The 134,488-nt window shown below is 35.2% G+C and overlaps 12 protein-coding genes and 1 long non-coding RNA gene across 16 annotated transcripts; 6 read left to right on the top strand and 7 right to left on the bottom strand.

Annotated features, from left to right (window-relative positions):
• The first annotated feature begins 8,088 nt into the window (after positions 1–8,088).
• Positions 8,089–12,186, top strand: LOC132645540 (uncharacterized). Its single transcript, XM_060362560.1, has 3 exons — positions 8,089–9,090; positions 11,292–11,828; positions 12,047–12,186. The coding sequence occupies exons 1-3, from the start codon at positions 8,215–8,217 to the stop codon at positions 12,140–12,142; spliced, it is 1,509 nt and encodes a 502-aa protein (XP_060218543.1). The 5' UTR covers positions 8,089–8,214; the 3' UTR covers positions 12,143–12,186.
• Positions 12,187–12,312: 126 nt separating this feature from the next.
• On the bottom strand, positions 12,313–14,820 carry LOC132645542 (uncharacterized). Its single transcript, XM_060362561.1, has 4 exons — positions 14,331–14,820; positions 13,349–13,503; positions 13,176–13,242; positions 12,313–13,087 (listed from the first exon to the last, which is right to left on the bottom strand). The coding sequence occupies exons 1-4, from the start codon at positions 14,716–14,718 to the stop codon at positions 12,951–12,953; spliced, it is 747 nt and encodes a 248-aa protein (XP_060218544.1). The 5' UTR covers positions 14,719–14,820; the 3' UTR covers positions 12,313–12,950.
• A 5,050-nt stretch (positions 14,821–19,870) lies between these two features.
• LOC132645539 (sphingoid long-chain bases kinase 2, mitochondrial) lies at positions 19,871–25,547 on the bottom strand. Its single transcript, XM_060362559.1, has 12 exons — positions 25,224–25,547; positions 24,634–24,710; positions 23,274–23,327; positions 23,138–23,197; positions 22,462–22,539; positions 22,276–22,322; positions 22,143–22,183; positions 21,880–21,964; positions 21,201–21,315; positions 20,924–21,046; positions 20,716–20,816; positions 19,871–20,163 (listed from the first exon to the last, which is right to left on the bottom strand). Exons 1-12 carry the CDS (start codon positions 25,399–25,401, stop codon positions 20,034–20,036), a joined length of 1,089 nt encoding a protein of 362 aa, XP_060218542.1. The 5' UTR covers positions 25,402–25,547; the 3' UTR covers positions 19,871–20,033.
• Positions 25,548–33,935: 8,388 nt separating this feature from the next.
• Positions 33,936–48,444, top strand: LOC132645538 (uncharacterized). Its single transcript, XM_060362558.1, has 10 exons — positions 33,936–34,761; positions 34,870–34,968; positions 35,104–35,315; positions 41,667–41,860; positions 42,007–42,112; positions 42,658–42,977; positions 44,497–44,904; positions 45,438–45,519; positions 45,625–47,115; positions 48,041–48,444. The coding sequence occupies exons 1-10, from the start codon at positions 34,694–34,696 to the stop codon at positions 48,193–48,195; spliced, it is 3,135 nt and encodes a 1,044-aa protein (XP_060218541.1). The 5' UTR covers positions 33,936–34,693; the 3' UTR covers positions 48,196–48,444.
• A 968-nt stretch (positions 48,445–49,412) lies between these two features.
• On the top strand, positions 49,413–51,055 carry LOC132599985 (MADS-box transcription factor 47-like). Its single transcript, XM_060313126.1, has 2 exons — positions 49,413–49,912; positions 50,284–51,055. The coding sequence occupies exon 2, from the start codon at positions 50,300–50,302 to the stop codon at positions 50,741–50,743; it is 444 nt and encodes a 147-aa protein (XP_060169109.1). The 5' UTR covers positions 49,413–49,912; positions 50,284–50,299; the 3' UTR covers positions 50,744–51,055.
• Positions 51,056–52,250: 1,195 nt separating this feature from the next.
• Positions 52,251–62,270, bottom strand: LOC132645537 (protein REVEILLE 6-like). The gene is made up of 8 exons (XM_060362557.1): positions 61,912–62,270; positions 60,374–60,431; positions 58,661–58,784; positions 58,406–58,570; positions 58,196–58,321; positions 56,033–56,142; positions 54,737–54,796; positions 52,251–52,808 (listed from the first exon to the last, which is right to left on the bottom strand). Exons 1-8 carry the CDS (start codon positions 62,148–62,150, stop codon positions 52,710–52,712), a joined length of 981 nt encoding a protein of 326 aa, XP_060218540.1. The 5' UTR covers positions 62,151–62,270; the 3' UTR covers positions 52,251–52,709.
• Positions 62,271–64,475: 2,205 nt separating this feature from the next.
• Positions 64,476–71,645, bottom strand: LOC132645533 (C-terminal binding protein AN). The gene is made up of 7 exons (XM_060362550.1): positions 70,894–71,645; positions 69,443–69,611; positions 69,213–69,343; positions 66,464–67,252; positions 65,945–65,992; positions 65,093–65,206; positions 64,476–64,814 (listed from the first exon to the last, which is right to left on the bottom strand). The coding sequence occupies exons 1-7, from the start codon at positions 71,473–71,475 to the stop codon at positions 64,743–64,745; spliced, it is 1,905 nt and encodes a 634-aa protein (XP_060218533.1). The 5' UTR covers positions 71,476–71,645; the 3' UTR covers positions 64,476–64,742.
• A 7,651-nt stretch (positions 71,646–79,296) lies between these two features.
• LOC132644398 (uncharacterized) lies at positions 79,297–81,318 on the bottom strand. The gene has a single exon (XM_060360993.1). The coding sequence runs from the start codon at positions 81,316–81,318 to the stop codon at positions 79,297–79,299; it is 2,022 nt and encodes a 673-aa protein (XP_060216976.1).
• Positions 81,319–85,345: 4,027 nt separating this feature from the next.
• Positions 85,346–89,118, bottom strand: LOC132645536 (uncharacterized). Its single transcript, XM_060362556.1, has 7 exons — positions 88,962–89,118; positions 86,706–86,803; positions 86,553–86,615; positions 86,389–86,436; positions 86,242–86,298; positions 85,810–85,867; positions 85,346–85,635 (listed from the first exon to the last, which is right to left on the bottom strand). Exons 2-7 carry the CDS (start codon positions 86,775–86,777, stop codon positions 85,592–85,594), a joined length of 342 nt encoding a protein of 113 aa, XP_060218539.1. The 5' UTR covers positions 86,778–86,803; positions 88,962–89,118; the 3' UTR covers positions 85,346–85,591.
• A 1,231-nt stretch (positions 89,119–90,349) lies between these two features.
• Positions 90,350–96,287, top strand: LOC132645534 (putative F-box/LRR-repeat protein At3g18150). Of its 3 annotated transcripts, XM_060362551.1 has the most exons (6): positions 90,350–91,458; positions 92,014–92,178; positions 92,373–92,725; positions 93,482–93,605; positions 94,240–94,401; positions 95,604–96,287. In XM_060362551.1, exons 1-4 carry the CDS (start codon positions 90,433–90,435, stop codon positions 93,552–93,554), a joined length of 1,617 nt encoding a protein of 538 aa, XP_060218534.1. In that variant the 5' UTR covers positions 90,350–90,432; the 3' UTR covers positions 93,555–93,605; positions 94,240–94,401; positions 95,604–96,287. The 3 variants fall into 3 exon arrangements, with proteins under 3 accessions (XP_060218534.1, XP_060218536.1, XP_060218537.1); XM_060362553.1 differs by lacking the exon at positions 94,240–94,401; XM_060362554.1 differs by lacking the exons at positions 94,240–94,401; positions 95,604–96,287 and having other exon boundaries at positions 92,373–92,747.
• A 553-nt stretch (positions 96,288–96,840) lies between these two features.
• On the bottom strand, positions 96,841–104,295 carry LOC132645535 (uncharacterized protein At1g01500). Its single transcript, XM_060362555.1, has 2 exons — positions 103,566–104,295; positions 96,841–97,649 (listed from the first exon to the last, which is right to left on the bottom strand). The coding sequence occupies exons 1-2, from the start codon at positions 104,142–104,144 to the stop codon at positions 97,419–97,421; spliced, it is 810 nt and encodes a 269-aa protein (XP_060218538.1). The 5' UTR covers positions 104,145–104,295; the 3' UTR covers positions 96,841–97,418.
• A 13,099-nt stretch (positions 104,296–117,394) lies between these two features.
• LOC132645531 (heavy metal-associated isoprenylated plant protein 39) lies at positions 117,395–120,236 on the top strand. 2 transcript variants are annotated; one of them, XM_060362548.1, is made up of 3 exons: positions 117,395–117,715; positions 118,110–118,185; positions 119,490–120,236. In XM_060362548.1, the coding sequence occupies exons 1-3, from the start codon at positions 117,710–117,712 to the stop codon at positions 120,020–120,022; spliced, it is 615 nt and encodes a 204-aa protein (XP_060218531.1). In that variant the 5' UTR covers positions 117,395–117,709; the 3' UTR covers positions 120,023–120,236. The 2 variants fall into 2 exon arrangements, with proteins under 2 accessions (XP_060218531.1, XP_060218532.1); XM_060362549.1 differs by lacking the exon at positions 117,395–117,715 and having other exon boundaries at positions 118,104–118,185.
• Positions 120,237–130,852: 10,616 nt separating this feature from the next.
• Positions 130,853–133,506, top strand: LOC132599984 (uncharacterized). The gene is made up of 3 exons (XR_009567091.1): positions 130,853–131,055; positions 131,704–131,755; positions 133,084–133,506. It is a non-coding gene; the product is annotated as an uncharacterized LOC132599984 (long non-coding RNA).
• The last annotated feature ends 982 nt before the right edge of the window (positions 133,507–134,488 follow it).

Here is a 134,488-nt window from a genome sequence, read left to right as displayed (position 1 = left end):
TTATACCAAGTCAATTTAATCTAGTTATGAAAGTATTGACGGCCTAAGTCTTGCTTAAAGCGAATGACAATTTTAAGTTTAACAAACAAGGCGACAAGTAAATAAATATATCAACCCGTCATTCCAAAAATAAAGTTTCCACTATACTATGAGTTTATGTTTTGTACAGTTATAAAAAATGCGGAAAGTAAATACAAACAGTGATTCAATGAAGTCTTCGGGTTCCTTCCGAGTGTCGTCTTCGGGATATATCTCCGGGTAGCTGCATAAACATTTAGTAAAAGTGTTAGTAAGAGAATAAATAACTATCGAATGAATTAAAGAAATAATGAATAAACTAAAAATAAAATAAAATAACAGTCTTTTGTACATGGGAGGCCTTGGAAATCGACGGAAATTTCTTCATCGGCCAAAATGTAGTAATTTTTTTGGTTCAAACTAGCCACATCATTAGAAAGAAACAAAATACACAATCTGATGCCCAAAGAGGTTTCCCTCCTCTTCTTTCTATTTTTTGTTCTAAAAAAAGTATATGTATGAATCTGGCTATGTGAGATAAAATTAAAGAGGACGGCTTGAGAGTGGAAAGAGTTGGGCTGGTTGTTGTCTGTAAACAAATGAAAAGGTGAAAAAATTATTTTTGCTTGAGATCAAAGAGAGGATAGGATGAGAAAGCTTGAAACAAATTAAAGGGATGAAAAAAAAAAGGAGGAAGGGAACGAAAAAATTATTCAAAATGAACTAAAAAAATCTGATCTGTATAAATTATGTAAAGTGTAAATGATAAATGTGCTTGTAATGTGCAAGCGTTTAAAAATTAAAATGCATAGAGCAAGAACAATGACTAAAGAATGTGTGTGCAGTAGATGAAATATAAAAACGTAAAGCAAACAAAATAGTAAAATCAATTGAAAGAAGAATCTGTGAGGTTGTGTGTGTTTGTGTCCCTCTCCCTTTTACTTATAATATAAAATGACCCCATTTATTATTCAAAAAATAAAAGAATGCCATCTCTTGTACCCTTTACCCCTTTTAACCCTTCTGTAAAAAATGTATTAACTAATGGATGAAAAATCTAATCCATCACTTCAAATGTCACCTTTTTAAAAAGTGACAAGACCTTGACTTGATTGAATTTTTGCTCTGTGTTTAAGAATTAATTGCTCTGATTTTTCTACATTGACGGACTGCACTAAAATATAGTTAACTAATACATGTATAAGTAATAATGTAAGTATAAAATATAAATATTGATGCATAAGATATAAAAATGCACTGCTATAAAATTAAGAAATAATTATTAATTGCACAAAATGTGGTAGTATTCGCTGTACATGTGCAAAAATAATGATTCTTGAAAAATGACAATAAATTGATAAAACTCCTAAAATGAGAACAATTATCGATAAATAATCAAAAATGTAAAAAGTGTATTTCGTGCTCTTTTAACGATCAGGGCTCCCCGAAACACTAATTTTAAGCACGGCGAACCAAAATTAGGTGTCAACAACAACAACAACAACAACAACAATAATAATAATAATAATAATAATAATAATAATAATAATGTTTTGGGGACCTTTGACTCGTGAGGACCTGAAGCAGATGCTTTAGTGGCTTTGGCCTTGATGAGTCACCCATGATTGAATCGTTTTACTTTGCTTCACACTACCACACCAACAATCTATATATAATATAAAGCTAGGCATAGACAAGTTGATGTGGCACCTCTCTATGGCCAGCTTTACTATTTATCTTTTTTGTGGTTTTTTTGGCTTTTTATCTTATTTTTTGTAATAAAAATATTAATATATCAAAGAAAACTTCCATTTAAGATTGACATTTATGTAGTCAAATATCGTGTTCCTCCAAAAGAGTGGATCAGTTGCAACAATTAATTCTAATAACGGACGCAATTTGAATGGGCAATTTCCTGATTATGGCCTTATTGGAAGGTTACAACACTGAATGTAAATATGTAATGATAGCTATTAAAGTAGTAACAAAGCAATACACTGCCTTTTCAGTCTTCACAACCAATCCTTTACGCATTTTAGTGGAACAATGAGGATATTGCAAGATCGGAGCATCTCCCAAATATTTTCTCTTTTGAGCCATGGTGGAACCACGATAATTTTGTGATTCATTTATGTTTGTTTCCGCAAGTGTGATTCATTTCTCTCTCACACTCTGTCAACCGGCGAATTTATGTAGTTTATGATGGTAAGTTTGCATATTCGTAAGATGTCAAATAAACTCAAATTTAGCATGCATTTTTCTTAATTTGAAGGCCATGGTGGAATCTGCGAGTGCGTGTATAGTATTATTTACTTTTGTACACACTATTAGTTATGTTTTTGATTTTTCACCCGGTATCCGATATCCGCATTAGAGCCTGATTATATTTGGATTCCCGGTGCCTAGGGCTTCATTCGGGGGAAGCGCTCCCTACCAAGATTTTTCCATACCCATGGTTCGAACCCTAAACCTCTAATTAAGGAGGAGTAGCCCCATCCGCTGCACCACATCCTTTGGTGGTTGCTTCGTCTTCAGTAAGGTAATTGAGACTCTCCCATACAATTTTGGAGTAATTGTTATTTATTTTGTATTAATAAAACATTCATTTATCTTGTCTTTTATGGCATCAAACCTTTTTTATCCAATACTTCTAATTTAGCACTTATATAATATTTTGGTTGGTAACATTGGCTGGGGTAATATACGTGCATCCTGCTTAAAGAAGTATTAAATTAGGCAAAGCGATGTGACACATTTCTATGATCCATTTTACTATTTATCTTTTTTTCTGATTTTTTAGGCTTTTCACCTAATTTTTGTAAAAAATATATATATTCATGAGATTACACCATATGCATTCACCATCTCACTTTTTCACATATCAAATCCAAATCTTATGCAATATGCATTAGCAAAAATCGGTCAGATAATACAGACATGAACAGAGCTAGAGAATCAAGGCATTAACAATTCAAGCCATTGGTAATTTCAAGGAATCAACATTGTACCATATTAGCTCTTCATTCATTCTTCGAGTCACCAAACGTCAATCAAATGGACTTAACAAAAGGAATCAGAAAGCTTTTGGTGAGCAGTTTAAAGTATCATATCACGGGATGAAGCAAAAAGAAGAAAGGAAGGAGGGGTAGATGTTTTGTAAAAGTTTTTATTAGAAGCTACATCTAATCTATATATAATATAAAGCTAGGCATAGACAAGGGGTTGTGACACCTCTCTATGGCCTAGAAACACAATTATCTTTTTTTTCCTTTTTTTCCTTTTTTTTTTTTTTTTTTGCCTCATTTATGTGCTATGTTAAAAAAAACTTAAAAGTCACTCCTTTAACTCTCTTAATTACATTAAATATGCTATATATGTTAAAAAAAACTATAAAAAAAAATACTTTTAATTATCTTAATTATGTCCAGCAAGTCATTTTTCTTTTACCTCCTTTTTCTTTTAATTTTCTTTTTTCATTTTGCTCCTTCAATTTATTTAACACAATGGAATGTCAAAGAAAAAGAAAGTTTTTTTTTCTCCATCGTCAAAGAAAATGAAGTGTCTGAGAATTTCGCTTTGCCTACCAAAGTCCAAATAGCCAATAAAGTCTGAAAGTAAATGAGGGTACGTTTCTTAAACCCCACGTAGGAGTATTTTTTCCTCTTCTTTATTTGCTTTAAAATTTTCACCTCCATAACTCATATTTAATTACTTATTCAATTTCTACTCTTAATTATATTCATAACTCACATGCTTTTTATATTCATAACCCCCAAATATTTAGTGCAAAAGTTTAAGATACCTTATGATATTCCTCCATTTTATCTATATAAATTCATAATTTTTATTTTATGAGACCCCTACCTAATGTTATGCTTTTCATTCCATATTTGAAGTAGCAATGCCCATATATCATCACTGTAAATTAGATTCATGCTCTAGTTTGGCTTGGTGAAGAACGCTCTTGAATGTTGATCGGTTTGCGAGAAGGGACGTCGACCAAAGTTGAAAGATTATGCACTAATATACGATTAAGGTCCTAGGCTCCTAATTAGGAGGATGTTTTTGTTGTACTTTTTTTCATGTTTACTTTTTTCGTTTGTTTTCTTTGTGAGACCTCTTTAATTTAGTTTTCTATAAATGAGTTTCTAATTGTTTCAAGTCTGTATTTTTGTTTGGGCTCAAATTAGTCATTTGTGATTTTGTTGGAAGTATGCTAACTACTAACCAAGGTCCAAAATTTACAATTTGTTGCTTAAAATCTATAGTTTGCTGCAAGTTTGTATTAATTTGCTTTAAAATTGGTGCGTTTTTTGTATCCTCGGGATTTTGAATTCACGCCAATTCTCCTTATTTTATTTTTTAAAAGTTTCAAGAATAGATGTCTTAATTATTGTAGAAATAGATATGTCTTAGTTATTGTATAGAAAATTCAAGCGGAAGACTCTTCACCTGCCATGGCAAAGCTAGCATAAAAATGTTACTCATTTGAGGATGCTAACCGAAAAGGATCTTCAACAAGTTGACAAGAATCTCTCTGTAAAGCTTTGTGTTGAAGGCTTACTGGATATAAATTGGTAAATCATTGTTGAGCATGTTCCTTCTTCTCGGTCTCATGGTTACTAATGAAAGCATTATTTCATGTTTTTGGGTGTTTTTATTTTTTTCTTTTTATTGGATATGTAGAGTATATTTCTCATGTAATTTTTCAAAATATTATAAGTACTTTTACTTTTATGCTGGGGAGGAATAGGTGTTATTGATTTGTTTACTCTTAGTGCTGATTATCCCTAGGGTTAGAGTCAATTTAAATTTTTGCTCAATGATATTATGTTAATTTTTTAAATACAGATCTTTAGTGCAATTGTTATATTCACTCATTCAATGTTAGTTTTTGTACTCATGGTTATGAGGAATGTCTTTTACTCAGACAAGACAGTATTCTACTGAGTTTACATAAAGTTGTCTTTTCTAAGGGTAAGTATAGAAATGAAAGAAAGAGTTACTTAAGGAACGACAAAAATTAGAGAAGATAGGACACTAAAGAAATGTATAACTCTCAAGTTTCAAAAGGAAGATCCGCTCCAAAAACAATAATGCATGCATAACTGGTAGAGATATAGCAGTCGGACTCTCACTGCTCAATCTAATTTCCTCTTTTTAATTTGATCTATTTGTAACTATAAATTGCAGCATGATTCGAGATTTATGTTTTCAGAATATATTTTTAGTTATAATTAGCCTCAATATATAATTACTGAGGTTTGGCTTGCAAGGCCAAACTTCGTATATCGGAAGTTTGTTGGCACAAGAAATGTCAATTTTGAGGCAAATTTATGATTTCAAATGCAAATTTTTGCAACTTCAATTGTGTATGTTGAAAGTTATTTCCAAATTGGTGAAACTTACAAGAAATTACAACCTAAGACTGTAGCTTAAATAAGGGTTCCAGAATTGGCTATATGTGCGCTTTCCCAGTATCAAATGGTTGAATACATTTGATGAATTATAGTTACAAAATAGAACACTAAAGGTTCGTTTGGTAGGAAGGATGGGACTATTGGTCTCATGGAATTGAAATTATCCCATGTTTGGTTGGTGGAAAAATTCTTTTGGTATCTCACCCAATCCCATCTATATGAGATAAAAGGTGTGATAAGTTATCCCATCCTATCCCGTTTATATGGATAACTTATCACTCCTACCAAATGATCCCTAAGGACTGAGAGTGGGATGAATTAAAAAAAAAAAAATCTATTAATTTTCTTCCAAGTCATTTTCTTATTGTGGTTTTTTTTCCTTTTTTAAAATGTTAATAATTTTTAGTATTTAAATATTAGGAAAAGATTAGTTCGTGAATTTCAATGAGATCTTTCGTGTTTATACTTATTACTACTTAATGTTAAATATTAGAGAAAAATTAGTTCCTAAATTCAATTTTTTAATAAACTGCGCGAAGCGCGGCTATGTTTACTAGTTAAAGAATAACCTTATAATATCGTAAAGAAGAATAGGATACGGTATTGAATATGATGGGGAAAAAAGTAAAGAGTAAATTAGAATTACTAAATAATAAGGGAAAGAATAGAAAAAAATTAGGTAACAATGAACACTAAATCGGTGATTATGTAAAATAACACTTTTTATCTTTACCTAATAATGGATAAAACAATATGATATAATAAAATTTAAGTAACAATTAAAACAAGCCTTAAAACAAATATCATATCTAAAGTGATAACATAATACGATACAATAGGTAACAACATATGTCCTAGCAGGGAAAATGGTTGAAATATTTGATTTGATAAAAGAAAATTAAGGGAAGTTTACCATATCATAGCAGTTTAGAACAAGATTAAAGGGAAAGAAATATTTTAATTCAATCAAAATAGGAAGAAAAAAACTAACATAACGGAGTTGTTCGACAAAAGAGAGATAGGGTGAAATATGTTGTAAACCGTAAGAAGTCGAAAACGGAGCAAGAATGATGCAATGAAAATCTCCCCAGTTAACTAATACTTATTAAAGATTTTCAATTATGAGATGATTATGTTTAAGGTAAAAACCCTATTCGATTAGCAAGAGATTGGTTATATATATAAAAAATATATATAAAAGAAAAGATTCTTGAAGGCTAATACGTCGTCAGAATTAGGGGTGTTCATGGTCGGTTTGGGTCGGTTTTGGGTTAAAACCAAAACCAAACCAATCTAGTCGGTTTTTAAAATTATTAAAACCAAACCAAACCAAATATAATACATATCCATCGGTTTGGGACGGTTTTTCGGTTTATAAGAACACTAACGATGCTTCTCTCTTTCATGTTTTTCCCCCCCACAATTAGGAGAGAATTTTCTATCCTTTTCTAACTTATATTTCGTTATTTCCCTTTTATTGTGGTAGCTATAGTTTTCTTGGAATATTGAGAAAATGTCTTAGAATTTTTAAGTTTTAATTAAGTGAAAAAAGTTTATAAAAAATACAAAAAATAAATCTTGGTAAATCTCATAGTTGTTTCTTTGAATTAATAAGTTTGAATTCATGGATTTCTTTTTAAAGATGGGCTTAAGATATAAAGTTCATTAGCCTATTAGCGATAAATAAAATTTTACTTGGAAAGTATACAAATTATTTAAAAGTATTTATAAATATATATATATATATATATATTCTTATAAAAATTATGTATAAAATTTGTCGGTTCGGTTCGGTTCGGTTTTTTCTTCGGTTTGCTTTTAGTAAAACCAAAACCAAACCATTTTTATCGGTTTTTAAAAATTTAAAACTAAACCAAACCCAACCCAAGTAAATATCGATTTATTTAATCGGTTTTCGGTTTGGATAGATTTTTAACCAAACTGTGAACACACCTAGTCAAAATTACTTTATTTACCAACATATTCCATCTACGAAGAGCTATGCATTTATTGGGCAAGTGTACATTTTATTCCTAAAATGCTTTCAAGATTCTATTGATTACTCATTTTAGCTTCTTGAATTCCCGCTTACCATTCACAGGATTAAAAAAATATATATATTATATACAAAAAAAAAAAGAAAAAAAAAGTGAAAGAATTTCCAAATTAACAAACCAAATCCACTACCCAAAGAAGTAACTCCAATAAATTAATAGTATATCCTCTTTGTAATATCTACTTATTATTGATAATTTGTTACATTGAACAAGACCTTAGGTATATAAGGTCTAATAATAACATTATATTCTTTTTCCTTCTATATCAACTAATCTTGTCCCTTCTATATATATCAACACAGATATCTACCACAATTAGTTTACCTTATTTTGCAAGATTATTAGCTTGAAAAGAAAACCTATTTTTTATGCACACTCGAATCAATGATTAAACCAACCAAAAAAAGGTTGTTTACTTGTATCAAGCTTCTATAAGTCTTCAAAAAGGTGTTAAGACTTCAGAGTCGGTGTTAAGACTTAAGAGTCTGTATCAGATTGAAACTATCAGATAGTCCTAATTTCTCCAATATTTTCCATCCTCTTTTCTTCTACTCCACCCCCCCCCCCCCCCCCCCCCCCACAGAAAAAAGAAACTCCAAATATATAGCATTGGGGGAAATTTTGAGCTTTTGCAGAGGAAGTGTCACTTTGTTCTTTACTAGGAACAAATACTTTTTTTTTCGGTCTTTGATTTTGTTACATCTCAAAAAGGACAAACAATGAAAATCAGACCACAAGATCACGTGGTTACCTTTATTTGGGCAGAAACCAATACTGTGAGGAACACTTTCAGAAGAGTTCTTCCAAGAATCATGATCACTTTCATCTTCTTCTTTTGTCTTCTATACGTTTTTTACTCCCTAATTTGTTTAAACCCTTCATTCAAGTCCACCCTTTTACCTTTAGATACTTTTATTAGAATTAACGAAGAAAAACACTCAAACACTATCCAAAAAGCCCCAGAAAAAACTCAGCTCCACCATATTGTTTTTGGCATTGGATCATCACGAGCCACATGGAGATATCGAAAAGAGTACGTAAAATTATGGTGGAAGCCGGATAAAATGCGAGGATTTGTATGGTTAGACAAGCCTATGATCATGTCGAAGAATCAAAGCACGAGTAATAATTCTACTAATACAAGTACTTCTCTCCCACAAATCAAGATTTCAAGTGATACGTCAAGATTTAGGTACACGAATAAAAAAGGCGATCGATCGGGGATTCGTATATCCCGAATCGTATCGGAAACATTAAGAGCGGATTCGGAGAACGTGAGGTGGTTCGTGATGGGGGACGACGATACGTTTTTCGTGCCTGAAAATTTGGTTAGGATATTGAGGAAATATGATCATAACCAATTTTATTACATAGGGAGTGTATCGGAAACACATTGGCAAAATCATGAGTTTTCTTATAATATGGCTTATGGAGGTGGAGGTTTTGCTATTAGTTTTCCATTGGCAAAGGCTATTGAGAAGATGCAAGATAAATGTTTACAAAAGTATCCACATTTGTATGGATCAGATGATAGGATTCAAGCTTGTATGGCTGAACTTGGAGTTCCTCTCACTAAAGAAGTTGGATTTCACCAGGTTTGTTCTTCTTTTTTTTTTTTTTTTTTTTTAAATGAGTTCTGTGCATGTTAGTTTATCTTAAATCGATTTTTGGTCCTGCTTCTTAATTAGGTAATTTAGTACCGTGACCTTTGTTTAATTTAGTAAATAGAATCAAACAAGCAGTATTATATAAACCCATAATTAGCGGACAGCATATTTATTTCCTGAAATAACAAATAAATATAGTTTAAGTCATGTAACACTGATGTGACATTGTGATGTAAAAAGTTTTTTTTAATACTACTATTAGTATAGTGTTTGACCTAAGCAGGTTAATATTAACGCTTATAATAGAAATTACCTGTAAATATTTTATAATTGGATAAAGGACAAAAAGAAAAGAAAAAAATGCCAAAGGCTAGAACACAAAATTGTCTAATACTGTACCATTTAGTATAATTAAAGGAAAACGAAAAAGAAAGTAAAAAATGCAAAATGGGACACTACAGTTTTTTAATGATCAAAAGTGAGAAAATCCACTGGCTAGTTTTTAGCACATGTAGAATCAATTTCGTAGAAAAAAGGAAGTAACTAATCATAGTCAATTTATGGTGGTTTTCCGGTAAGATAGGTTTGATGTTTACCAAAGATGTGGCATAAAAAGAAATCAGTGGTGTTATCGAAATATAATCAGGCTAAACTCATGTATAATAAGGATGACCTACTATCTACATAAAACACGGCAACAATTAAGAAAAAAATCTATTGGAGTAAAAGTGAATTTCGGAACTAAAAAATTAGAACGGATTATGTAGTCTCAACTTAATTCATTATTACTTTCAGCTCAAATTATATATGATTTAGTGTGTGCGCGTGTGTATGTACATGAAAAAGAAATAGCCCCATAAAAATTATTCACTTTTTTTCCGGAAATTTTTTTCACTTTTTTTACTTTTAGCGTTTGGCCATAAAAATTATTCACTTTTTTCCGGAGTTGTATTCCAGAATACCAAAAACAAAAAAAACTTGTTTTTAAAAAAAATCACTTTTTTACACTACATTTCACCAAAAACTAGAATTTCAAAAACTATGATCAAACACAACTCCAACTCCAACTTCAAAAATTCCAAAAAAAGTAAAAAAAAAAATTGATATTAATGGCCAAACGGGGCCTAAATAACTTTAAATCTTGAATTATACCTTTTTGTTAGTCATTCGAGACCATTTCAGCTATTGTGCATAGCGTTAATTAAGCCAGATTTTGTAAAAGGGTGTCTTCCGGATAACTAACATATAATAATGTTCAGACTGCATATCATTAGTCAAAGAATGTGCTGCAAAAGTCATATAAAAGTACGAATTATCTAATCTTATCTTTAATTGTTAAAGTGAATTAGAATTGGTAGGTTGTCTTGGCCCCTTGAGAGAGGGCTAGGACCCTTATGATATCCAATCCTCAATACTAAACCACTTCCCCAACTGGGGTGGGTGGCCTACAATTATCTACTTTTCACGGACATGTCCCTTCTCATTTCTGAAATTATTTTTCATAGTTATAATAATTTGGACTAGACATACTGGTAGTTCAACTAAACACTTTTCTGTAAACGTATTTTATATCAGCTTTGCTCTCTTATTAACCTACTTATACTTTTATAATTCGAAAGTACTTAGCTAGGAAGGACTTAGCCATTATAAGTTCAACAATAACAAAAAAGAATTTAAAGAAGGGTGTTAGTCATGGAAAAAAAAAAACAAATAGACCAAAAAGTTAAGCATCACTTAAGTAATTAATAGAGATATGATTAGGTAGGAAGTTAAGCTAAACCACACACCTAGGAGAATGAAATTTTAAAATTTAATATTTCTTTGTTTGATCTCGTGGTATCAATTTCGCTATGATTTACTTTACATGCATAATCAATTAATAACTTTATTTGCTTAAAGTTTAATATGTTCTTGTGCTTATGAATCCACGGCCTAGAGTTTAAGCATGTTCAACCTTTTTGGCACATGAATTTAGCATGTCATGTAGTACCAAAAGAAAAAGCATGTCCATACGTTCTCTTTTTTAGACATGTCTCTTGTATGGTATCTTGATTGTTTTATTAGCTTTTTAGTACAATTCAAGAAAAATATTTCCAATTATTTTGCAGTAGTAATTATATTTTTCTTTTTAATATAATTCAGATTTTTATTTGATAATTTAACGGTATGACGCTGTTTATCTGGAACAGTTTGATCTACATGGTAGTGTTATGGGCCTGCTCTCAGCCCATCCAGTTGCACCACTGATTTCACTTCATCATCTTGATAAAATCCAGCCCATCATCCCTAAACTAAGCCGAGTTGAAGCCCTGAGACGCCTCAACAAACCCATAAAACTGGACTCAGCTGGGCTCATGCAACAGTCCATATGTTATGATAGGCCCAGGAGATGGACCATTTCTGTCTCATGGGGCTATTTGGTCCAGATAAATAGGGGCATCTTACCAGCCCGTGAAATAGAAAGGCCCATTACAACTTTCAATGATTGGTATGGTACTGGTGATGAATATTCCTTCACATTCAACATAAGGCCATATCATAACAATGGTTGCCAAAGACCATTTTTCTACTTGTTGTCCAATGCATATGCGACAACCAATCACACCACAAGCGTCTACGTGTACGACGGGGCCCCCGGACGGAAGTGCAAGTGGAGTATAGCTGATCCATCCGAGATACGCCGCGTGGAAGTGTACAAGAAGCCTGATCCAAATTTATGGGACAAGGTAAATGTTTCAGCTCTGCTCTTGTTGAATAGCTATATTGTCACCTGTATTGTTCGAACTCTTCAAAAATGTCGTTACATTCGTGTCGAAGCCTGCAAAAATGTATTACTTCTAAAGGATCCGACACACGCCCAACAATTTTTCGAAGAGTCCAAGCAACATAGATTGTCATTATGATATGTGCTGATACATTTGTTTTTGTGGATGTTTTCAAGCAGTCTCCAAGAAGAAATTGTTGCAGAGTTTTGCCAACAAGCAAGAATGACACTCTATTAGTAGATGTGGGTGAATGCAAAGATGGTGAAACCATCTAATTGTAGTGAAACAGACTAAAGAGGATTCTTCACTCTCTTCCTAGTGATCCATTCATGTCATTATTTGTAGTCTCCCCCGCTCCAGATTACATATATTGCTTTGTATAAAACAATCTAACACAATGCTTCAGGTGAGCTCCTAATTTTGATGTACTTCAAAAGAAAGAATACAAGAAAGAATGCAAGATCTGATTTCACATAAACTTACACTGAAAGAAGTTTTTCAATGAAAACTTCACTGTTCTATCACCCGAACATATTAATAGCACCTCCTTCTATTCTAAAAAGAATGCCGAGATTCAGAATATACTGGAGAACACGTCTAATTCTCTCTATTTTCCTCATGAACCAGCATAGTCTTATGTGAAAATCTGTTGAACTGACTTAAACAATATATACATACACTTAAAACGCTACACATTTGTTTCAGATACTTAACGCTTGTTTTTAACATGTACCAAAAGCCTAGTTCATTCAACATATGTGATGACATCTGTGACCAACTTAACACAGAAAGGGAGACTCCAGAGTTCTCTCAATGCCAAAGCTTATCTTGGATGTGAGATGCTGCAAGAAAAATTTATCCCCACTTCTCCAACATTTTGTATTGACCTTTTAATGCGCTAGAGCACATGTTTCAAGAGTCTTCTCTTCTCATCCTTCCTTCTTTTTCGACACCACTCACAAACTGACCTTTCTCCCCTTAAAAGTATAAATCTAGTGTATTGGTACTGTTTATATTTGTGTTCAAGTCGTGTTTTTGAGCCAGTTTGAGGCTTGTAGTTCACAGGGATCATTAGCTGTTACTTCATCCGCTGGTTTTTTTTCCCTTACTAGGCCTTAGGATTTGCTTCAGAAGAGCCATTTTTGGTACATTCCAATGCTCTATATGCCTGCATACTTTACCAGATTTCTCATCGAAATAGTATTCTGTATAACCGGTTGCTGAAATAAAATATAATGCAGAGTTAAGGGCAACGACTAGAACCAAACAATTCAATAGATGTAGAAGCAGTGACATGATTTCACAAACCTGAAAGAATGGGCTTCCATGGAAATGACAGTATGCAACTGAAACGCCAATGACCAATCGCCTTCTCCTATATTTACAAACACGTGCACAGGTAAACATCAAAATTAAGCAAGAAATTCATCTCATCAGAAGAAATAATTTCTTATTGCTAGCCGAATCAATTGGGAGCTAACCTCAAAGTCCTCCCACTTCATGAGTTTCATATTTGATGTTTCAACAAGGTAACCAAAATTAGTACAGTTCCTTTTAAACCGACTAAGCCCTTTGAAGGAACCCGCTGGATCCGCAAATTCACAGTTCTCTTCATATGCATTAAGGGTCAGGTTTCCTGAAGAATAAGATAGAAAAAGACTTTCAGCTAATTGGATTTCCTAGTGTCAATACTTAAATGTGAATCTTATAAACAGGAAATTATCAAGTTCTGTTACAATTTTTTGCAACTTAACTATATATGGAGCTCTGTGTATGCCACCTTTGTAAGCATTATTTCTGCTTTAGCATTAGGCTTATAGCATGTTTGGCTAAGTTTTCCAGAATCTGCTTATTTTGTCAAATGTGTTTTCCGAAAATTACTTTTGAAGATTAGCAATTTGTGTTTGGCTAATCAATTTGAAAGCACTTTTGCCTATATTAAACCAACAATTTGTACTCGTCTAAGGTTCCAAAAGTGCTTGTGGGAAAAAACTTTTTTTCAGCTCCTGAAAAACAGCTTCTATTACTAATCAAGAACACTTATTTTTTCCTATAAGCTTTGATCAAAACACCTCAACTCTCTAAAATAAGCACTATATATATATATAATACGCATTTTTTCACTATACTAACGGTTATTCTTGCTGCTTATTTGTAATGGCCTTCAAAACTTGGATCAATTAGCAATTTCACTATCACTGATTATTCTTCTCAGTAGATAGAGCGTGGAACTTATTTCAAGACTTTCTTCCTTCCCAGCAGCTACCGACAAAATCTTCAAAAGTTCTTAATCCCTAATAATACTGAACAAACCAACTTGATCCAAATAGTATGAGCACTACAAGAAATGAGAATTCTTTAGATATATAAAAGATTAATATAGCCAATCCCAATCCCAACTAATCCCGAATTAAGTCTGACTGATTCGTTGAAAATGTTAGTTAATTATCTTCAAGAAAATACCTGTAACAAAGTAGGATCTTTGGAAGTCATCTTTAATGGTATCAACCACAAGGGCACGATCAACAAGTCCACACCCATCAGCTTCAAGTTCCAAATTCCCCTCTGAAGAAGCTTCAGTACCCTTCGGAGAACGGAAAAATGATGCAGCAATGCCAAGGAACTCAGAACTATACCAAGCCATTTTGAGCAGCAAATTTTCAGACTCAGAATCTTGGCTGCTAGTGCTAGTACTAGTATTGTTGGATGAGTTCCCTGTTGAGTTTTCAACATTGCATCGTAACAATTTACTATGTATTTTCTTACTACCATTTGGCCCGAAAATTGAATGTTGGTTGCCGGATTGGAGATTGGGAATTCTAATGGAAGCAAAAGAAGTAAAAGTCGCCATAGCAAAGAAAAGTTGGCAGCTGGAACTTGAAATTAAAAAATTGTTCGTCTCACGGTTTGCCTTAGAAAATATCTCTGTTCTCACTAAATACTGACCTCAGAAAAAAAATTTGGCCAAACCCATCGTCAAGATAATTGACTTGAACGCTCAATTAAATCTTACTAGTGTATATGTCCGCGCTTCGCGCGGTATGAATAATTATTGTTATTTTTTTGTAATAAAAATATCCATCTTTACTTTTGATCAATTTAATCTCATTACATTCCCCAATCGTAATACTCAGTTGTTGCTCAATATAATTGTATTGTCAATAATGTTTGCTCTTTTTCAATATCCTCCGGTCTCGCTTAATTATTGTTGCCATTTTGCCAAATCTGAATAAAATCTTATATCTTACCGAGAAAATGATATTACTATAATTAAACATTCAATTTTAATAATAGTGAACTATAAAATAAATATTATATTTAATATAAGAACTGAATTAGAATCCAAAACAATACATAATTTTGTATGTATTATTGTAATAATTTTGTAATCTTATGATATAATATTAGTTTCATGAATAACAGTGTAAAAAATGTTCAGCACATGGTTTAGTTTATATCATTTAAAATCTTTGTATCATCCTTTTGTTCTTCTTCTTTTGTATTCATAGAATTAGATTTGCAAAATAAGGTAAGATGAAAATGAGAGAATTATAATTTTTAAAAAACTAAATAAAAATTGAGAAAATCACTTTTAAATATTTTATAAATAAACGGTCAACACATAATTAATTTTATATGTATTTAAATAATATTTTTGTGCTTATACTGTAATCTTAATTTCAAGAATTCAAAATATAACCAATAATAAATAGTTACGGGAAAAAATATAAAAAATTAGGTTATCGTTCAGAAGACTTGCACTATTTCATAGCAAACCGCATAATCCATCATCCCTAAAAAACAAAAAAAAAGAAAAGAAATAAGTGATAGTCTTAATATGTAGTTCGCTCTATTTAGACATTTTAAAAAAAAATAATAATAATCGAGCCTATTTTCTTATATATATTCCTCCAAAAAAAAAAAAAAATATATATATATATATATATTGATAAATCCATGAAGATAACAAAAATATTCCTCCAAAAGAATGATATCATCAAGAGGAACCCAATCACATATACCTCTCCACTTGTATTGTAATGAAAATATTCAACTACATGTGCATCTTGAAGATACATGCATATAACTTTTCTGTTAAAATGTACTGAAAGTCTCACAAACTTAACACAATCATACATATTCAAGAATACAAATACACATAATTTTATGAGAATAAATTAATATAATATATGTAATAGATATATACCAATGCTTTTGATCTTTGTGGGTATTACACTCTCTGAAACAGTCCCTGCAATAACATTTTCAAATCAGACAATTCTATATCCAAGTATTACTCCCAAAAGAAATACTGCATTCAACATTAGGCCAAAATATCCCTACTTTAAGCTTTCAAGAAAATCAAACACCTGATCTAAATTAGCACACTCTCATAAAAGAAAAATAGAAAACACACACACATTTATATGACAGACAAAGCATGCATCACATATTACAAATAAAAATAAAAATGAAAGAGAAATTCGTAGCAGCAAGAACATAGAAAATATAAACCTCGGTGGACTTGAATTGAACTTTGAGATCGTATATCCCTTTAAGTGCCAAGAAGATACATATGCTCTAGAATTCACAATGCACAGTTGAAGCAATACCGTTTGGATTATATAAGGCTTAGGTTATTGTCTTTTTAGTTCCAGCCATTACTACATGATTAATACTACACATTCAATAAAATTAATTTAAGGGAGAGGAGAAGAACCATAACATCTAGAGAATTTAGTAGAGACTTTAAGGCTGCATATTTATTTTTAATATAAGACAAAGTAATAGGATGAGTTTAAGGAAAAAAAAATGACAAAATGTTATAAATAATACAATGTGCAAGGTGTAACATTTGTCATAATTAAGAAATTATAAAGAGAGTTAAAAGAGTGACTTTTGGATTTTTTTAACATAGCATGTAAATAAAAAAAATGAGAGAAAAATCCAAAAAAGGAGAAAAAAGATAAATAGGAATGATGGTCATAGAGATGTGCCACATCACCTTGTCTATGCCTAGCTTTATATTATATATAGATTTCATTTAGACACCCTTGGGCTCAATTAAATCTTATTTCATTTAGACACCCTTGGACTGTACGATGGAGACACTTTTTATATGATCAGTCAAATATACGAAGTGAGTGTAACACATCCGCCTATAACGTATCAAAACGGTAAATTAAATGAACACATGTGCCATATATATCAAAAATAATTATGAAAGAGAGCATAACTTTATGAATCATGAAGATTTCTTTGGTTACAATTAATACTTTACAAAGTTCTTTCATATTTGGGCCTGAAAGAGAATATTTTATTGATAAACTTTATGAATGTCTAAACGCTCTTTGCAATCTCCACAGTCTCTCTTGTTTTCTCTTATTATATCTTTCGTTATGAAAATAGCTAGTAGCATCTCTATTTATAATAGTAAGAAATCTACGTATTCCTATATTAATTTGAGTATAAATCCTAACTAGACATAAATTAAAATATTAAATCCTAACTAATTTTGATTTCCTATAATTTTGAATTATTATTTCCAACAGGATCCAGCAACAAATTCTAAGAACTTCTTCAATACAGCCATGATTCTTTCTTCTTCATCACCTCTTTCGTGTAGCAAAGAATTTGATTCACCATCTTGTTTGACTCCATTGAAAATAGGGAAATAGGTTTTTTACTCTAACAAAATGGTGATATCTATGATAAGAGAAATAAAAATAATTTGAAAAAAAATGAAAAAGAAGAAGAAAGGAAAAGTAATTTAAAAAATCTAAAATAAAACTTGTTGGAAGGAGAGAAGGAAGAAGAAAAGATTAGAAAAATAAAATATCGTAAAATTTAAGGTATTCATGCTCCTGTTTGGTGTGCAATTCACCCAAGTTATCAGGTCAGCAAAAAGTATCTAAATGACTAAGTCGAACCCTACCTCAGGTGTCTAAATGGAACAAGATTTAGTTGAAGTGTCTAAGTGAAAAATCTTGACGATTACAAGAGTTTGTCGATGGGTTTGGCCAAAAAAATTAAAGGAGGCCACAAAATGAATGGACTTTACAAAAAAAAATGGGCAATTCACAGAATTGCCCTTCTGTTGGGGTGGTCTTTAAATTTTGCCCCTCATATTTGAAATCTTTAAGTTTTGCCCTTCGGCTAAACCCCATGGGTTCCAGGTTCGAACCCCCACACAGTCAAAACTTTAAAAAAAAATCGCAAGGCAGAGTTTAAATTCGCTATGCCCCCACCGGCATACACTTGTGAAGGAATTACCAAAGCTATGTTGGACCCGGCATACTTATGCCTTATGGGCAGACTTGGCATAAGTATGCCGGGTCCGGCATAACTTTGATAATTCCTTCACAAGTTTATGTCGGATCCGGCATAAAAGTTTACCCATTAAAAGTATGCCCTCAACGGCATAAACTTGTTAAGGAATTACCAAACTTATGCCGGTCCCGGCATACTTATGCCTTATGGGCAGACTTGGCATAAGTATATCGGGTCCGGCATAACTTTGGTAATTCCTTCACAAGTTTATGCCTAATCCGGCATAAAAGTTTGCCCATTAAAAGTATGCCCCCACCGAATGAGGGTACCTAGGAAGAATTTCATTGTCCTCCTTCCAATATTATTACAGAACTAAAAGGCTTCATGGTAAAAACTTTGTGCGTGGCCTCTTCCACTCATCGTCATGCAAATGTTGTCATAGTGTTAATACTCATGAAAAACTAGGCTTAGATATAATGGAACAAAATCACGACAACTACTCTTTTCTAACACTACCCCATAATATATTAACAAGAGCAGTTATAATATATCCAATACAGGAAATGTAGCAAAGAAAGTCTTTAGGCCACATTGAAACAAAAACCACTTGAATTTTAATAGAGCATTTTGATGTCACTAAAAATCTGTAAAAAGTTGACATGAGATCTCAAAGTTATGCCGGATCCGGCATAAACTTATGAGGGAATTACCAAAGTTATGCCGGACCCGGCATACTTATGCCAAGTCTACCCATAAGGCATGAGTATGCCGGGTCCGGCATAACTTTGGTAATTCCTTCATAAGTTTATGCCGAGTCCGGCATACACGCGACCCAAACCTTGCCTTGCGGTTTTCTTTTTTAATTTATGCTTGAGCGGGGGTTGGAACTCAGAACCTCATGATTTCTGCGTGAACGCTCAGTGTTGCAATGCGAAGGGCAAAAATTAAAGACCAGCAATATGAGGCGCATAATTTAAAGACCACAAATATGAGGGGCAAAATTTAAAGACCACCCCAAAAGAAGGGCAATCCGCGCAAAAAAATGAAAAAAAATTGCTATTCATTTTACGTTGATGGAGTATTTATTACTTTCATGATGCAATCTTATTATGCGACTAGAAAAGAATTATCCCTAATCAGTAATCAAAATAAATCAATTGTATCATATTTTTTTTAATTATCTCAAATAAAAAATTTAAGAGAATTTGAAATGAGACATGGGAAAGTATGAGATATACAAATACATATTGGATTAAAAAAATTATTCTAAAGCACTACAATATAACTTTTAAATCTATACTACAAATGTTGCTAGAAATATATGAGATATAACAATAAGATACTTCACCAAACAAGTAACCATATAAAGGACTCCCCTTTTCATTTGTGTTACGCAGGTATTACTGATGTGTATTGTCATTCCACATTAAAGTTTATGAAAAATAATACTAAGTTCGTAGGACAAATATGTATACGGAGTATTATTAATATACGAAAGCAATAAAAAGCCATAAAAACTTCACAATAATGCAAAATTTAATACCAAAACGATTTGTAATAATTCAGGTAACCGAAAGACCCCTAAGAGCATGTCAGAAGAGTTCATAAAATCTTGATTTACGTTTTAGACGTACAATATTATGCCCAAAATTTAAAGCTCTAATTTGAAGTTCTTCTACAATTTGCGGCCCGAATTGTTATAACTTGAAGTCGTGCAAAAGAGGACAATGAAGTACTAACAAGGCAGGTTCAAATCTAGCATTTCCAGTGGGTTCAATCTTGTGCAACTATGGGCTTAGAAAATGAAAATTACCACTTTGCCTCCAAAATGAAGTACAGAAACCAATTAATATAAGAATTTCCAAAATCATGTCTAAAAAGAAAAAAGACTAGGGATTAACAAATCAATTCAATAACACCAGGTAGTATGGAAAACTTCCTAGGTAGGAATCCTAAGAATTCTCCATCAGACTGCACATATATGGAGCCACTGCTGCCAATCTCTTCAATTTCAATTGAACGCGCCCTGCAACGACAAATAAAAACTGATGAGGAATCTCATAAACAAAAACTAAGCTAAGTAGATTATAAGCAGTTCATTTCAAGTGTCTCACATGTCAAACGAATCATGTGCAAATTAAGAAAAGAGGCCGAATTTATACTCCTTGGCTTTTATGCTTTGACAAAGAATTTTTTTGGCATGGAGTGCTTCACAGGAAAACATAGATGAAGAGTAGAAAAAGCAGCTCAGTCACAGATGAGAGTCGTGATACAAGTACAAACACACACATAACCCTTAAAGTGGGATCTTTGAGGTTCTTATGGACATTGCAGTATGATCGACCTGGGAAACCTCCAACACTAGAGGTATTATTAGAAAAACAAAGATCATAAATGCATTACTTTTTGAATAGCTGAAACAAAAATCAGCAACTATGTCTAAACTGACTTCTTTTGAAGATACAACATGCATCGTTGCACTAATGTAGTTTCGGAAATGGGACAACTTGGAATTTACAATATGAATTTGAAGAGATGAAAACTGATTTTTTTTCTTTCTGAAGCAATGGTGGTATACCTTCGTGAAGATACATTTTTCACTGATAAGTGTGTCCCTTTGTACAGCTTATGCCCTTTGAGAACGAAATCATACCACTTGAAGTCCTGCAGAATGACCACCTGCACATAGAGTAATGAGTCATAGTAAGTCATACCTAAGCAGTTCCTGGAAAACAGTGATGTTGAAAATAATGACCAAGAACAGGGAAAGCGAAATTTTATTCCACCTCATAATCCCCGCTTGAGGGATTGGCATTTGGTGTAATCTTCATTCCGCCACCAAAATATTTTGCATTCCCAATGCAAAGAGCAGTTACTTGGGAACATACTTCCCATTCACCCTCATCAACCTAGATGACCATCATGTTTTTCTACTGTAAGTAAGGACAAACAAAGCAGAAAGACCAACTAATATATCGACTATGCATAGCAAAATGAACCGCCCCCTCGTTATCCTTAGAATAGTTGAGAGATACCCGATCCCAGTAGGTAAACCAAACTCACCTTGATCCTTAGATCTTGGTTATGGTGCCGAAAGAAAGCTTGCAAAGCACCAATAACATAACATAAGTTTCCAAATTTCTTGTACCTTGATGCATAATAACCTGCTTTTGCACTTCTGCAAAACATTGAGTGAATTATGAGGTTCAATCAAATGTATTTCCTGATCAGAAGCGGCAAACAAGAATAAGACTACTCAATGAGAATGGAATGAAGGCAACAAAGTGAGTAATTTTAGTTTCTTTCCTATAATTTGCTAGATGCTAGAATCAAGTTCCCCTTTCATACTATGCCTAATTCTGGTGAAGACTCAATGCCTTGAAGGGGTAAATACAAGGGGACAGAACGGACTAGATGCAGAGAACGTAGAGGACGCGACGAGCCAGTCTAATCTTTTCATTCAATGCCTAATTTTGGTGAAGACTCAATGCTTTGAAGGGGTAAACACAAGGGGAAAATAGGGACACGACTAGCCTGTATAATTTTCCTAGGAATTAGCACCTCACTTGCACCTTAACAAGAATCACGATTTTATGAGGGTTTGGGAGCAATGGAATTAGGAATTACCAATCCTAATAATAGTGGAGCGGGAACGGAGCCAGGATTGCAGATTCCCTTCCCATCCCATCACCAAATGTCAAACATAACCTTAGACTTAGGAATTTCCAGAAACTGTCCTTACAGATGAATATCAGCAACATTGATGAAATAATGGGGTTCTCCAATTTCTCCAGCTATGCATCCAGCATCAATTTTGGATTTCAGCCCTACAAAACACCTAAATCAGACTTTCTTCAGCAAAGGAAGGAGAAGGACGAAGGATAGAAATACTGAAGCCGTTATTATAGAGTAGGTTATCTCCTTTTATCCGCTTTTTTGGGTTAAGAAGGAATGTTTCAAATCAGACTTTTTTGCAACAAGAGATGGAGTCCTTGTGCCAAGTACCTTTAGCAATGCGTTCTATGGCGTCATGAGGATCATTTTTCCTGATGAAAAGCAAGACCGTCAATAAACATTGATAATCTATGTAAGGAATGACAAAAAATGAAGCTACAAAAACAGCAGAAGTTCCAGTTACCAGCCAAGCGTCCTGGCAAAGTCAGATCCGGTACCTAAGGGGATTATCTGTTAAGAAAGGACACCATTAAGGTATCTTCACGTGGTAATTGATACCAGGCAGTTTGCAATGCAATTAACACACAAAATGAACTTCACAATATCTCAAGACAATGTTTTCAATTTGATGTAAACAATGATGACTCACGCCAAGAGCAGTTGAATGGCTGGAGTCCATATCATGATTACAAACAGGTTTTCCACTGCAGAAGAAGCCATTAACAACCTGAAAATCACGAGTGTTAATCAATTGAGCCAAAACTTAACAGTAAGCATGGATATCATGTGCTAACAGAAAAGAAAACATGAATCCTGTTTGAGCTATAGTATCTGCTGGTTGCCACGGAAGTTGCAACAAGGAAAAGCCAACAGTAAGATCAATTTCAAGGAAAAAGTACTAAGGAAATTTTATGACTATGCCAAAATGATGATTTACGACCAGCCACCCATAATGGCAGATGAGTCTACCTTTAAACAGAGAAAACCTTACATGAGCACTATTTCACTTGCTCTTTAATTGTTATCTTAGCATATTTTAACTAGGTAGCAGTTCAAGGCTACTAGAAGAAATGCGAGTCATTAAATTTTCTTCTTATCTGAGTGTCTTTAGGTTGGCTCAACCTTTGTACAAAAGACAACTGAAAAGCATAGCCTTAGAGAGGCTCAGAGGCAAATAAGGAAAAACAAATATAGAAATTTAACCGATATCCAAACACGAGCCCCGCCCACTCCTTTTCCTTTTTTGTGCTACCTACATGTACTTATGGAGATGTGTGAAAGCAGAAAGAAGAGATTTAAGATTTCAAGAAAGAAACAGGATGCACCTCATGAAGAGTTCCATCCCCACCAACTGCAATTACAGCATCAGCTCCTTCACGGATAGCCTGACAGTACAATTGAGATAAAAGTTTCTGCATTCCACCTGATACTAGCTTAAATCAGAGATGTTTAGGTGTTTACCTCTCTTGTTATGTCAATGGCATGAGAAGGACCTGAAGTTAAAGATTCGCATATCTGGTCAAAAATAGAGAGAACTTTTCACCTAAACAATCATTAACAAAGAACTACAGTAACATCTACAAGAGCAGCGTCATCGCATTAGACATTTTTCCAATTCAAGTTACAGCACGTGGATCTATTCCATGTAGGATGGGTGTATTATCCTACCAGTTGAATTTTTTTGCAGAAATCAACTTATACAATACTCCCACCATATTCAATTCAGCATTGAGAATAAGTACAGGCTGACAAATGTTAGGTTATTTACTGGGAGAATACACAGTCTTATGTTGTTACAGATAGCGAACACAATTTTGGGACAGCGAAAAGGGCAATAACATAATATCTTTGGGTGGAAGGCAGTAATTTGCACCCACTAGCTATTTTCACTTTCTGATCCTAAAAACTTAATAGAAAAGATGGGTATCATTGTTTATGAAACTTGACTAGAAATTTACATACATTTCATCAGAAAACTTATGGTTTGTTTATATGGTCCTCTATACTGGAGAAGGCCCATGTAGCTCTTATAACAGACTATCGCAATTATAACTTCAAACAGCACCTACACTTACCAAAAGCAAAAAAAACAAATTCAAACAGCATTTAGTTTGGCTGAGTATGGGCAAAACTCATCAGCTTACCAGACTACAAAAATAAATTTTGATTCCAGCAAATTATAAGAGAGTAGTTAACGAAGCTGTTGCAGTATATCATGACACAAATATTATGATACCTAGAATGGAATTCCTGAGAATTTGAGGATCATTAGGATGCTCGTACATGCAAATGTGAGATGTTACCAAATGTGCTTCCCCCATTGTATTCATTTTTAAAGCCTTGACTTTTGGTAAAAACTTATACTGGAATCAAAATTTAACTCAACACATACAATCTATTTCATGAGAAGTCTAATAACCCAGAATGTGAGGATTTTGTCCGTTTGTGAGTATTGACCACTACTGTATGTTAAAGTTGACTTCATATGAACATTCTCAATTCATCGATTAAATGGAAGGATCTCTCAGCATCATAACAATGAAATTCCGCCAAAAGCAACCATGGATGACAGGAAATGAGGGAATTCACTTTCAAAAAGGGTAGACAATAAAGAAAAGCTCTGCCTTGTGAGCAATTACAAAGTTATAACTTCAGAAAATCTGCCTTTAACATATTGGACAAAACAATGAAACATCAAATTCATAAGAAAATGCAATACATATCCCTAAAACCAATAAAATAAACATTGCAAAGTTTCTATCAAAAGTTAGAAACTTTAATATTGAAATAGCAAAGAAAAACAAAAGTTGGGAAAACTCACGTTACAGTCATTACCCAAGCGAGACCTAACATAAGGAAGTAGCTTCTTCCATTGCTGACCCGCAGTTCCATTAGCTCCTGCTCCAATAAAACCAAGAAAAATATCAATCAACAATTCCTTTAAACAAATTCAGTTCTATTCAAGCTCATTAAGCATATGTCAATCAACACCTTAAATCCCAAATACCTCGGCCTATTTCATTCCAATATAAAATAAAGAGATCTAACTATGAAAAAGAGATTTGGAGATTCAATGCGAATTGTGTGGTAAGTAGGCACACGTCACAAGTTGAAAACCTGACTTGTCAACTACTCTGTCCCAATTGAAGTGTATTACTTTCCTTTTTGGTCTTTCCTAAAAAGAGTAAGTTATCCAATTCCAACATTCTACTTGCAAGTTTATGATCACAACATTTAAAGGACTACACAACTCTTCAAATTTAAGACCAGAACGTTCAAAAGTCTATTTTTGTTTATTAAACTCCGTGCAATTGGGACGGAGAGAGTATTTAAATGGAGAATAGAAGAGGGAACAAACTCATTATTTCTCCCTTATCCAAAAAAATAGAAAAATTGGAAAAGGAACAAAACCTCGGGGATTGACGACGAAGACAAGGTCACGGCGGCGAAGGGAGGCGGTGCCGCTGCGGAGTATAGTGGAGTTGGAGGAGGTGAGATCTGATGGCATAGGAGCCTGTTGTTCTGCTCTGATTAATGATGGATTTCTCGCCATTGCAACTCCTACTACTACACCTTGATATATAATCATTCTACGACTAATATAAATTTTTATACACAGATTACGGCACACCTTTCTATGTGGGGTTTGGATGTTTTTGATAAGGATAAAGCATTAGCAATGAGAGTGATTAAAAAGGTGATCAATGTTGTGTTTTGAATGAAATGGGGGGTTTATTAGTTGAGTTGTGTACTCCTCTCTCCACTTTTATTTATTCACTTTAAATTTTTCATATTATTTAAAAATTAATAAATAAAATATATAATTTTATCAATATACTCATATTAATTTGTATATATTTTTATTAAATTTAAAAATAATTTTAAAATGAATAATTAATATTATAAATAAAATAAAAAAAATTATCTTATGTTAATATGTTAAAAGTAATAAGTAAAAATAAAAATTTATTTTTAAAATATTAAATAAATAAAAATGAACGGAGGAGGGAGTAATTACTGGTCTTTGAATAATCTGTACTAGCGTTGGACTTTTTGAATTCTAATCCAGTAGCTGAGTGTTGCGTCCTTTTGTTGGCAAATCTTATTTTGTTTTGTTTTTCCCTTTGGACAAATGAAAGAGCATTTCACAAGAAAAATGATGTTTCAATGATGCGAAAAGGTTGTCCGATGGGATCTCTTTTGGACTCATCGGACATTACTCAATAACAATTACAACCCGTTGCTTAGATTGAGCGTTTTCGTTGGCACTAGCGGTCTATTTAGATGAGTTTAAAAAAAGCAGTTTATAAATTAAAAATAACTTATAAATCAAAAAAAAAAAAAAATAGGATAGCTCAACTTATTTCCCCAACTTTTTTTTTGGCTTATAAGCTATTTTCAGCTTATAAGCTGTTTTAGATAAGTTAAGTCAAAAGGCTCAATTATTTTTTTGGACTTATTAAGCACAAAATAGCTTATAAGTTGGTCAGCCAAACACTCAAAAAAACTGAAAACAGCTTATAAACTGTTTTCAGCAACTTATAAGCCAATCCAAACGGGCTCTAGTATATGTATTGTTTTTGTTATTTTAAAGGGAACAGGGTCAAATATACAAACTATTAGAAATGGATTAATTTTTTACTCTGTTATGTTTTATGCTCAAAAATTTCCTTGCCGCAAGCAGGGGCAATTTTGATTGTTTTACACTATCAGAATCTACATGTAAGCCTTCTATAAATACGAAATTTATAATCTTAAAAATAAGATATATTATTTGGTATAACGTATAAAGATAACTTTATGATACACAAATTTCTTACGCTGAAAGTGCATATAATTTAAATTCTTTTTTAAAAAAATTATAGTACAATAGCATTTCAATATGATAGATTAAAAAATTGAAATTTATTTTTTATTGTATTCTACCTCTCTATAATATCATTTACCTATAACAATAACATCACTCTTTGTAAAATTACTTCCCTATAAATGTTTCACTCACATATATATACTCCTTATATCCCACTTCATTTCATTTGAAACTAAATTTTTAGTTATTTTGTAACTTACTTTAATACATGTGTAATCTTGTTAACAGTTTTTTGTTTACGTTAGTCTGATAGGTTAATCGCTTAATTTTTATTTAGTTGATTAGTGATCTAAATAATCAAGATATTATTTATCTTAGTCAATGAAGTGGTGGAGAATTATGATGCCTTGAGTTTAATTCTCAGTAAAGGCGAAAAAAATATTTGGTGATTTTTTCCATCTAGTAGCAGGTACTCCATAAAATTAGTCAAGGTATACACAAACTCATCCCGAACACCATAATAATAATCATAAAAAAAAATAACAGACAAGATTGCAACTAGTGAAGCGGACTGCATATTCTACTTTGCTTAGGAGCCATTTGGTTTTGGATTTATGTAGATGAAATTCGACACATAAAATCTAGTACTAATTTTTATACTGTATAGCGGTCAAACCTTTGAGTTGAGCCGCGGGGAGGAGACGTTTCATCTTAGTTCTTTTGTGTCAAACTGCAAGAAGAAGTGTTTCATTTACTTCTTCACCAAACTTGGGATGGAGAATTCACCATGTATGTTTTCGAGCAACTACAAACCAGGATGTTCCACGTGTTTTACTCGTCAAACAACAAGAGGATAATGTTTTATAAGGTACTCTCGTCAAGACTGCAAAAAAAAAAAGTACTTTGAGTATCTTTCTTGTCGAGCCACAGTGAGGAATGCACCAAGTGGTTCCTCACCAACTATGTGGACACACTTGCATTTTCTTGGTGATATTGATACCATTTGAGCGAAAAGTATTACTATGTGCCCCACACAACTGATATTAGTTGTGTGAGACTCTTTTTTGTGAGATAAAGAAGTGGACCCATATCTTATATTTTTGGGTCCACAAATTTTGAGTCCACAAAAAAAAGCCTCACACAACCCATGTCAGTTGTATAAAACACATTTTAAAATTTTCCCCGTTTGAGCTATCTTGAAAACCTAAAAAGGGAAACGATCTTGGAGGCTAGACAACACGCCATTTTCGCATGAAATGCTATGACCCAACTAATGATATCGATGCCAACAAGACTAGGGGTGTTCATGGTTCGGTTTGGGTCGGTTATTGATTAAAACCATAACCAAACAAATTTAGTTGGTTTTTAAATGTCTAAAACCATAACCAAACCAAATAAAATAATAACCACCGGTTTGGTTATCGTCGGTTTGGTTGGATTTTTCGGTTTATGACTAGCAGCCATGAGACTTATCAGTAAAACATTAAAAAGTTGAAAAAGACATGTCTTTTTTTTTTGTTCAAACGATATCTTTTATTTATAGTTTAAGGTGGAACATACATCATAGAAACATTTTCACTATTAGTGATAGTGTCATACTCAAGTTACCCAAAGTTGTTAAACTATTACATATAAAGCTAAAAACTAACTAAGTAGTGGCTGCACCATTTTTGTCATCTTAATATACATACCTGGAAATAAAGTAGAGCATAGGAGTTTTTAGTTGTTACAAACATACATATTAATTAAACATAAAGACTACCTAAAATTAAAATGAAAATATATGAAATAAAAAAACTTTGTGTAATGATCCAAACTTTGGGGCAGTACTTGCATTTTGCCCTCAATTCTCCCATTTTATTAAAAAAACTTTCTGTAATGATCCCAAACTTCATATGTTTTTCTATCATTATCTCAAGGCTAGGGTCTCGACTACAAGGAGTTGTTCTTTTATGCTTTTTAGGAGGATTATCCACAGAAGAAGTATTAGGACATTACTATGTACTTGAGTTGCAGCAAATGCTGATGTTACTGAAGTATCTTCTATAGGAACCTCCAAATCTACAACTTATGTCCTTTTCATATGAAAAATATTAGAAGTTTAGGACCCATTCAGACAAGAAAAAAAGAAAGGCATAAATTCGAAAAGAAAAAAAAACCTAAAATCAAATGGCTGACAAAGAAAGACTAAAAATTTAAGTTAAAGACATTAGACTCTAACGTGAGCTTTTGTTAGTAGGTTTACACTTAACACTTAAAGAGTTAAAAGACTTAAAGACATGGGCTTGGACATATTCTTAACGGACCTTAAACAATCATGTGAAATAAGTAGACCAGAAATCAAATTAATGATTAAAAGATATAAAATATTTATAATTATTTATGAAAAAATAATATTATATATATAAATAATTATAAAATTTATGTATATAATTTATCGGTTTGGTTCGGTTATTTATTCGGTTATTTTTTAATATAACCATAACCAATCAAATATTATCGGTTTTTAAAATTTAAAACCAAATCAAACCAAATATCAATTTTTTTATTCGATTTGGTTAAAACCGTGAACAGCCCTAAACAAGACGACACTTCATTTCAGCATGATGGACTGCACATGCCACGACACTTCAAGTCAGCTTGAGGGTCATTTACGCTTCAAGTCGTCATGGTGGATATTCATTCTTAATGGTCTTTTTCACTCAAGCTACGTTGATGCTTTCAACTATAAATTCCCTTTAGATTTAAATCAAAAGTAAATATAATTATCAAAAAAAAAAAAAAAAAAAAAGTCAAAGATCTTACCATGTGTTGATGCGGTCTCTTGGAATCATAGAAGTATTCGTAGCTGCCCTTCAAAGAGAGGTCATAGCTAATGAGATTATGGAGAACTCAAGGTATACAAGTCAAATTTAGAGAAGAAAACCGCGACAATTTGTTATTGAATTGAATTCTCCGAGTTAGAGAATTAGACCAAGAAAATGAAAGGTAAATTAATCCTCGAGTTAAACACAAATACCAAGACGTGGGCCTGAAGGTTATGAAAGACAACATTGATTGCAATTAAATTCCCAAAAAAAATATTCTTAAAATCTATATCCATAACTAGACATAGACAAGGTGATATGACACCTCTCCAAGAAACCTGTTTATCTTTTTTCTCCTTTTTGGCAATTTCTCCTTCATTATCTTCCTTCAACTTATGTTAAAAAGGGCTAAAAGACTACATTATCTCTCCCCTTTCCCTATAATTAATGTTAATATCTCATTAATATACATTGATGTTGTACGACTTGAAATTTTTCCTACCAAAAACTCATTTCAATTATCTCTTCCCCTTCGCCATAATTAACATTTATTAGTAGCTATTAATGTTGTGTTATTAATATTGCACCTCTTCACACAAGAACCAACCATTTTAACTTTTAGCTAAAGCTTACTTGCATTTACGACGTGACTATTGAATAGTCAATACATACAAATTCAACAGTGACTATACAAATGGAGCCAAGAAAATGGTAATGCTCATAATTGAGCATGGTTCAACTTTGGTTGAATTGTTGTCCTCCTAATTTAGGGCTCTCATTTCAATCCCTCCATTTACATGTATGGTCTTTTTATAACCAGTTTGTTCAAGAAAAAAGCATGAACACGTATGTTCATTTTATTTTTCATCAATGCCTTTCTCAACTTTAACCACTTTCTCCCCCTTCTCTGTATGTACTTTCTACTTTCTTCACCCAATTTTCCCTTTCTTATTTTATGCATTTGTGTGGTCATGCTTTTATATTTTAGAGTTTGAAGCCTAAAACGGCCTCCTCGCCTGCTGACTTCTTCAAATTCTGGCACTTAATTCAATGACATAGGTTTAGACACAAGGCTCCAACAACTTGCTTACTAAGCTTGCGAAAACTCACATATTACTTTTTATCAGGTAATTTTAAATTTTTTAGTGTATAGTTTTATTGATAAATTCTCTTACGTGAATCAAAGTAGTTCGATTTACTCAAGAGTACTTCATGGTTATACACAATTCTAGAGGATCTTATGATCTTTTCTCAAAGTTTTTCTTATGTATGGACAATTATTGCTATTGCTTCTCTAATTAATTTCTGAATTTTTGTCTTTGTTTTCGTATTATTAATTTTTTCTTATTTTCCTTCTATTTTAGTGTATTTGCCTTTTGTTTTTGGTATTATAAAAAGTTATCCTTTCGGTGTCTTTTTGAAGAGTTGTTTGGTGAACAATTGCTAGCATCAATGAAGATTTGAGTGGAGGCCTAAAGGCAAGGATAAAGATATCAATTAAATTTATACAAAAATGCTTTTGGTATGTGTGTATATATACTCTTTGATATTTTTCTCTTTCCAAATCTTGACATATTTGAAAGTGAAAAATTTCTCCATTTTCTTTGATTTACAAGTGGTGATAAGCATTTGAGTAGTGTGTGAATAACAGAAACAATTCCAGGTAAATTATCAATTGGATACAATATACGAGGGATTAACGACTGACCGGAACTAACAAACAATAAAATTTTGTATAGAGGCTAACAAAATGGTATTGTCACTCTCCTCCTTTATTCTTGATTTTGTTTTTAATTATTTTATGACGATAACTAAACTTTTTGCAATTACGGTAAATGAATATTGATTATTCTATGTTATTGAAACAAATAGGCTTGGGGTATCTTAATTGGAAAGATGATATTGCATAAACAAAGAGATAAGTTTGATGCGTATCTACTCTTCAACCACATCTTGCTTAGAAATTTTAATTGGAATGCATATTTAATTGATTTTTTAAATCTATTTTAAGAAATATTTCAGACTATGTTTTGTCTTTCAGGACTCACACTCTTAGCTATAATTCCGATAAAATAAATTGTGATTTAATTTACTTATAAAATTATATTTTGTATACATATACATATACATATAAAAAAAATCTTTTATTTCGATTAATAGTCTGTTTGGCCACGCTTCTAAAATCAGCTTATTTTAAAAAGTACTTTTTTTTAAAAGTACTTTTCAAAAAATCACTTTTGGCGAAAAGCAGTTTGTGTTTGGCCAATTAATTAAAAAAACACTTTTGAACAACAATTAGTGTTTGGTCAAGTTTTTAAAAAGTGTTTCTATTTGTATTTTTCTCAAAAATACTTTTTAAAAAAGTGCTTTTGTGCAAAAGCAGTTTTTTTTAGCTTCTAAAAAGCTGCTTCTGCTACTCCCCAGAAGCACTTATTTTCTCCCAGAAGCTTGGCCAAACACCTCACTTTTTTTTCAAATAAGCACTTATTGAAAAAATAAGTACTTTTGGAAGGAAAATAAGCTTGGCCAAACAGGCTATAAATATTCTTTCATAAATCGTCTGACGTCTCTTAAACCGCGCGAAGCGCGGGCAATTTCACTAGTCCTTATATAAACAAGGATACAAACTTCAGGAAATTAAAAGACTACCAAATCGGTAGTCATGTGCATGATCTGGCCCAAAATCAAAACGAGTGAACTTTTTAAAACACACAACATAAAATGTCAATTATTTGTATATAAAACGTGCGAATTACTTTCAATGAAAAATAGAATCGAGCAAAGGTTCTTTTATACAAGATTCTTGCTCTACTGTACTTCAAGCCTCGTTACTACGACTCAGTAAGTCTATATCACGACAAGTCTTAAAGTAGGAAAACTTGTACATACATAAAGTTTATTGAGTTTTTCATGCTAATTTTAGCTTAAGTTCATTTATTAATAAGCCTAAGGTTCACTTTATGTGAAGGCCCAACTCATGTCGTGTGGCAATTGACATGGCATGTCTAGTCAAATTCAAGGCCTGCGAGATGACATCACGTGTTCAAATGACGTGACAACTCTAGTCTAAACAAGAACTAATTAAAAATCGCCAAGTATCTAAAATGATGTGTCTTGGCCAATTACATGCCTTATCACATAGTTTTAGTATAGACTTGATGACTCACATGAGCCAATCAAAAGCAAGCAAGAGAGTTCATATGCAACGGGACTGTCTACCGCTACAACTATAAATAGGGGCGTTACCTAACTCTATTGACATTCATAATTGAAGAGAAGACATTCATAAATTCCTAAAGACATCCACAATTATTAGAAGATCAATAAGATACATCAACAAATCTTCCTCTCCAGTGATGACCTCCAAGCTTTATTAAACCTTTTCAAATTACTCCCTCCGTTCCACTTTGTGTACCGATATTTATTTAGTTCGCTAGACAAATGATAACTTTCTAAATTTAAAATAATTTAACTTAAACTTCTTATTATACATTTAATGAGAAACTTTATTACCATACAAATTTTACTGAAAGGTTACATTACAAATTTCAAAAGTTATGTTTCAATTTTAAATGGTTTAGTTATTCAAATTTTATCACATAAATTAAAATTGAGAGAGTAATAACAACAACAACAAATTCAGTGTAGTCCCATAAATAGGGCCTGAGGAGGGTAGGATGTGCGCATATCTTACTCCTATCTTTATGGGTAGAGAGGTTGTTTCCAATAGACCCTATTTATGGGATGTGATGCATGGTATCAAAAAAAAAAAAAAAAAAAAAAGACAACAAAATAGCAAGATAAAAAACAAACAAGGCAACATATAATAATATACGTCGAAGATGAGAAAATACGCAATTACTAACTAATACTACTAATAAGGAGACACTCGGTGACCTGCTAACCTTCTAGCCTAATACTCGGCCTCCACACCTTTCTATCTAGGGCTATGTCCCCGGTAAGCTAAAGCCGTGTCATGCCCTGTCTAATCACCTCCCCTGTTGTTTTTTTCCCGGCCTACATCTACCTCTCCTAACTCCTGTTATAGCCAACCTCTCAACCTCCTTACTGGCGCATCCACACACCTTATCTTTACATGCCCGAACCATCTAAGTCTCGTTTCCCTCATCTTATCCGTCAGGGGAGCCACTTCCACCTTACCCCATGTAGCTTCGTTCCCAATCATATCCCTCCTAATATGCTCACACATCCATCTGAGCATCCTCATCTCCGTCACACTCATCTTTTGGACGTAGGCATTGTCGACTGCCCAACCTTCTGCCCCATACAACAAGATCGGTCTGACCACCCTGTAAAATTTACATTTAGACCAAAATAGAGAGAGTAATAAATTGTTAAATATGGCTAGATCTACCTTAATTAAAAAAAAAAAAAACTTTCTAATTTGTTGGCAAAATAAATTGAAAAAAGCATTTGCAAAACAAAAAAAATTCAAGATAAACTATTACATAAGGCTACAAAATATTTTACAGTACACCAAATACACCTAAAAGTTTTTTTCTTTAACCAAAAAATATCATCTCCTTTTGTTATGTTTCTGATAAACGAACAGAGAACCCACAAGCATCTCCTCCTCCTCCTTTCCACATATACGACTATATACATCCATATATACATACATATGTCGTCTACCTATACAAACAGATACGTATAGATATAGATATATATATGTATCTATCGCCAATCAATTGAACGACTTTGATTTTGCAAGCATCGAAACCCTAGATTCTGAAAATAAAGTTTAATCTCAACCTAAAATTACGAATGAAACCCTCGAATATATCTGCAGTTGTGTGAATCGTATTGCGCATTACCTGTTTGTATAAAGTTCTGAGAGAAATGAAATGAAGAGGTTGTAGGCGATATTAGGATTTGCATTTGCGAATTGAAAATAGTTGAGCTGTTTTTGAATAGATCGAAGCTGGAATTACTGTTGGATAGCTGTGTATAATTCATCTGAATGGAAGTTTCTGGAATTTAGATTTATGTTGACCTTGGAAATTGACGTTTTAGGGATTTTGGGATGTTTTGATCATGTTGTAAATTAATTTGGATAGTTGGAATCTTATTGGATCGGTTGATTTGGAAGAAGTTTGTAGAACATGACTTGAATCTTTTTTTTTTTTTTTTTTTTTTTTGTTGTATCAAGTTTTTGTGGGTGAAGAAGATTTGATAGTGGTGTTACTTATTCGTCGTGGGTGAGTTTAGCTGGTTGCGCGAGTTGTTTTGCGTGGTATTGCAAAATGAGCTTGGAGAATGAAGATGGAATCGCCACCAATGACGTTTCTGGAATTGGTGATGAAGTTCGAAAGTAATGATTTAACTTTCTTGTTGAATTTGTAACAGGGCCAGTTGCAGATATTGTAATAATTTTTATTTAGTAAGCTTTTTAATGTGAGTGCTCTTTGCAATGACTCAGGCATCCAAAAGTATCATATACAAGAGAGTTTCTTATGTCACTCAGTGAACTGGAGATTTGCAAGAAGCTACCATCTGGGTTTGATCAGTTGATCCTGAGGTAAGAATGTTTGCAAAGCTTGCCATTTGCTTGAAATCTAGGAGCAATTAGTTTTTATTGGTATTTCTCTATTAGGCAGTTTTGTTTTGGACATCATGGAAAAGAGTAGTGATTCGCATTTTATTATTTAAACAGTGAGCTTGAGGACACCTCACGTGGCATGCAAGACCGGCAAAAAATACCTGGAAGCTTGCCCTCTCAAGGTTTAAGACGCAACGATTATAGTTCGTCTCCACCTACGCGTGGGGATTCTGATGGCAATTCCAGAGGCATTTATGGAAGATGGGAAAGCCGTTCCTCTGGGCGTAGTGATCGAGATAGTGATTCACAATCAGATAAAGATTCAGGTTCAGTTGATATTCTTTCATCTATAGCTGTTGTCTATGCTATGCTTGATTGTTTCAACTCTGAATACATATTTGTAGTCCATGATTTGTACAATTTACTGCCGTGAGACCACGAGCTAGAGATTCACAGCATGCCCTGTCCACTTTGTAGTAGACTTGATTTTTCCTGTGCAAAATTGCTCCTTTGCATGGTCCTTGGCTGGCATAGTACACTAACCTGGGATCTGGTTGTCTGAACTATGGGATCAAATACACTTCGTGCCTAACCATAACATATAATGATATTATGAGATACAATTATATAGGAGAAACCACCCTGAGAAAGAACTGCCACTTCCAGAAGACTACTCTGTCTTCTTCGTTGATGTATCCAGAAGCTCTTGGAAAGTTGAAATCTGACAAATTATATGCTTATGTTACCTGCATGGATCAATTAGCCCGGAGTCTCGAGGGGGACATGTGATGGAGCTAATATTAAGATATTCAGCGCCTTTGGCTATTTAATAGGTATTGAATGGTTGGAAGATATTCTAATTGGTTAATTTTTTTGATGAAGTAAGATGTTTCATTAGAAAAGCATCAAGTAGATGCCTAATTACAGGGGCGTAATTACAGATAGGTAAAAATACAAAAGAGAATTGCAGGCCCCTATACATTGATTCCTTCTAAAGTTAAGAGTACTAATAAAATCTAAAAACTGATCAGAATTGGATATTGGGGACAACATTGTCCAGCAAAAAAGATTAACTAAGCATTTGGTTAACTAAGCATTTGGCTTTAAGAGGTTGAATAGGAGTTGAGGTATCATCAAAACATCTCTTGTTCCTCTCAGTCCAAATACTCCAAAAATTGCAGCAGGAATCATATTCCAGACCTTTCTGATTTTCTTACCAACTATCCATAAACTCCAAGACATGTGGGCTTCTCTCAAACTTTGTGGCAGCACCCAGCTTTACTGAAAAATACATAGAAACATGTTCCAAACGTCATAAGCTAATGGGCAATGCAGAAAGAGGTGGTTAACTGTCTCCCTGGGTGCTCTCGCAGAAATGTTGTCCAACTGGAAGCATTTTCTATTCAGATTATCCAGAGTAAGACATGCATTCTTTAGTATAACCCAGCTGAAACATTTAATCTTCATAGGCAGTTTAGTCTTCCATACTAGCTTCCATGGCCATATATCAGGCAATTGATTATGAGAACATAGTTGCCTATAGCATTCTTTCATTGTGAATGTGCCTTTGTTTCCCCATCTCAACTTGTCTGGTGCACTTTCATCAATGTTGTGAGCTTCCACCTTTGCTAACATTTCCATCAAACTCCCAAGTTCCCAATCCTGTACAAACCTTCTGAAATGCACATCCCAATTGTTGTTGTTCCTGTTTTGAGCAATTGAGGAGTCCTTGTCTCTGGCAATGTTGAAGAGGCTAGGGTATTCCTCCATGAGAGATGTATTGTTGAGCCATCTATCCTTCCAAAACTTAATATGAACAGCATCACCAGGTTTGAAGTGGATTCCATGAGAAAACTCAGAACCCAGCTTACTGATATACTTCCATGGTCCAACTCCATATGGTAAAAGTACAGTATTAGAGCTCCAGTTGTCCTTTTTACCATGTTTAGCTATGATCACCTTCTTCCAGAGACTTTCATCATCTGAGCCAAACCTCCAAAGCCATTTCATGAGTAAAGAATTGTTATGAGATCTTTGACTCCTAGCCCTCCATTGCACTTTGGGAGCAATACTTTGTCCCATTTTACCAAATGAAATTTGTGAGTGCTGCTATTCCCTTCCCATAGAAAATTTCTCCTGATCTTGTCCATCTTATCTAGCACCTTCTTGGGAATGGGGAATAAGGACATGAGGTAGGTTGGTATACTATCAAGCACACTACTGATAAGTGTGAGTCTTCCACCCAATGAGAGATATTGAATTTGCCATCTGGATAACCTTTTTTCAAATTTCTCCACCACCCCATTCCATATATCACGACACTTGAATTTGGCACCCAAAGGTAGGCCCAAATAAGTGCCAGGAAATGATCCTATAGTACACCCCAAAATACCTGCCAGCTCCTCTATGTTAAGAACATCATTAACTGGATAAATTATACTTTTCAACATGTTGATGTGCAATCCTGATAATGCTTCAAAAAGCATCAGTGTAAGATTCAGATAAAGGATTTGAGATTCACTGCTTCACAAAATATCAGTGTGTCATCAGTATACAGTAAATGTGAGATAGTCATTTGTTTCCTGTATTTGTGGCCATACTAAATCCCTGTATCCATTGCAGCTGTCTAGCTTTTTCCAGCATCTTGCTTAGTCCTTCCATAGCCAAGATGAACAAGAAAGTTGAGAGTGGATCTCCTTGCCTGATTCTTTTCTGTGGAGAGAAAAAACCCACAGGCCCTTGGTTTAGCAGGATTGAATATTTGACTGTGGAGATGCAATATTTGATCCATTTAAGCCATTTGCCCCAAATCCCATTTTCTTCATAATAGAGGTCAGGTAAGACCAATTAATCTTGTCAAAAGCCTTCTCTAAATCAAGTTTGCATATGATCCCAGGGGTTCATGTTTTAATCCTCCAATCCAAAACTCCATTAGCAATTAAGGCTGCATCAGTTATCTGTCTTCCCTTGATGAAGGCATTTTGGTGACTGGAAACCAGCTTCCCAATTACCTTCTTCAACCTTTCTGCTAAAAGTTTGGCTACTATTTTATAAATGCTACCAATGAGACTTATTGGCCTAAAGTCCCTCATTTCCATAGCACCAGTCTTTTTAGGGATCAAGGAGATGAATGTGGCATTGCATGATCTCACCATATAATTGTGTTCGTGAAAGTGACTGATGGCACCCATGATTTCTGGCTTTATCTCCTAGGATTTTTGAAAGAATGCCATTGTGCAGCCACCTGGCCCTGGGGCTTTATCCGGTGCAAAAGACTGAATGACTGCATGAACTTCTTCTTCCTCAAAGGCAACTTCTAGTCCCTCACTGACTTCCACAGAAAGTCTAGCAACGTCCTCAAAGTTGGTGGTTGGCCTCCATTCTTCAGTTTCTTTGTATAGCTCTTGGTAATAGTTCAGTATTTCCCCCTTGATCAAATCTTTGTCCTCTGTAATAACATCGCCAATTTTGAGCTAATCAATAGAATTGAACCTCCTATGTGAGTTGGCCAGAGAGTGGAAATATTTGGTATTTTTGTCCCTATCTTTCAACCAAAGGCATCTTGATTTTTGTCTCCAGCAGGTTTCTTCAGCTTTGGCAATCACTTCCAACTCAAGTTTCAGGCTAATAAACTTTTGTTTTTCTAGCTGAGATGGAACCCTGGTTTCTGTTGCCTGCTCTAAGATAGCTAGTTCTTCAAGAGCCTTGCATCTCCTTGTTTCAAATCTGCCATATAAACCTCCTTATTCCACTTGGAAAGATCTTTCTTCAAGTTTCTCAATTTTTGAGTTAGCAAACATCTGGAAAAAGTCAAAATTTGTGTTCAGTTGGAAGCAGGTGACCAGAGGTTCTGTCCTTTTGATTTGAAACATCTGAGGTAGAGTTGCTGGTGCTTCTCTGGATGCTATAACCATTGATGAGGCCTTTTCCTTCAATTAATGGGTTCTTTAACTATTTTTTTTTTGGTGAAGTAAGTAATAATGGGTTCTTTAACTATTGATGAGCTCACAAAGTAAAGCTGATGTAAGTAAGTGGTGCTCTCCCTGAATAATATTGAAACAACAAAGGCCACAAATGTGAATAGCTGGGCTTAATCTTCGTAACCAACTAATGTCTTAAGCTAAGATGCGATTTTTTTTTTTCGGGGGAAAACTTTAGACAGTTAAATGCCCCTTAACATCGCATCTTAGCTTATTGACACGGATGTCCTATTATCTTCGTGTTACGTGGATTTGCATTAAAAGATAGCGAATCAGGACAAGGTGTGAGTCTGAGTAACTAGAGGGGTCATTACAACGGGAGCATTTACCGAGCTTGCTGATACAGGATAGTTCTGTGGAATGAGTTGTTAGAGGGTAACAGTACTTCAGGAGTATTGACGAGATCTGAACATTTTAACATGCACATTAACCGGACAAGTAGTACATTGTTGAGAAACTGTCATATGAGGATTAAATTATATACACTATATTTTAAGAAGGAAATGAAAGAGGATTATGCTATATATACTACCAAGACAATCTTTCAGTATTTGTTATTTGAGAAATAGATTAGGTATATCAAGATCTACAAACTATTATGAACAATTAAAATGGTGTATGCAAACTCGAAATGGAAATGAGACAGTGTTAAGACTTGAGAGATATATCAACGAAGAATAATGTTTTAATTGACTTTACCAAAACCGATGCTTAGTGATTCTCTTGATTCTAAAAACATCTCCTATTTCTTCCAACCAAATGGTCCAAAAGATGCAAAGAGGTATGACCTTCCAGAGTCTCTTCAGTTTTTTCCTAACTTGCTGATTCTGCCAGAACCAAAAGGTCTTTCACATTCTTTTGCATCACCCATTGCACACCACTCATGTTTAGGAAGAGATCCCATAGCTGCTTTGCGTGACTAAAAGGCAGAAACAAATGCTCTGCAGATTCCTGAGAATTTTAACGGAAAAAACATCTACTGCACTCTTCTCCGGTGTTAAGCATGCATTCCTAGCTGCAATCCAGCCAAAACAAGCTGCTTTAAGAGGTGCTTGTGATTTCACAACAGCTTCCATAGCCAAGTCGAATCCCAGTGACCTACTTATTTCTGCAAAAAGACAATAACAACTTTCTACTGAGAACTTGCTTTCCTTTTCAGCTATACAAATCTAAGAATCGATTCTAGGTTCCAAAAAATGTAGAAATTGACCAATTTCATCATCTTCTCAATCATTAAAATTTCTCCTGAAGTTGACTTTCCTCTCCTGTATATCATTCTGCAGCTGTACACTGTTCCTGGTTAAACTCTGCAATGTAGGATATTTGTTCATCAGCTTTTCTTCTCCCAGCCAAACATCTATCCAATTCCCGATTCTTCTCCCATCACCAACTTTCAATGAGATGTATTTCTGAAATTCTGACCATAATCTACCTATCTGCTCCCGTAATCCAGTTTTTGAAGGCGTAGATACTATACAGGGTGTCCAGAAGCCTTCTCTGGTGTAAATAAGCTTCTTCCAGGGTTCCTTTCCATTTTCATTGTATCTTCACAACCATTTGAACTACAAATACTTTTTGTGGAGTTTCAAATCTTTTACTCCCAAATCTCCACCTTGCTTACCCTTTATAACCTCCTGCTACTTTACCAGATGAATCTTTTTCCTTTCAGAATTCTCCTCTCAAAGAGACTGACTTCTCATGGAGTTTAACTTCTTTTGCCATTTTTTTTCTTTGCATTTGGGTTTTTATACTACTATTGGGGCATCTGGACAATTATAAACCGCCGCAGAATTACACAAGTTGCCTAACCGGCATCGGATAAATGAAGCACAAAAACGAAAAAGACAGCAGCTTTAGCATTGTGGATTAGCAGGTATATTTTTTTGTCCTATTTTTTTGATGACAAAAAAATATACCTGCTAATCCACAATGCTGAAGCTGCTGTCTTTTTCGTTTTTGTGCTTCATTTATCCGATGCCGGTTAGGCAACTTGTGTAATTCTGCGGCGGTGTGCTCCTTCTAAGTAAACATCATTCTCAATCAACTTTGCAACCTTATCTTCTTTCCTTCAAAAACCAATGTAGTTTTTTTCTTCTTTTTTTTTTTGATTGTTTAACTGAAAAACCAATGTAGTCGGTTGGAAAGTGTTGAAAACATTCAAAATCTAACTCAGATAGATGTATTCGGGTAATTCAAATCAATGTAATTTCCTCCCGTCAAGTATCACATTTTGGGGTAAGTTTTCGTATCCTTTTTGTTGGTTGTTTTTCGTCACTGCTGCGAAAGTGCCTTTCATATGCTTATTCCTTCTTTGAGTACTATACTCGTTCCATCTGTGTTCTCTATAAATAGTGTCTGGGGAATGCTTACTATAGGTTTTGTTGCATTTAAATTCATCTCCATAACAAGAATTGGGATGCAGGTTATAGTTGTGTCAAGTCGTTAGTCTCTTGAGTTCTGAAAAAGTCTTTGTACAGTATATTAGGTTTTTTAGCTCCAACTTCTTGCAATTCTCATGATTAGATGGGCTGGTTTGCAGAAATAGCGTTCCTCTTGCATTTAAGAACTATAGGGCATTTGACCTTGATCCTGCTTACCATGCTTCTTCCACTATCTTTCATCTTATGCGCATGTGCATGTGGGTACTAAATGGTAATTTTTCCTTAAGAGAGATTTATTAAGCGACATTTTATACAGATCCTGGCAGACGCTATGGTAACCAAGCTCGGCGCACTTGGCAGAGTACTGAGCATGATGGGCTTCTTGGAAGTGGTTCATTTCCCAGGCCAGCTGCGTATGCATCTGGGACAGCTGCAGCTAAGGTCCGAGCAAGTGATAACTATCAACTTAACAGGAGCAATGAGCCATACCATCCTCCTCGCCCCTATAAGGTGAATTTTCTGTTGATCATTGTTGTCCAACATAGTGACTACTTGCTTGGTCTGCCGCATGACTTGTCCCATCATTTCAGATTATGCTTTGAAGATCTTTAAGGGGAATTTAACTTACATTAATTTTATTTTTGCAATACCTTCAGGCAGTACCTCATTCTCGTACAAGAACTGATGCATGCAATGATGAGACCTTTGGTTCAAGTGAGTGTGCAAGTGAGGACAGAGTGGAAGAGGAAAGGAGGAGAAGAGGTATTACCTCTTTCAGTATCATGCATGGTTCTTCGGTGCTGTGTGCACGCGCGCACACACACATATCGTGATTAGTAATTTCGAAACTATTTATATCTTAGTTATGATATTATTTTTATACCATTTTATATGGGATAATAATTGTTGGATTACTTATTCCAAAAATAAGAAAATGATATATTTGTCGTTTTTCAAAACTTTTCTGTCAAACATCTTCAAGAAAAAAAATTTAGAATTAGAAATAAAAGCTTCTCTCAAATTATCCAGTTTAAATCAAACGCATATTAAATATACTCCATATATCTCATTTTTAGTCCAAAAAATCAATATTAAATCAATAAATAAATTCAAACAAATAATCTATTATTATTTAATTCTCGTATTATAATTCGTCACTATAATTTTGGGACAATTTGTTCCCATGCAGAGGGGAATCTAGGATTTCTAGAACACCACGGGTGCACTACTAAAGCAATATATATATATATATGTATGCAATTTTGATGAGTTTGTGGACGATTGAGTTTTGAATGGATTTCTTACAGCTTCTTTTGAGTTGATGAGGAAGGAACAGCAGAAGGCTCTTCAAGAGAAGCAGAAACCATATGCAGAGAAGCATACAACTGAATATGACTCAGAAATCTCGGTACTGCTGGAAGATGATAAAAAGGATCGGGGGCTTCTGGACAAGAATAATGAAGTAGATATAATGGCCAGCCAGCCTATCACAAACAAGGATTCTGGAAGATCATCTTCCTCTTCACAGAATCTCCCATCTAGACCGCTTGTGCCCCCGGGCTTCAAAACCACTGTTTCGGATAAGACTTCTGGCTCAACAACTTTGAACCATTCATATTTGACAGAGGTACTTACCTGTACTTTCCCTTAGTTTATCTTCTGTAGAATATAGTTACACGTGAACCTCGCCACAGGTGCATCATTATTCTAGAGGGAGTAAACCACTCTGCATTGTGCATTTATGGCCAGCCTGGTTTTTAGTGTTCTTTTCCTCCCTCCCTTCGTAATGATGGGCTTTAGGAAAAGGATCCAAGGGAATTCTACCATTTGGGGCTGTCTTCAGCAGCCAGGTGATACAATGCTGTTAAGCAGCCTGATCCTTAATAATGTTTAGTAGCTTAGTCTCATTCCTATACACACATAGCACGCATACATACACACATAGCACGCATACACACACACACACACATACATATGTATGAATGTGTGTGTTTTACTATATAAGTGGCTGAGGTGGTTAGATTCTTGGCATGCTTCGAAAAGGAACTGTTAATCTTGCTTGTATAGAAAATTGGGTGACTTCGGTAGAAAATCATATTTTCTTTGTAGGTTTTCTATAATTTGGTATACCACTTGTATACAGGCACTTTTGCCCAAATATTTCAATAAGATCTTATTCCTTTATCAAAGAAACAGGATCTTGTGTAGTGAAATGGGATGCACTTCCTGAGATTCCAGCTTCCGAAATTGTTGATTTAAATAATTTGGGACTGAAGGCAAACCGAAACACCCAGTAATTGGCACAATTTATGTGTGTTGGCTTGGTTTATGGTTTTCAGTTTGCACATGCTCGTGTAAGTGTAACTGGACTTGGCACTGAATCTTTGACAAGAACTTAACTGGACTAGAGAGTGATGCCAAGAAAGAAAACAGTATGAAACGGAAAATAGAGTGAATGAGATAAAAGGATCAGGAAAGAAGGGTCTTTTTCCATAATCTATTATAGGGGCTTTTTCTTAGTTGTACTTTTTTCTACCTTCTTGGCACTTTATTAATGAAACTTTTACCTTATAAAAGAAGAAGTGTTCTTTTCTGTTTCATATTCTCAAGTTCTTTTACACAGCTTGATTTTCCAAAAAAGGAGAATGGCATGTGGAGGTGGAGATTTCCTTTCTATATTCTTGTGGTGGATATTCCCATTCCCGTTGATACACAAAGATATATTACTTAAAGAATGTAGAGCTCTCGAGATCTCTGTTGCAAATATTTCATTGATTCTATGATAGGCCATGCAAGAATTGTGACCACATTTGAGATGGATTGTCTCACATTCTCAATGTCAGAATAGTCCAAAAAAAAAACTGATTGGCTACCCCATAATTCCCTACTTGATTAGTCCACCTCAGTAATTTACTCTAGGTTGATGTTATGACTTTAAAACTGCATAAAAGCCGAAAGATTGAACATAGGGAGCAATAGCCATGTGATTGTGCGCATGTTACTGGGTCCATGTTTATGGAGTTTGAATTGTATCCAATCACATGGTACATTTAGAATTGAAATCAATAGGCCTTGGTCCGAAAAAAAAAACAATTGATATCAATAGGTCTTCATGAATCTCATTTATATTTTCTTTCATATCACAGATAGGAAAGCATGAATCTGAAGAAATTCTATTGGAAGCCAAAGCCGACACCCAAAATGGTATCCTTCAGAGCTTGGAAAGAAAAAGCTCCCGAGAAATTAGTTTGAGTGATCAACTTGAACACAAGAGTTTGCATACTTCAGTTCTGAAGAAGAATGACCAAATTATGAACTTGTCAGTGGGTTCAGATGATTCCGACAGGAAACATATCACGGGAGATCATTCACGCCGGACGTCAATTCCAGAGGGACATGAAGCTTTGAAGGAGCCTTCAATTGTGGAAATCAGTGCCCAGAATTCACGGGGAAAATTTGTTGAGGAGCTCAATATCAACCATTCAACTTCCATCCTGGATAAGATTTTTGGAAGTGCCATTGCAAATCTCACCGACCCTGTTGCTCCAGTTATGGTAAATGTTATGCACGCTTTATGAGCCTCTGTGCTATTTGAATTTCAATTTGTGATTCCTAATGCGATCCTATGAAGTCCTTTTGCGGTTGACCTCAAATTTCTTCACACTTTTCAATCCGCGTAGATTGAAATGATTTATTATTTAGGATGACCATAATCTTGTACATTGATTCATGAGTAATTCATCGTTGGATCTGTGATTGTTTTCATGAATCATGAGTGTGGTAACACTTTTATTTGATCCACACCAAAGATTACAACAGTATCCTTAACATAGAAAAACAATTTTACAAGACCATCTGTTATGACTGGTACTGGTGCAGGACATATACAATCAAATAGGAAACATGTTCTTTTATTTTTAATTCCCTGATCTGCATAAATGCTAGGGATCAACTTGTCTGTTCCTTTTCCTCCTTTATCATCCAAGAATATTAAGAAATATTCTGGACTTACAGTAGTTGAAACTTCCCATATGGCTCTCTATCATCCCTGCTAATTTTTTTTTTTTGGCTCGACCATGTTTCCCAGAATGAAGGTAGTAAACCCAGTGACACATTAAACTCCAAAGCTGTTCAATCATCGAAATTTGCTCATTGGTTTTCTGAAGAAGGTATATCCATTTCTTTTTTTGTTTTCCCCCTGCGTTTCTTACTGATTTCTATCAAAATCTCTTGAAATCTTATGTATAGGTCTTATCTCACTTATGTCATTGCAGAGAGGAAGCAGGAAGCTGATCCTTCATCAAGTAGGCCTAGTGATCTGTTTGCGTTAATTGTTGGTGGCGATAAAAACAGAACGCAACCTTTTGAGGCTAATGCTTCAGATCAATTGCCATCAGAATTCTCCTATAATAGTCCTGATCCTATAAGTAAGTTTGTCTCGAATTTACCATCTTCGCCGCTTGGGGGGCCTGACCCTGCATACACGTCCAGTGAAAGGGAGGCAGCACCCACCATTCTTACTTGTGAAGACCTTGAGCATACAATGTTATCAGAGTTCAGCGAAAAGAAGTCTAATTCACAGCCACAAGGCTGGAGTGCTAATCACCCAAAGCCTAAAGAACCTGTAATTGTGGATAGCCAGGCATCTCAACACCTCCTTTCGTTATTACAGAAGAGGCCAGATCATGGAAATGTGACACAGAAGTCCAATGCTGGCATTGAATCCTTGGAGGCACATGGTGATATTACCGTGCAAGACAGTTCTAAGAAGGAAGATAACAAGGATACACTCACACTTGAATCGCTCTTTGGAACTGCTTTTATGACGGAATTACAATCTGCACAAGCTCCAGTTTCAGTTCAGAGGATTTCCGTTGGATCTGGACTGAATGTTTCTCTGGAAGCTCAAAAGTCATCCTTCCCTGGTTCTGATGATACCCTTTCTTCGTCCATAATTGATGATATTGGACTCAGAGGAGCAACAAACGAGAATATTGTCTTACCTTCAAATGGCAGAGATCACACAAAGCAGGATAAGGCAGAAAACTGGTTGGGATTCAATGATTCTCTGTTTGAAGTCAACTCCTTAAAGAGCCAGACTGAAGCGGTCTCCAGAAATGGTGATTATCGGGCTGGTGAGAGCATATTTAGTGTTGGTGATAATTCAGTACCTCAGGTCTCAACGTTTATGCCAGCAGGAAATATGAGTAAAGGTGACCTGGTGACTGTTAATTCAGTTGGCAGTGATCAGAGGTCTTTGGTGGGTCCAGGAGCACTGCCCTTTCCACGGGTTTCTCATGACCAGATAGAGTCTGAGATGCTGTTTCACCATCGTCATGCTCAACCATCATCTTCTCAGTTTCATCCTTTGCAAATGAACCAAGGGAAGCCATTACTTCATCCATTGGATTCTCGTCCTGCTCATTTGAACTCTCAGATTTTCTCTGGTCCAGAGGGCATGACTCAACACGATGCTCTTCCGGGTCATCAATTTGCTGGAAATATGATGAGACCTCCTTTTCACCACCCTAATGCTAGGGTGACGGGGTTTGATCTTCCTGCTCATCATCCTATGCTGCAGCAGCAGATGCAAATGTCTGGACCTCAACCCCCTCATCTGCTACATGACCGTCTAAGTGGTGTTCCAGTTCCTTCACATTCCAGTAATCAGGCAGCTGGCTTTGTGCATGAAACTAACCCGATGCAAGGGTTCCCTTCTAAGCCTCACCAAGTCAATGTTAATGGGCTTGGGATGCAAATGCCAGGTAAAACTTTGATGTGCCGTTTCTACAACCCCGTCGGTCTCTTGTTCTTCTTTGGATTACACCTCAATACTAAGTTGTTCTTCTCAGGTCTTGCTAAAATTGAAGCAAAGAGTTTCTTAATCTTTGCAACACCTTCTGTTTATTTCTCAGTTCTACTGTCGCAATGTTGATATTCCTTTTCCTTGCTTCATCAAAAAAAAAAAAAAAATGTTGATATTGCTTTCCTGCTATCTCCTGCCTGCACCATCTTACCCACATTGTTTACTGATGGCAAAGACATGCACTTGAATTGCAGTTTGTTAGGAGTTTTACTCCATTGGTTACTGCTACCATCCACCTTATTGTTAAATTATCTCTTGTATTTACGCAGAACTTATTCATCTTTCCAAGACTCTCTTTCCTATTAGGCTTTGAGTTTTTAGTAAGTCAAAATTGAGGATTCACATGACCAAGTTGTATGCTTTCTGTCATCAGCCTTAGTTTGCCTTTAAAAACCTCTAGGTCTAAATCACTTCTCCTCAAAGGAAGCAGGTATCTGCTCATTCTTTTCCCTTTTTGATCAAACTGCTCATTATTTTTTCTTTCCTTTTCGCAGTTGCTTTCTAGCTGCTTACAAGTAAAAACATTAGCTGTTCTTGGTGTTACTATTCTGCTCTGTTTGCAAAGCATGTAGGCTTTTGAGGCTTGAACTAGTAAATTGCTATTCCAATGCCTACTTCTGGATGCTATATCTTGAGATATATGCCATGCTGAATATTATTGAACCCTGAAAATCTAGAACAAAGTAGAATATTGTGCACATATCATGTGTTGTAAAATAGGTCTTGCACTCTTAGTTCTTAATTGGTGCCACTTTCTGATTGAGGATGAATACTCTATCGATGTTTATCTGTGTGGGCTTACATCATATTCTTTTTGTCCTCAGGGCCAGATATCAACAGCAGAAACAATCATCCTGATGCTCTGCAAAGGCTTATTGAGATGGAGCTTAGGGCTTCTAAGCAGATTCACCCTTTTCCTGCTGGGCGTGGACAGGGGATGTATGGCCACGAGCTTGACATGGGACTGCGACATAGATAGTTGGCCATGTGAGGTTAACGTTTTTCATGTGGTACTGATAGACCATCAATTATGGGCAAGTATTTGGTATAGTATCGGGGGAAATGACGCAACCCTTAGATTCTACTTTCTGATACTAGGTGGGGTTTAGGGTTGCTTGTGTGTCATCTTACATACGCCCGTGAGGAGTGGCAGGAAAGGTCCTCTGTATCAACATCTCTTACTATATTGTGTAAACATGGTTGTGCAAATTCTTGTCAGTTCTTGATCTTCCTTATGTTCCTTATCTGATTGTAGGCCGCTCCCCTACCCCCTTCCCTTTTCTTGGACATGTCTTTTATTTTTTGGAAAGAACTGTGTTGTATAGCACCACGATTCAGGGCTATTCCTATCTCAGATATGGAGGCAGAGTAGCAAAATGGACATCGATGGTGCTAAAGAAGCTTTCTGGTTTCCAAGTGCATATAATACTCGAGTTTCTTGAATGTACATGGTTGTTGCAAGAAAAATACTACGAAAGAAAGCGAAAGGAGGACGGTGCAATTTACCAAACTAGCTGGTCTATGAGGGGCTTACATCTAATATCTCAAGTGTTGTTACCTACAAGTTTCAACTCGTTTGTAATGCATAAGAAAAATCCTACTTGAACTCACTCATGCCGCTATGTGGATTCCTGTTTTCCTATTTGAGACTTAAAATAAAATAGACTTTGTGGTGTGGGCTGGATGTGAAAAGGATTTACTTTCCTGGTTTCGCAAATACAACTAATTACCCAAGAGTATAATATCTAGTGCAATAATCACATTCTTAAGTGGTGGATCCTATTCAACTCCTATTTCCAGTATAACACTAACAGTAACACACAGTGCGAAAGAACAACTAGTGAGTTTTTGAAACAAATAAATAAGTTGAAAAATGTGATGTACTTGCTTTCTTGATATGCTAATCGTATTGCAGTATTATTTAAAAGCCGTTTGACCATGAAGATTATTTATTTATTCAGAATAATCTTTACTTTATTTCAAAATTAGTGTTTGGTTAAAAAATTCAAAATCCAACTTGAAAAAAAGGCTCCAAACCTGTTTTTCAAAACAAAACCAACTTCGTAAATTTCAACAAGAAGTGTTCTCTTTTATACAAACGGCAATATACCCACTGTAATCTCATAAGTGGAGTCCGAGAAGGATAGGATGTACGCAAATCTTAACTCTCGGCTCGAAAGAAACGTAGTCAATGCAGGATTGCAAGAAAAATAAGACAGCAAAAACAATCAAGATACAAAACAAATGAAGCGACACATAGTATTAACCTTTTTATCCTATGCAAAAAGTATAACCAAACACAACTCTATCTTCAATTCCAGCTTCATAAATTCTAAACCCGTTTGGCCATGAGAATTTTTCATTTTTTTCCGGAAATCTTTTCTTCACATTTTTCACTTTCAACACATTCAAACAACCAAATAGTATTATTTATAAAAACTATAACCAAAAGCAACTCCATCTTCAACTCCTACTTCAAAATTCCATATAAAGTGAAAAATATCTGATTTTTGTGGGGAAACGCCTACTAACAAACTTGAAAAATATTTGAAATCTGCCAAACGCCTACTAAATGAATTAACCCTATAAATAGACATTACCCTCATCCCCTGCCTCCTCTAGCATCAACAAAAAGGGCGCGTCTGTTACTTTGGCGGCAAAGCAAAGTTCTCCTTGTTGAATAGCAAGCCACATTGGTCATTCTCTCTCTCTTTCTTGATTTTACTTTCGTCTTAATAATTTGTGTATCCATTTGACTTGTATCATCAGGTTTCTAATACTAGTTTCTGTCTATGATTCTTTTAAAATTGCTTTTAACTTTATAAAAATTGTGGTCTCTAGTAGTAGTAGCTTTCTATATAGTTCTGGCATATGCAAGTTTGATTTCATAAAGAAAAAAAGAGGTTAAATATTCAAGAACCCTACCATTCTTGGACCAGTGTGTACCAGAACAATTGTAACCAATTTAGGCCGGTAGATTCAGAATATCAAGGGGTTCAAGTTTACACGTAGTTACTACGTAACCTTTAAAGTTAAACCCTAGATTTAAACCCTTTCAATATTGCAGGTTACTATTTGCAACGATGGTACGTACAAAGGTTGAAATCAAGAGAATAGAGGATAAAGCTAAAAGGCATACCACTTTTACAAAACGTAGACAAGGTCTTTTTAAGAAAGCCAAGGAGTTGACCAAAAGATGTGATGCTCAAGCAGCTGTGATCACGTTTTCTTTGGCTGGCAACATCTTTGCATTCGGCCATCCTTCAGTTGACGACGTTGTGAACCGTTATATTGCTGCCACGTCTGCAGCGGATGTTGATGAAGAGACGGTGAAGAAAGGAAAAGATGCAGCCATTGAGACAAAGGATGATGAAGAGACGCGGTCGTTTGAGGTGCAACTTAAAGATATGAGTATGGAGGAGGTAGAGGAGTTGAATGTTGCATTGATGGAGATGAAGAAGAAAGTGGTTGATAGAATAAATGGGATTATTTCGAGTTCAAAGGATGAAGATCTTGGATTGCCATAATACAGGTTTAGCCTTGAACTGAATATACTTAGGTACATTAGTGAATTCTTTTAACTTTCATACGTCACTGATATAGAAGAAGTCACTTGGATAGCAAGTAGTTCTTTTATTCTTTTTTGCTCTTTAGAGGGGTCGAGATATTAGTGTTTGATTAGCTCCCCATTGATGCAGTTTTTAGTGGTGAAAGATACGATTACAAAGTGAAGTTTCTGAGCAATTGTAGTTACTTTTACCTCAAAAAAAAGGAAAAAGTTTCTGAGCAATTGTAGTTACCTTTACCTCAAAAAAAAGAAAGAAGAAGTTTCTGAGCAATTGTAGTTTACCTTTACCTCAAAAAAAAGAAGAAGTTTCTGAGCAATTGTAGTTACTTTACCTCAAAAAAAGAAAAAGGAAGCTTTCTGAGCAATTGTGGTATCGTTTTTGCTGGTGTACTATGCCAATGGAAAACAAAAAAAGAAAACAAATTCGTGAATGTGATGTTTCGTTGTTCAAGAAAGTGTTCTCTAAAGGAGATTTTCCAGTTTGATCAGATAGTTGAAAAATGTACTGATTAATTTCCTGCTATTTGTTTGGCTGAACTTAAAGTTTGGGACGCAGATTTATGCGTACGCAGCCCAATTTGTTCAGTTATTTCATGGTGAAGGATTGAGGGGCTTACACCATGTTAGCTACACTGGGTTTGTTGTCAACACAAACTCGGTCATATTACCATGATGAAATGGCCTAAGATGAATGTGATTTTTTACCATCTTGCGCACAACTTGACTCTTCTATTGAAAGGTGTTACCTCCCACCAGTACGAGTTCGGAGTAAATTTACCGAAGTTTAAACAAGTGAAAGAAGTCATCTAGTATTTTTTTGCCACAGCTGAAATTTAAGCATGAGACTACGTGATATGCGATAAGACAAGACTTTATGATTCTTCTTCCACCTCGTTAAACCATTAGATCACACGCTTCAATGCTACGTAGTATTTTTTCCTAGCAACAACTGCCCGATTGGAATGGAAATTTGGCAAGTGAGAATAACGTCTTTCGTTTTTCTTTTTTCCTCAATCTTTAAGCAGACTAACATCAGACCAACATTTGCCCTCCCGTTTCCCATGACCCTTTCCCCCTGTTCTTCAAATGTTTAGGCCCTAATCCATTTTATATTCGTTTTATTGACGACAATTTTTCTTTAAAGAGATTAAAGTCGATCCATCCTTTTCCCTGCCACTACATTCCCCAGCAGAGGCACAAGTGTGCTTCAGAATAAACTATACATCATGGTATGTACTCTCAAGTCAATAGTCTTCATTTCCTCGTTAAAATACAAATGAGTTTAGCAAGTTAGACTGCTGCAAGTATTACTTTGTCCAATTATGACTGTAATATCCTCAATTCTTACAAGCAAAAGAGAGTGAATGGTCGCAAAACAAAGACGCATTTATATCTAACAAATTACAATATTAACTTGGATATGTTTGCTCTATGCCGAACCATTATAACGCTTTTAAGCCTTCTGCTTCCTTTCCACCTTCACAATTTTTATCATTCAGATCACTGATCCATTTACTCAAAACCACAAAAGTTCGTTTCGTTTCTTCTCAACATGTCAAACAGTATGCCAAACACACTGCTACAAAGTGTCTTGACCTATTACACGTTTTTAGGACAAAACCCATGAGGGCACAACCCTCCACAATACAACACAAGCACTGCATGATCTAACCTATAGTACAGCACAAGCCCTACACGATCTGCTCTCCACGAGTACATAAAACCTCTCAGAGCATACACTACTCACGCATTGCTCTCCCAAAAGTATATACAGAATGGAGATGGCAACACTACGAGCACCTTGCCAGTGTAAAGCATATGAACATACTAAGATGCACAAGCCGCGCATCTTTTCATTACCAGTTTTCTCTTTTTACCGTCGTCTCCACCAGCTCTATGGATCATCTGAACCTTCCTCCAGCTTCCTATACAGCTTGGATTGCATTCTCTCTGAAATCAGTTTTTATAGGAAGGTCCATTTTATCCGTTTCAGTGCCTAGACCATATGATGAAAGCAACCTCTTCTGCACCCAGCATGAGAAAACGAATAAGATAAGCAATGGATAATAATGGATAAATGACTAAATTAGCTTTCATGTTATGCAATGTTTATCCTAGTAGAAAGATACAGGATCTTGAAATAGGCCGAAGGTTGTTGAGATTCACAAGAAATGGAACTCCAGATCCCAATTCATGTTAAATTACACTCTCTCTCAACATCCATTAGTTGAATTTGCTTAAAGAAGAGAGAAAACGAAGATCGCTAAACGCTGAGCACAACCTAAGTTACTCGGATTCTTCAAAGGACACGGGTGCGTGTCGGATCCTCCAAAAGTAGTGCATTTTTGAAGGATCCGACACGGGTGCGGCATCATTTTTGGAGAGTCCGAGCAAGCACAACCCATGTCAAATTCAAACCTCAATTAATCATGCTCGTCTTTATAGACTCTTTCCACTTCTTGCCTCCACTTACTAATAGCTGGCCTCTCATATAGAACAAGTTCTCACCTCATACAACTTCAGCCAAATTACCCAACCACAACTTCTGAAAAGCAATTTCAGAAAACATTCTGGAGACACCACGCGTAATTATTCATCTCACGCATCTACAAAGACTTCGTCAATTTGTATCTACCACCACTATTATTATCTTTTTTTTTTGATTAAGCACCGGGTGTCCGGGTCTCTTTGAGCCCCGACTAATCCCGGGGGTGCACGGGCCCTCGGCAAGGAGTTTCCCGCAAGTGCACCACGGGTAATTCAGGGTTTTACCCCAGTCCGATGGCCCTCAGAAATTGTTTGCACCCAGTGGGTTTCGAACTTGAGACCTTGAAAGGGAGCACCCCAAGGCTCAAGCCAATTACCACCAGGCCACCACTATTATTATCTTTTGAACTTGATTAAAAACAACACACTAAAAGTAGTTTTTGAGCTGAAAAAACTTCCCACTTCAAGAAGAAAGAGAAAAGAACATTAAATCTCAACAGAAGGATAGAGATTTGCAACACCAACACGAATCGCTACCATTTATAAATGATATTTTCTTTTCTATTACGTGAAGCTTCTCGTATTCGTAGAGCTTTCACGTGGACCACTCTGTTTTAGAAAGAATCTGATTTAAACAAAAATTGAGCAGCTTATTTTAAAAACAGATATTTAGGGAAGCTGAACCAAGATGTTCTTCACAAGCCAAAAACTATCCAGAGATGCAACTTCTCTCAGAAAAATTTAACACAAATGTTTCCCAAAACTCATTTTCAAACTCAAAACTTGCTTTATAAGTACACCATAGACCTTTCAGAACAGAAACTAAACCAAAGTAAGTTTATATATAGGGTGATAAGAAGATGTGATGCCGTTGGCCAAACAAAAGAATGGTAAAATGTAGAAGAAGATAAATTTGTGAGCATGCTATGATAACCAAAAGTTGTCATTGCAAACAAAGGGTCCTCGGTTGTGAATACAGAGAGAGCTGCCGAAAGGATGGCATGCGGCTAGTTGCGCGAAGAGTGAAAAAATGAGATGTATCAAGGAAAGATATTTAGTGCTCGTATAGTAAATCCAAATTGACCGTTAGTGTAACTTCCAACTAAACAATTTGAGAACGCTTATTTACGTCTACGTTGTGATCCCAGCAAGGTAGACACTGAACCTGAGCTCTCGTCCAAGTCAGCTTATGAGGATCCCTAAGAGAGAACTTTTGTAGAGTTGGACTTGGTTTCTTAACACTACAAAGTATTGCAATCACGGATACAAGAAGATACTACAAAGAATATAAGACTTAACAAGTATCAGAAACCATAATAAAACAGAAAAATAATCCCTCCCAAAAAGACCAAGTGTAACTCTTCCAACTCTATCACCATTTAAGACTCGTTGAGGTTCTAATTAGATCACATCAGATAGGCCTTTACTAATTGAGATAAGATGTAATTGACAGATTGAGACTTACATGATCCTCGAATTCAGGGCTCGATAAATTGAAGGATAGATTCTTCATCAACATCAGTGTCTGTAAACCAACAAAATAATATTTTTCAGTCAAGTGAGATGAAGCAATTCATAGACTGACATGTCAACATGCAGCATGCAGTGATGGATAACTGAGGTCTGATTAAAGGAAGTAAACCCCCCATAATCTGAAGAATCTAATACTCCAGGAACCAAAGCTTTACTTACAATTTGCAGATGAAAAGAGAGAGAAATTCCTGTTGTCTAATTTGCAGGCTGAGTAGCAATTAATGATAGGACAGGATAAGATTTACCAATCTGAAAAGGGAATCTAGGGTAAGACATCTGTTTGCCTGCTCTAGGGTAAGAAAAAGGAACTTTGAAAATGGACTTTTTATTTAAGGAATTGAGTCATGGTTTAAAACAAGACTTTCAGTTTAGTGTATATCAAAAAGAACATAGAAAGGAGCCTAACCAATCACGAGCAAAGAAGACCGGACCATTGAAAGTCTCAATTCCTATCAGCCTACCAAACATGCTATGAGGCCTAGCCACCATAAGAAAGGAAGGGAAAGCGAAAAAAAAGAAGACCCCCAAAAGAAAAGTTTAAAATGATCATGTCAGTAGTACACTGTGACTGTTTAAATGTCAAATCTAAAGAAGCTGTAAAAGGGCTAATTCTGACACCTCAGATACCGACTCTACTAACACTAAGGGAGGCGCTTAGGTACTCACAAAATTGAGCATGCCAAGTTGTATACCTAAGCACAAATTTCCGAACTTTAGCAGCCTAAAAAGCATGCAATTATTGCCTTACATAACTGTTGAATTCTTTTTGTTCCAGAACATGCATGTCGAAAGTAGAAATAGATGAGGATACTTTTTTTTTTTCTCTCTTCAAGTTTGTGCAATGTTGAACTAAAATTTGATAGGTTTTTACACTCCCACCAGTATGAAGCACATGAGGGCCAAGGATCTAATACTAGTCGGAAACATTCATTTGTTGGCCAATAGTAATGTCTAATACGCACATCTAAACCCCCTGACTCAATTCTTTAAATAAAAAGTCCCATTTTCAAAATTTTGAGTAGTATCTCATCGTTGTTTAACCTGCCCCGCGTCACACGTTTCACCTGTTAACCTATAGAACTAACCATTCAAGTTCTCTATCACCATGGCAGTCAAAGAAGCAATATAAGTGTCTCTACACCTCTCTTTGTTCACAAGTTTACATCACGTGAAATGCAAACTGGAACTAACATCAATATATGTGTGCGCTAAATTTATTCCAACATACCGTCTGAATGTCTATGGGGTCCATGTTTTTTAGCCTCTGTAAGTGGTCCCTCGTACTTGGGTCAAAGACACTGCCAATGAAGCTGTAAACTTGAGAAAAGTCTGGCATAACTGCAATTGACAAAGCAAAGGAGAACAAATCAATATAGCTTGGTGCAGATAAAATAACTGCAAACAGAGAAGTAGCGGTAATCTCTTCCTTGGTACTGCAACATATCCTTTTAGTTACATGAACTAAATGAGGATAAAATGAAGGGGGCATAAGGAAAACAGAATGTAGCCTTTTTTTCATCTGCTTACACGTCATATAGAACAAATAAAAGCATCAAAGATACTCAAATTTGCTTCCTTTACTCGTGAATGCTACCCACCTACTCTTAGATTTTGTAAGTGTACCTACAGCTGCGTAAAGTACAGTGATCATGTGCAATGCACAATACAAATGTCATGTGATAACTGATAATTCATTTTCTCAATCTCGTCCTAGTAACCCTCTTTACCGGGAATATCTCCCGGGCTCCCCCTAGATCCTAATACTTTCCACTTTCTTCTCCGTTTCCCTGCTTGTACCTGATTTTGAACCCATAAACAATTCTTTTGCATAAATACCACCATTTCGTAAAAGAAATGTTACTGAGAACACTACAGAAAAATCTTGTTGGATGTTGGTTCAACATATTCTGTCTGATTACTCTGATAAGTTCACTGGAGATTCTCATAGAGCTAAGCTGTCTCTAAACTACCACAAAAATCAGCATGGAATGTATCAGGTTCTTCATAATGTCACCAGCTTTAATGTGCTATCTGATCAGGTAGATTCAAGCTAAGATCATAGGTGCTAAAATCACGTCTAGTCCTAGAGTTACCTACAAGGCACAGCATGAGAAAGCTAGAATATAAAGGACTTCCCCGGAAAGAGGCAGCGCTGGCCGCTGAGTCGAGGAAAAAGAGAGGCATAGCAACTTTGTGTCTCTTTTAACAATGAAAAGTTAAAAGTAGGAAGAGATGGGAAAAGGAAACTTAAAAATAGCATGATTATGATACCTTAGTACAGCCAGCATATCAAGAACAGACCCGTAGGGAAGTCAACTTGGTCTCTCTTTTAACAATGAAAGTTGGTATCATGCATATGAAAGAGTAGGAAAACATGGGAAAAGGAACTAGAAAGATAGCACGATGATGATACCTCTATAACAGCATATAACGAAAAGACACCATATAGAAGCTAATAAAGATTTTTTTTAGATTTTATAAGTGCTTAACAGATGACAAAGTAAATAGCTTACAGACTGATGATAACTTGTATTTTTTGGTACAAACTGCAAATCATCAGAGCATGCATGTCTAGGTACCTTTTTTCATAAATTGCATTTGCCAACCAGAATACTCGACTGTGTAATAGACATTCAAACATCTATCTTTGGCAACTTCTAGGAGACATTCTGAACACAATAATGTGATCCCCAGCATTTTCAACTATGTTTTCTTTAATTACTAAATGCACCAGAAGTAACAACCTGATCGCATTTTTTGTTTTGTTTTTGAAGACAACATTTTTTGTAACTTTTTTTTTTTTTTTTTTTGTAACATTTCAGGTTGCACTTCAGTTTTCCAATAAACGTTCTTTCCTCTGAATGTGCATCCTACAAAGTGCCTCGGACTTCTGCCCTAGTTGGTCAGATAATCTTTTTCCACCAGTAAGTAGCTCTAAATAATGACTGAAACAAGCATCGTTCCGAAAACAACTACTTCAACATCTCTACACGCATTCACCAGTCCATCTTAATAACCCACTAATTGACTAAGACTCAGTTTAGCTCTGAATGCCATACACTACTCAGGTTAGAAGGGAAAATGATTACTAAAACCAACAGGGGCAGAAGAGGTTGCTTTTGCTATAACATACAGTTCTACTGAACATTTCACATCATGTTAGTGGGCGCTATCACAAACTGACAATTTCTTTAATAAGCCTATGCATGTTCCGTATAGATTTATATTTTGATATGACCTAAGTCGTACATTATTTTACAACAAGAAGTCAGCTAGAGGCCTACACAGGCTGCCAAAGTGCACAAATATTTCATCAGCTTACACTGGGCCAGGTCACCGGCGCATCCTGAGCAACAAGAATGAGAATCTTTAACCCAAGGAGAATGCTCACCTTTCATTTGCTTCCCGCGCTCCTTTTGGTCATTGCCCTCTTTAGTCATACAAATCCTAGGCATGCTCTCATTACTACTGCTGCTGCAATTTCGCATGACTCCTCCACTGGATAATTGTGCATCATCTGATAATAACAAAATTCAAATTGTAGTTTTCCTTGAAAAACGCTTTTCAGATAAATATATCTCCTTAATCAGCAGACACGTACCTTTTCTCATCTGTGTCGTGCTGATAGCAGGCACATTGTCGTAAGTCCAGGGAGAAAAGTTAATCGTATTTCCAGGCACTGATAAAGAATCAGGCCCGATACCAAATCCTGGTTCAGGCAAAACTCCTGGAGGTTGAAATTGGATGCTGCCAATTTGGGACATAACTGTTGCAGGCATATGCAACAACGCAAGCTACAATTAGTTTCCGTCCAGTATCTTGTAAAAAATAAAACAGATGATGACATTGTCCCTACCCTTTTTAGGAGCTTTTTGTGGATAAGGATGAGCTGCCTTTCTCTTTGGGCGTGGGGGAGGTACATGCTCACTTGCTCCACTCTTCTGGACCTTCAGAAAGTATTTCTGTGCATGGCTCCGTATCTGTATAGCTTGCTCTTTAGTATATTGACACATATCAAAACATAAAGCATAATGTGAAAGTATTGCTCCTCAGTAATTACATGTTGTATATACTATCAAGGGCTTTTGTAAATGTGTAATAAGTTATAGTAAATGGCAAGCTTTTTAACTAAGCACACTTCTAAGCAGATTGTCTTGTGCCAGCATAAGATAAACAAAAGATAAGGAACAAATACTTTGGTGATTCTCTTAACTAAAGCAGACTCGAACACAAGTATCATGTCAAATGCCAATAAGCAAGAAAGAATAACAAATTGAGAATATTTTATCGAACAAATACTTTGATGGTTCTCTTAACTAAAGCAGACTCGAACACAAGTATCATGTCAAATGCCAATGAGCAAGAAAGAATAACAAATTGAGAATATTTTCTCGAACAGTGATAAGAAACTTGCTTATATGTATGTCTAGACACACATACATATAAAAAGTATATATTTTGGGCGAATAAAAATCTTTATTGACATATTAGAAATTTATCGGACGTTCCCACATAAAACTTCCTATTCCTGCGCCTCAGTAGTTAAAGTGTTAAGCAGAGAGGTAGGAGATGAAGAAATATGATATTCTATCTGTGTCCACGTGAAAGATATTAATATCGCATTCTGGGACACCATGACTACAACAACAACAAACCCAGTGTAATCCCACAAGTGGGATCTGGGAAGGGTAGTGTGTACGCAGACCTTACCCCTACCTCGTGGAGATAGAGAGGTTGTTTCTGATAGACCCTCAACAACAACAACAACATACCCAGTATAGTCCCACAAATGGGTTTCTGGTAGACCCTTGGCTCAAATAAAGAAAAAGAAAGCATTTCAAAGCAGTATTGGACCCAGAAAATACGGAAGTGAAGAAACCATGACAAATAAACGGAAAACATAACATGGCATTCTGAAAGAAAGAAACAGTAACAACAGCCAAAAAATTTGAAAACCTAAGTACAAGAAACAACAGATGTAACAGAAATCGAAGAACAAAAAACTATGTGTGACACCCTGACTGATTATATAAAAAAATTATTCAAAAATGGAACTCTCCAAGGTGGCTCCACTCAGTATCCAAGAAAAAGTACCGCCAAAGATACAAAATTTTGTATCTTCCTTCACAACATTTTCATACCTAGATTTTACTTGCTTTCGTTGTTTTATATACCACTCTGACTACCACCCACTCCATCCTTGCAGCCCTCTCCCATCCTTACTTTTCTTTGTAGTTTTTTTGTTTCTTATGTCCACATTTCTTTGTGCTTACCGTTGATACATATTGAAAAGGTAAGGGGATGAAAGGAAAAGCACAATCTACCCTAAATCATCAACTGCATAATTAAGTAGAACACAGTCAGTTCTAGAAAAGTAAAAGTTGCACAACTAGGATCTACTTCTCTTAGGAATCAAACGATTCTCTCAATCTGAAGGTAAATTTTAGCCAGTTACTTGAGTTAAACTTTCTTTCTTTTTTGCAGAAAACATCAGCTATCAGAATTCTCTCAGTCCACAAAAAAAGAATAAATAAATACACAAAGAAAAACCAGCAGCTTAACAATTTACCTGGATAACAGTCTTCGACCCAACAAATGCTTCAATCTTTTTCCAATCACGGTCAAAGCTGAAAGAACAATAGGCACAATTTTTTTAGGATATGCATTCTCAAAGACTATCGAACTGAGATTTCAGAATGATACTATTCCATGATCCTAGAACTAGACTTTGAAAACTATCCCAGCGCCGATTTCTTATTAACTTGTTCAAATTATGTTAAAAACTAGCAAAATTGAATATAGTCTACGACAGAATAATCAGTTGAAATACTCTTCCTTACATCTGATATCAAGGTTTAATTTTAGTAACTTCATAACACCAACGACACTATCTCTACGAGGTAGGGGTAAGGTCTGCGTACACTCTACCCTCCCCAGACCCCACCTGTAGGATTACTCCGGGTATGTTGTTGTTGTTGCATAACACCAATGACAATAACATATGAGGAACTTTTCTTCTCAGCTCCCACTTTTCCCTCCATTGAAGCTTGGCCAACAGATTGTTTCAACGAGTATAGACTAATTTTGCTTTTCTTTTTCATAGTAGGTAGGCTTTGAGAGCCTACTCAAAGTCAGTGCACCATGACTAGACTTTGCATTTATAATGTCGTGCACGCATATTGGAGTCGTGTCCCCCATTTCAGAACATTATGTTCATCTCTGTAGCAGCGTTTCTGCTTGACTCTACTATGTAACTTTGATTTTAATAAGCACGTACCATCAATGACAATTTGGGAGAGCGAGCTTTATAAAAAATGGGCAATGAATTCAAACTCTTCATGCAAGGAATACAATACGCTCTTTTCTTTGAAGGACATTAATCAATAGTTCAGCACCTCGCTTCTTTGGGTTTTTGCTTCCTGGTTCCTACTTCTCCATCCACTGAAGCTGGTCAGAAGATGGTTACAAAATTCCTGTAACCAGTTAAGCCCCGACCTGCTTGATATTGAGGCGTTGTAGTTGTTGTTGTTTATTTACTTTAATTCCGAAAAGAATAAAGAAAAGATAGTGATTTAAAAAAAAAATTGTCGATTTTATACTTTTTCCTAAATTATCGAGAGCAGTACTGTATATCTGAGGATCCCAATTCTTTGAATAGAAGCATCAAAACAGTGTTAAGACTCGAATGAAAATTCTAGACTCCAGCCCGTTACACCTCCCAATTACAGAGATAATGATACTTGCATAAGTCCTTCAATTAGAATGACGAATAATCCGTTTCCCACTCTACAATAATGAATTCCTAAAATTAAAAATTCTCAGGCTTGTGCTCATCAACTAAGAAGATCAATTAAGCTGGTATGCACAATGGGAGACCATTCAAATTAAAGCAAAAAATCGAAAATTCCGTTTCATCTGTCGTTGGATTGTAGTAGATGCACAAACTGCCTGGACATCATTTCATCAACAAACAGTCAAACACAATGTATAACCCAAAAAAAAGTGCAAAGCTTCCATTTTTACCTAGCTAGTCCTGCTCAACTTTATCAACAACACCAAGAACAAGTATTATCCAAACACAAACAAGTAAAAAGGAGATAAACTAACAGTTGAAGAGCTTCAAGAAACTTGTCATGCTCTGGCTCAGTCCAACTCTCTCTAGACTTTGTAATTGTATATGGCTTCCTTGTCTTCTTGTTATGATCATCGGGTACCACTAAACCCGTATTCCCATGTATACCCGCTCCATTAGTACCCGAATGCAAACCCATCAGACCCGTTTTCATCGGATCCCCCATGTAGTGGATATCTTGACCGGGTGGTTGTGTTGGATATACAGACACCATATATTATGTATACCGAAAGACTTAAAGCTTTTTTGTGTGTGCTGTGTGATGATGACTGATCTGTTTCGTTGAGAAATGGAAAATTTGAGGTACAGTGAAAAGTGTATATACATATAGAGAGAGAAGGTGATGTGGCCGACATTATTTATTGCAAATGGGAGGGAAAATTGTGATCATGGACGTCCACGTGTAATTAATTGGAAGGTGGAAATGGGTCAGCACCCTTTGGACAAATGGCAGGTTCTAGAAATCTCCTTGGCCGTTAAAACGATTTCTCTCTCTTCTTTTTTTTTCAATTTTTGTGGTTTGTCTTTGAATTGGCATATTCCTTTGTTTCTTTTCAACATATGTTTTTTTTTCTTATTTGCTAGGCGTTTGGACATGCAATTTGAAATAAAATCAGCGTTTTGACGTACATTCCATTTCATAGTTTCAAATTATGATTTTAAAAAATTTAAATATAAAACTTGACTCACAATTTTATATTTTATAAAAAAAAGATTCATAAATTAGTAAATATTTTTAACAATTACTCTCATCAGTCATTTACCAGCCTTATTAATTTCCACCCACCTTTATTTATATCTATCATGTGAGAGAATTATATTAAAGAGTAGTTATATTACTATTCATGTTAAATTTTCGTTTTTATTGAACTTAAGTTTGATCAATTGATATTGTATTTTTTAGAAGGCCTTCTAATAACGTATTAATTTTGTTATGAACAATGACTTGCTCATTTGGTAAGATTATACAAAAATTGAGAATATTTTGATAGTTTTCACAACTTGTGGGTTTTTATGTCTATAAGATTAAACACAATTTAAGATATCCAAATTACATGTTCAAATATGATTTCAAACCATGGTTTCAGACCATGTCCAAATGGCTCCTTGGTATCCGTATTCGTATTAGAGTCCAACTAAATTCGCATCGTCATTGCAGGATCCATTTTAATGCAATGCTCCCAATATTTTTTTTTATTACAATGCTTGAACCCGAAACCTCTTATTTTTCAACATATAATTAATCGGGAGGAGATAGAACTAAGGTACGGAAAAAAAGGCCGGTAGAACAAAGGGATCACTGATTGACCGCATACAATAAAATATAAAATTTCACTTAGTAATATAATACTATGAGCATGTATGGATGGGCTTATGCCTATAAGCTGTTTGCAGCTTATAAGCTAAAAAAAATAAGTTAGAATAGTCTAACTTATTTTTTTTGGCTTATAAGCCGTTTTCAGCTTATAAGCTGCTTTAGATAAGCTAAGTCAAATGGGCTCAATTATTTTTTTGAGCTTATTTTAAGCACAAAATGACTTTAAGCTCGCCAACCAAACACTCAAAAAAACTGAAAATAACTTATAAGCAACTTATAAGTCAATCCAAACGGGCTCTATATATGGTAACTTTTTATTTGCAAATTGCAACATAATAGTGTGTACAATAATTAGTTTCTATTACAATTTTCTACATAACTATTGCAATTTAATTTTCATAAATTGACTTGTTTTCTAATTTAATGTAATTTTTTGCCTAACGGAAAATTACTTCTGAACAGTGAACACCTTCGTAAAAAAGGCTTATTTGAAATTTTAAATTGAAAATTCTATTTACCTGGCTACCAAAACTTCAGCTCATAAGCAGTATACGCCCATTGTTATTTCTGGTCAGTGTGTACAATATTTAGTTTCTATTACAATTGTCTATATAACTATTGCAATTTAATTTTCATAAATTGACTTGTTTTCTAATTTAGTGTAATTTCTTGCCTAACGGAAAATTACTACTGAACTGTGAACACCCCGTAAAAAAAGGCTTATTTGTAATTTTAAATTGAAAATTGTATTTACCTGGCTACCAAAACTTCAGCTCATAAGCAGTATACGCCTATTGTTATTTCTGGTCATCCAATTTAGGAAAGTTAGGTGCTGAAGTGTCCAATCTCAATACTATATTAAAAACTCACGTCTATACCGTTTCCTCGCTATTGGATAAGTTAAAGTTCCAGTTAGATAGGATATGGTGGTCACCCAACATTGCCACCCACTAGGAGGCAAATCAAGAATAATATAGAACGAATACGGTTTTGTTAAATTTTCTAGTATTTTCCATAAACCATATACTAATACAGTTATGTAGATGCTGTTAGATAAAAGCAGACTGTTCACAATGTTCAAACACGAATTATCCATCTAGGCTTAGTCAAATAAGAAAAAATTACCTAGCATTAATCTTTTGCTTATGCTGAGCAAGTGAGTATAGACTTTGGTGCTAAGGGGATTGAAGCTATCAAGTTAGCAGCTATAAAGCATTAGTCTTTACTCGCAAAGCATGTAAACTTCCATTAAAACGCAACAGTCAAAACAAAAAGCAAGCTACTTCGAATCCTCAAAATACAATAAGCCATTGTCATGGAAAGAAAGAACCCTGACAGGAGGCAATAATGAAAGTTAAACATTAAAAAACTTACAACTCTTGCTTTGAGGGAGACTCAATTCTTTACAAAACTACTTGTGGTAAATTTTCCAAACAAATCAGCACGGCATATGTTAAAAAATCATGCGCAATGGTTCAAAGACACTGCCTAGTCAAGCCATCGAGTGATACCATCTTCTCCAACAGCTGCAAGTACTTCAACGCGTACATCCAAAATAGCCTGCACGTACCAGTGATGGCAACATCAAAATGTGGGTTATTTCTAAAGTGGATGATAGATACGCCTTCCTAAATAACTGATCTCATAATGGACGTAATCCAGTCAAGCAAATTCCCCAGTTCAAAGGATGGAAAGGGGGTCAGGTAGAGATAATTGGAGAGAGTTTTGGAAAAGGGAAAAGAGACATTCTGGGACATATTAACAAAATGGTTACTGTATGCAACTACCATGAGATGGGGCCCAGAGTTTTAAATGTCAGAAGCAGAACAAGAACTTACCAGAGGATTCCTACAATTTACTAGTCGACATTCTTCCATAGTACCTTCAAATGTCCAACTCTCCCAAACATCAAAACTGTGACTTGCAAATACAAATTCCATTCTCCTATTTATCTGCAATATCAGGGTCGGAGGTGAAATCACAGCTTCTATATGATACCAATAAAATCAAGCAAGGTAGAAATCCACAAAAGAATGGCACAACAAAAATAGTATCTCTGATTCCCATTGATACATGTATATGTCAACATCTTGTATTGACGATTAGAACCTTCCCAAAATAAACTTCCTTCAACTTTTGTAGGGAATAACTTCTTAATGGCGAGGTCTAGGCATAAGGAAATGAATTTCTATTATCTCAACTACTGATGCTAACTGAACATGGAGAAAGTATTTGATATACTCCCAAAGTTAAGGATGAAGAACAAAGAGCACTTCAAAAGCTACGGCATCTTCCAGGAGAGGGGTCAAAAGTTTCTACAGATAAAACAAGATTTTTTTTTTTTTGGTTTCCTACCCGGTGTCAGATACCCAAATTGGGGCCCGATTAATCTGGATTCGCGCCGCGTAAGGCCCATTTAAGAAGGAAGCGCTCCCTAACAGGATTTTTTCCATGTCCCAGGCTCGAACCCCAGACCTCTGGCTCGTCCACAGTTGTATGTTTATCTAAGTGAATTAACACATAAATGTATCTCAAACTAAAAGTTCCTACTTCATAGCATGTGTAGAAGCAACAAAGCTTTTGCAGTTCCCTAATGGTTCATAAAGCACAATAAAACCCCAAAATACTGCACCAAGAGGCAGTGTAGATCAAGGATGTTTTATAACAACAATTACAGTGATAAACCATACCTGTAATAACTTCCCGCCAGCAGTAAATGATCTCAACCCAATTGTATCCTGAAAGAGAACCTCAGAGTCATTATATGTGTTCACAAGGCATTTGTTTAGGAAACTTTGTTGAAATCTTGTACAGACTCTTTCCAAAAAAGATGTTTTTTTTTTTGACAATGTTAACATAACTCTTTCCAAAAAAGATGTATGTTCAAAATTTTCCAAGAAGTTTCTGCAAATAGTTTTTAAAAAAATCTATACTTCTTAAGTGGCTTGACCGCTTGAGGGAGTTGTAAACGAGTTCTTCTACTCACAGAATACACACAAAAAAAAAAAAAAAAAAAACTACAAAATCCAGTTTTCTTTTTGCACAACTTCTTTTTCTAAAACATTTTCCAGAAGTTGTCCAAATGGCTCCTAATTCTCCTAACCGACACCCTCAACAGAACCCAAAACACTATGCTGATAGTTAACCACTAACTGAAGGTCGAGGGCAGCCACGCTGCAACAGGAAAAGCAAATTTCTTATGAGAATACCTTGCTTCTAGAAACCACAAGGAACTGTGCTGCTGGGTCCCTCTTTGTAACATCTGACATTGTGTCGAGGAACCAACCACCCCCTTTAACTCTTTGTCTGGAGACATGCAAAGCGGGATGATGTCTTGCATGTAAAGCTATTACATAACCATCCTTCAGCAGTTCCGCAGATTTTCTGCTGAGATCCGCACCTTTTTTTGAGAGCTTCTCCACTGATGATTCCTGTATTGATTCAATTGATGTCTTCCTACCTCTTAAATCTTCTGGAGAAGCAAAACGTGAACTGGAACTCACACCTTGATCTGTTCCGCTCATTGTAGCCCCATCTTCATGGTGTGACGTACTCTCCTTTTCAAAGGTCAAATGATCATCCACTTTGTGTTGTGATTTTTGGCGTCCATGCCGCTTTTTAGCCTTTTTACCTGATCGACTTCTCTTTACTTCAGATCTACCAGAACTATTTTGAGATACCACGGAGCCTTGGAGCTGACTAGGTGATTCCCTCGAAACACTCACTAATCTTTTCTGAGAGCTGTCTGCAACATCTTCATTGGGCTGCTGACTAAGAGAACCCTGCAGCGTGCTTTCAACATCTTCTATTTGGTGTACTTCATTTTCATACCCTATCTCGCTTTCCTCTTCTTCATCAGACACAGAATCCTTCGGAGCAACACCATCCAAGAAGAATGACTGCAGCATAGAAATAGCTTTCTCCCTTATTTCCATCCACACTTCTTCACTATAATCTGCGCTGCGTGGCAGTATCAGGACATTGGGCATCTCCCTTACCTAATCCAAAGATCATCCACCTCCGTCAATTAAAAGAAACTACTGAAATACAATATTTAACATCGCAAATTGCTGATATCAAATTAACATAAATCCAAGAATCCAAATGTGACAAATAGATACCACGAACAAACATTGGCAATCTCCAGCTAATAATCCCCAATTCTGCCTTAATTGGAAACGAAGTGGTGCAAAATTAAAAAAGGACTTCACGCTCCTCAAAGTCCAAGGGTATACAAAAAATACAAAAAAAATAAATCTTACTAAGAACTCCACACACGTCTAACCAGGCCCACCCAAATATCAGAAATGTATGAGTTCACTGTGTCTCATAGTCGAGACAGCTTCTTACAAGCAACTTAATTAAATACCATATACTAGTAGTTTCTCAAGAAAAATGCCATATAGTAGTATTTATCCTACATGTTTGGTTAGTGATTACTAGGGAAAAGGTTTGATATCATCAAGACAGCTCTACAATGATAAGTTGTACAGAGTTTTCCTTTCAATCAGCTTAAATTTGTAAAAGGAAAAATGTAAGAAAGTTATAAGAAAAAATAGATTTTTACAAAAGTCCAGTGAATTATCAGAATCAGTGATTAGGTTTGGAGGACCCCAGAACTGATAGTTTTTGACTCATGGATGAGTAGATAGTAGGGAGGTCTGTGTCCACTCTACCCTCTCTGGACCCCACTTTGTGGGATTATTCTGGGTATGTTCTTGTTGTTGTAGATTCCAAGAAAGTAGAGCAGACATTGCAAAAAAGTCACAATAAGGCACAACCCTAACTACTTTAAAGGCCTTTAGAGGCAACAATAGAAAATATTGCAATAGTAAAAGAAATAACAAAAGAAGAAACGAAAATCGAAAACAACACGAAAATCGAAAACAACAACATTCAGGTTGTTGGGCTTCACTTGGGTCATAACGTAGTCATCCATAAGAGAAGATGAAATGCCAGCTCTCTGCCCCAACTAAACTTATGGAGCATAACAAGAGAAAGGTGTAACGAAAAGTTCAGAACTAAGCATTTCAAAAGCATCCTGGATCCCTTCTCTAACCAAAACTAGTGTTCTGGAGGGCAAACACCTTGACAAGGGTAGGAGATTAAGGACGCCTGCTAGACTACACCATACATATTTTAGTTCCTCATTGTATATGCATCAGGTGGAGTTCAGTCTAATAGCTAAGGATAAGAATCACTAGCATGCATTGGACTTAGGGCTATAACACCTTGGAATAACTAGCATGCATTGGACTTAGGGCTATAACACCTTGGAATAGAACTCATTCTCCGTGCTCCAAAATTAATTCATTTTAATATGTGCGACCCAATTTTCAATCTCTAAACTGCAGCACAATATCTATCAAACAAGTAAGAGCCCGTTTGGATTGGCTTATAAGTTGCTTATAAGCTGTTTTCAGCTTTTTTGAGTGTTTGGCTGGCCAGCTTAAAGTCATTTTGTGCTTAAAATAAGCTCAAAAAAATAATTGGGTCCATTTGACTTAGCTTATCTAAAGCAGCTTATAAGCTGAAAACAACTTATAAGCCAAAAAAAATAAGTTAGACTACCCTAACTTATTTTTTTTAGCTTATAAGCTGCAAACAGCTTATAGGCATAAGCCCATCCAAACAGGCTCTAAGCTCTCACAGTAAGGCAATTCACCAACTTTCTCCATAATTTCCAAAACCAGTACCCTATCCCTCATAGGTATATGAATTTCACCTGGGCAAATCATTTGTATAAGAACTTCAATTATTACCTGCTCTCACTGTCTCTTCCACAAAAGGAAGACATTTTGAAGAAACGGCAGAATTCAAATTTCAAAGACGGAAAACTCAGTCCCACCATTATTTACTAGAAAGCATGCCATTAATGAGAGAAATTCAACTAAAAGAAAGCTGTTTATCCAAATATACTCCTATCATTCAATCATACCCTAAGACTATTCATCATACCCATGCTTCCATCCATTGTGGCCCTTCAGCACCATCCAAAGCACAGCCGGCAATGCTTCCCTCTATTAGAAGTTGTTTCACAGCACAATCATCTAACAGTTGGCAGCTACCGGTGTTAACAAGAAATGCCCCTGCATAAAATGATCAACAAGTCATCCCCTTGAGAGGGAAAATGTGGGATTGGGGCAACAGGGGACTACTTCAGATACATATCCAGTAGAAAAAGATACCAGGCTTTAAGTGCTGCAAGCAATCTGCATTGATAATTTGAACTGTTTCATTTGTTAGAGCACAGTGTAATGATATAAGGTCACTTGCAGCAAGTAAATCATTAAGGGTATCCATTCTCCTGGCAGCAGGTGGGAATCTAATGGAGTGTCTGCTCATTTTTCCATTTCCCTGTAAACATTTTAGAAATGAAAACTTTGTTAGCACGCATTGATACGAAGCATTAATACTTATATCAGCAATTCTTCATTCTGCTGTGATATTTTCCCTATCCAAAACTTCACAAAGAAACACGGGTAGGTGCTATTTTTGTGTATAAGAGGGGAACCCAAATTGAAGGTGCTATTTTTGTGTTTAAGAGGGGAACCCAAATTGAATATTCAGTAGTTTTGCATTATATATTTCATTTAAGAAATGAAAAATCTGCTCATTAAACTTGATGTTTTCAACCAAAAAACATCAACTTATATTTCAATTGAGCAATGAAAAATCTACTCATTAAACTCTTAATTTTCAACTGAGATACATCAACTTATATTTCATTTAAGCAATAAAAATCTACTCATTAAACTTGAAGTTTTCAACCAAAATATATCAACTTATATTTCAATCAAGCAATGAAAGTTTTACTCATTAAACTTGAAATTTTCAACATAATACATCAACTTTCCTACCTCAACATCAAAATAGAGCAGGATCATGTTGATTGATTGATATATCCAGTTAAGCTATGAATATGTAGTCAATAAAGTTGAAAATTTTCAACAGAAACACATCAATTTCACTACCTCAACATCAAAATATATCAGGATCATGTTGATTAATTGATATTTTTCAGTTAAGCTATGAAACTTCAGTCAATAAAGTTGAAATTATTTAACCGAAACGCATCAATTTCCCTATCTCAACATCAAAATAGAGCACACTCATGCTGAATGATAAACTCCGAGTAGTTTTGCAGGATATATTTCATTTAAGCAAAGAAAAATCTACTCATTAAACTTGAAGTTTCCAACCGCAATAAATGAACTTATATTTCAGTTTAAGCTATGAAAATTTAGTCAATAAAGTTGAAATTTTTAACCCAAACACATCAATTTCACTGCCTCAGCATCAAACTATAGCAGGGTCATGTTTATCAATCGACTGAGACATTTCATTTAAGCTATGAAAATATACTCAATAAAGTTGAAATTTTCAACAGAAACACATCAATTTAACTACCTCAACATCAAAATATATCAGGATCATGTTGATTAATTGATATATTTCAGTTAAGCTATGAAACTTCAGTCAATTAAGTTGAAAATTTTCAACCGAAATACATCAATTTCACTACCTCAACATCAAACTATAGCAGGATCATGTTTATTGACTGATACATTTCATTTAAGCTATGAAAATATACTCAATAAAGTTAAAAAATTTAACCTCCGACGCATAATTTCAGTACCTCAACATCAAAATAGAGCACACTCATGTTGAATGCTAAACTCCTGTTAGCCAAAGACCTAGCCGAAGCAGATCTACCTATAATCCCTAGTACAAGTCCACGACACCGCCGCATTCCACGACACAACGGCTGAACTGAGCCAAGCCAACCTGAAGCCGATAAAGTATGCCGAGAAAGCAAATGAGTACGGCGTAGCAACCCTAAGATAAGCGCCATAACAGTATCCGCAACTTCCTCAGCACGATTAACATCCACGTGCACAAGCCGTGTAAGTCCTAGGTCAGAAGCGAGTGCTGAGTCGACGGCTCGGTCAGATGAGCCGAGACAGAGAATGAGTTGCCATGAACGGAGGCGCCGTTGTGCGGCGCGTGGGAGGAACGCGAGTGAGTGAAGAAGTACGGCTGTAGCTGACTCGATCCGGGCTTCGGCTAAGCGACTGAGAGGTACGTGTTCGATAACTGCGATGCCGGAGAGACATTCTTGTTCTAAGCATGTGTCTTCGATGCAATTGAGAGTTATTACTAGAGGAACTTGTTGATGTTGAGTAAGCGAAGACGACGTCGTTTTGTTGTGGTGAGACATTGTTGTTGTTGTTGTTGTTGCTTTGCCGGAGATCTGGATTTAGATACGCCGGAGAACGGCGGCGAGCATTTCCCGTCTTTTTCTCCGGCGAGTTTTAGAAAGCAATGAGGTGTCAGTTTTTGGGCTAAAGAGTTGTGGGAGACCCTAGTCTTCTCTTTCTCACTTTTTCGGACAAAATGACAAAAATGGTCCCTTTTGTTTTAATATAGGTTCAAAATAGTCCCTTGAGTATGCACTTGCTCCCTTTCTTTTAAAATGTTTGTCTCGCTTTCTTTTTTCAAACATAATGCCTCTTTGTTTTTTGGGGTTAATTTCAACTTTTCATATGACATGTTTAAGATTACAAGACTAAAAAGTATTTTAATACATTCTACATATCTTTAATTTAAGACCATAAAATTCAAAAGTCTTGTTTACTTTCTTAAATTTAATGACAAGTCAAAACTACACAAAAAATTTGACACTGAGAGAGTAACAATTTTAGTTCTTTAAGTTTGTCAAAAGTTAACATTTTTAGTCTCCATAAAATACTTGCTGAACTCCGTAAAATACATACCAAACTCTGTCAGTTAGATTTGACGGAAACAACGAAAAGAAAAGACTTAACTATAACCATCAAAAAAATCTCATTAAATCCTAAGATATGAAACACAAAAAATTACGATAGGCACTTAAAAGATAAGGGGAAAAAAAGCATAAACTACACCTCAAATAGTTGCATTAGACTCTAGATATAAATTAAAAATAATAAAAGCTACAAAAATTGTACCTTTAAATATGAGTTCCCCTGATTTCGTTTTTTCCCCACTGTTTCCCTCAAATCTAACAGACAGGGTTCGATAAATATTTTATGGAGACTAAGAGTGTTAATTTTCAGCAAATTTAAAGAACAAAAAATGTTAAGTGCATACTTAAGAGATTATTTTGAACCTATCCTGAAACATAAGGGACCGTATTTGTCATTGTCTCCACTTCTTCGTGTCACACTGGTCACTGGCCTTGTGACTTTCTCTTTTTTCTAAAACAGCCCTTAATAGTTACTTTATTTTTCAATCAAGTCCCTAATCTAAGGGAATATACTTGGGCAACGTGATGGAATCATGGTCTGGACTATTTATGTAGGATATCTTTTTGCTTTTCCTTTTAAATTTTTTTTTTCCTATTTTGGGGATTTAGTTGAAAAAAGTATTGGCGTTTGGACAGATTTTTTTTGAAATAGCTGTTGAAAAATTGAAATTTTACCTGAAAAAAACAAAATTGTGATTATCTATTTGTTTTTCTATTTCCACAAAGCGTTTTGAAAGCTAAAATCTACATTTTTCATGTACGGTTGCCGAAAAAAGTTATGTTTAAATATTAGTTTAAGAATATGAGATCATATTATTCTAACAAAATTATCATCTTCTTCCCAATGCCATTTACTAGATAAGAAAAAGATCATAAAAGTATAGTAAGAAAATAGATCATATAGTAATCGACTAACTAACGTTTGGATGAAATTCAAATTTCACATTTACATGGTTTATGATATAAATAACCTAGAAATAACACAATTTAACATGATAATTAAATAAACATATATTTAATAATCTTTCAAATTAAATTACAAAAATATTTACTACATTTGTAACTTCATTTATCATTTGTTCATTATCATTAAAATCTTTTATTCCTTTCTACTTGCAACTTATGAAAAATCATAAAGTGATTAATTTGTAAACACGTATTTTGTTATATGAGACAATGATTCGTCTTAACTTTCACTAATGTTCACGACAAAAATATAAAGCGATTGAAAATCATTTTTATTTGAACTTAACTATATTCTTAAATCAAATTAAATATCGTCGACATCATGGTTGTGATGATACTTTTTCCTCCGGACATATTGTCTGATAAAAATCTTGGCTTCAATAACAATATTTTCAAATCTTGTGATAATTAACTTTGTATTGTTACACAATCTTGAAGATTAATCTATAATATAAAACAAAATCATGACAACAAAAATGAGGCTTATTGATATTAACTTGGAGTAAGTTATCAATATATTTTAGTCGGTTTCTAGCTTGTCAAGTGCAATGTTTCTTTTTACTTAACAACTCGGTATTCTTATTACCGTAATTTTCAATTGGTCTCAATCATTTTTCCTTCACAATTACTTATTACGTAGTTCTTAATAGTTCTGAATCATCCACGTGTTATACTAATATTATTAAGACGTTTCAGTTAAAAAATTACGTGAAACTATCGTTATTACTATTTTATTTTTAACGTCAGGAATCACTACAACTACCTAGCTATGACCTTTACTTCATCCAATTCCATAATGCATCGCCACCAACCACCTTCATTATTAACCATAATAGACCACTAACCACCTCCACTACAATTCTCAACAATATAACCACCGTAAACAACCATCAACAACAATCGCCTCTACCATCATTAGCATCTACGAGGGGTGACAAAAATAGCCCAAACACATTTGACCCATCTAACTCGCTCAGGCTTTAATGGATTTGGGCTGGAGTAATTTTGAAGATGGGTTATTTTAGGCTAAGCCCAAATTAACCCGTCACAAATCATCAGCCAAAACTAATCAACTGTCATTAGGGGTGGGCATAAACACCGAAAACCGAAAAACCGGACCGAACCGAATTAGTTCGGTTTTTTCGGTTTTTCGGTTCGGTTTCGGTTTTTTTAAATTTTCGGTTCGGTTCGGTATTCGGTTCCGGTTCACCGGTTTTTCGGTATTCGGTTAAACCGAAAATTTAACAAATATTATTTCAGATCACTTAGCTGGTATGGTTAGCCCACTCCACTTTGTGTCTTTCTTAGGCCCATTTTGTGAACTATCCAAGCCCATCCTACTAACCCAAATTAGTATTACCACTGTAGGTTACCAGCTATCTATCATTCTATCCAATAATCCTAATTCCTAAGTCCAACTCGTCTCCTGACTCTCCAGTCTCCTCTAACGCTAACTTCAACCCTAACGCCTCCTCCTCTCATCTCCTCTCCTCCTCACGCCTAACTTAACAGTCCTCACACGATCCACACTGATTTGTCCAAGTTCCAACGGCAGCGGGAGTTCTCAGGCACCTTACGGCTTACACCAAGGTAATTTCATTTTCTCCTTATAATTTCTTTGTTTGATTGTTCTTTCCTTTTCATAAGTTTGAACCTTAATTTATTTTTTCACCGAACTCTAGCTAGTTTTGGATAAAGAATCACTGAATTTGTAAGTATTGGGTTGGATTTGTTTTAAATTCTTTTCCTTTTCAGTAAAGTTTAAATCTTTATTATGGGTGTTAAATTTTCTTAAATTATCAATGGGTATCTTTAGAATTGTAAAGAAAAGAAGAAGATAACATTTGTTCTTGTAGTTTTAGAGCTCTATTTTTTTTTCTTCGAAACTGCAAAGAATTCCCAAAAGAGGTTAATTTGTACGTCCCTTTGTTATTTGCTTTAGTTCTACTTAATAGTTAATAGCCTTATTAGCAAGAAAAGAGTGCTGAAACTAAAGTAATACAGTATGACTTAGCCTTCTTCACTGAACTTATCTTGTAATAATTACTTTAATGACTTTTATGGTCTAAAAGTGGTAACTGTTGCTAACTTGCTATAGAGCTTCTATCTTATAGTTTCTCTTTTTAATTTGTCATAGATGGTGGATGAAAGTCATGAAACTAGACTAAGTTGGGAAATGTCTTGAGCGTCAACAAGAGAGGCAAATTCGCCTTCAAATTTGAGCTAGTGGTTTAGTTTTGCTACTGCTGGCTACTGCTACTTATTTTTGTGCCAATTTGGCTGCTGCTACTGATAAGCACCCAGAAAGGCAACACTATATTTTGCTATGTGAAATTACTGCTACTGAATTGATCTAATCTCCTTTTTCTTCTTTATTTTGGTGACCAAATGCCATGTTTGTGTAGCCATCAGTTAGATTTAGTGATGGCTACTGTTTTTTGTATTAGTGATGGATCAGCAGCCAATCCATGGAACCTATGCAGTATGCAGCAAGTGAAAGAAGCTAGATGTGTTGTAAGGATAATTCCTATTTGGGCTGCAGCAATTGTATACCATATTGCAATAATTCATCAGCTTGAGTATTTGTTGAACTGCTTATCAATGTGGGCTGCTGCTACTGATTTTTGTATCTACGACTGCTAGTTTGCTACTGATTTTTGTGCCAACTTGGCTGCTGCTACTGATTTTCGGGTGGGTTGCGTCTTACTTGGCTGCTGCTATTTTTCCTTGGCTGCTGCTATCTGCTACTTATTTTTCCTGTTTCGTGACATCTCAAATCAATCAAGTATCCCAGTCTCCAACAAGTAGAAAACCGAATTAGAAAAACCGAAATCGAACTGAACCGAACTTAAAAAAACCGAACCGAACCGAATTAATTCGGTGCGGTGTTCGGTGTCCACTTTCAAAAAATCGAAACCGAAAAAACCGAACCGAAGAACCGAACGCCCACCCCTAACTGTCATTCATTCAAAAGTATAAAAGATGCAACGTGATTAACTTTTTTTAAGTATTTTTTTTGACATTTATTTTTTATTTATTTATTTAGATTTTTTTATTTCCAAAAAGTATTTGGATTTGATTTTCAAAATGTCATTTATTTAGAAAAGCATGAGCAGAGAATATTTGCAATCAAAGAGTATCAATATTATTAGTTTCTCAAAATGTTTTAAAAGTGGGTAAGTTGGGCGGGTTGGGTTATGACCCCTCATTTAGCCTATCTTGACTCAGCTCATCTTAACCCAAGTAAGTTTTGGGCAGGATTGGGCATTGACTCATCTATTAGTTCAGCCCATCCTGACCGGCCCAACAATAGCCCTAACGACCCATTTGCCACCCCTAGCATCTACATATCACACAATTTAATCTCCCCACTAGTCGATCTCTACCAACAACTGCCTTTATCGTCTAACTTTTACTGCACAATCACCACCTCTGTTACTAGCTAACGTCAAACATCCATATGTAATTTGTGGCCATCGATACCCAACCAATACTATTGACCGTTATTGTATACATAGCATGGGCGGAGCCACCTTAGGCGAAGGGTGGTCAGGTGCATGCCCTTCGTTGGTAAATTACGTGATGTACATAGGTTAAATGTTAATTATTATGAGTATATATCTAATTTTGCATACGCTTAACACAAGTGAGAAGAAAATTCGCACACTCTTCACCAAATTTCTGGCTCCGCCACTGCACCAATGACCGCCACTGTTACTATCATCGTTGAGCGTCACCAACTCCAACCATCACCCTCAGCTTTTAGAGTACGCTTTAGCATAGAAATAATTTATACAACATCTGTAACACCTCGTAGCTTCGGGCGAAGGTTTGACTCATAAGATAATAATATAATGGAACCAATATGAGGGTTATAGGAAGTGTTTTGAAAACTAATCAAGTCATAAGGAATGTCTTTGGGCAAAGCAAAGTTAGAAGTCACTCTACGGGGCATGTTTGCGAGTGAGGTTGTAGAAGGTCTTACTTCCAACAATCGTAACCCCTTTATTAATTAGGAATTTCGGAAAACTTCCTAAATGAAAGTTGTAGCCCTTTGAAATACCTTTCCAACGGTACATTATGGGGGTCAAGGGGACATCTGTACAAAAAGTTATGGTCATTTTACTGAAGGATTACAAAGCAGTCCGTTCACTGGTCATGTTATACGAACTAGTTATACGGCCCATATAATTTTATACGGACCGTATAACTCGTCCGTACTTCATGAAACCTCAACTCGACGTTCTGTTTTGTGCCATGATATAAAATATGGTCATATTATACGGACCGTATAACTTTATACGGACCGTATAATATGTCCATATAATTTCCGCCTCACTTTTGTATAAATTCAAGCCTTGAGTACTTTCATTTCATTATTCACAATTCCAAGCCCTAGCAACAATCCAAAACATTAAGGTAAGTCAATCCAAACCCTTCCAACTCAATTCTAACATATACTCTAATAATCTAAGCAAGAAATCATTGTTCCTAATCTAGGGTTTTTAAGAAAACCCATCTTAAGGTTCAAGGATCAAGATTTAGGAAATCTTCTCCAAAATTCAAGTCTTTAATTCAAGTTTTGGAGCAATTAAGGTATGTAGAACTTCCATCCACATGTGGGAATTTCTACGTTCTCCCCATGCTCCGTTTCTTGATATCCATGAAGTTCAAACCCTAAGGCATTAAACCCAACATATTGGTAGCCCATATTTATGTATTTAGGTATATGAATTTTGTATCTATATTCGTTATTGTATTCCTAATCTTCCATTACGGTTATTAGGAACTCTATCCATGAATCATGAATTCTTCCTCATGTATTCTCATTATGTTTATATGAAACCTTATGATTCTTATCTAGCAAGTTACAAGCATGTTTTCAAGTCAATTATATATATAATTATGAACTATTGTTATTACTCATGAATCAAGAACATGTTTGCAAGACTATGACAAGTTATCTCATGAAACCATGTTACAAGATATTTCATGAAACCATGTTACAAGATATTTCATGAAACCATGTTACAAGTTATTTCGTGAAATCATGATTACAAGTTATTTCACGAAAATCATGGGCTTCTTAGCCAACTATATCATGTTCATATTTTTGGGATTTCCTTAGTTAACCGAGAAGGCTCAGTAAAGCCTGAAACTTCGTAGCCACCGTAGGATAAGGGTTGTCAGCAAGGAGGCAACACCTTCATTATGCAGTTTGGATCCTTGCATGCTTATTATTACTTAAATCTTATATCCCTGGCAAGGTGTGAGTGTTCTGTTGGTAGGACGCAAGTACCAAATCATGTTGTCGGTTATACTATAGCATTCCACACGTTACAAGCAGTTTTATATACATGTATTTCCATTGATTTATTATTTTTAGACTTTACTCACGTTTCATGCTCATGTTCAAGTTATATTCAGTTTCAGTGCATGTCCTATACCTATGTTGTGCCATGTTCTTTATTTCAGCAGGTTTTACATACTAGTACTATTCACCATGTACTAACATCCCTTTTTCTTGGGGCCTGCACTTCACGATGCAGATACCGATTTTCAGGAGCATACACCTGCGCAGTAGGATCACCTCAGTTATCAGCTTATTGGTGAGCCCCACTTCTCTCGGGGTTCAACATGGAGTCTGCACTAGTATTTAGTTTATGGTAGTCCAGGGCCATGTCCTGGTAGTTAGTATTCAGACATGTTTTAGAGGTTTCATAGACAAATGTTAGTTCACAGAGTCAGTTATGCTTTTATGTTTGCAGACTATTACATTTTCATGATTTTTCATGCTATGAGATAATTTCAAGACTTTATTCCGCAATTACATTTTCATGATTCATTTAAATTGCATCATATAGATTATATTGTTTTGATGCCCATGTTAACAAGTAAGCCATGAGCAGAGGCGGAACCAGGATTTCAAGTCTGGGGGTTCGAATCATAAGACAGGACAACGACTTCAAGCTAATGTATAACAACTGTTAAACTAACGAACAAGTATCGGTATTTCATATATTCAAAAAGGTGACAAACTACTTATACACTATATAAATATAAGCATTATCATTACAGTTGCACTCGACGAGTTGTCATCTTTTGAAAACGATCAATGATCGCATCATTAGGTACACTTTTAAATACTTCATCCTCTATATAACAAACTAAACAATCATTCAAAAAGTCATCACTAATTCTACTTCGCAAGTCATTTTTTGATAAACTTCATTGAGGAAAGAGCTCTTTCCACTGCTGTAGTAGCCACGGGTAATATCAAGCTTAACTTCACAAGCAAATAAACAAGTCCCCATGTCTTGTGTGCATATTTGATTTAACCAACGTCATCGAAAGATCTCCAAGTCCTTTCAAATTTGAAAAAGCTTTGTCCACTTCTCTCACATAGTAAATATAATTATCAAGATCAAAACTAAGATCATCAAGCTTGGAAGCACCGAACTCATTTGGATAATAAGTAGCAAGTTTCGTGATCCTGTTTTTATCATAATTTGCAAAAGAATTCTCGGGACTCAAACTAGCCATGCCAAGAAGTAGATCAGTATTCACTTCACTAAAACGATTGTTAAGCTCTGAAAGTTGCAAATCAATAACAACATAAAAAACTTCCACACGCAAATGATGAAAATAGATAACACTTGAGCTTTTACGCTTCGACTTTCCAAGACCATACTTCTCATCCATTTCAGGGATCATAATACCATTCTTTTCACAAAATAAGGAGACGTCTTCTACCAAAGAATTCCATTCAGATTCCCTCATCGATTGCAATTTTCTTTTTGTGAAATCAACAAGCTTCATAGCACTAACAATATCTTGATCTTTTCGTTGCAAAGCTATATTCAAATCATATGTAATCGCCAAAATTTTCAACATCAAATGCAACATGTAGATAAACTCATAAGATCTAATGTCTTCCACTAGACTTTTTGCCATTGCTTTCTCATGATAATTTGCACCCTCATTTGCAAGAACTCCAAGTACATGCACAATTGATGAGAATAAGGAAATGAAGTTACGTACCGTCTTAAAATGAGATCCCCAACGGGTATCACCAGGCCTTTGAAGTCCAAGTTCTTGATTTAAACCACTTCCCGTATGAACTTCACCGAGCACTAGTAATTCCTCTAATTTTTCAGCTTGATCATCTCGAAGCATCTCCCTACGCTTAAATGAACCTCCAACGATATTTAAAACATTGGCAAGAATGTCAAAAAAATTATTCACATCATGATGTTTTTTTGCAACGGCTACAAGAGTCAATTGCAATTGATGAGCAAAGCAATGTACGCAATATGCCGAAGAATTATCTTTCAGAATCAGAGTTTTAAGACCATTAATTTCTCCTTGCATGTTACTAGCTCCATCATAACCTTGTCCTCGCATTTGAGATCGACTCAAAGAATGGTCTAAAAGCAAAGAATAGATCGCTTCTTTCAATGACTTTGCAGATATATCTTTCACATGAACAAGACCAAGAAATCGCTCAATAACTTTACCCTCCTTGTTTACATATCTCAAGACAAGAGCCATTTGTTCCTTATGAGAAACATCCTTAGACTCATCAACCAATATCCCAAAGTAATCTCCGTTCAAGTCTTTAATAATTGCATTCACTGTTTCTTTTCCACAAGAATTCACAATGTCTTTTTGGATATCGGGAGAAGTCATGGTGTTATTTTTTGGAGCTTTTTCTAGTATCACATTTTTCACATCTTCCTTCTTATCTGCATACCACTTTAAGAGATCTAGAAAATGACCCCTTCTTGTAGAAGTTACACACTCATGGTGACCCCGGAAAGGCATTCCTTCTTTTAAAAGATACCTTATCACATCAACCGAAGCATTCAAGCGAACCCGATAATCACCTTTAAATTTCTTGAAAGGCTTGTCAAATGAAGTTAGAATAGATTGTTCTTGATTCATTAAATCTAGCATCATCATGAAACATCGAGTATGAACACTATTCACTTCACCCACATGCTTTTTAAGCCTTTCTATACCTTTATTCCAACTTCGAAAACCTTTCGTTGTGAAAGCATCACTTACTTTTTTTCCATACCCTCCAAGCTCATTTTTAAACAAGTAACAACATAAGCAAAATGCTGCATCTTTTTTAACACTATATTCTAACCATTGAGAATATGGATCGTCAAACCAATCGGGATTAAAACGACGCAATTCTCCTCCAATATCTCTACCTGGAAATTCAAATTCTTCAGGTTGGCAAGGTTTCTTTAGTATGTAATATCTCCTCATTCGGTCACGTATATTAGGAGAAAATTTCGACATTTGTTTCCTTTCAGCAGGATCTGATTTAAGATCCAAATCGGCCAACACTTTGTCATTATCCGATGCATTGAAAAGATTGACAGGCGACGAAGAACTTGGCTAATGAGAACTTGGCAAAGGAGAGCTAGGAGTAGTATTTGAAGGAGCTTGAGGCTTGAAGAAATTCGTGATCATCTTGACTTTTGCTTAAAGATCCTAAAAGTCAAGAAAACACAAATTACACTTCAAATTTTAGAGAGCGTACAAAAGCAATATATAATCTGCTGTAGTTCACAATAGATTTTAAAGGCTATTAACATTTAACAATCAAATAATCTTAGTGTAGACTCATCTAAAAACAGCATTTGCACTTCTTTAATTAATAATAGTTCACAATCTTAAAGTAATTTATTTTGCAAAAAATATCTTAAGCTTATATACTATGTAGTCTCATATTTAAAGAGAAACATATTGCACTCTATATAAAAATTAGAAATAAGAAAAGGACCACATACTTGTAGGCTTGTCGGGGATTTTGGTAAGCAAAACAGGAAAATTTCATAAATATAGAAGGTCAAAGTGTGGGACAGCCCTAGAATCAAAGATTAAAAATCAGTTCTTGAATATTATAAAGCAAACAAATGAGGAAGAAGAAAGGGGGAAGGAAGCATAAAAGAAAGAATATCTCATTATCTTGTACATACCAGTCGGCAGTCAGCAATCGGAGGCCCGTCGGCGTCCCGTTCTCCGGTGAAAGGGGGCAACGAAGTGGTGATTTGCAGGCTTCAAGCAAAAGTTAAAACCCTAGCTTTTTTGAAAATTTATTTTTGATTTGGCTTTGTTGTGAAAGAGAAAGATGAAAAAGAATGGTAGCTATGTGTAACAAGTCGTTTGGTTTTTTGCTTTTGGGGTTGAATTTGTTAATTTTATATTTTGTACCCCCAAATCCCAATGGAAAAAACTGCTTCGTTTGCCTTTTTGCTTTTGAGTTTGGATTGTTAATTTTATATTTTGTACCCCCAAATCCCAATGGAAAAACTGCACGGTTCAATTGTTTAATTTTTTTTAATTTAAAAAAGGATTCGAACCTGCATCACGAGTGGGATAGCGCTTCACTAGGCATTGCCCTGCCACTGAACCGTTTGCTTACTTATGTATGGGGGTTCGCAAGTAAATATTATCTATATTTACTAATTTTTATTATCTATATTTACTAATTTTTCTAGTACAAGTACAGGGCTTACGAAAAAGCTACTGGGTTCGGCCGAACCCCCCTATATCGCTGTAGCTCCGCCCCTGGCCATAGGTTCGCTCAGACACATGCAAGCAAGGCCCGAGTGCCGTGCTACGCCCAGGCCATGGTTCGGGGCGTGACAACATCAATTAATATTCTCTTAAATTTTTTTAAATATGATATTTGATAAAGTAATAATCAACTAAAATTTACATTACTAATTTAAAAATGAAATTTAAATTATCCACGTTCAAATAAAAAAAAAGAAGATAAACAATCTTATTGTTCTTACAATAGTTTTACCATATTCAACAAATATAGATCCCACAAGAGGAGGAAACTTAGGACTAAAAGAAGAAGAAAGGCACCATACATATGTACTATGAACACAAGACTAAGGAATTAAGGAAACATCCAAAATCAAAAGTTAAACAACTATCTTAAGTCATATTGGTAAGTCTTCCAAAAATTCCCCTCTTAGGGCCTTGCATTGCACATACAAAACCACATTTCGAACCAAACTACTAAGTAGCATTAGTGTCAAAAAACATGAGTAGTACAGCAACTGTATTGCAAAATTAAGGTAGTCCAACCATGTAATCAGACTATCAGTACGTGAGGGCCAAATAGTTGCGCAATACCACAAACACAACCCTATTGGAGCGACAAAGAGCAACTGAAAAGGCAAAATTGCTCCCCATGTCAATTCTTTCAACAAATAATCACTTCTACGTAAAGTTTCGCAACACTTTTTACCTTCTACCACCATAATCACATTTGCTAACATCCACTTCATGTCCAAAAATATGCCTACTAGAATCATGATTGAAACATAGGAAATAACAAAGTAAAATGAATTCATATTCATGTCAAACCCCATGAGTAAAATTCCTTTGTAGATAAAAACCAAGAGAAGGCCAAGGCATGTGGAAATTAAAGCCACAATGAATAGTAAAAGGCTGAAAGTAGAAAGAAAGGGAAGAAACAAGGGAAAAATGGAGAAAATAATTGAGGAAAGATCGATAGGTTGACTGTTATATCCATGAAAGCTAGTATATGTTATAGTAGTCACGCCACAAAATGAGAATATTATGGCAAATAAGGCCAAGAGGAATGATATGATCGTTGTTTTTTCGAATGCTACGAAGATGATTGTGCAAAGAGACAAAGGGAACACAAAGAGAAGTGAGAGAGCTGTTAAATGGCGTTTTGGGGAACGGGCTATTCTATTTGATTCTGAGATGACATTGCAAATTTCTAGATTAGGGTTTTGGAGTGCCATGGAAATGTTTTTTAGATTTGGAAGAAATGACTTGCAAGAGCAAATTGGACAAGGATTTAATAGTATATATTTAAAACTGCAGCCGTTAAAATTGACTTGTTCTATTCTACAAATTTAAAATTAGCGAATGGTTTCCCAAGCTTAGTCAAGTCTCAGATAACCTTTTTGTTTTTTTTTAAAAAAAGTCCAATAGACAAAGGAGACGTATACTAATGAGAGTCCGGAGCCAAAATGACTTATTTTTGCAGCCATTAGACAAAGGAGATGTATATAATTTCTTATTTCGTTTTTTTATTCACGAAATGCAAAAAAAAAAAAAAAAAACACATATTTCGTTTATTAATTCACGAAATGCAAAAAAACATAAAAAAATTTTGTTGCATTTCGTTGATTAACTCACGAAAAGCAAAAAAAAAAAAAAAAAAAAAAATTGTTGCATTTCGCTACAAGTGCAACAAAAAAATGCGGCTATGAACAGTGCTTGTGTGGGTATTTCGTTGGATAACCAACGAAATACCCATTGTGGTATATAAAAAAAAAGGCAGTCTATTTTGGTCTAATGGCTGCAAAAATAAGCCATTTTGGCTCCGGACTCCTATTAATGACTTATTCGAAGACTAATTATATATTCTATTGCTCGGTAAATGAACAATATCATAACATCACCATTATTGGCGTTGGACAGATTTAGAAATAGCTTTAAGAAGCGATTATTAAACGTCTGAGAGTTTTTTCAATGTTAAACTTAAAATGAAAGAGTTTACAAATCGACAATTTTACATTCAAAATTTTCAATAAAATTGTGATGGAAGCAAAAGGTTGAGTTTTGAGTCATCGCATCTCAAACCCAACCTATGGTGACTTTTCGAACACATAGTCAAAGCACTTAATAGTCAATACCAATGGTATCTTTTCGAAGACATTTATAAGATTTACTTGATATAAATATTAGTACTTCATTCCGAAGCGATACTGGTCCAACTCCAATGATTTAAAGCAACAATATAAGTTCAAAGCAAAAGAGCCAGCTTCCTTGGCAAAAATTAATACAAATTTTCGTCTCTCAAATGTTTCAGCTTGTACCCTTAAAATGAAATAAAATTCCCTCCTTAACTAATGACGAAAGGCAAAGCGAAAAACATAAGAGGAAATTTCCATCATTGGAGCTTGACATTTGCTTGTAATTGTCATGTTATCCTTAAACTCTTACAGATGTTTCATATATATAATATGCTGAATCAATAAGATTGTCCGGACCTTATCACTCGAAAGAACACTTGAAAAGGGTCTTCCCGAAGAAAACAGCAGAATTCTAAGTTCCAATTTCATGTTACCACTAACAACAGCATATATATAGCTATTTTTATTTTGGATTTTCTTTCTACCATTACTTGAAAACATTAGTTCACTAATACTAATGCTGCTAACAGTAATACTAACATGAGTCCAAATAAACAGATAATAATAGTAAATTCAACATCAGTTCACTAATACTAATGCTGCTAACAGTAATACTAACATGAGTCCAAATAAACAGATAATAATAGTAAATTCATTTAGCAGTTAGTACTAAAATAAATTCATGGAAGGATCAATACAAACATGAAAGTCGTTTCATTAGACAGCATAATAAATATCCTACATCCATGTTACAGCAACACAATACCAGCCTCAAGTAAAAGTTAACACACCCTATGAATCATTTTTATTTAATTCTCAAGAGCATTGCTCAGATATGTAAACGGCTTATGATATTTCGACAAAGAGTCAACGTCTCCTCATTCATCTGTAGCTGGATCCTTCGGTGGAGCATTACTTCCATCTAGAAAAGACACAGAGGCAATTATCAGCGCAAAGGAACAATAACTCAACAGTGAACGACCCTACTTAGACTATCTCCATCTCTGTTAATGCTTTGTGAGGTCCTTCCCCCAAAGCAAAAACTCTACATGAAAAAGAAGTTGAAATAATAAACAAAATCAATCATCTTGCATACCTTCACCCTCTGATGGAGCATAAGCAGACTTGCGGTATCGCGTCTGCTGTTGTGTTGGCTAGAATTGAAAAGTTAAAAAGAGACGTTAGACATTAGAAGTGAACCAAATAATCCAGAAAGGCCATGCTTAACACTTGTTATTGTAGCAACAAAACAACAGATCTTGAATTAAAGTCGTATGCAACCATAAAGTCAAAAGATATCACATTGAAATGTCAACCTAATGACCATAATGACATATGTATAACTTGATAAAGCCATCCTTTGTCGCACTGGTAGGGTCTCTTTAACATCAACATTTAAATGTCGATCAAAGAAGAAAACATGTCAAATAAATTGTATCATCATCATTAACCTCTCAGAGAAACCAAGAACCTTAGACAAATGATAATGATATAGTCCCGTTCAGAGGACACATAAGCGACAAAGTACCTGCAACTTTGGGCGAAGTGCCTCTAGTGGACCTTTGGGCTTCTTATCGGCACCTTGCTGTGATCATTAACCATCATAAAGTTTTAGGTGATCATCCTACTAATATAATGTCAGTACAAACTTAAAGAGAACAAAGAGCAAAAATACCTTTCCAAGAGCCCAGTCAGCCGAATCAAAATAAGCACGTTCATGGTCCTAAACACAAAGAAGGTGGTTTGTAAACCAGATAGAAGCAATGATCTCACGAAATTGTTAATATTTACCGTGCAACCAATCACAGAAACAATCTAGCAGATAATAGTGTGACATACCTTAGAGATTAGAGGTGGCTTCTTAGGTATGATTCCTCCATACTTCTTTTTAACAACTTCTTCCTGTAACAAAAAGAAGGATAAGTTATATCAGTATATCCACAATATAACTCTAATGTAATATGAAAACAAAAAACTTGACGTGAACACTACTTCTTGTTGGGTGGATGGGTTGGACTTTTCAGCTCCATCTATTTGGTTATTGACATCCTCAACGCCTGACATCCTTTCAACCACCCAGATTATAACCACTACAGTTGCAAGGAAAAAAAAAGTGTCACTTATATTTATGTACAACAAGATAGACCATTCTGCCAAAAAGAATGTCGTAGATCTTTTGGCCATCATGACTAGCTTATTCATAGAGTCTATAGGCAAGAGCAAAAGGAAAAAGCAGTTAACTTTAAGATGCATGTATGTGATGAAATATCTAACAATTAAGGCATTCTTCCAACTTCAATTCCTTCAGTAGAGGTTGTGACAAGGACTAAGCATGTGGTAATCTCAAGGATGTATAAACCACATTTCAGAAAGAACTCAGGTGATTTATGAATTTAATACGCTGAAACCCATAGGAGTTTCTTTTTTTAGCAGCTGAAACCCATAGGTGTTTCTTTTTTTAGCAGACTTTTACCCTCGCATGCTCTCCCAAGTTTAGGAAACAGAGATAACCATTTTCAAATGAACTGCCAACACCACAAAGCAAACTGTGATCTCAAATCAAGACCACTGAAAACGTAAGACATCCAGTAGATCAGGCATCACGTTTCAATCATCCCAGCTAATGAAACAATGGCAGGCTACAATATGCGATGATGTAGTTTTGTGGACCATATTATCCAAAACAGTAAGATACAAACCTATAATTTTCATCAAATCAATACCACTATTCACAAACTGTGTCAAAATATGGACTAACTGAAAAAAGTGCACATTAGTACTCCTAGAGTAGCAAATATGTTTCTTCTAGAAATCTAAAGGGTTCATGTATTTCAGGTCCATAGCCAAATATTCTGGAAATATGAAATCAGAAAATGCATCCAGTTGTGTAGATTGTGGTCAACCCATATCCCTGCATTCCTAGCTTCCCACATTTCACTCATCTATCAAAAGGTGCAAGATCATGGTATAGACCAAAACGATTATTTAAAACAGCTTAAGACAATATTCATATGTAGCACACTCTTGAAAAAACATCAATTAACTGGCTGAATTGGCTTTGAACGTATAACTTGAGCTAACCGCCAAACAGGTATCACTATATGGAAGAACGATAATAGGCACTCTTCAACAGTTCTCTAGCTCACTAAAATGCAGCTGTCAGATTCAAAACCACAACTAGCAACCTAAAAGTACACCATGCACTCCGCCTAGAATATTCCATGCGCATGCATAAATACATACTGCCACATATATGTCAGTGGGATCTCTCTATGATTATTTACCAGCTTACAGTCGAGTAGACAATCAATTATAATCTCAGACAAAATATTTAAAGACTTACTAGAGAAATTAATGATCCAGTAGTCCAAACATAGTAATATTAATGCAAAAAACCCTTTGGACAGCCTAATTTAGATCTAGGTAGTATATAAATGAAGGAAAAAATACGCGAAGTGGGGCGGAGCCACATAGGGCCGAGGGGGTAAAACACTGTTTATACATGGTTAAAATTATTTTTTATGTATAGATAGTATATGTTGAACCCCCTTTGGCTTATTCGTATGTTTACTTTTTTATATTTTGAACACCCTTAGTGAAAATCCTGGCTCTGCCACTGGACGTGGCAAACATTTAGACTGTATGTAGAAACATAGCTATAGTTTCGAAAAATTACAAAACAGAGTTGCATTTTGGATTTATAGCAAATACACAACACATGCTTATACAACTTGTATGCGCTGATACAGCTCTTTCTTGTGATTTCAGCGGACAGCTCTTTCGCTGATACGTGACTGATACAGCAACAATAGTTATGTTTCGTAATTAGGCGCTAAACTATAGCTAGTTATGAAATTTTCTCATGAATCAAATTGGTTCCAAAACAAGTAGATCCAACAGAGATGAAGGGGAGCATTAGCTGGTTGGTAAGAATTGTTGCCGTGCAACCAAGAGGTTACGGGTTCAAGTAGCGGAAACTACCTCTTCAAGGTAAGACTTTAGATGATAAAAACAATCAATCAAATCAGGGAAATCTACGATTTTATATTCGAAGAAAGTAAAACATACATCGACCGTAAGTAAATCATCTTTTGAGACCTAATTGATTGATTAACAGTTCTATCGGCGATTAAATTAAACCGGAATTTGGATCCGACTGTGAAAATCCAGCAAAATGGCCACAATTTGTGCCAAAAGACAGATTGAGAATCCATTAACAAGGAGATTTAGGGAAAAGGAGTAACTTACCGAATCAAATTTATGGATCCGGCCTTGGTGCAAGCAATCAGTGGATGGAGAACGAGAGAGACACAGAGAAACCGCGTCTTCACGTGCTTGAGACCACTCTTAATACATCAATTTACCCAAAATATAAAAATAAAAATAAAAAAAGACTATACGTTTTTTTTTTTTTTTTTTTTAAATATTCGCCACGTAAATGCTATTCCCTCCTGCTCCATTAGTAACTTTGAGTTTGTGCCATTTTATTTTATTTTTACAATGTACGTGGCTTCATCTTGTTAATTGTGTAGTTACAGCCCCCCGGCGGTTCTTTTCTCTCAAAACCGGAATCCACAATTTTATTAGTAAAATTTATTTGCATCCGGTATTTATGCAAAATATCATGATTAAATAATTCAATAAAACAAATATATACTAATTAATCATAATTAAATAAAAATAGTCTATGTTCAAATATATAACATGCATTCGTTTGGTATAAACACCTAATACAAGTAAATTTTTATTATTTTAAAAAATTGGTATGACTTTTATTATCTTAAATTGTGGTGTTAAGTCACTTAGCGCACTTCGATTAATTCAAAGAATAACTAATGCCTCCTCTATTAATTCAATGAATAATTGTTATTATTTATTTTTATTAACATTGAGCAAATATATCAATTAATTTTGCCCATTAAAATTTAAGCAAAGAAGAAGAAATACTTGATGTACAGATGGAACCAAGAGTAGTGGATGCGAACATTATATCTATACTGCGTATATCTCTCTTGTTTGTAATTTTCTTTTGTCTAATAAAGGCATTTAACTTCATCTTACTTGGATTAGCTAGTAGAACTTTGAAATATGCAGTTTTTAGTAATGTACATGTAAATTGTTTGGGTTAGTAGAACTTTTAAAATCCTCATTATTGTCAAATGAATTACTAGTACAATGCATAATTGCCTGTCTGAGATACAAGATTTAACTATTCCATGACACTAAAGTAGGATAAAGTTGAATTTAATGATCATATGATAAGTTACCAACAAAATTAGGTATGATGATTGTCTGATATTGAAAAATAATGCACTCTTAATATTTTTCATGGAGAAAGCAGTTGATTCTATTGAAATTTGATCTTGTGAATCACTATATTCTTTCATAATCAAGTTATGGCTTGTATCGGTTGGATTTTGGTTTGATTTTTCCAAATAAATACTTTAAAAATATATTTAAGGGGTAATAGTACCACCGTAAAGGTTAAGTGTGTTACATCAAATCCGGCAAATGTTGGAGTGTATTTTAGACATTTTACCTTATTTAATTGAAGTCAAACTGTATTAAGATAAACAGTAAAGGGAACGCAATTAGACTACATGAATAAATGAGGGACCAAAATCAAAATGTCCCCAATTTCTTTTCATCGCTAATACCAACTTCATTGCTTGCTAGTTCCTAACATCAAATCTAACGCCAAAGCCTGAAATTTTGAACAATGGCTTCATCAAGTAGTAATTCTCCATCTTCCAAGAAACCAAAAATTGAAATTGAAGAACAAACCCTAGGTGATGATCGTATCAGTCAGTTACCGGACTCACTCCTCGTACAAATCCTCTCTCTTTTGGCAACAAAGGATGCATTCGCCACATGTATTCTCTCAAAAAGGTGGCAGTATCTCTCGACTTTTGTTTATAACTTCATTTTCACTATCACAAATGACCAAGCAAGAGAAAATTTCTCCTTCGTAGACTATGCCTTAACTCATTCCCTCTCTTCCAAAATTAAAAAATTCCAACTCGACTGCACTGACCTGTATCCATCAGACCGCAGTTTGGAGTATGAATATGACGCGCTAGTCAGGCGATGTCTTAGTTTTGCTGTTGAGAGGAAAGTGGAAAATCTTGTATTGTGGTCATTTGTGGATGATCATTGCACATTGCCTGAATCTGTATGTACCTGTTCGTCGTTGATAACTTTGGATGTTAAATATTGTGGGTTTGATTATTATCACCCGGTCATATCGTGTAAATCTCTAAAGAGCTTAAAGTTAGGGTATACAGTGTTATCAGATGAAAATATTGTGAACTTACTGTCAGGTTGTCCTGAATTGGAAACTATGGAATTATATAGGGTTGAGGGTTTCTGTCGCCTGGAAATTAATTCTTTAAAATTAAAGAGATTCAAGCTGAAAGGTTATTTGTTTGCTCAGGCTGGAGGAGATTCTTTAGAAATTATTGCCCCGTATCTTCACCATTTGGAAATATCAGGAGATCTTTATGATCTTAAGTGTAGACTTGTTGATGTTTCCTCTGTGGTTAATGCTAAGCTTACTTTCAACATTATGTGTATCAAAGAGATTGATAATGATGATGATGAGGAAGAATTTGATGATGAGGAAGAATCTGATGAGGAGGAAGATAGTTGTCGTGACTATCATGAAGCAGTATATACCCTCGTCCAAGATAATCTTCAGAAATTGAGTTGTGCAACCAATCTAACAATTGGAACTTGGTTCACAGAGGTTTGTTTATAACTCAAAATTCCTTAAATATACTTGTTTGTATTCTGGTATAAGACATTGTAAATGATATAGGCCAGATGTTAGACTTCATTAGTATCCTCATATAGCTAAAACAGGGATGCTTTTGCTCAGTTGTATGTAACTTGTGTAATTCAGCACTCACTTGGTGCTGTCAAGTAATAAAAAATTACCTTACCTTTCTCAAATACTGAAAGTCCTTATTTTCTCGGATTTTTAGGAGATAGTTGCACAATGTAAACATTATACAATTGAGGCCTTTTTGCCCAAATTTCACCAAGACAACTGGACAAATTATAGAAACTCGTGGACTTTTTTGCCTTTTCGCAATTCTTTTTGTCTGCTTTCCGAGTCAGGTAGCTTTTTATCATTCAGGCAAAAGATTGTCTAGAAACGAGGATTTTTTGCATTGATGTTGCTTAGAGTGTTTAGGCGGTTAGATTTGTCACAGCACTTTCTCTTTACTGCGAAGTACTTTCTTTTTGTTGTTATTTTTTTCTCCATTCTTTACTGGTTTCATTGGGATTACTGTGCCAGGTCCTATGCATGTTGCTGTTCAAAGGGGTGTCGATTCCAGAATTGAAATGCAAATATCTAACGCTGGAGTTGCATTTCAAAGAATTTAATTTGTACGGGGCAACTGGCCTTTTGCGGGCCTCGCCTTACGTGGAGACACTCAACATAGACATGGATACCAAGCATGTAACTTCCTGGAACTTTTTCTCTTCTTTTACATCTGGGAACAACCATCATTATCATTTTCTAAGTGTCACTTAGATTTGCTGGTTCTGAAATTTTTCTGTACCAGACACTTCTACTGTGAAATTATTTTATCACTTTTGTGCAATTTCTATAACGCTAATGTGCAATTGATCCTGATTATATTCTGTCCCCAGTTTGATGATTCCCGCTGCTGCTTTGAGTTACTAGATTTGGCCAAAGGAGATAATATTGATTTGCAGAGTTGCATTTCAAGCTTTGTGTTTCCCAACCTCAAGAATGTTAAGATTGTCTTCTCCTCACGGCAGTGCTTGAAGAATCATGTCAAATGGGGACTTGACAAGCTCTTCAAGCTTTTGGAATTTCTATTAAGGAATGCAAAATTTTTGGAGAAGTTCATTATCATATTAGAGAGAAGATTGTGCGGAATATGTTCAATGAACTGTTTGTCCCAATATTTATTTCGGTTAGCCGAGAAATTGTCAGGTTGCCCAAGATCGTCCACCAAATTTATGATTATCTTCAGGGAGTGAGCTTTCCATGACTTGAATGCAAGTAGTTTCTTGTCAATTCACGTTACTTTGTTTTTGATAAACTGCTCCGTGCAATCATGAATCTTTAACTTCTTGACACTAAAGTACGATAAAGTTGAATTTAATGATCATATGATAAGTTACCAACAAAATTAGGTATGATGATTGTCTGATATTGAAAAATAATACTACTTGATACACACGGGTGCATTGAAATTCAAATCATTTTCTGCTGATCGATGAATAGACAAGATAGAGGAAAAGTAGCTTTTACGGGATGATAAAAGCAAGTGGTATTTTACTATTATAGAAGAGTGAGTAGCCATGGTGGGATCGGCATCGTTCCTTACTTGTCAAAATGAATTTATAGAGGGCATTTTTGTCATTCTACCATAAATCTAGAAGAAAATACTCTTCATTCTTCCAGAAAGTACCATAAATCGAAGTAGTTTTCTCCCTACTTCCAAAAAATACTCTTCGTACTTTCCATCTGTCTCGAATTCTCCACACAGAGAATTTTCTCCTTGGTTAATCGTTGTCTTCGCTGCTACCTCCTACAATGTTCAGGTTAGTTTTATTTGTCTGCTATTTACTCTATTTGTTCTTCATTTTTGTTTGTTGCTGTCTGTGAATTTATTTTCTTCTTTCCTCCTCTTTTGTTGCTTTGCATGTTAGTTTAATCTTTGTGATTTTCGCCCTTCTTTCTTCTCTGAAGTGTAAAATTCTGAAACGAAGCTTGGTTTCTGCCTCAGGGTTTCTTTGAAGTACTGCAACTTGACATTTGAGTTCGATTTGTGGAATTCTCAACCAAGTATACGAATGTAGATATTGGGTGTCGTCTGACATGCTCTGAAGGCCCAGGTTTGCTCCATAAAGGTAATTGCTTAGTTCAAAGGGGATTGTTTTATTGATCGATTTTCTTTGTTGTTTTCAAAGTGGTAACCGACAGCAAGTTAGCGTTGCAAATTGCTCTTAAGAATTTCTTTGTTCAATTTATTTGTCTCCATCATGTTTATGAAGAAATTGTGAATCCTATGAAATTTAGTATTCAAATTGTAGATCCCTGATAGCAAAATGTGTAGATTTGGATACTGGTGCTACTATTAGTGCTGTTCAAGTTAAAATTTCGAATAGAAAATGATTTGTTGTGCGGAGAGATTAATTTATTCTGGTCGTCAATTAGCAATCTTCAAAGTTGTTTAATTAGAGCATTAGGAAAATGCCCATGGAGAAATTATGATGTCTCCACATCTGAAGAGTCCTTTGTATATTTCCCAATTAAAAGTTTAAAACCTGGTAGCATTTCTGAGTTCCTTTAATGGGCGTTTGTGGATGTACCTCCAGTTAATGAAGACTTATTTTGATAAACAAGAATTGAGAATGGAGAATATGAAACTAAAAGAGAAGGCCCATAATCACTCTGTTTTCTTCTTTCATATGGTATAGCAATTGCTTATTGTCCTTTTTTTTTTTTTCCTTTAATCTTATTTCATTTTTTTGGCTTATGCAGCCCGGCAAAAATTCAAGAATTGCTGCAGAGTATATAGGGAGGCCTATTTCAGAGCTCTCACCAGTTCAACCTATTCATCTTTCACTAAACTTAATGTCCATGGCTAATTTTGGACTAACTGGCCCTTCCTTGATATCGATCTTCTCCATGGAATTTCAACGAGTAAGTTTGACCCTCTGATTTTTTCTTTTGTTTTGTTTATTTAATTTGATTTTTCTTTGGGGACTTAGATTCAAATTTAAGTGGTGGCAGAGGCGTAACTTAACAACCAGATTTCTAACAGTTGGTTGAAAAATCGAAATGTTCGTATTGAAGCTTTCAGGGGTTCAGGTATTGTGATGATGAATGGTTTAGCATTAGTCGACATGTTCATGGATGTGGTTACTTATCTTCTCGCCCGCCTTCTCTTTATTTAGCTTTTAAGTAACTTTTTCCCCCTTTTTCATAATTTAGAACAAATAGTGGTTCTTTTTTTTTTTTTTTGGTTAGTAGAAGAAATGGGTGTGTACGTTTTGTGAAGCCAGCACGAGACTGATATGGAGCTCAAATGTCACAATGATCCCGTCAGTCGTGAAAATAGGCTATGATTTGATTTGATCATCCCTACAAATATAAATCATTAATGGCTAAATCGTGTCATGTTTACCTTGATTTGCATTATATTTTAAAAGCTACCATGTGTATTCCATTGAAAGCCTATATTCAATCTTTGTTGGATTACTCATTTATAGAAATTCAGCTACATAGAAAGACAGAAACAATTTATAGAAAACTAATCTATCAACTTCCTCTTCAGGGAAAACAAAACATCTGTGCAGCTATGGCTTTTGTTTTCAAATTAATATTGCATAGTCCTTTTAAATAGTTCTTAATATTTTCTCATAGAACCGGAAGTCCGGAACAACAGTTCTTGGTTTAGCAGCGAACAGAGCTACTGAACACATAGTTTCTCTTTTGGACTATCCTAAAATAATGTGGTCAATTTAATTCATATTGACATATGAAACGCCATAAAAAGTTAATCATGTCGGACAAGTGAAGAATCGAATAGGTCTTCTTTAATTTATACTTTTGGCACTATCATGATTTACATGTGCAACACATATTTACAAATTGGGATGATATTTGTACGGAGCCGAGGGTCTTTCGGAAACAGCCGCCCTACCTTTCAAGGTGGGGGTTAGGTCTGCGTACACTCTACCCTCCCCAGACCCCACAAGGTGGGATTATACTGGGTTTGTTGTTGTTGTTGGGATGATATTTGTACGATGTAGCTTTTTATGTCTTTATTCAGTTGGATATGCATTTTAGCTAGAAAACCTGACAGCCAGACTAGGAAATTGCTGATGGAAGTGCAAATGCAGGTTTATTATCACCTTGGAAATGCAACAACTTGACCGCGAGATCTGTATGTGGAAGTGCTGGTAACATCTGCTACAGCATGGCCGATGACAGTCTCTTGCTTTGTGACACAGCTGGTGTTTGCCTTGGTACTGTGTAGTTGTGGTACAGGTACCATCAAGTTTAATTTTAGGTTTTCAGACTGCAAACCAATGGCGAAGAAGAACAAAAAAGAAGTTTTCCTTAGCTGCCCTCTCAAATGATGAATATGAACTATTTTTGAAGTTGAGGAGGTGTATGCCATGGCTTCTTTACAATGTTTAAATTCTTATGCCAATGATACCATCATTTCGCAGTATCTTCGCTTAATTGTTGTTGCGGGACTAACCTTGGAGGATATTGTTCGAGGACTAGTCACATGGACTTTAGAATGAGGAACTTCCTTTGAAGAATCATAAACACCAAGACTGGAAGCGAAGCTATATGCTGGTGTTCTTTTGTCTGAAAATGGCATTGCGTGTAAACCTAGACCTCCTTCAGCTTTTACTTCCTTCATGTAAAACAAATTACTTAAATAGTTCAACGTGGAAATTGAATCTTCTGCGGTTGTTTGTCTGCTAGAGGTGGTGGTGTTCCCGTAACTTTATCTTGACTTGATTTGCCATAGAGTTAAGTGTGATGAATGAATAGATATACAATTCTTTAAACATGCTTTTTTTAGGCTGGGAAAGAAGAAATTTTCGTTACTGTTTTTGTTCAGTTATATACCTTCCATAGCATCTTGAAGCATTGTTTTAGCTCCTATAGTTTAAAACTCCTCCATTAACCTCAAGGACTTCATATATAGTATTGAGTTGCGCACGGGCAACACCATCTAGTAAAAGTAGAAACATATACCAAAAGAAGAAACATATAGCTTTCAAACAACGCTAAAAAATGCGTTGGACTAAAATTCATAGAAAAATAAAAAGCTTTTGACGCTCTTTAGCACAAAAAGGACTAAAGTAAAGATATACTAGTCCCAAATGCACGAACAACTACATTTTTTTTTTATACTATCGATACATTAAGCTAGATATTGTAAGTCGTTATTCTATTGTTCAAGGTACCATATTAAGACTTACTATGAAAAGTTATTTATTGTATGTCCATTGTCGACTTCACCCGGTGATTTTAATACATTACTCCACTACCAGTGTTACCAAATAGGGTTGAGGCATCAAAGCTCGAAATAATCAAAATCTAAACCAAAACCAAGAATTTACAGAAGAGACTATTCCTTGCATTATAATTTGTACAGTATCCACTTTGGTCAGAACTTTACAAACGACAGTTATTACACAATGGCAGCTTGTTGCCATGACTAAAATTGAAGGACCAGCGTAAATTCTGCAAAGGTAACACCGAAAAAAGATTCTTCAGCAGCACCCTGCGCTAACTACCTAAAAAACTCACTGGAAAAGATATGTATGAAAGACTTACATCTAAATACCACTTATCGCACCAGCATAACACGTCTTATAACTATAAACACACTATTCCCAATGGTTTGAAATACAACTACATCCACATCAGTATCTCACTCAACACTCCGCTAAAGTCTTAGATGGAGGGTCTTTTGCAGCTTCAGTATATCAACAACTGATATTCAGAGGCAGTCCAGCCTCGCACCTGACATTTATATCATGTCACACTTTCAGTGGCTCCACTACGCGATCCTCTATTGCCTACTTGCTGTTGGATGCTGAACATCGCAACAACGATTAACGATCTTGATTTTCATCTTCAAATCAAGTTAATAACGACCACAGTTAACTCGCACTGAGTGTCTCATATGCCTAGAAGAACCTCCTCCGCAGGTTGCTAGCAGTTGCCTGATAAGAACTCATGAGTAACCCCACCCCAATTCCGACACCGACACACATCCCAAGGCCTATCCCAACTCCAACCCTTACTCCAGCGTTGAACCAGGAGAGTTGACCATCTTCACCGAGATACATGTCTTCTGAGTAAAAGCCATGTCCAGCTTTTCCTTCTGACTCAAAATCATCCAACTCTGAGTCTGTGATCTGCCAAAACACACAGTGCATTTAAGCAAACTTCCTAATTACTCTATTATAGATCAGTATGTAACAATTGATGCACACATGGAAGAAAAAAAAAAGATGAGAAAACAACAGATGAACTAAAACACACACAATTTAAAATAAAATAAAATGAGAAGACCTCACATTTACTGGTCGCAAGGGAAAGAACTCGTAGAGTTTGGCAGTTAGATAAGTTTGTAGGCTACTATAATATCAGCAGGAGGAAGCACCGTCACTTTCATGTTAAACACTAACTTGTGGTGAACCATAACCTTTTCAACCCTCTTCCAGTATTACACAAGGTCAAATATAGAGTTTCCTTTGGAGATGGCAGTATAGTACAAAAGTAAAAGATTGGCATATGTTTATCTGCCATAGTTTACGAGATATTGCGGTAAAACTTCATAATGCATATTGCAACTTCATAATGCATATAGCATGAAGTAGGATAGACAGTATTTTCAATGGGTTAAAGATGACAAGAATAAAATAAATATAAAAATAAGCATGATCATCTCGATGTTTGAAAGATAACATATGCAGAACAGACGTAGTATGAAACAGAGACTCCAAGATGCATCTAATCAAATGGGAGAAGGTTGTAAGGGATAAAAAAGGGGGGAGGACTGGGAATTAGAAACTTGAAAATGCATAACAAAAGTTTGCTCTTTAAGTGGCTATGGAAATATACTTACGAAGATGAGGCTTTTTGGAAGCAGATAATTGAAGCTGCTTATGGAGTAAAGGAGGGATGGAGCCCATGTTTAGCTAACTCTCACACAAAAGGGTGGATCTGGAAGAACATAATCAGGTTATGGAATAAATTCTTTTCTCATACCAGTTTAGAAGTGGGAAATGGTGAGAGATTCAGGTTCTGGACTGATACATGGATAGGCAATGAGAGTTCAGGAACCGGATTTCCAAATTTATATAACTGTTCTATTAACAAGGAAGGTGCTATAGCTGAATTATATGCAAATTCAGGTTGGCATTTTAATTCACAAAGAAATTTGAACGATTGGGAGATAGAAGGATTCTGTCAGATGATGCAGCAATTAGAAACAGTGCATATTGATACTAATAAAAGGGATTCTCTGATCTGGAAGAACAGCAAGGACAAAAAGTTCTATGTGAACAATTGCTACAAGTTGTTGATGAGGCAGACAAGTTTTTGGGAACACAATGGCCGTGGAAGATGATTTGGAAGACAAAAGCCCCTATGAAAGTAGCTGTCTTTGGTTGGATTGTAACTTGGGGAGCCTGTTTAATGCACGAAAATCTCCAAAGAAGAGGTTTTTTTCCTGGCTAACAGGTGCTATTTATGTGAGGAGGAATAAGAATCAGTTGAAAATCTCTTTTTGCACTGTAGAATTTCTAGACAGTGCTGGGACTTTTTTTTTTTGAGTATTTCTGAGTAACAACATAACGGACTTTCTTGAGTGCTGGCAAGGGCAGAGGATTCAGAAAAGCTTGAAACAGATTTGGTCATTTGGAATACTATTCCTTTATGCATATTCTGGATCTTATGGCTGGAGAGGAGTAGAGCTTGTTTTGAAGGACAAAGAGATTATTTTTCTAGATTAAGAGCAAATGTTTACATATTTTATTATGGTGTAAGGGTAGTCTTATTGGTAGCACAAATGAGTATATAGAGTTTTTGGATTTGCTAGGGGAAAGACAGTAGATGTGGGATCTTTGTTTTGATCTGCATTCCTTTGTTTTTGTTCTTCCTGTACCATCTTGGTACTTCCTATAAATAAAACTTTTACCATTTCAAAAAAAAAAAAAAAAAAAAAGAAAGAAGAAGAAGTCTGAACATATATGTGAAGAACACGCAGAACAAACATAGCACGATGTAGAGACTCCAATTGATTACTCAAATACTATAGGGCCTAGTCTTAACATTTTTGTGAATAACTTGGCAGGAAAATAATAACCATTGGAAACTAAAATGTAAGATTAGGCTATGAAGGATAAAGAACATAACCAATATGGTCGACTCATACCTCAACCTCATTTCCTAGGAGGTCATTACACTAGGTAGTTCCCACTTCCCAAGCACTCTACAATTTTGGGCGAAAAGCTTTGCCAAGAAAGCAACCTATGAGAGGACTCATAGGAAGCTAAAAGAGACACCAGGTGGAAGATAGGACAGCTAATTAATTACCCACCTCAGGTTATCTAGAGACAAAGTAGTTTAGTGGCAAATAATGATTTTTGTGGGTCTTAACCCCCCCCCCCCCCCCCCCACCACAAATTATTCATCTGTTTATCTAGACCACCTTGTCTAAAATCAACCCAAACTCGAACAGTGGTTCCAAAAATCAAAACCAAACCAGACCCAAACTTGCTTCCCAGTAAAATCCCACCGAAGCATTGCTCCATGGAGTCCTCATAGTGCTTGAGGTGAGGATAACAAGGGCAAAATTTGGAATTCAAACAATAGAAGAAACCGGTAATTGCATATGCACATCTCAAGTAGAGAGTATGTAGCAACATTTAAGAGAAATAAAGATACCACTAGAGAGGAAAACAAGCAAACAAAGATCTCCAGGCTCAATGAGCCAACACTTGGAACAACTCTACAAAAGACCTCAAGAAATGGAAACTTCTCCTTACATGACACATGATATTCTTAGTTTCTGCAGAAGAGCTAATATTTATTGCTCTGATAAACCCTTTGCGACCAGGAAATGATTTCACCTACTAACAGTACATCACATTATTACATGTGACATACTGACATCACTTGCGTCATGCTGAAGTGATAAATTACTTGATTCAGAGCATTCCAAACAGAAGCTTCTAGTAACAGCTTGCCCGCATTGTTTGCTCTTTTACAATTCAGAGATTATTAGTTGAAAAAGCACCAAGGTAGCACCACAGTCGATACTCCCAGTATATCAAGCCAAGCATCATTGGTACACTGGGGAATATGTTCCTCAGCCCGAAAATCACTAAACAGAAAAAATACTCTTGTACTAATGAATAGGATTCTCTTTTTGTTATGGAGACACAACTCCCTCAAATTCTCTACTAAGTTTCTTTTTACCTGGTGTCAACATCAAGGACTAACAGCATAGGAACAAATGGTACTTCTTATTAGTTCTTTGAAGTGCTCAAGTTTGTCTTCTTTTTGCATGCTAAACCAAAGCTGGTTTTGTTCATCTAAGGTATCAGCCAGACTCTAAGACACTTAATCTGGGCAAGTGAATTGATGTACCTCCAGTACAGATCTAAGTTGAGCTTCACAAACGCAAGAGCAATAATCAAGTAATTCCTGAGATAAGGTGATCATTCTATCCGCAAGGGTGGCTCAATTGGTTGAGTGTGGGACTTCCATAATGGAGGTCTCAGGTTCGAAACCCCCTCAGGCAGGGGATTTGCCTTCTGGGTCGAGCTCGTCGCATGAGGCTTACGTAGTGCGGGTTATCTCTCCTGTGTGGTTTGCGGGCTATTGCACAAGAGTGGGTTTTACCCACCCGAAAGGTCGTGGCTGCGGGTTCCTTGTCATAAAAAAAAATAAAAAAATCTACTCAATAACAAAATCTTGAATCTTCAAGCAAACCCCTCCCCCCTTCTCTCATTTTGGGATGAAGTCGATTTTTCGGCACTAAAACGATCATGAATTGGTTCTTCACAATAGCGCTTCAAATTTTCAACCACTTCTAAGATATCCAATTAATGAAGGGTTGCCCATCTCCAAATAGCCATGTGATCTATGGTAGAACTTTGAAGTCTTCCACACTGAAGATAACAACAACAACATACCTAGTATAATCCCACAAGTGGGGTCTAGGGAGAGTAGTCTGTACGCTGACCTTTACCCGTACCTTGAGAGGTAGAAAGGTTGTTCCCGATAGACCCTAGGCTTAAGTGAAAGCATTTCAATCATTAAGAACCTGACGGTCTAATTGTTACTGAAAATCTTTAATACCTTACAAAGACTGACATTTCTTACATGCAACTTCCAGTATTGCCTCTGTATCACCTCTTAGATCAAAAGGAACAACACATCACCTTCTCAAAGTTAAATTTCGAAAAAGTATGATCATCAACATGTCACCCATATATTCTATTGCTTACACTAATCTCTCAAATAAAACGTGTATCTCTATATGTTCAGCAAATCCTCTCGCCTCCAAGGAAAGCTTCTCAATGTGAAAACAATATGTTGATCTATTGCTTAAACCCGCTGCAGGAAATTTGGCAATAGGTGATGTTGAATGTCATCAAGAAACATTACCTCCTATTAAGCAAGACGCTGAATGACTAAAATCCTATTGCAAACTCAATTATCGGTCGTCGAGTATAGCTTCACATTTGTGACCACCTTCCATCAATACGGTGGATGATACAGAAAACAAAGCAACATCAACGTCTCAATTCCAAGTAGCTATATGAATCATCTCAAAAAAGGTAAAGTTTTTTTAAACATGAAACTTGAAGACATAGAGCCCGTTTGGATTGGCTTATAAGTTGCTGAAAACAGCTTATAAGCTATTTTCAGCTTTTTTGAGTGTTTGGCTAGCCAGCTTATAAGCCATTTTGTGCTTAAAATAAGCCAAAAAAAATAATTGGGCCCGTTCGGCTTAGCTTATCTAAAGCAGCTTGTAAGCTGCTTTTTTTAAGCCCATCCAAACAGGCTCATAGGGTTCTCAAGAAATTAAATCGAAATTAGCAGTTGAAAAGTAGCTATTATATATAATACTTCTTTAGATATCTTTTGGGTAGGCAAGATGCAACTGGTGAAAATAGGCATGTTGACTTATCAGTGACGTCAATGGGTAATGTGCCACCCTCTAGATGGAGGAGGAAGGGGTGGGGATGGGCGAAGGAAATATAAATACCGGTTAACAAAACATTCCATCTCCTGAGATTGTTGTTCACAAGTAGCTCACGAGGTGGCCTCCTCTTGAAGGTCAAAAGATAAAAGATAAGCAGATGGGGACATACAAGAATCGGAATACGAAAAGAAAAGATTCCAATTTGTCCAATTTTTCCTCTATTGTGCCTTCTCTTGCTGCAACAGCTTTGGTCATAAGACATGTGAATAGACAACTCATAATCGAGGGCAATCTAATTAATGCTACATGAACTCTTACACAGCCTCATCTGCAAGCTAACACCAAGGTAGCCTGCATGAAGATGAAGTTTATAATTTCATTCCCAACGGGAATCTCATTCATTTCTTTTTTCCATGCAAAAGAAAGTATGTCATCCAAACTTTTATCAAGGACAGCACAGGACAGGGTCTAGGTTAGTCGATTCATTCACCAAGGAATCAAAGCAAGGAGAGTAGCATCACTGCACCTTCTAGGCAAGAAGAAAGGGTGTGAACCTGCCTCCCCCAACCCCCCCCCCCCCACCCCCCACCCCCCCACCCCAAACAAAAAAAAAAGCTTTCCAAAGAAACCTTATCTTTTATTTCTTTACTTATTTATTTTGATAAAGCTTGTGTCTGGCGCACCTCAACTATTCCACCGGAACAAGCTGGATACTAGTGTCCTCCCACCAATACAGGTACATATAAATCCGTCTAGCAAGGCTTAGACACCTACAGCTTATATGCCTATGCTATAATTAGAACCCTGATCTCTCAAGTCTTAGTTCCAATGTCATCACTGCTTCACCCTTAGTTGCCTAGAAGAACCTTATTCAAAACTAAGAACAAACAAAACAAGTTGTTCATCTGCTTAAAGATCAACTCTTTGGACATACAGTTGATCTACAATACTGCTCACATTCAAACTAAAGTTAGTGGTACACTAACTAAATTTTGCTACAAACAACGAAAGGAAAGAAACAACTGTATACCATTCAAATATCAACCATGTAAGTGCATAACAACATCATAACCAACACCAATGGCATGAAAACACAGGAAACAAGCATTACCTGCAGTTCTTGTTGTGGAATGTATCCATTACCATCCTCAGGAATGGCATCCAACATACCATGCCTAGACAACAATTTCCTTCTCGGGCTAACCTGAATTGTCTTTGTCAAAATCAAAGGCACACCAGAACAACAACCCGCTACATAAACCTCAATACTCCCAAACGACGCCGCATTATAACAATCCATACTCCACCCCGTCCCATTATTATCCCAATTACCACAAAGTATTAACAACTCCTTTAATCCCTCTTTCTCCTCTTTATATACCTCAAATTCAACAGGACCTGAAACCCTAACATTATCAGTACTAACATACGTCACCTCTGATGATCCTTTATCAACCCTGTCACGGCGTAACGTAACGGTAACGGTATCGGATGGCGGAATTCGAGACCCGTTAATCTCTAACGTAACGCCAATTTCACGGCGGAGATGACGGAGTATGAGGTGATCAGGAACGGCGTTAACTGCGCACGACGTTATGCGTACGTAGAACAAACGGATTTCTAAATAACCCCCTGAAATTTTGTAAATTGACATTGGTGATTCTTCGGAATGGTTAAGCATTAAACCCATGAATTTTCTTCAATTTTGGAAGGGGAATTGAAGAAAATTTAGGTGATGGATCAGAGGGAAATTGTTGAGAAGATGGAAAGGGAAAATACAAGTAAGGGAACATGTGGAGCGTGATTACACGCGTCGTTTGATTATTGTGGTGTTGTGTCTGTGTGCGCGTGTTTTTAACTTGTGACTCTTGATAGCCGGCCAGGAAACAGTATTTCTGCTTGTTATTGGGCTATTGCAAAGTTGGACCTAAAAGCATTTCCTCTTTCTTTTTCTTCTTTTTCACAAGTTGGGCCTAAAAGCTTGCTTGAGTTAATATGGGAAAGATGTACAAATAGTTACTTTCATATTGTGGCGGAACTAAGACTTTTATTAAGGGGTGGCAAACTTTCAGTTATAACTACCTTTTATGAGGATCTTACCATTAGTAGCTACTATTTTTCAAATTATAATTCGTAGCTTACTTTTAAGCAAAAGTTGTGTATTTCGCATGCATTTTGTGTGTTCGCATATATTTGGGCGAGACTCTCCCTTTGCCCGCCCAGGTTCGAACCCATCTAGGAAAAATATGTAAGAAAAAAAATGTTGTTGGCCATGTTGGAACCTGGGCGGGCAGGTGAAAGCCTCGCCCAAGAACCACTTCAGCCACTCTAACTTTATGTATTTTGGTGTAGCTACGAATGGTAATTTATAAAATCACTGTAGCTACTAAATATAAATAAATTAAAAGGTAATTATTATCAATAATTACCTCTTAGAAGAAGCTACACCAAGTAAAAATTCCAAAATATAAACAAGTAAACATGAGAAGAAGCCAAATGGGGGTTCAACATCTTCTATTTATATATAAAAATTAATTTTAACTTTGTATATACAGTGTAATTGTAACATCCCGTAAATCTGAATTAGGTATAAATGTATGAATCTAGTATAAAGGTGATATTTTAGCTATACGAATCTATTTGGGATGAACTCGGGTGATAAACAGTCGTTTTGAAGTCAAACCAAAAAGTGAAGTTCTTAAGGCCTTCTAAATTCGTCTAAGTCTAGGACAGTCTGTACTTATGGCCTGTTTTCGGGTACTTGAGTTAGGAATTTGTGAAAATTTCCTTCTTGAAAGTTGTAGCCCTTTGAAATACCTTTCCAACGGTATATTATGGGGGTCAAAGGGACATTTGTACAAAAAGCTATGGCCATTTTACTGAAGGAGTACATAGCAGTCCGTTCACTGGTCATGTTATACGAACTACTTATACGGCCCATATAATTTTATACGGACCGTATAAGTCGTCCGTACTTCATGACGCTCCAAATCGACGTTCTGTTCAGCCATGATGAAATATGGTCATATTATACGGAGTTACGGACCGTATAACTTTATACGGACCGTATAATACGTCCATAAAACTTCCGCCTCACTTTTGTATAAATTCAAGCCTTGAGTTCTTTTATTTCATTATTCACAATTCCAAGCCCTAGCAACAATACAAAACATCAAGGTAAGTCAATTCAAACCCTTCCAACTCAATTCTAAGTTTCTAACATATACTCTAATCATCTAAGCTAGAAATCATTGTTCCTAAACTAGGGTTTTCAAGAAAACCCATCTCAAGGTTCAAGAATTCAATATTTTGGAAATCTTCTACAAAGTTAAAATCTTTAATTCAAGTTTGGAGCATTACCAAGTATGTAGAGTTACTATCTACGTGTGGGAACATCATTGTTCTTCCCCACGCCTCCTAATCCATAAAGTATGAAACTTTACAAAACTAGGGTTTCTATTCTATACTATGCTCATGATAACCCTAGGTCCATGTCTATGACTATATTATGTTTGAATTGCTATTATTCTATCATTGTGTTCTTGATACTCATTATGATTATTGAGAATCTGTCCGTAATCCATGAAAACCCATATTTTGTATTCCATGGGTTCTTGCATGCATGTTTTTTACTAAGAATGATTATTTCATGAATATCCTATATGTCTACAAGTTTTCATGCAATTAAATCATATAATTACTTTCATGCCATGATACAAGAAATAGACATGCTAAATACAAGCTATTTCATGAAACCATGCTACAAGTTATCTCATGAAACCATGATACAAGCTATGTTACAAGTTACTTTGTGAAATCATGATTACAAGTTATTTCAAGAAAATCATGGGCTTCTTAGCCAACTATATTATGTTCATGTTTTTGGGAGTTGCACGAATTACCGAGAAGGCTCAGATACCCTGAAACTACGTAGCCACCGTAGGACAAGGATCGCTCCGCCCAGTTAGGACGATACCTTAATTTTACACTGAATGGATCCATCAGGCATGTTACCACCTTATACCCTGGCAAGGTATGAGGGCTCTGCTGGTCCGGCGAGGTACCAGACTCCATGTACCCACGTGGTGATATCACATGGTCGGTTTATGAAATGCTCTCCCTACTTATTATGTTTTACTTATATATATATGTACCCATGCTCATGTTCATGTCCAGGTTTTCAGTTTCAGTTCTTATCATGTTATTCCATGTCCCACGTTATTTCTTTCAGTTGCTTTATATACCAGTACATTCAATGTGCTGACGTCCCCTTTTATTGCCGGGGGGCCTGCATTTCACGATGCAGGTACTAATTTACGGGATGACGCATCTGCTCAGTAGGACAGCATTCGTATCAGCTTATTGGTGAGCCCCATCTCATTCGGGGTTTAGTCAACTCTTTATTTTATGATTAGCTATGCATCTAAGGTATGCTGGGGGCCTTGTCCCAGAGAGTATGTTTTCCATGTTCAGACTTATGTTAGAGGTTTCATAGACTAGACAAGTCAGTTATGTCATGTCACACTTTCAGAGTCGTATAGTCATTTTGGCTCATTCATGTTATTTCCGCACTCATGTTTAAACAAGTATTTTGATTAAGTATTATGGTTTATTACATTTTTTAAAGGCTCATCATGCATCCACGTTATATTTCCGCTCATGTTATGCCTTATGATGATTCAGCAAGCCATGTGATTCGCTCGGTCACATGCAGTAAGGCACCGAGTACCGTGTTTCGCCCAGGCCATGGTTCGGGGCGATTTTCACCGAAGCGGGTTCGGATGAACCCCGTCGGTTCAACGTAGCTTCACCCTTGAGTTTCATACGATTAGTCAACATTTAGCCACTAAATCAAAACTATTCACTTTTAACTATTCTTAGTGTGAAAACAACAACAACATACCCAATGTAATTCCACATGTGGGGTATGAGTAGAGTTGGATATCCGCAGAACTTATCTCTATCTTTGTGGGGTAGAAAGGCTGTGAGTAAAAATATACCATAGATATAGCATGGAATTTAATAGTGTGCGTTAGAATTCGAAACTTCTATAAGTGAAGCTCCAAAACAGTATATTGAAATTTCAAATATGTGGTTCAAACTACATAAAAGATTGTGAAATTAATACATTTATCAATTCAAATTTTAGAAAAAATTATGAATTTTGAAATATGTCCTTTTCAAAGTCCAGGTCAATGTCATGGAGTTTCACTTATATAAATTTGAGTTTTAGGATATTATCCTGAAATCTCACTCGTATAAATTTAAACTCCAGAATACTGAGCTGAGATTTGAACTCTACCAAATATAGTAGTGCTATTTCTGCAAATTATTGGGCCATCGCATCGATGGCTGGACCTAAAAGCTTTATTTTGGGCTTCCTTTTTCACCAGTTGGGCCTCAAAGCTCGCTTGAGTTAAAAATCATTTTATTTGTGCATCTTCAAAGGCACTGGTCTTTAATTTTTTGCCCTAAAATTTGAAATTTTTAATTTTCGTCCTTCGGCTAAAAATTCATGAATTATGGGTTTGAATCCCCGCTTAGTCAAATATTTAAAAAAGTTACAAGGCAGAGGCTTGTAGAAAAATTAGGCCTATTCGAGCAAATTTTCCTTAAGGCAAACCTCTGCCTGAATAGGCCTAACTTTGCCTGAAAGGTTAGGCCTTAAGGCAGAGGTTTGCCTTACGGCCTAATTTTGGGTAAATGTTTGCCTTAGGGCAAACCTCTGCCTGATTAGGCCTAATTTTGCTACAAACTTCTGCCTTGAAAGTTTTATTTTATTTTTTAAATTGAGCCGAGGTTCGAACCCAGAACCTTAAGTTATTAGGCGAAGAGAAAAAATTAAAGACCAACAATTTTGAGGGACAAAAATTAAAGACCAGTGCCTTTGAAGGCCAATCGTGCAAATGACCCAGTTAAAATTGGAAAAAAAAACGTACAAATAGTCACTTTCATTAAGGGTCATTTGCATCTCTGTCCCTCTTTTGTGTTGGTCTTTAATTTTCACGCCTCAAGCCCTTCAACTTTTACGTGGGGCGTAAGTTTAACCAGCAACTCGTTAAAGTGTAATATCATATGTGTGCAGTCTGGATCACGAGACATTTCAGGTTACGATCTTCTCAAATAGGAATTTGGTGTGTTTTGTTCTGTAGACTTTGTATACGATAAAAATCGGGGTTAGGCCGGTAGGACCGGTGACCGAAGGAAGAAAGAAATCGACACGGGCATGGAGACTTACTTTCCGGATCCGGGGAGTGTTTGAACCGAGGAAAGGGAAGAACATTGTCTGGTCCGACTTTCCCATAGCCGAGTTAATCATGGCCGTTAGTCCGTTTGATCGTGGCCGTTAGTCCGGTAAGGTCCGTTACGCGATTGCCACGCGTCGATAACGTTTTGCCATGTTCAACTGCCAGCCGTACGGGTGTCAGACCGTACGGCCAACCTAATCTGTGACAGAGTTGTTTCTTTATTTTTGAGTTTCTCATGTTGTATGAAGTCCATGGGGCAATACTATAAATATGGCTCATTGTTCTACTTTGAGGGGGTTGACTTGCTCATACCAAGAACTCTTGTAATAGCAAAAAATATATAAACTCTCTCTCTCTCTCTCAAATATCTGATTTCGGTCCAAATTTATTGTATTCATCTCTTAAGCTTTGTCCAATTAAGTGATATTCATATATTAGCATATATATAAATCTATAGCGAATCTTTGGTCGTCGTTGTTCTCTTCATATCGCATCATAAACACCTTTTTTCCGCCAAAAAGATCGAGGCTTAACCACATATTCTATACCTACTCACAAATTTAATTGATTATCCAAATTCGGGGTAAACAGACTTATAACTAAAAGGAACAAACAAAAAGTCAAATTGCTTTAAATATTGATGTTTCTCGATCCATGGTGAAACAACTCACTTAAATTTCACATGTATTCTTGCGATAATTTGATACAGCGCCTTTGGGGGGAAAACAATTTAAAGTATTATGACTTTATTTTCGCTTAGTTGATTGTTGTCTATAAGATGCACAGCAAACACATTAGGAGATCATCTGTCGAAGTAATACTAGCACTACTATATATAAGCAGGAGCTCTTTTGAACACTCGTCCATCAGTAGTTGTACTTTGATGGCAACCACAAATTTTCTAATCTCCATCCTTTAATTTAAAGTAAGAAAGTAAGATATAAAGTGGATATGTGTGAAGGAAGAAAACCACTTAAAGGAAAAGTGAAATATTCCAAAAACAGAAAGGAGAAGACATGTCACAAAGGTTAATCAAGATTGGACATGATTGCTTCTTGCATTCAACAGAATAAAGTACTCCAAATGTCCTTAGTACGCGTTTCGACGTGCGATTTGAAATCATAATTTGAAACTATGAGATAAATTAGTGTTTGGACATGCATTTCATCTTATAATTTCAAGCTATGGTTTGAAATCCCAAATCATTCAAAAAGACATGATTTGGGGTTTCAAACCATGGTTTCAAAAATTTTAAATATAAAACTTGACATAAGATTATATTTTATAAAAAAAGGACTCATAAGTTGGTAGATATATTTAACAATTACTCCCACAAACCATTTACCAACCTTTATTTATATCTATCGTGTGGGAGGATTATATTAAAGAGTAGTTACATTACTATTCATTTTAAATTTTCTTTTTTATTGAACTAAAGTTTGATCAATTGATGTTGTATTTTTTATAAGATCTTCTAGTAGCATATTAATTTTGTTATGAACTATGATTTGCTCATTTGGTAAGATTGTATAAGAATTGAGAATATTTTGATAGTTTTCACAGCTTATGAGTTTTTATGTCTATAAGAAAAAATACAACTTAAGAAATTCAAATTGCATGTCCAAATATGATTTCATCTCACCGTTTAAAACCATGTCCAAACGGATCCTTAGTAGGACTGTGCAAATGAAACCGAAAAACCGATCCGAACAGGTAAACCGAGTCAAACCAACTTAATGAACCGAAAACTGACTCGGTTTGATTTGATTTGGTTTAAAACTTTTAAAAACCGAAAATATTTGGTTCGGTTTGGTGTTAAACAAAAAAAAAAAACGAACTAAACCGAACCAAACCGATATATAAATAACTAGAAAGAAAAGTCTGACTCAGAAATAGACTCTTTTGCGAACCCTTTTCGTCAGTCAGTACCTCCTCTCGTTTACTTTGTTTAATTATAGAATGTTAGTGTTAGAAAAGATCTTGTCCAAAATTCCCCGATAAATAAGCTTTGTATGGGTGAATTTATTTATGTGTTTGAAACTGAACTTTTTGTTGATTAGGTTATTTCTTTACAAATTAGCACGCTCCTTGATTAATCTACTGATGCCATATCTTATTAGGTGGAGAAACGAGGAAGAATGTGAGAAATTTCGAGTGATGAATGAACTTGATTATGTGTTAGGAATTGAGTTATCAACTTGCCATATCCTATGAGTATTCAGGAAAACCGCCCACCAAGAGCATGTATTCCTATTTGTCGACTTCCTTTTGGATTCTTGGAAACAAAAAATATTTTTGAGTGGTGTTCTTGTTCTGTTCCCTCATTTTTTTTTTAGGGAATGAAGCTAAGCTTTTTTTTTTTTTTTTTTAAATAAAGATAATTAGGCAAATTTCTTAGTATTTGCTTACATTTTGGGTTATGTGTTACCTTACTTGTATCAATTTCTTTGCATTATAAAATATATTTTTAAAACCCGCAAAAATCAAATCAAACCGATAAAACCAACGAGACCGACAAAACCGAAACCGATAGAATTTATACTAAAATGGTTTGGTTTGGTTTGAATATTTTAAAAACCCGACTTAATTGGTTTGGTTTGCTTTTGATCAAAACCCGAGTTAAACCGGACCATGAACACCCCTAGTCCTTAGACGTAGTTTGCATGTATTCCTTCATTTAATTTATTAATTAATATTAACAAAAACAATAAATAATTTTCAAATAGTTATTATGGTTTAATAGAACAATATGTCGTCAAACGATTTAAATCTTAACAATAGCTGGACTCGAAGAGAAGACAATACACATCTAATTTTCTTTATGATCGGGAGATTGATTTTCTTAATATTCAAATAAACTTTTACATATTTAAATAAAAATAATACTATATATCGTTTTCTTACAATGAAAAATATTTGAAATATTCGGAGAAGTCATGATTAATTTATTTTTCTACTCTTCAAAGAGAAACAATAATAATATAATTTTTCTTAAAGGAGAAAAATATTATGTGAAAAAGAGTGCAATTAAATATTTTGAAGCGACTAGTGAAGGATAAATTGGTTTGATGGAATATTACACAACTAGAATATCGTAAAACTTAAGGGCAAATCAATTGATGTTGATTGTTGATGCTCATGACACGAGGACCAACAATAAGTTCCTACCATACAAACCAACTTTAAAGCTAATAAAAAGTCGATTATTGTGTGCCCCATATATGAAATATAGGCCGGTTATAGGTCACCGTCTTTAACCGGCAGAAAATAAAACCTTAAATTCAGTACTCCAATTAGATCGTGCGAAAATGGAAAAAAAATATTATGTGCATGAAAGATATGATAGATGGGATTGCTCTTTATATTATCACTCCTCATTGGCTCATTCTACCCATACATGGTTCTCTTAACACATGCTCATCGATTGTTTGGATTCACTTACTTCCTCTTTGTATTTGGAAATACTAAAGTTCATTATTTGTATTCAAATACTTTTTTATTTTTTATTTTTATTTTTGACCAATGTTGTCCAAAAGTTTATAAGAGTTTATTGCTTTGGTTAATCTGATATTGTATTTCAGTAGTGGGCAAAAGGTGGCGGAGTCCGGAACCAAAATGACTCAATAAAAAACCAAGTGAATCAAAATACCTCAACAAAAATAAGTTACAAAACTATCTTTAGAGCAGTAAAATACTGCGCTAATTTTTTCTTTTTGCATAGCACAATAAAATACTGCGCTATAGCGAGCACTAAAAAAAAAATTTTGGTAAACTTTTTTTTTTTTGCAACACTTAGTGTGTTTTTTCATACTTTGACCAATGATTAGTCGTGTGTGAAGACTCCGAAACGTCAATATTTTATATAGAACCTGATATTTTTTTCTGCGTACAATAATGTAGGCTCAATACATCAAGGATACGTAGACGTTCGGATCGTCATTTTAGGAGTTGAAAAAGTGCCCGAAGTAAGTTTTGTTTGAAAAAACTTAGTGTTTTTTCCATACTTTGACCAATGATTAGTCGTGTGTCAAGACTCCGAAACGTCAATATTTTATATAGAACCTGATATTTTTTTCTACGTACAATAATGTAGGCTCAATACATCAAGGATATGTAGACGTTCGGATAGTCATTTTAGGGGTTGAAAAGGTGTCCGAAGTAAGTTTTATTTGAAAAAACTTAATGGTTTTTTCATACTTTAACCAACGATTAGTCGTGTGTGAAGACTCCGAAACGTCAATATTTTATATAGAACCTGATATTTTTTCTGCGTACAATAATGTAGGCTCAATACATCAAGGATACGTAGTCGTTCGGATAGTCATTTTAGGGGTTGAAAAGGTACCCGAAGTAAGTTTTGTTTGGAAACTTTAGGGTGTTTTATTTTTTAAAATTTTGATTTAAGCGTGTCATTTTTTAATCAAGACATAACTTTATTTTGAATATAAATCTAATTCAATTTGATAAAAAAGTATTTAAAAAATATAGGGAGAAAAGCTAGTTGTAAAGTGGTCAAACTTTAGATGGTCATAACTTTGCGCTCGGACGTCTGATTTACGCGTTTTTTTTTAAACTTGCATATTTTTTCGAGATCTATGCGGACAAACGCTAGAAGGCGATTTGGCCTAACCGATTTTTAAAAAAACACCTTTTATCCTATTCAATTTCAATTTTCCCTCAAATTGGCGTGAAATTTTCAGTTTTATTTACTTATAATATGATGATACGCAATAAATTTCAACGTAAAAATCCCGGAGTAATGTAGCTGTGAATGTCAATTTCACTTCTATGGTTTCAATTTTTGAAAATAAAGCTGACTAATTTTCTCGACATATAAAGTTGACTAAAATAACCTTACAGTCAAACACTAAGTTTTATCAAACAAAACTTACTTCGGGCACCGTTTCAACTCCTAAAATGACGATCTGAACGTCTACGTATCCTTGATGTATTGAGCCTACATTATTGTACGCAGAAAAAAATATCAGGTTTTATATAAAATATTGACGTTTCGGAGTCTTGACACACGACTAATCGTTGGTCAAAATATGAAAAAACACACTAAGTGTTGGAAAAAAAAAAAGTTTACCAAAATTTCTTTTTTAGTGCTCGCTATAGCGCAGTATTTTACTGAGCTATGCACAAAAAAAAAAAACTTTAGCGCAGTAAAATACTGCGCTAAAGGTAGTTATGTAACTTTTTTTTTATTAGGGTATCTTGGTTCACTTGTTTTTTTATTGAGTCATTTTGGTTCCGGACTCAAAGGTGGCGAGTGGTAGTTTTAATGCTTTGTACTTGAGGCGCTTGTCTTTTATGACCATGATGACAAGACGTTCCTAGTTTTTTTTTTTTTTTCATCCGGTATCCACATTGAAGCTCGATTAAATCTGGATTCATGCTGGGTAGTCTCGCATTCGGGGGCAAAACACTCCCTAAACAATGGTGATTCCGTAATGACGTTCTTAGTCTAATTTTTTTTTCCATCCAGTGTCCGGTATCTACATTGGAGCCCGATTAAATCCGGATTCGTGCCTGGTAGTCCCACATTGGGAGGCAAAGCACTCTCTAACAATGATGATTCCGTAGTTAAGGGCCTAAAACTCGAGATCTCTTGATTAATGATGGAGTAATATCAACCACTTCACCACAACCTAGTTGGTTTGTTAGTCTAATATTATCTATTCGTAGTTAAGTCACTTATTTATTCTTTCTAACTATTAAAGTTGGCTCGAAAGTCTATGTGAACAAAAGTTAGATTAATCAAAAACAATAATTATTATATTCTAGGACGAGAATGATCATAAATTATATTTCGTATACCAAGGAATTTTTGAAAAATAACAAAATAATTCGTTTGATTTTGATGCAAAATCAAAATCAAATCGAAATAAGAACGTTACTACTTTAATAGAAGAGTCGGTTCGTCGTCCGTCCTTGCTACAACATTGGGTGTAGGTCCCACCTCAATTTCCTATGCAAGCTTTTTGAACTAACCAGTTTACTTTTGTAAAAATGTAGGCCAGCTGAATTTATTTAAATATCAATATGTCATGATTTTGCTTAATAAGCTTTTTATTCAATTTATTATTAATAGTATTTATTTAACTGAGTGAGAAAAGTTCTGTTTCTCCCCCCCCCCTCTCCATAGCTTTTTGTTAATTTTTAAAGTAGGAGCTCTATTTAAATATCAATATGTCATGGTTTTGTTTGATAAGCTTTTTGTTCAATTTATTATTAATAGTATTTATTTAACTGAGTGAGAAATCCGATAAAAAGAAGGATAAAAAGTTTTATAAGCATACAAATATAGTGACATATTTACAATTGCAAGTTCTAAAAATATTCAAAAACCACACACTCGAAATTTATACTTCTTTTACTAAATAAGAATTATCTTATATTATCAATTCAAAATTCGTTAAAAACTTAATCATTGATTTATCAATATTTTTACATGTGTTTGGGCCCGTGCATAGCACGAGATTTTATTATAACTAGAAACATGAGTTTCAGAAGTGGATCGGCGACATGCCTACTTGCACAGAGGGGCAGTTTTGATATTTCGTATTTTTTTTTTGTTATAGAGATATTGTACTCAATTGTTTTATGTATGTACTTTTTCTTTCTTGGACAATTAAGTGCCTACTAGGTCACTTTAGTGAAACTGTGGGTCCACCTTGGATTTCGAAGCCACGTGCTTTATTTGGACACTTCTCAAATGATTCCTCCACCATTTAAACATTTAAGTGACAATCTGGATTTGCATCTTTTACTTCTTTCTTTCTCCATAGCTTTTTCAGTGAGTATAGATCCTACCTATAGTTAATATGTTAAATAGGTAGAAAAACACCGGTTAGAATTATTTAATAAAATTAATTTTTAGTTTGAAATAAATATTTTATTAACAGACTTAATTTTTAAAAGTTACAACTGGTTAAAAGTTGTGATGAATAAGGAATAATATCTGAAGAAACAAGTATAATTAGGTAACAGGACTAACTGTAATATTGTAATAAAACTAATTAAATATGTTTACGAAATAAATTACTCTATTCTTATTGCAATGTTTAATATTCTGAAAATAAACTAATATAAGTAGGCATTTTCCAATGTATTAAGTTTCTAATTATAAAACATCAAAATAGCCAATATAATTTATTAGTAAATACATAATTATGATAGTTCGCGTAAAAATAAAGATATAAAGAGTATCTTATACCACACATATAATTATATGTCCGTGTTATATCATACGATAGAGACATATAATTACCATACATATATGTGAAGTTTTAAAGATTATACTACTCCAGAAACATTTCTCGGAGTTCTTGCATTCTAAGTACATATATGTGAAGTTTTAAAGATTATCACGTTTTAGTCTATGGGTACTGTCGTTAAAATGATGTTTACTGATTTTAAAAAGTAATTAAAACTCAATTAGTCTTAAAATGGCAGTTAAGGTTTGATTAACGGTTTAAAATGATTATTAGCACATATCTTCAAAAAAAAATAAAAAAAAATAAGGTCACATAACTTGAAGCAAAGATAATATACTATAACACAAATTATTGAACTCTTGCTCCTAAAACTTTTATTTTTTCACATGTAACTTTCCAAAAACATCATAAAATATGTTGAAGGAGTCTTATTATTGCATAAAAATAAAAATAAAATAATTAACATATATCGGGCCGTGTCCTAATTAGAATTGCCACTTCAAAAGACCCTGCTATTTTTGGGTCATGATTGTGTTTTGGATTTTGTACTAGTCACTCAGATAAAACCGTCTTACAATATAAATGGTAACGTTGTTATTATTTAAAAATTAATTAATTTTGCTTTTTACTAGAGTTCTGAATATATTTTTAAATATGTACTAAACACAAAATTTGTGATATGTACTATTTTTATGCAATTTTTCTTTTCTATAATTTCTAAAATGAAAATTTAATAACTAACTAGGCCCTGGGGTAACTCAACAACTCTGTTGGAATAGGATATTGGAAAGGCTAAGGTTACGCATAGCCCGCTCTCTACGGTTTTGCTTGGACTTTCATACACATTTTACCTAGAAAAAATTGCATAACGGATGCTCTAGGGAACAAATATTAACTTCAATCCAAATATCAGGATGTAATACAACAATAACATATTCAATGTGAAGAATACACATACCATATTCTTACTTTATGTGACGTGGAAATATTGTTTTCGATAGACCTTGGCTAAAAGCAATTTTCAAAACATGTTTGATAAACATGAGTAAAAACTATGGTGAAAATATTGTAAGAAAAAACAAGTTCTAATAGCAAAAATAATAAAGATAACCCAAATAAAAAGAATAATAGTAGTAATACAATTAAAAAATAATAAGATAAAAGGCATCAGTAATGTGTATAAGTAGCGGATTTCAACTTTACTTTATACTACTTAGATGTCAATTTTTACTATTCAAAATTTTATTAAAATATTTTTCAATATAATAATTTTATTACTTTAATTTTTTGATAATATTTTGCCTAATAAAGCATTTTTGCTGAAAAATAAGACTCCATTTGTTGGACTGGTGAACCAAATTGTTACAAAGAACGACACGAGGCAATACATCAGCAAGCATGCAGAAAGAGTCCACTTGGATAAAAAACATTTCAGAATAGATTTAACATGTAGCCCTCCCCACACCTTTTTCACACAGTTTGTTACTGTTATCACCTTTTCTTTCTTCCCTGTAGCTCCAAATATATAATACCACCATATCCGATTACCCCCCACTCTTATTTTCTCTTTCTTATTCTGCATTTTTTGTTTTGATTCGGAATTCTTTTTCTTTTTGTGGGTTCATTTGTACCGTCAAAATCTCTATTGAACTAAATAGAAAAAGCATATATTCGGTTTCTATCTCTTTCTATTCAGAAAAACACTACCGCTTCACCATTTTGTATCTTCTCTCTATAGAGCTTTATTTTCCTGATTCCATTCTTTGGGTTTTGATCTTTACTACAACATGAAGGTATCTATGATAAATTATTTATTCCCTTCACGTTTTTTTTTTCCTTCCCCTTTTTCTCAGTGAACTCATTTATGTAATCAAGATTTTGCCTTTTTACCATTCCACTTTTGGAATATTTCACAAGATGCTCAACCTTTGCTTTGATTATTACTTTTGGGTTTCATTGATTCAGTGAAGTTCTTTTAGTTGATTAATTTTGTCGGTGGTTGATCCTTTTGTCTTTTGAGTTGTTTGTTCTGTTTTCTTGAGTCTAACACTGCTATTGGTACTTGGATCTTTAATCTTCTTAACTGTGTTTCTGTCCTTTCTTGTTTGGTTGTTGCTACTGTTTTTTACTTACCTTTTCTTTTTGCAAAGATTTGATTTTTTTTTTTTTGGTCACTTTGTTATGCAGAAATTTATCTTGAACTTGGAGGTACATGATGTAAGAGACAAGCGCAAGGCCTTGAAGACGGTGTCTGCTCTTCCAGGTAGTAGAAAGTGTTTTTTTTCTCCTTACATTTTTCACTTATCAAGATTTCAAGTTAAAATGGTGAAAAATTAATTCTGCAGCTCCAATATTAATTTTTTCGATCCAAGTAATTTATTCACTTAAATGGTGTGAGACATAAACTCGTGATACTATGGTTCGAACTGTAGACCGTTGCTTACAAGCCATTTCGCTTGGTACAGGTGGTGAAGACTAATACTCCTTACGTTTCAATTTGTTTGTCTGGTCTGGACTTGACACAAAGTTATAATCAAGATTTTTGAATCTTATGATTTTAAATTAAAGATACGTGAAATATATCAAATATCCAATAATCTTGTGGTCAAACATGCCATGTGAAAAGTTTTAGAATAAAGAATTGTGGAAAAAAGCAAAAGGATATTCTTTTTTAAACGGAATAAAATGGAAATGAAAGTAACACAAACAAATTGAATCGGAGAGAGCATCAAGTAGTGTCATCTGACACCTCTTTGTTGAATTTTTTAATCTCTCTGTATATATATAAGTAATTCTTTGATATGACCATGTATGTGTTTAGCAAAAAGGGAAAAATTTAATTTGGGTAAGCAATTGAGTTGGTGGTGACTCATTGTCGAAGGATTAGGAGGATCCAATATCTAAGATGGTACTTGGATTAGGTACCAAGTCATTCATTATCATTAGTCTCCGAATTGGATTCTACTTTCAACTAGTTGGAAAGAAAAAGATGAGTCAATTTTTTCATCGGACCATTCTGATGTGGCGCCATGTCAAGTGGGTCCCCTGCATATGTAAGCTGTCCTCCATTTCAACCTCCATTTTCTTCCTTTGGAAAGATAAGTGCTGAATGCGTGGTTATTACAATTTGGGATTCTAGTTATGGTTAGTGCCAACCTTGATTCTTTTTTTGTACTTGTTAAAGTTGCTTTTAGTTTGGTGATGATTACGAATGCCCTAGCTAATATGGTCCCAAGAAATCATGCCATGAGTAGTTGTTCTATCAGCTTCAGTTGCTTCAGTATTTTCAGTAGTTGGTCAATTTAATTTGTTATAATGGCCTAATGCTCTTTGGAGGGAAATGATTTGCTATAGACTAATAGAAGTAACCAAATCATGAAGAAAATGCGATGGTACTGTAGTAACAGTCGAGATCTGGTGGCAAAGTTGTTCCCAATGTTTATTTTCTATAAAAGCAAAATTCAGTTAGTAAAGTCCCTTATCCCTTTTGTACAAGAGCTATTTGATGTGATATCTCGAAGCTGCAAAATGAGATTAACCGGTGGATGTTATGATGAGATCTTGCAGGAATTGATGAAATTTCAATGGATATGAAAGCGAAGAAATTAACCATCATTGGGACAGTTGATCCAGTAAGCGTAGTGAGCAAACTACGGAAATTTTGGCCAGCGCACATAATCTTAGTAGGACCGGCCAAAGAGCCAGAGAAGAAAGAGGAACCGAAGAAAGAAGAAGGCAAGAAGGAAGAGGCTAAGAAGGAGGGCGAGGGAAAGAAAGAAGATGCTCCCAAGGAGGGCGAGGGCAAAAAAGAGGAGGGTAAAAAGGAAGAAGGTAAGAAGGACGAAAATAAGAAAGACGAGCCCAAAAAGGATGAGAAGAAGGCAGAACCACAGCCAATGCCGATGCATATGCCAATACCGTTCCCACAACATCAACCTTATCAACCTGTGGTTGGCATGGTACCACCCTATCGGCCATATTATCCTCCTCCTCCTCCTCATATGCAGGCTATGCCCTACAGGCCATATCATCCTCCTCCGGTGCAAACATACTATCACCACAGCATGGAAGAGAATCCTAATTCATGTGTTATCTGTTAAACTGGTTCGGAGAATGGAATTAATCATATATATTATATACATAGCTCTCCGTTCTTCTTGTTTTTAGTTGGTCTCGGGTTATATAATTATATTAGCATGAACCGAGAGTAACATTCAAGAACAGAGAAAATCTATTGTGAATACACAATGATGCCATATTTGTCTTTTCAGAATCTAAGAATTGTGTATAGAGAATTGAATAAGAGTTTTGCTACCCCTTTTTCTTGTTCTTTCTTATAAAGAGATTCGACTAGATATAATTGCTCATTGTGCACCCTCTATTCTTGGAGTTATGAGGAAACTAATTTTGTTATGGAGGGGCAAAAGTATAGCCTGTCATTAGTTAGTAGTACAAAGATCTTATGCTTGAATGATTTGCTGGCAAGTTGCTTTATGCATGTAGTTTTCTATCTCTCCAATAACCCCATGTTCCTACTTAATACTATAAGACAAATTTCACAGGAGCATACTCTGGCATTTCTTTACTTTTTTCATAAAAACAAAAATTGGTGATGGCCATGCTTCATTCCACAAGAAAACTGAGCCATTGGGTTAGTGTTCTGGGATTTTTAATTAACGGACGTGATTTATAATTTATTATAAATAAACCTCATTATGGTGTAACATTATGCCATACTCTTGTCATTTAGGCAATGATGGGGGCCCTCCTTTTTCTTTTGTTTAATTGAAAATAGTACTAGCAAACTTTTGTAGTGTACATTTAATTTTGTTGAAGACTGCGTGACAGCTATAGAAAAATCTTTTGACCGCAGGCTTCTATTGAAGTGGAATACCACTGAGCCCCTAAATTAGCCATCTAAAAGTTTGGGCCATAATGAAATAGACGTCCAGATTCAAAGTGTTGATCACTTCTTAATATTCTAGATTTTACTATCTGACTTTTAAAGCAAGTCCCCACCATTAGGATATGACTTTAGAACAAATTTTTAGCCACGGAGAAGAAAGATGCGTGAGAGAAGAAGGAATACCTATTGTCCGTATGATGTAACATGAACATCTTTTTCTTTTTTAAGTACATTTGATTTTGCCCATACTTTTCCTTTGAATAAAATTAAGAATTGCTATTAAGAAATAAAAATGGGGGAGGTAAGTGTGATATTACTAAGCATGAGCGAGATTAGTGCTACGAATCTAATATGGAAGAAGATTTCTGAAACTAACTCAATTGTTGTCTTTAATTCCCTCCGAGATATTTACGATTCCCTAAAATCCGTACTATATATGCTATGGTCCCGTTGAGTTAAATATTGTTGCGTGGATATGCCCTTCACCTTTTCCGAAAAGAATATCAATATTTAAATAAACTATAGTCTGTTAAAAGTAAGTGTTGTGAATGTCTGTACTTACATTTTATCTTTTTAAGTGGTCTCGTAAATGGATTAGTCGGCTTTTTCACTCTTTCAAAGATTGCTTCTTTTACCTATATATATATATATATATATATATATATATATAGCTCCCTTGCCCATAAAAATTATTCACTTTATTCCAAAAATTTTTTCACTTGTTTTCGAAATCATCATTTGGCTATAAAAATTTCAAAATACCAAAAATTTTAAAAACTTATTTTTTAAAAATATTTCACTTTTTTCACTTTTTTATAACTACATTTCACCAAAAATTACAATTTCAAAAATTATGGCCAAACACAATTCCAACTCCAAAATTTAAAAAAAAAAAAGTGAATTTTTTTTAGTATCTATAGACAAACGGGGCTATTTTTTTTTTGTTTTTTTGCTTCACGTGGCAGTCGATTGTGGTCTGAACTGACTAGATACGAACAACGTAACATCGTTGTTAGCAGAAACCATTGCATATATTATTCAGTGAAATGCAGCATTTCGAGAATGAGTAGCTTACTTGCGATAAATGATTATTTAGGGGTCGTTTGTAGGATGGATAGGATGAGATGGGATTATTAGTCCCATGGGATTGGAATTATCTCATGTATGGGAGCCCCGCACTTTTCTAACCCAAAAATAAATTTTTGAAATCAAACTAACCCATTAAAAAAAAGAACTTAAATAGACTTTACGCACAGATTATGTGCGTAAAAGGACCAAAGTGTACATTTACACTTTAGTCCTTTCACGCACAGATTATGTGCGTGAAGTGGCTTCCCCCCCACACCCCAACCTCCATTCTTTGGAAATCAAACTCAATTAAGTTTTTTTCCATACTTTGACTGAAAATTAGTGACGTTTCAAAACACCAGAATATAAATAGTTTATATTGAACTTAATATTTTTTTTCGTGTACAATAATATCGACTCATTACATCAAGTATACATATACATTTAGATCGTCGTTTGAGAGGTTGTAAAGTGCTCCGAAGTAAGTTTGAAAACTTGTTATACATATACATTTAGATCGTCGTTATAGGGTTCTAATTAATTATGGACGTCGCACGAGTTATTATTAATCGACAATAAATACTAAAATAACTAATTATCATTAAAAACATAATACCCAAAAATATATATAATATTAACATAAAATGTACATTTTATTTACAAATATGCAATCTCCTAAGGCCTAAGGATCCTCCTAACCCCACCACCCTCACTATCATCAGGATCCTCTCTCCTCCTCTTAATGACAGAATGATTTATGGCATGACCATCCTTTCTTCCCTTCTTTAGGCCCTGGGTGAAAATATGCTTCCTCTTGGAGACGACGGCGGTCTCCACCTGAGTAGCCTTAGGAGATGACTCAATCGGAGGAGACTGGACCACAGTAGCAGAAGAATGAACCTAAAATAATATATAAGCAATTTAATTTAGATTTATCATAAACTAAACATGAAATAACATATAAACAATTATTTAATAAATTATTTCTTTGTAAAAGAAATAAACCTGTGTGTCGACGGCCTCCTGAGATGGCTGGTCAGAGGGCTCCTAAGCTGGCTCCTCAACGGTCTCCTGAGCGCTACCCGGAGCTGTAGTTGGAGGTGGAGACGGGTCAATCTGAACAGGCGGAGACGGGTCCATAGGCGCAGAAGAATGAACCTATAATACATGTAAATAATTTAGTTTAGATTAATAAAATAATTAATTACTACATTATTTTATTGTAAAAAAATAAACCTGTGTGTTGACGGGCTCCTGAGATGGCATGTGAAAGGGCTCCTGAGCGGCCCGCGGAGCCGGAGATGCAGATGGTGCCGTAGGCCCGGCTGTAGAACGAAGAAAGTAGTCATCGAAAATAATATCCAAGTCCTCATCTCCGTCTCCCATATGTAGATCACCAACTGGCACCTATGGAAATGATGACCAAGGATCATAAGGTGGGACCATCTCTGGCGTATATCCAGGTCTTAGTGAAGTCGACGGCCTGGAAGAAGAAGTCGACGGGATATCTGTAGCCGACGGAGCCTTACGGGCTATATCGTCAAGCTCATCTACTAGATCTCTGCCAGCCCGACCACCTCTGCCAGCCAGATCATCTCCTCTAGTCCGACCACCTTTATCAGCCCGCCCACCTCTATCAGCCCTACCACCTTCACGAACACCCTCTGGTACATCCTCATCGACACGATGCCACTCCCGTGCCTGTATCATATCAGTGTTGGTAAGATGAACTATCTGTGTTGCATATGCCGCTATCTCGGGATCAGTGGACTCCGTAAAGGGAATGCTCTCATAGTGTATCATCAGAGTCATCCGTAGCTGCATATATTTGCAAATTTTAAGAATTGAATAAATTCGTAAAGTAATACATAATAAGACGACGATTGAAGAAACTTACCAGCGCCTCATACGCTCCTGAGAGTGATACATATCCTCGGCCATCAAGATGCGGCATCGAGGGGTTGGCAAATAGAGGAGCGAGTGATATGCATGTACCACGTCATGTACTCATAGACCGGAGTGTCATATCCGATCGTTGCTAGAGTCATCATCCTCGCGTTCCATGCATCGACTTCCGTGTGTACGCGCCCGCCATGCCGCACTGTCTATCGAACGCTCGTCCCTGGTGTAGTGGGTGTGCTCCCAATGTGTAGCCGCGGGTATGTTCTGCACATGCCCAAACTGTTGTGATACGCGATAGGGTGCGTGATGATCAACGATGTCCATATGGATCAATAGACACCGTGCAGTCCACATGTGCTCACCAGCCCTACAAAACGTCGGCAGTTGACCCAAAATCTGATCATATAGCGTCTATATGAAAGCCTATAAAAGGAATTCAACTAGTTAACAATAAAAGACTAACAAAATAACAAACAAATGTTAAATAAAAAAAACTTACTTGGGGCGCCGTCATGCGGTCTAACTGATCCCTAAACGGGAGAATGACATGGTGCGTCTCCACACCTCTGGTACGGCCTCGCGACCATCTCCGCGCGTATGGCATATCCTCAGCAACATAGTCATCGGGAGGACGAGCAACTATGGGCTGGAAAGGTCTCAACCTAGTCCACACACATATCTGTCATAATTATCAAAAAAAATATTTATCAGTCTTTGTTTCGAAAAAATATATTTAGTGTCTTATCTACACACACTTAAATATATTACCTGAAAAAGAGGGCTAAATGGAGCGACCTCAAGACTCTCACCCACAGAGGGTCGATCAAATCGTCTGTACATGTTAGCCAGGACAGCGGTGCCCCAACTATAACATCCCAGCTGGTCTAAGTCCTCAATAAAGAGCATATACCTAATGCTCATATCCGCACCCGACGTGTTCGGGAACATGATGCCCCCGAATATGATAAGAAGATATAAGCGAGCACGTCGGTCAACATCAACTTAAGGCGTCGCCTCGCCGATCGGATGCTGCAGATCTACGAGGCGCAAGTGAGCATGGAGAGAGGACCGCAACAACCGACTCCGTCCACGCAAATCCCTCTGCATAGGCTCGAAACCAGTGAGCCTAGCCAACTCCTGGCGATACGGCAACATCTCCGGAGGCTCCACTCTATACAATGCCTGTCCATCAATCTGTAGACCATAAATCACCTCGACATCCTGCAGGGTGATGGTAGCCTCGCCAGTGCGGAGATGAAATGTATGGGTCTCCGGCCAGCGCTCAATCATGGCCGTCACTAGAGCCCTATCGTGCACAAGCCGACCAACCTCGATGCACCGGTAGATATCACCCCGACGTAGTATATCTATGACACATGATGTGAGGGAATAGCCTCTAGAATATCCCATGCTGACACCCCCGCATGGGTACAGATCACTCTACTAGAGGATACCGTTGCATCCCATACATACTGGGACCTATGCTCATGCTGTAGATAAAGTACCTCTCTGTTGTCGAAGGGTCCCGACTCCATAGTGGTGTCCTATCTAGTTTAGGCATTTTAAATTCATCATTAATACATGAAGTAAGGATTAAAGTGGTATATTTTTACGCATTTTAAATTAATCATTATTTTTTTTTTAATTATTCGGAAACAGCCGTCCTACCTTGGTAGGAGTAAGGTCTGCGTACACTCGACCCTCCCCAGACCCCACGTTGTGGGATTTCACTAGGTTGTTGTTGTTGTATTATTTTTTTAATTAATCTCTAATACGTAGTATTAGTTATATAATCTTTGTCTGAGAAATTATACAAAGGATTGAATCCTAAACTAAGAATTTTCAATTTCTAATTAGCAAATAAATAAATTAACAATTAAAGATATAAAGATTAATAATTAACAAATCAAAAAATTAACAATTAGCTAGCAAAAAATTAGCATATAATTAATAAATAAACAATTAACTAACTAATCAAATAATAAAAAATTAATTAGCATATAATTGTTAAATAAACAATTAACTAACTAATCAAATAATTAACAAATTATTAACAAATAAAAAATTGGCTTAACGAAAACTAAATAAATAATTAGCTAGTCTAACAATTGAAATAACTAATCTAACAATTACCAAATACTAAATAAACAACTAATAATTAAAAATAAAAAATAAAAACGGGCTGAACGCCCAAAAAAAGTGCGTAATTTGTTTTTGTCCATATCCACACAATAGTAATGCTTAGGTTAATAAATAAACAATTAACAAATTAACAAATGAACCAAAAAAAAAGGAAAAACGGGCTGAAAAATAGCCCTTTTGCCCACAAAAAAAGTGCGTAAAAGTTTTTTTTTTGTCCTTATTCCCACAATAGTAATGCTTAGGTTAATAATGTAATAGAAAAATCGTAGTGAAATACCTAGATTGAAGCTTTGATTTTGAGTTTTTGAATTGAATTATACGCCGCTTTATTGCGAATAAACTTATTCCTAGACTTCAATATACCACTTTTGGGTTGGAAATCAATAAGAAAACGATGTTTTTGATCGCGTGGGACCTCGAAAAGGGACCTTTAATGGCATATTTTCGTTTTGTTTTTTCTGAATTCGGGGGGACCAGTGGGGAAGAAGAAGGGCCCGATATATCTGGCCCTTTTAGGCACAGATTCTGTGCGTAAAAGGACTTTAGTGTAAAACTACACTTTGGTCCTTTTATGCACAAAATCTGTGCGTAAAGCCTATTTACGTTCTTTTTTTTTAATGAGTTATTTTGGTTCCAAAAATTTATTTTTGGGTTACAAAAGTCTTGCTCCCCATGTATGGCTGGTAGGATAACTGCATCGGTATCCAGGGGCGGATCTACGTGGGTAGCAGGGTGTTCACCTGAACACCCTCGACAAAAAATACAGTGTATATATAGGTTAACATAAGTGGTCTAGAGTGACAAAAAATACAGTGTATATACAGTGTATATTTCAAGATGTTTGAGATCTCTCTACAAAAGTTTTGAGTTCGATTGTGGGATTGTAGAATTTTTTGGTAAGTAGCGCTTTACCCTTTGGGGCCTTCCAACCATGATTTCGAACTAATCAAGCCCAATAAATTTTGAATATCGAATGCTTGAAGAAGAAAAACTTGAAGGTAAAATAATCCTTTCATATGAACAAATTACTTAAATATTGACAAGAACAAAAAATAATCCCATAGAGAACTGTGGTGAGAGGAAAGCAAGATGTGTATCCACAGTTTGGAAAATTGCCAGAAGCCGAATTTGTGAATAGAGGAACAACTCATATAGGAAGGCAGTAAGTGAAATCCTGGTGAAAAATCATTTGAGGCAAAAATAATTTTTGAAAATTATATATCGTTCAGTATTCGAATAATTTTGTATAGTGGAGTATCAAAATATAAGATAAAGTTAACTTGAAGGGAGTAAGACGGTGACTACTTAACGTCGCCTGTCAGTAAGAAATTAGTTTTGTTTACTAAGGTAGTAAGGTACACAAGTTTACTGAAAAATATTTCTTGATAGATTGGATTGAGGGCGACTTAATTAGTTTTCATTTTTTTCCTTTTTTTTTTTTTTTTTGCAACATTAAAAAGGAAAGGCTTCTCTAGTACTGACAGTCTTCACCATGCTCTAAGGGAATAGTCTCTTTTTTTTTTTTAAATAAAAAAACTATTTATTACGGACGTATTTTTTTCAAGACAGCTAAGAATAATAAGCATATAAAATAATTCATTTCATATTTAGTAACTCAACAGTCTGCTGTTCATGGTGTGCCCATGTGTTAAGAATGATCAATGATTGATGCAATTTTGCGTCAGCAGAATGTTATGGGCGGCATTTGTGGACAAAAGCAATCAGAAATCTATTTGTTTCGAGTATTGAAGGATATGTAATGACTACGAAATTTCCAATTTTCACGTATATGATCTATCCTTGTCTAGTACGTCCTATCACTTTTGATGCCAAATACGCATACAATGCACACGATTTTTTCTTGTATCAAGCGGATTTATTTATTATGGATTCGGGTTATACTGGGGTGTGTAAGTATTTCTTTCCAATACATGCAACTTTTCGGATTTATTTTAAAGAATTTGCGTCAAGTTTTTGCAGTAATATCACACCCAATATTGAATATATAGAGGGCTACATCACTTATCTATCTTGGTTCATCTGCAAAAATAAAAGGACATGCTTCTTTCTTTCGTAGTTGTTATTTCCTTTTCCTATTAAGTTGATTAACAAACGCATGTAAGCAATTTTGTCATGTTATTTCCAACTAAGTTAATTGATCAAAAAAGTCTCCGAAGAGATAATATAGCTGAGTCACCAAAATGCCACAATTATAAAAACACAATAAACATGTTTGAATCACAGTAACCATGTCACTACACCTCATGTTATAATTCTTTTCCTGGTAAAAAATATTTCTATCTTTTTATAGGTAAATTTAGGACGGGTTTTCTTTGGTTTAATTGAATGCAGAATTCATTGTCTCTTATCATTATAATAAGTTCAATGACTCTGAATTCTGAATTCGCCGGTTACATGCTAACCGCGCAATAAAAAGGATATCTTTCTTTTTCATTGGATAAATGACGAAATAAATAGTATTCTAAAATATTACGTACTATGTTGTCCTATACCAATGTATTGTATTCGGAAAGGACTCAACACACAGCACAATTTTTTGTAGTTTAATTAAAAACAGATGCGCATAATGCACAATTCTTGCATCATTGAGGGGCATGAGTCATGTTAATGATTTTGGACTTCAATTTGTACTTTTTTGCTATAATCAAGACAATCTACATGAGCTCGTCATGCTTCCCACTATTTTATGGAAGTTTCCTTAATATTACTTAGTTAATAAAACTAAAAGATTGCATTATCAAGTTATCTCTGATTCTCTTTTCTATTCGAAAAAATATATAGGGATCGGAATTTAATTCCTAAATAAGGGAATGTAAGATCAAATTTGAATTCCGAAAACTTCAGAAATGTTTCCTTGAGCTAATTCTCATTCTGACGAAACTTATATCGGAAATTCAATTCTCAAGTATATATATATATATATATAAAAATAATAAAAAAAAAGAGTAGTAGAAGAAGATCAAAGAAATCATATCCTACCATTAACTTACCAGCGAGCTTATATAAATTTGATCTCTAGTTTATGATTTCCAACCCTTTTCTAAGTACTTATTACTGTTTATAGAAGAATTTTCAGAATTGCGCTTTATTCGCCTAACTAGTGATTTTACTTGTAATGATCAATCTCAATTGAGAACATATATTCCTTATAATATAGTGAATGCTTTGAGAATCTTCCAGATACGAAAAATTCCTCTTTGTCGTTGAAATTATGCGTTCATTAACTTTTTGTTCAATTGCACGCCATTGCGAAGATCTCTCTCTCTCTCTCTCAAAAGCTTATTCGCTTTTGGACAATTATTGATTACAGACAATAATTCAAGTAGTAAGTACTAGTAGCAAATAGTAGCGTCTATCAAAAACCCCATAAGCAGAGGAAAAATTAGAGGCTGATTAAGAACTTGGATTTTATGGGTCCGGAATTTTAAAACAAACGCCTTAAAATGTTAATAACTGAATTTGAAATACAATTTTCCTACACATTCAATTGATTTTTAACACTTATATAGTATTTAAGTCAAAACTATTAAATTTAGCCGAACCTGTAACTTAAGTCGATGGTCCACCCCGAGAAAAAGGCTCTTCGTGACACGGAATGGCAGCTTAATGAGTCACTTGATGGATATGCAAACCTAAAATCTGGACTGTTATTATGTTAATGTCATTAGCTAATAATATTCCTCGTGTCATGAATAAAAAAATGTTCGACAGGACACAATTGATGTCATATCAAGTGTAGTTACATCACTGCAACACGGCTTGATTGTATAATTTAAAATTTTATGTTACTTTAAGTAATAGAGGTTCAAACCATACAAACACACAAAATTAGGTTTCCTAATATAATAAGTGTTACAAATCTTTTTAGTTTCAACAACTCTCATGGCCTTAAGTTCAATTGTAGGTGCTAAAATAAGTTTTATTAAATATTCCTACGCATTACTAAAAGATTGGAACTCCATAAAATAACTCCAATGGAAAAAAATTGTGTAAAATTGATTATTCAAGTTCCCTAAGGAAATATGCACCAGATTAACATTGCTGACATTCCACACTCTTTGTTTTTGAGTCATATTTAGCTTAAAGATACACCACAGATTTTGATACATAGTCTCTTTAATTTTTAACAGTAGTTGAATTCAACTGAAAAATAAAGAGAGTATTAATTACAAACCCAAATCCTATGTCAGCTAGATACATAAAAATTGACTCAAATCCGATATCAGATAGATACATAAATCAAAATGTAAATAATACTATAATATTTTTGGAAGAAACTACAGTAAAACATGTTCTCCTACTTATAAGAGAACTAGCAATATATGTCCGTGCACCGAACATGTTTATGTTATATCCCGTATTTTTGAACGTCGGATTATTTGTAAGCTGAGGTGGGGCCCACACGTCAAGATTTTTTTTGGAACATGTGACAAGTTATATGAATCACATATGTAAAGTTAAACACAACTCATGAAGGACCCTTGGGCCAAATCAAAGTGGAAGCTCTCCAAACGAATATTTTTAAGAAAATGTTTTCGGGTGACCTGACTTCAAGGGGCAAAAACGGTATTATAAGTTTGGAATTTGGAAAAATACCAAGAAATAGAAGTTGTAGATAATTGAATTAGCTTTTCAACCATAGGTCGTGGGTTCCCAGGTGACATCGGTACAAGGAGATATGGACGTTTTAAGGTCGAAAGGTCAGTGGGCTAGGCCCAACTCGGGATCAACCGGGTTGGCCCAAAAAAAAAAAACAGAGAAAATTTAGGCCTAAAAGTGAGGTTGGCCGGCCATAGTGTAATGGCCCAAGCCCATGGGAATTTTCCATGTGGAAAATTAATATAAGGGATCATTTAAGTTGCCTTGAAACATTTAGAAACTTCAAGAACACTTGAGAAAAAGGAAAGAAGGAGATATCTCCAAGGCCATTTCGGCCAAGTGCAAAAATTGCCAAGAAAATTGACAAAAATTTCTTCAAAAATTATTTTCTACCAATTAAAGGATTCCTAGCAAGGTGGAGTGGTCTTTGGAGCAAGAAAAATCCATATTCTAGCAAGTTGCAAGTCTTAGCTAAGTGAAAGATCAAGGAAGAAGGTAAGAACTTATTCTTTACATGTTATGGATATTTTTGCATGTTGTAGTGTGCAAAAGTGAGTGAAATTCATGAATAGCAAGAATATAGTTGTGTGGCCGTGAGTTGTATATCACATGTATAGCCGTGTATATTTGGTGAATCATGAATGCATGGTGAACAAGTTTTATTTAGTATGTTGGTTGTTGTGTTGTGGATTTTATATTGCAAACAAAAGCCTAATGAGCTTAGTGAAGTATTAGTAGTTGGAGGCTTGTCTTGGAAGATTATGTAAATTGAATATTATGTTCTTACATGTATGGAAGATAATGATATTAATATGGTGTTGTTGGAATATATATTATAAGGTTGTTATTGTTTTCATTGGAGTTGGAAGGTTTTGAAAGAAGTAGTAAATTGATTAAGTTGTTATAATGTATCTTGGATTGAATATGAAAATTGTTAGTGTGCTTGTTGAAATTATGTTGATAGTTTGGTCGGGTTTGAATTCCCGGATTGTTGTTGATTAAAAAATTTTTTGCTAAGTCGAAGTTTTGGAGATGGTGTATTTATAGGGGAAGTGCTGCCGAAATTTCGGTAGCCAAGTGTTACTTTAAGAATCCAACTCTAAATGCTCTAATCAAGGTTTGGTAAATGTGACCAATTTGTAGATTTCGGCGGATTTGCAACTTGAATTTGGAATAGCAAAAGGAGCGGAAAGAGGTATGTAAGGCTTTACCCTTCCTTCTATGGCATGTCTTAGACGTAATAAGTTGGATACGAGCCTCGGGGACAACTCCATTCTCCGGAATCCGCACCCAAAGTTTCCCCTTTTTCGTTCAGTATAATTGAACTAAAAATTGTGCGAAATGTTAGAAAAAAACTTCCTAAACATCTAGAACTTGTATAAAGAGGACCCGACTACACTAAAACCCTCCCAAGTGACGTCATGAAATGCAATGAACGTAAATTTGGTACGCCGCCTCATTTGACCCGAAGTGGGCCCATGGTTCCCGGATTTTCCTTATTGTTCCGCTTGACCTATTTTGAAGTAGAATCCAAAGGAAACTTTTGATCCTTATACCGCTTATCTAACGACCAGTAATGTAGCTATTCTAATGAGAATATTTCTATGATGATAATGATAATGATGAAGTAAGGAAGAGAATATGTCTATGACAAGTATGACGAGAATGATTGTATGTCAAAAAGTCTTAAGTGAAGGATTCAATATGAATACAAGAATAATGGACTAGTTCTTGAGTCCAACTTTATTCCTTTGCCATGACTCTATTTTCTAAAAGATTCTAAAGTACATGAAGTAATGTTTTATAAGTTTTACGATCTTGTTCCATGTTTTCCCTTAATGCTATTCTTCATTGATAGTCCCGCCTTATAATATTAGTTCCTTCAAGGTGGGACATAACGATCATGATTATTCCATAATGTAATCGGGGGCTACCGACCATACGTCACTCTGATGGATACATGATTTTTCCTTGGGCTCTCCGGCATGCTTATATGATATATGTATATGTACATGGGGGGAGGGAGGGAGATATGAGGGGAAGGGATATATGTTGAGCTATAGACGTGTTGCCACCTGGTCAGATGGCGTTATATCATCCCGGACGCGGGATATACGGGCGAGCCGACGTATTTCGGTACTATGTGGGTGAGCCGGCGTTGTTCGGCGCTATGAAATGATATGACATGATATGATATGATATGCTATGATCTGACACGACATGATACGATATGATATGACATGACATGATATGAGTTCTATTTTCTATGTCTATGAAAAAGAAATGTTTTTTTTAAAACAAAAGAAAATTTAGAGGGGGAAAAGTCAAGCATGCATGGTATCTGGCCAAAAAGGCATTCCTATGTACAGGTTACTTTCTTACCTCCTCACACGTTCTATGACCCCATGATGTTGTTATTTATATTTAATGTTGCTTATTATGCTGTTTTCTATGCCTTACTTACTCGGTACACTATTCGTACTGACGTCCCTTCTTGTGGACGCTGCGTTTCATGCCGCGCAGGTCAGCAGACAGGCGGATTTGGTTCCTAGGAGCCCTACCAGCAATACTTGTCAGCGCTCCAGTTGCCCCGGAGCCTCAGTTTCTTGGTACTATTTTGTGTATATATTCAGGCACGACAGTACTCGGCCCTTTCTATGTATATGTGTACTATGTTTAGAGGCTCGTAGACAGATATGTACAGTTAGATGTTTTGTATTTTGTATTTTGGATTGTTCGCGTCGCTGTATAACGTGATAGCAAAGTTTACCAGTCTTTGTTTATGACGATGCTACTAATGTTAATGTCCAGTAACGAAAAACAATATATATATGGCATAGTTCCTACGGCCCGCTGAGAGGTAAAGGTAAAAGGATAGATAAGGGGTGCTCGGTACAAGTATCGGGTACCTGTCGCGGCCCTAGTTGGGTCGTGACAGTTTATTACTTTAATTAGCTAGTCTTTAAGATTTGTATTTTGTAAATAAGTTTTAAAAACATTCTAGTTATTATATATAGCAACATATACAAAATGTATTTTATGTACCATCACTTTAATTATAATTAAAAAATGAAGTTTAAAAATTAAAAACATATGATGGAATTAAGTCTTTGAGATGGAAAGAGTCGGATTTTTTTTTCTCATTATCATGATAATGAAAGTTGTTCATTAATATGAAAAATAAAATTAGTAAGAATATGAGGAAAAATTAATAGTTTGACTCTAGATTTTTTCTTTTAAATCCTTTAATATCTTATATGTATATTGATAGGTTGATAGACATCTCAAAAATTCAAACATAAGAACCATTATCGTATACATTTGATTTTTTTTAAAAGAAAAACTAATAAAATATTTTTGTTAAATTAATTAAAAAATATGTTAATAAGGGGTAAATTAGTTACATTATAATTTTTTATATTAACTATTATAGATAAAAGGAATTGTTACAGAAGAAATCAAAATTAGAAAGATATATGTTATATGGTAAATCACCAAATTTTAATTCCGAAATGTAAATATAAAGTAATATATTCTATAATGTAAAGAAATAATAATTAGAAAATGCAAAGGAGAGTAAAATAAGTAAAGTAGTGACAAAGAAGAAAAATGGGGATAAAAGTCACTCCTTCCCTTCACTTTTACTCGTCCACGTTAACATATCAAGAGAAAGATATTTTTCTTCTTCTTATTTTACCCGTCACAGTAATTATTCATTTTCAAATCATTTTGAGACTATACACCAATAATATGGATATTGTGGAAAAAAAAAGTATATACTTCATTTTATTAATTCTTAAAGAACATGAAAAGTCAATAGTGCACAAGTAAAAGTGCACGGGGAGAATAAATATGTATAGGAGAATTAAAATTGAAGTGCATACGTGTGTATATGAGAAGAGAATAAATACTCAGCACTATGGCATAT

The sequence above is a fragment of the Lycium barbarum genome, chromosome 6 (genome assembly GCF_019175385.1).
Source record: "Lycium barbarum isolate Lr01 chromosome 6, ASM1917538v2, whole genome shotgun sequence".
Classification (NCBI taxonomy): Eukaryota; Viridiplantae; Streptophyta; class Magnoliopsida; order Solanales; family Solanaceae; genus Lycium; species Lycium barbarum.
The sequence above is the reverse complement of the archived record's forward strand: the minus strand, read 5'-3'. Positions and strand labels throughout refer to the sequence as shown.

Coding starts and splice junctions, on each gene's coding strand:
- LOC132645533 (XM_060362550.1), bottom strand. CDS start 71,475: ATGTCTCACCACAACAAAACGACGTCGTCTTCGCTTACTCAACATCAA. Junction 69,344..69,442: donor CTTGCAGCACTTAAAGCCTG/GTATCTTTTTCT, acceptor CATTTTATGCAG/GGGCATTTCTTGTTAACACC. Junction 65,993..66,463: donor TTGTGGTTTCTAGAAGCAAG/GTATTCTCATAA, acceptor GTTCTCTTTCAG/GATACAATTGGGTTGAGATC.
- LOC132645538 (XM_060362558.1), top strand. CDS start 34,694: ATGAGCTTGGAGAATGAAGATGGAATCGCCACCAATGACGTTTCTGGA. Junction 34,969..35,103: donor TTTGATCAGTTGATCCTGAG/GTAAGAATGTTT, acceptor TTATTTAAACAG/TGAGCTTGAGGACACCTCAC. Junction 42,113..42,657: donor AGAGGAAAGGAGGAGAAGAG/GTATTACCTCTT, acceptor GATTTCTTACAG/CTTCTTTTGAGTTGATGAGG.
- LOC132645537 (XM_060362557.1), bottom strand. CDS start 62,150: ATGGTGTCTGTATATCCAACACAACCACCCGGTCAAGATATCCACTAC. Junction 58,571..58,660: donor ACAAAAAGCTCCTAAAAAGG/GTAGGGACAATG, acceptor TGCCTGCAACAG/TTATGTCCCAAATTGGCAGC. Junction 58,322..58,405: donor CACGACACAGATGAGAAAAG/GTACGTGTCTGC, acceptor TGTTATTATCAG/ATGATGCACAATTATCCAGT.
- LOC132645535 (XM_060362555.1), bottom strand. CDS start 104,144: ATGGGTTTAATGCTTAACCATTCCGAAGAATCACCAATGTCAATTTAC. Junction 97,650..103,565: donor TTCCACAACAAGAACTGCAG/GTAATGCTTGTT, acceptor GTGTTTTGGCAG/ATCACAGACTCAGAGTTGGA.
- LOC132644398 (XM_060360993.1), bottom strand. CDS start 81,318: ATGTCGAAATTTTCTCCTAATATACGTGACCGAATGAGGAGATATTAC.
- LOC132645531 (XM_060362548.1), top strand. Junction 118,186..119,489: donor GACGGTGTCTGCTCTTCCAG/GTAGTAGAAAGT, acceptor GAGATCTTGCAG/GAATTGATGAAATTTCAATG.
- LOC132645539 (XM_060362559.1), bottom strand. CDS start 25,401: ATGATTATATATCAAGGTGTAGTAGTAGGAGTTGCAATGGCGAGAAAT. Junction 21,965..22,142: donor CATAGAACGCATTGCTAAAG/GTACTTGGCACA, acceptor GGTGTTTTGTAG/GGCTGAAATCCAAAATTGAT. Junction 21,047..21,200: donor ACCAAGATCTAAGGATCAAG/GTGAGTTTGGTT, acceptor ATGGTCATCTAG/GTTGATGAGGGTGAATGGGA.
- LOC132645540 (XM_060362560.1), top strand. CDS start 8,215: ATGAAAATCAGACCACAAGATCACGTGGTTACCTTTATTTGGGCAGAA. Junction 9,091..11,291: donor AAGAAGTTGGATTTCACCAG/GTTTGTTCTTCT, acceptor TATCTGGAACAG/TTTGATCTACATGGTAGTGT. Junction 11,829..12,046: donor ATCCAAATTTATGGGACAAG/GTAAATGTTTCA, acceptor GTTTTCAAGCAG/TCTCCAAGAAGAAATTGTTG.
- LOC132645534 (XM_060362553.1), top strand. CDS start 90,433: ATGGCTTCATCAAGTAGTAATTCTCCATCTTCCAAGAAACCAAAAATT. Junction 92,179..92,372: donor TAGACATGGATACCAAGCAT/GTAACTTCCTGG, acceptor TTCTGTCCCCAG/TTTGATGATTCCCGCTGCTG. Junction 92,726..93,481: donor TTTATGATTATCTTCAGGGA/GTGAGCTTTCCA, acceptor TTTCTGCCTCAG/GGTTTCTTTGAAGTACTGCA.
- LOC132599985 (XM_060313126.1), top strand. CDS start 50,300: ATGGTACGTACAAAGGTTGAAATCAAGAGAATAGAGGATAAAGCTAAA.
- LOC132645542 (XM_060362561.1), bottom strand. CDS start 14,718: ATGGCGACTTTTACTTCTTTTGCTTCCATTAGAATTCCCAATCTCCAA. Junction 13,504..14,330: donor AAGATCCTACTTTGTTACAG/GTATTTTCTTGA, acceptor CTTATTCTTCAG/GAAACCTGACCCTTAATGCA. Junction 13,088..13,175: donor ATGGAAGCCCATTCTTTCAG/GTTTGTGAAATC, acceptor ATTTTATTTCAG/CAACCGGTTATACAGAATAC.
- LOC132645536 (XM_060362556.1), bottom strand. CDS start 86,777: ATGTCAGGCGTTGAGGATGTCAATAACCAAATAGATGGAGCTGAAAAG. Junction 86,437..86,552: donor AGCCACCTCTAATCTCTAAG/GTATGTCACACT, acceptor CTTTGTGTTTAG/GACCATGAACGTGCTTATTT. Junction 86,299..86,388: donor CTGACTGGGCTCTTGGAAAG/GTATTTTTGCTC, acceptor TAATGATCACAG/CAAGGTGCCGATAAGAAGCC.